Source organism: Amblyomma mixtum, chromosome 4 (assembly GCF_055824585.1).
Source record: "Amblyomma mixtum isolate Tamu chromosome 4, ASM5582458v1, whole genome shotgun sequence".
In the NCBI taxonomy this organism is placed as follows: domain Eukaryota; kingdom Metazoa; phylum Arthropoda; class Arachnida; order Ixodida; family Ixodidae; genus Amblyomma; species Amblyomma mixtum.
In genome coordinates, this window is record NC_143015.1 from 1,370,526 (window position 1) to 1,514,704 (window position 144,179).

Genomic DNA, 144,179 nt, shown 5'->3' on the forward strand with positions numbered 1-144,179 from the left:
AGCGGCCACGCCTGACAGTTGATCAGCATTGACGATCGTCGCGGTGATGTTTCCCACTCCATTAGCACACACAATAGCAGTAGCATGACAGTTACTTCCCAAGGATGCTGAGTCCAAATTCCACCGACCAGCAAAAGCAGCTTTAACCATGTGAAGGGAAACCCTTCCGCAGTGCTGGCTCCACGCCCCGCCGAGCCTCTGACTGTCCTCGGCTTTTGTAGTCCGCTGATAAGGCGGCCACCCAAAATGTGTTCCTAAGCCAGTGTTGAACATTCACCGCGATCAGCGGCCATGCATGTCAGTTGATCAGCATTGACGATCGTCGCGGTGAAGTTTCCCACTCTATTAGCGCACACAATAGCAGTAGCATGAGATTTAATTCCCAACGATGCTCAGTCGAAATTCCACCGACCAGCAAAAGCAGCACTAACCATGTGAAGGGCAACCCTTCCGCAGTGCTGGCTCCACGCCCGGCAGAGCCTCTGAATGTACTCGGCTTTTGTAGTCCGCTAATAAGGCGGCCAGCCAAAATGGGTACGTAAGCCGGTGTTGAACATTCATCGTGACCAGCGGCCATGCATGTCAGTTGATCAGCATTGACGATCATTGCGGTGATGTTTTCCACTCTATTAGCGCACACAATAGCAGTAGCATAACAGTTACTTCCCTAGGATGCTCAGTCCAAATTCCGCCAACCAGCAAATGCAGCATTAACCATGTGAAGGGCAACCCTTCCGCAGTGCCGGCTCCACGCCCCGCCGAGCCTCTGACTGTCTTCGGCTTTTGTAGTCCGCTGATAAGGCGGCCGCCCAAACAGTGTTCGTAAGCCACTGTTGAACATTCCCCGTGATCAGCGGCCATGCATGTCAGTTGATCAGCATTGACGATCGTCGCGGTGATGTTTTCCACTCTATTAGCGCACACAATAGCAGTAGCATGACAGTTGTTTCCCAAGGATGCTCAGTCCAAATTCTACCGACCAGCAAATACAGCATTAACCATGTGAAGGGCAACCCTTCCGCAGTTATGGCTCCACGCCCCGCCGAGCCTCTGACTGGCCTCGGCTTTTGTAGTCCGCTGATAAGGCGGCCACAGAAAATGTGTTCGTAAGCCAGTGTTGAGCATTCACCGTGATCAGCGGCCATGCATGTCAGTTGATCAGCATTGACGGTCGTCGCGGTGATGTTTCCCACTCTATTAGCGCACACAATAGCAGTATCATGACAGTTAATTCTCAAGGATGCTCAGTCCCAATTCCACCGACCAGCAAAAGCAGCATTAACCATGTGAAGGGCGAACCTTCCACAGTGCCGGCTCCACGCTCCGCCGAGGCTCTGACTGTCCTCGGTTTTTGTAGTCCGCTGATAAGGCGGCCGCCCAAACAGTGTTCGTAAGCCACTGTTGACCATTCACCGTGATCAGCGGCCATGCATGTCAGTTGATCAGCATTGACGATCGTCGCGGTGATGTCTCCGACTCTTTTAGCGCACACAATAGCAGTAGCATGACAGTTAATTCCCAAGGATGCTCAGTCAAAATTCCACCGACCAGCAAAAGCAGTATTCACCATGTCAAGGGAAACCCTTCCGTGGTGCCGGCTCCACGCTCCGCTGAGCCTCTGACTGTCCTCGGCTTTTGTAGTCCGCTGATAAGCCGGCCGCCGAAGATGTGTTCGTAAGCCAATGTTGAACATTCAGCGTGATCAGCGGCCATGCATGTCAGTTGATCAGCATTGACGATCGTCGCGGTGATGTTCGCCACTCTATTAGCGCACACAATAGCAGTAGCATAACAGTTACTTCCCAAGGATGCTCAGTCCAAATTCAACCGACAAGCAATTGCAGCATTAACCATGTGAAGGGCGACCCTTCCGAAGTGCCGGCTCCACGCCCCGGCCAGCCTCTGACTGTCCTCGGCTTTTGTAGTCCGCTGATAAGGCGGCCGCCCAAAATGTGTTCGTAAGCCAGTGTTGAAGATTCACCGCGATCAGCGGCCACGCCTGACAGTTGATCAGCATTGACGATCGTCGCGGTGATGTTTCCCACTCCATTAGCACACACAATAGCAGTAGCATGACAGTTACTTCCCAAGGATGCTGAGTCCAAATTCCACCGACCAGCAAAAGCAGCTTTAACCATGTGAAGGGAAACCCTTCCGCAGTGCTGGCTCCACGCCCCGCCGAGCCTCTGACTGTCCTCGGCTTTTGTAGTCCGCTGATAAGGCGGCCACCCAAAATGTGTTCCTAAGCCAGTGTTGAACATTCACCGCGATCAGCGGCCATGCATGTCAGTTGATCAGCATTGACGATCGTCGCGGTGAAGTTTCCCACTCTATTAGCGCACACAATAGCAGTAGCATGAGATTTAATTCCCAACGATGCTCAGTCGAAATTCCACCGACCAGCAAAAGCAGCACTAACCATGTGAAGGGCAACCCTTCCGCAGTGCTGGCTCCACGCCCGGCAGAGCCTCTGAATGTACTCGGCCTTTGTAGTCCGCTAATAAGGCGGCCACCCAAAATGGGTACGTAAGCCGGTGGTGAACATTCATCGTGACCAGCGGCCATGCATGTCAGTTGATCAGCATTGACGATCATTGCGGTGATGTTTTCCACTCTATTAGCGCACACAATAGCAGTAGCATAACAGTTACTTCCCTAGGATGCTCAGTCCAAATTCCGCCAACCAGCAAATGCAGCATTAACCATGTGAAGGGCAACCCTTCCGCAGTGCCGGCTCCACGCCCCGCCGAGCCTCTGACTGTCTTCGGCTTTTGTAGTCCGCTGATAAGGCGGCCGCCCAAACAGTGTTCGTAAGCCACTGTTGAACATTCCCCGTGATCAGCGGCCATGCATGTCAGTTGATCAGCATTGACGATCGTCGCGGTGATGTTTTCCACTCTATTAGCGCACACAATAGCAGTAGCATGACAGTTATTTCCCAAGGATGCTCAGTCCAAATTCTACCGACCAGCAAATACAGCATTAACCATGTGAAGGGCAACCCTTCTGCAGTTCTGGCTCCACGCCCCGCCGAGCCTCTGACTGGCCTCGGCTTTTGTAGTCCGCTGATAAGGCGGCCACAGAAAATGTGTTCGTAAGGCAGTGTTGAGCATTCACCGTGATCAGCGGCCATGCATGTCAGTTGATCAGCATTGACGGTCGTCGCGGTGATGTTTCCCACTCTATTAGCGCACACAATAGCAGTATCATGACAGTTAATTCTCAAGGATGCTCAGTCCCAATTCCACCGACCAGCAAAAGCAGCATTAACCATGTGAAGGGCGAACCTTCCACAGTGCCGGCTCCACGCTCCGCCGAGGCTCTGACTGTCCTCGGTTTTTGTAGTCCGCTGATAAGGCGGCCGCCCAAACAGTGTTCGTAAGCCACTGTTGACCATTCACCGTGATCAGCGGCCATGCATGTCAGTTGATCAGCATTGACGATCGTCGCGGTGATGTCTCCGACTCTTTTAGCGCACACAATAGCAGTAGCATGACAGTTAATTCCCAAGGATGCTCAGTCAAAATTCCACCGACCAGCAAAAGCAGTATTCACCATGTCAAGGGAAACCCTTCCGTAGTGCCGGCTCCACGCTCCGCTGAGCCTCTGACTGTCCTCGGCTTTTGTAGTCCGCTGATAAGCCGGCCGCCGAAGATGTGTTCGTAAGCCAATGTTGAACATTCAGCGTGATCAGCGGCCATGCATGTCAGTTGATCAGCATTGACGATCGTCGCGGTGATGTTCGCCACTCTATTAGCGCACACAATAGCAGTAGCATAACAGTTACTTCCCAAGGATGCTCAGTCCAAATTCAACCGACCAGCAATTGCAGCATTAACCATGTGAAGGGCGACCCTTCCGAGGTGTTAGCTCCACGCCCCGGCCAGCCTCTGACTGTCCTCGGCTTTTGTAGTCCGCTGATAAGGCGGCCGCCCAAAATGTGTTCGTAAACCAGTGTTGAAGATTCACCGCGATCAGTGGCCACGCCTGACAGTTGATCAGCATTGACGATCGTCGCGGTGATGTTTCCCACTCCATTAGCACACACAATAGCAGTAGCATGACAGTTACTTCCCAAGGATGCTGAGTCCAAATTCCACCGACCAGCAAAAGCAGCTTTGACCATGTGAAGGGCTACCCTTCCGCAGTGCTGGCTCCACGCCCAGCCGAGCCTCTGACTGTCCTCGGCTTTTGTAGTCCGCTGATAAGGCGGCCACCCAAAATGTGTTCCTAAGCCAGTGTTGAACATTCACCGTGATCAGCGGCAATGCATGTCAGTTGATCAGCATTGACGATCGTCGCGGTGATTTTTCCCACTCTATAAGCGCACACAATAGCAGTATCATGACAGTTACTTCCCAAGGATGCTCAGTCCAAATTCCACCGACCAGCAAAAGCAGCATTAACCATGTGAAGGGCAACCATTCCACAGTTCCGGCTCCACGCCCCGCCGAGCCTCTGACTGGCCTCAGCTTTTGTAGTCCGCTGACAAGGCGGCCGCCCAAAATGTGTTCGTATGCCAGTGTTGAACATTCACCGTGATCAGCGGCCATGCATGTCAGTTGATCAGCAATGACGATCGTCGCGGTGATGTTCGCCACTCTATTAGCGCACACAATAGCAGTAGCATAACAGTTACTTCTCAAGGATGCTCAGTCCAAATTCCACCGACCAGCAAAAGCAGCATTAACCATGTGAAGGGCAACCCTTCCGCAGTTCCGGCTCCACGCCCCGCCGAGCCTCTGACTCGCCTCGGCTTTTGTAGTCCGCAGATAAGGCGGCCGCCCAAACAGTGTTCGTAAGCCACTGTTGAACATTCACCGTGATCAGCGGCCATGCATGTCAGCTGATCAGCATTGACGATCGACGCGGTGATGTTTCCCACTCTATAAGCGCACACATTAGCAGTAGCATCACAGTTACTTCTCAAGAATGCTGAGTACAAATTCCACCGACCAGCAAAAACAGCACTAACCAAGTGAAGGGCAACCGTTCCGCAGTGCAGGCTCCACACCCCGCCGAGCCTCTGACTGTCCTCGGCTTTTGTAGACCGCTGATAAGGCCACCGCCCAACCAGTCTTTGTAAGCCACTGTTGAACATTAACCGGGACATGAGGCCATGCATGACAGTTGATCAGCATTGACGATCGTCGCGGTGATGTTTCCCACTCTATAAGCGCACACAATAGCAGTAGCATCACAGTTACTTCCCAGGGATGCTCAGTCCGAATTCCACCGACCAGCAAATGCAGCATTAACCATGTGAAGGGCAACCCTTCCGAGGTGCCGGCTCCACACCCCGCCGAGCCTCTGATTGTCCTCGGCTTTTGTAGTCCGCTGATAAGGCGGCGCCCAAAATGTGTTCGTAAGCCAGTGTTGAACATTCACCGCGATCAGCGGCCATGCCTGTCAGTTGATCAGCATTGACGATCGTCGCGGTGATGTTTCCCACTCCATTAGCGCACACAATAGCAGTAGCATAACAGTTACTTCCCGAGGATGCTCAGTCCAAATTCCACCAACCAGCAAATGCAGCATTAACCATCTGAAGGGCAACCCTTCTGCAGTGCCGGCTCCACGCCCCGCCGAGCCTCTGACTGTCTTCGGCTTTTGTAGTCCGCTGATAAGGCGGCCTCCCTAAATGGGTACGTAAGCCGGTGTTGAACATTCATCGTGATCAGCGGCCATACATGTCAGTTGATCAGCATTGACGATCGTTGCGGTGATGTTTTCCACTCTATTAGCGCACACAATAGCAGTAGCATGAGATTTAATTCCCAAGGATGCTCAGTCGAAATTCCACCGACCAGCAAAAGCAGCATTAACCATGTGAAGGGCGAACCTTCCACAGCGCCGGCTCCACGCCCCGCCGAGCCTCTGACTGTCTTCGGCTTTTGTAGTCCGCTGACAAGGCGGCCACCCAAAATGTGTTCGTAAGCCAGTGTTGAACATTTACCGTGATCAGCGGATATGCATGTCAGTTGATCAGCATTGACGATCGTCGCGGTGATGTTTCCGATTCTATTAGCGCACACAATAGCAGTAGCATGACAGTTAATTACCAAGGATCCTGAGTCCACATTCCACCGACCAGCAAAAGCAGCTTTAACCATGTGAAGGGCAACCCTTCCGCAGTGCTGGCTCCGCGCCCCGCCGAGCCTCTGTCTGTCCTCGGCTTTTGTAGTCCGCTGATAAGGCGGCCACCCAAAATGTGTTCGTAAGCCAGTGTTGACCGTTCACCGTGATCAGCGGCCATGCATGTCAGTTGATCAGCATTGGCGATCGTCGCGCTGAAGTTTCCCACTCTTTTAGCGCACACAATAGCAGTAGCATGAGACTTAATTCCCAAGGATGCTCAGTCGAAATTCCACCGACCAGCAAAAGCAGCATTAACCATGTGAAGGGCAACCCTTCCGCAGTGCTGCCTCCACGCCCGGCAGAGCCTCTGAATGTACTCGGCTTTTGTAGTCCGCTAATAAGGCGGCCACCCAAAATGTGTTCGTAAGCCAGTGTTGAGCATTCACCGTGATCAGCGGCCATGCATGTCAGTTGATCAGCATTGACGATCGTCGCGGTGATGTTTCCGACTCTATTAGCGCACACAATAGCAGTAGCATGACAGCTAATTCCCAAGGATGCTCAGTCAAAATTCCACCGACCAGCAAAAGCAGCATTAACCATGTGAAGGGAAACCCTTCCGTAGTGCCGCCTCCACGGCCCGCTGAGCCTCTGACTGTCCTCGGCTTTTGTAGTCCGCTGATAAGGCGGCCGCCCAAAATGTGTTCGTTAGCCAGTGTTGAACATTCACCGTGATCAGCGGCCATGCATGTCAGTTGATCAGCATTGACGATCGTCGCGGTGATGTTTCCCACTCTATTAGCGCACACAATAGCAGTAGCATGAAAGTGAATTCCCAAGGATGCTGAGTACAAATTCCAACGACCAGCAAAAGCAGCATTAACCATGTGAAGGGCAACCCTTCCGCAGTGCTGGCTCCATGCCCTGTCGACCCTCTGAATGTCCTCGGCATTTGTAGTCCGCTGATAAGGCGTCCACCCAAAATGTGTTCGTAAGGCAGTGTTGAACATTCATCGTGACCAGCGGCCATGCATGTCAGTTGATCAGCATTGACGATCATTGCGCTGATGTTTTCCACTCTATTAGCGCACACAATAGCAGTAGCATGACAGTTACTTCCCAAGGATGCTCAGTCCAAATTCTGCCGACCAGCAAATACAGCATTATCCATGTGAAGGGCAACCCTTCCGCAGTTCTGGCTCCACGCCCCGCCGAGCCTCTGACTGACCTCGGCTTTTGTAGTCCGCTGATAAGGCGGCCGCCCAAAATGTGTTCGTACGCCAGTGTTGAACATTCACCGTGATCAGCGGCCATGCATGTCAGTTGATCAGCATTGACGGTCGTCGCGGTGATGTTTCCCACTCTATTAGCGCACACAATAGCAGTATCATGGCAGTTGATTCTCAAGGATGCTCAATCTCAATTCCACCGACCAGCAAAAGCAGCATTAACCATGTGAAGGGCGAACCTTCCACAGCGCCGGCTCCACGCCCCGCCGAGCCTCTGACTGTCTTCGGCTTTTGTAGTCCGCTGACAAGGCGGCCACCCAAAATGTGTTCGTAAGCCAGTGTTGAACATTCACCGTGATCAGCGGCCATGCATGTCAGTTGATCAGCATTGACGATCGTCGCGGTGATGTTTCCGACTCTATTAGCGCACACAATAGCAGTAGCATGACAGTTAATTCCCAAGGATGCTCAGTCAAAATTCCACCGAGCAGCAAAAGCAGCATTAACCATTTGAAGGGAAACCCTTCCGTAGTGCCGCCTCCACGCCCCGCTGAGCCTCTGACTGTCCTCGGCTTTTGAAGTCCGCTGATAAGGCGGCCGCCCAAAATGTGTTCGTACGCCAGTGTTGAACATTCACCGTGATCAGCGGCCATGCATGTCAGTTGATCAGCATTGACGATCGTCGCGGTGATGTTTCCCACTCTATTAGCGCACACAATTGCAGTAGCATGACAGTGAATTCTCAAGGATGCTGAGTACAAATTCCAACGACCAGCAAAAGCAGCATTAACCATGTGAAGGGCGAACCTTCCACAGCGCCTGCTCCACGCCCCGCCGAGCCTCTGACTGTCTTCGGCTTTTGTAGTCCGCTGACAAGGCGGCCACCCAAAATGTGTTCGTCAGCCAGTGTTGAACATTCACCGTGATCAGCGGCCATGCATGTCAGTTGATCAGCATTGACGATCGTCGCGGTGATGTTTCCGACTCTATTAGCGCACACAATAGCAGTAGCATGACAGTTAATTCCCAAGGATGCTCAGTCAAAATTCCACCAACCAGCAAAAGCAGCATTAACCATGTGAAGGGAAACCCTTCCGTAGTGCCGCCTCCACGCCCCGCTGAGCCTCTGACTGTCCTTGGCTTTTGTAGTCCGCTGATAAGGCGGCCGCCCAAAATGTGTTCGTAAGCCAGTGTTGAACATTCACCGTCATCAGCGGCCATGCATGTCAGTTGATCAGCATTGACGATCGTCGCGGTGATGTTTCCCACTCTATTAGCGCACACAATAGCAGTAGCATGACAGTGAATTCTCAAGGATGCTGAGTACAAATTCCAACGACCAGCAAAAGCAGCATTAACCATGTAAAGGGCAACCCTTCCGCAGTGCTGGCTCCACGCCCTGTCGACCGCCTGAATGTCCTCGGCATTTGTAGTCCGCTGATAAGGCGGCCACCCAAAATGTGTTCGTAAGGCAGTGTTGAACATTCACCGTGATCAGCGGCCATGCATGTCAGTTGATCAGCATTGACGATCGTCGCGGTGATGTTTTCCACTCTATTAGCGCACACAATAGCAGTATCATGGCAGTTGATTCTCAAGGATGCTCAGTCTCAATTCCACGACCAGCAAAAGCAGCATTAACCATGTGAAGGGCGAACCTTCCACAGCGCCGGCTCCACGCCCCGCCGAGCCTCTGACTGTCTTCGGCTTTTGTAGTCCGCTGACAAGGCGGCCACCCAAAATGTGTTCATAAGCCAGTGTTGAACATTCACCGTGATCAGCGGCCATGCATGTCAGTTGATCAGCAATGACGATCGTCGCGGTGATGTTCGCCACTCTATTAGCGCACACAATAGCATTAGCATAACAGTTACTTCCCAAGGATGCTCCATCCAAATTCAACCGACCAGCAAATGCAGCATTAACCATGTGAAGGGCAACCCTTTCGAGGTGCCGGCTCCACACCCCGCCGAGCCTCTGATTGTCCTCGGCTTTTGCAGTCCGCTGACAAGGCGGCCACCCAAAATGTGTTCGTAAGCCAGTGTTGACCGTTCACCGTGATCAGCGGCCATGCATGTCAGTTGATCAGCATTGACGATCGTCGCGGTGAAGTTTCCCACTCTATTAGCGCACACAATAGCAGTAGCATGAGATTTAATTCCCAAGGATGCTCAGTCGAAATTCCACCGACCAGCAAAAGCAGCATTAACCATGTGAAGGGCAACCCTTCCGCAGTTCTGGCTCCACGCCCCGCCGAGCCTCTGACTGGCCTCGGCTTTTGTAGTCCGCTGATAAGGCGGCCAACCAAAATTTGTTCGTAAGCCAGTGTTGAGCATTCACCGTGATCAGCGGCCATGCATGTCAGTTGATCAGCATTGACGATCGTCGCGGTGATGTTTCCGACTCTATTAGCGCACACAATAGCAGTAGCATGACAGTTAAAACCCAAGGATGCTCAGTCAAAATTCCACCGACCAGCAAAAGCAGCATTAACCATGTGAAGGGAAACCCTTCCGTAGTGCCGCCTCCACGCCCCGCTGAGCCTCTGACTGTCCTCGGCTTTTGTAGTCCGCTGATAAGGCGGCCACCCAAAATGTGTTCGTAAGGCAGTGTTGAACATTCACCGTGATCAGCGGCCATGCATGTCAGTTGATCAGCATTGACGATCGGCGCGGTGATGTTTCCCACTCTATTAGCGCACACAATAGCAGTAGCATAACAGTTACTTCCCGAGGATGCTCAGTCCAAATTCCACCAACCAGCAAATGCAGCATTAACCATCTGAAGGGCAACCCTTCTGCAGTGCCGGCTCCACGCCCCGCCGAGCCTCTGACTGTCTTCGGCTTTTGTAGTCCGCTGATAAGGCGGCCGCCCAAACAGTGTTCGTAAGCCACTGTTGAACATTCCCCGTGATCAGCGGCCATGCATGTCAGTTTATCAGCATTGACGATCGTCGCGGTGAAGTTTCCCACTCTATTAGCGCACACAATAGCAGTATCATGGCAGTTGATTCTCAAGGATGCTCAGTCTCAATTCCACCGACCAGCAAAAGCAGCATTAACCATGTGAAGGGCGAACCTTCCACAGCGCTGGCTCCACGCCCCGCCGAGCCTCTGACTGTCTTCGGCTTTTGTAGTCCGCTGACAAGGCGGCCACCCAAAATGTGTTCGTAAGCCAGTGTTGAACATTCACCGTGATCAGCGGCCATGCATGTCAGTTGATCAGCATTGACGATCGTCGCGGTGGTTTCCGACTCTATTAGCGCACACAATAGCAGTAGCAAGACAATTAATTCCCAAGGATCCTGAGTCCACATTCCACCGACCAGCAAAAGCAGCTTTAACCATGTGAAGGGCAACCCTTCCGCAGTGCTGGCTCCACGCCGCGCCGAGCCTCTGACTGTCCTCGGCTTTTGTAGTCCGCTGATAAGGCGGCCACCCAAAATGTGTTCGTAAGCCAGTGCTGACCGTTCACCGTGATCAGCGGCCATGCATATCAGTTGATCAGCATTGACGATCGTCGCGGTGAAGTTTCCCACTCTATTAGTGCACACAATAGCAGTAGCATGAGATTTAATTCCCAAGGATGCTCAGTCGAAATTCCACCGACCAGCAAAAGCAGCAATAACCATGTGAAGGGCAACCCTTCCGCAGTGCCGGCTCCACTCCCAGCCAAGCCTCTGACTGCCCTCGGTTTTTGTAGTCCGCTGATAAGGCGGTCGCCCATCAGTGTTCGTAAGCCACTGTTGAACATTCAACGTGATCAGCGGCCATGCATGTCAGTTGATCAGCATTGACGATTGGCGCGGTGATGTTTCTCACTCTATTAGCGCACACAATAGCGGTAGCATAACAGTTACTTCCCTAGGATGCTCAGTCCAAATTCCACCAACCTGCAAATGTAGCATTAACCATGTGAAGGGCAACCCTTCCACAGTGCCGGCTCCACGCCCCGCCGAGCCTCTGACTGTCTTCGGCTTTTGTAGTCCGCTGACAAGGCGGCCACCCAAAATGTGTTCGTAAGCCAGTGTTGAACATTCACCGTGATTAGCGGCCATGCATGTCAGTTGATCAGCATTGACGATCGTCGCGGTGATGTTTCCGACTCTATTAGCGCACACAATAGCAGTAGCATGACAATTAATTCCGAACGATGCTCAGTCAAAATTCCACCGACCAGCAAAAGCAGCATTAACCATGTGAAGGGCAACCGTTCCGCAGTGCTGGCTCCACGCCCCGCCGAGCCTCTGACTGTCCTCGGCTTTTGTAGTCCGCTGATAAGGCGGCCACCAAAAATGTGTTCGTAAGCCAGTGTTCAGCATTCACCGTGATCAGCGGCCATGCATGTCAGTTGATCAGCATTGACGATCGTCGCGGTGATGTTTCCCACTCTATTAGCGCACACAATAGCAGTATCATGACAGTTACTTCCCAAGGATGCTCAGTCCAATTTGCACCGACCAGCAAAAGCAGCATTAACCATGTGAAGGGCAACCATTCCACAGTTCCGGCTCCACGCCCCGCCGAGCCTCTGACTGGCCTCGGCTTTTGTAGTGCGCTGATAAGGCGGCCGCCAAAAATGCGTTCGTAAGCCAGTGTTGAACATTCACCGTGATCAGCGGCCATGCATGTCAGTTGATCAGCCTTTACGATCGTCGCGGTGATGTTTGCCACTCTATTAGCGCACACAATAGCAGCAGCATGACAGTTACTTCCCAAGGATGCTGAGTCCAAATTCCACCGACCAGCAAAAGCAGCATTAACCATATGAAGGACAACCCTTCCGCAGTGTCGGCTCCACGCCCCGCAGAGCCTCTGACTGTCTTCGGCTTTTGTAGTCCGCTGATAAGGCGGCCGCCCAAACAGTGTTCGTAAGCCACTGTTGAACATTCCCCGTGATCAGCGGCCATCCATGTCAGTTGATCAGCTTTGACGATCGTCGCGGTGATGTTTTCCACTCTATTAGCGCACACAATAGCAGTGGCATGACAGTTACTTCCCAAGGATGCTGAGTCCAAATTCACCGACCAGCAAAAGCAGCATTAACCATGTGAAGGGCAACCCTACCGCAGTGCCGGCTCCACATCCCGCCGAGCTTCTGACGGTCCTCGGCTATTGTAGTCCGCGGATAAGGCGGCCTCCCTAAATGGGTACGTAAGCCGGTGTTGAACATTCATCGTGATCAGCGGCCATACATGTCAGTTGATCAGCATTGACGATCGTTGCGGTGATGTTTTCCACTCTATTAGCGCACACAATAGCAGTAGCATGAGGTTTAATTCCCAAGGATGCTCAGTCGAAATTCCACCGACCAGCAAAAGCAGCATTAACCATGTGAAGGGCGAACCTTCGACAGCGCCGGCTCCACGCCCCGCCGAGCCTCTGACTGTCTTCGGCTTTTGTAGTCCGCTGACAAGGCGGCCACCCAAAATGTGTTCGTAAGCCAGTGTTGAACATTCACCGTGATCAGCGGATATGCATGTCAGTTGATCAGCATTGACGATCGTCGCGGTGATGTTTCCGACTCTATTAGCGCACACAATAGCAGTAGCATGACAGTTAATTACCAAGGATCCTGAGTCCACATTCCACCGACCAGCAAAAGCAGCTTTAACCATGTGAAGGGCAACCCTTCCGCAGTGCTGGCTCCACGCCCCGCCGAGCCTCTGTCTGTCCTCGGCTTTTGTAGTCCGCTGATAAGGCGGCCACCCAAAATGTGTTCGTAAGCCAGTGTTGACCGTTCACCGTGATCAGCGGCCATGCATGTCAGTTGATCAGCATTGACGATCGTCGCGGTGAAGTTTCCCACTCTTTTAGCGCACACAACAGCAGTAGCATGAGACTTAATTCCCAAGGATGCTCAGTCGAAATTCCACTGACCAGCAAAAGCAGCATTAACCATGTGAAGGGCAACCCTTCCGCAGTGCTGCCTCCACGCCCGGCAAAGCCTCTGAATGTACTCGGCTTTTGTAGTCCGCTAATAAGGCGGCCACCCAAAATGTGTTCGTAAGCCAGTGTTGAGCATTCACCGTGATCAGCGGCCATGCATGTCAGTTGATCAGCATTGACGATCGTCGCGGTGATGTTTCCGACTCTATTAGCGCACACAATAGCAGTAGCATGACAGCTAATTCCCAAAGATGCTCAGTCAAAATTCCACCGACCAGCAAAAGCAGCATTAACCATGTGAAGGGAAACCCTTCCGTAGTGCCGCATCCACGGCCCGCTGAGCCTCTGACTGTCCTCGGCTTTTGTAGTCCGCTGATAAGGCGGCCGCCCAAAATGTGTTCGTTAGCCAGTGTTGAACATTCACCGTGATCAGCGGCCATGCATGTCAGTTGATCAGCATTGACGATCGTCGCGGTGATGTTTCCCACTCTATTAGCGCACACAATATCAGTAGCATGAAAGTGAATTCCCAAGGATGCTGAGTACAAATTCCAACGACCAGCAAAAGCAGCATTAACCATGTGAAGGGCAACCCTTCCGCAGTGCTGGCTCCACGCCCTGTCGACCCTCTGAATGTCCTCGGCATTTGTAGTCCGCTGATAAGGCGGCCACCCAAAATGTGTTCGTAAGGCAGTGTTGAACATTCATCGTGACCAGCGGCCATGCATGTCAGTTGATCAGCATTGACGATCATTGCGCTGATGTTTTCCACTCTATTAGCGCACACAATAGCAGTAGCATGACAGTTACTTCCCAAGGATGCTCAGTCCAAATTCTACCGACCAGCAAATACAGCATTATCCATGTGAAGGGCAACCCTTCCGCAGTTCTGGCTCCACGCCCCGCCGAGCCTCTGACTGGCCTCGGCTTTTGTAGTCCGCTGATAAGGCGGCCGCCCAAAATGTTTTTGTACGCCAGTGTTGAACATTCACCGTGATCAGCGGCCATGCATGTCAGTTGATCAGCATTGACGGTCGTCGCGGTGATGTTTCCCACTCTATTAGCGCACACAATAGCAGTATCATGGCAGTTGATTCTCAAGGATGCTCAATCTCAATTCCACCGACCAGCAAAAGCAGCATTAACCATGTGAAGGGCGAACCTTCCACAGCGCCGGCTCCACGCCCCGCCGAGCCACTGACTGTCTTCGGCTTTTGTAGTCCGCTGACAAGGCGGCCACCCAAAATGTGTTCGTAAGCCAGTGTTGAACATTCACCGTGATCAGCGGCCATGCATGTCAGTTGATCAGCATTGACGATCGTCGCGGTGATGTTTCCGACTCTATTAGCGCACACAATAGCAGTAGCATGACAGTTAATTCCCAAGGATGCTCAGTCCAAATTCCACCGACCAGCAAAAGCAGCATTAACCATGTGAAGGGCAACCATTCCACAGTTCCGGCTCCACGCCCCGCCGAGCCTCTGACTGGCCTCGGCTTTTGTAGTCCGCTGATAAGGCGGCCGCACAAAATGTGTTCGTATGCCAGTGTTGAACATTCACCGTGATCAGCGGCCATGCATGTCAGTTGATCAGCAATGACGATCGTCTCGGTGATGTTCGCCACTCTGTTAGCGCACACAATAGCAGTAGCATAACAGTTACTTCCCAAGGATGCTCAGTCCAAATTCCACCGACCAGCAAAAGCAGCATTAACCATGTGAAGGGCAACCATTCCACATTTCCGGCTCCACGCCCCGCCGAGCCTCTGACTGGCCTCGGCTTTTGTAGTGCGCTGATAAGGCGGCCGCCAAAAATGTGTTCGTAAGCCAGTGTTGAACATTCACCGTGATCAGCGGCCATGCATGTCAGTTGATCAGCATTGACGATCGTCGCGGTGATGCTTGCCACTATATTAGCGCACACAATAGCAGTAGCATGACAGTTACTTCCCAAGGATGCTTAGTTCGAATTCCACCGACCAGCAAAAGCAGCATTAACCATGTGAAGGGCAACCCTTCCGCAGTGCTGGCTCTACGCCCCGCCGAGCCTCTGAATGTCCTCGGCTTCTGTAGTCCGCTAATAAGGCGGCCACCCTAAATGTGTTCGTAAGCCACTGTTGAACATTCACCGTGATCAGCGGCCATGCATGTCAGTTGATCAGCATTGACGATCGTCGCGGTGATGTTTCCCACTCTATTAGCGCACACAATAGCAGTAGCAAGACATTTAATTCCCAAGGATGCTCAGTCCAAATTCCACCGACCAGCAAATGCAGCATTAACCATGTGAAGGGCAACCCTTCCGCAGTGCCGGCTCCACATCCCGCCGAGCTTCTGACGGTCCTCGGCTATTGTAGTCCGCTGATAAGGCGGCCTCCCTAAATGGGTACGTAAGCCGGTGTTGAACATTCATCGTGATCAGCGGCCATACATGTCAGTTGATCAGCATTGACGATCGTTGCGGTGATGTTTTCCACTCTATTAGCGCACACAATAGCAGTAGCATGAGATTTAATTCCCAAGGATGCTCAGTCGAAATTCCACCGACCAGCAAAAGCAGCATTAACCATGTGAAGGGCGAACCTTCCACAGCGCCGGCTCCACGCCCCGCCGAGCCTCTGACTGTCTTCGGCTTTTGTAGTCCGCTGACAAGGCGGCCACCCAAAATGTGTTCGTAAGCCAGTGTTGACCGTTCACCGTGATCAGCGGCCATGCATGTCAGTTGATCAGCATTGACGATCGTCGCGGTGAAGTTTCCCACTCTATTAGCGCACACAATAGCAGTAGCATGAGACTTAATTCCCAAGGATGCACAGTCGAAATTCCACCGACCAGCAAAAGCAGCATTAACCATGTGAAGGGCAACCCTTCCGCAGTGCTGCCTCCACGCCCGGCAGAGCCTCTGAATGTACTCGGCTTTTCTAGTCCGCTAATAAGGCGGCCACCCAAAATGTGTTCGTAAGCCAGTGTTGAGCATTCACCGTGATCAGCGGCCATGCATGTCAGTTGATCAGCACTGACGATCGTCGCGGTGATGTTTCCGACTCTATTAGTGCACACAATAGCAGTAGCATGACAGCTAATTCCCAAGGATGCTCAGTCAAAATTCCACCGACCAGCAAAAGCAGCATTAACCATGTGAAGGGAAACCCTTCCGTAGTGCCGCCTCCACGCCCCGCTGAGCCTCTGACTGTCCTCGGCTTTTGTAGTCCGCTGATAAGGCGGCCGCCCAAAATGTGTTCGTTAGCCAGTGTTGAACATTCACCGTGATCAGCGGCCATGCATGTCAGTTGATCAGCATTGACGATCGTCGCGGTGATGTTTCGCACTCTATTAGCGCACACAATATCAGTAGCATGAAAGTGAATTCCCAAGGATGCTGAGTACAAATTCCAACGACCAGCAAAAGCAGCATTAACCATGTGAAGGGCAACCCTTCCGCAGTGCTGGCTCCACGCCCTGTCGACCCTCTGAATGTCCTCGGCATTTGTATTCCGCTGATAAGGCGGCCACCCAAAATGTGTTCGTAAGGCAGTGTTGAACATTCATCGTGACCAGCGGCCATGCATGTCAGTTGATCAGCATTGACGATCATTGCGCTGATGTTTTCCACTCTATTAGCGCACACAATAGCAGTAGCATGACAGTTACTTCCCAAGGATGCTCAGTCCAAATTCTACCGACCAGCAAATACAGCATTATCCATGTGAAGGGCAACCCTTCCGCAGTTCTGGCTCCACGCCCCGCCGAGCCTCTGACTGGCCTCGGCTTTTGTAGTCCGCTGATAAGGCGGCCGCCCAAAATGTGTTCGTACGCCAGTGTTGAACATTCACCGTGATCAGCGGCCATGCATGTCAGTTGATCAGCATTGACGGTCGTCGCGGTGATGTTTCCCACTCTATTAGCGCACACAATAGCAGTATCATGGCAGTTGATTCTCAAGGATGCTCAATCTCAATTCCACCGACCAGCAAAAGCAGCATTAACCATGTGAAGGGCGAACCTTCCACAGCGCCGGCTCCACGCCCCGCCGAGCCTCTGACTGTCTTCGGCTTTTGTAGTCCGCTGACAAGGCGGCCACCCAAAATGTGTTCGTAAGCCAGTGTTGAACATTCACCGTGATCAGCGGCCATGCATGTCAGTTGATCAGCATTGACGATCGTCGCGGTGATGTTTCCGACTCTATTAGCGCACACAATAGCAGTAGCATGACAGTTAATTCCCAAGGATGCTCAGTCAAAATTCCACCGACCAGCAAAAGCAGCATTAACCATTTGAAGGGAAACCCTTCCGTAGTGCCGCCTCCACGCCCCGCTGAGCCTCTGACTGTCCTCGGCTTTTGAAGTCCGCTGATAAGGCGGCCGCCCAAAATGTGTTCGTACGCCAGTGTTGAACATTCACCGTGATCAGCGGCCATGCATGTCAGTTGATCAGCATTGACAATCGTCGCGGTGATGTTTCCCACTCTATTAGCGCACACAATAGCAGTAGCATGACAGTGAATTCTCAAGGATGCTGAGTACAAATTCCAACGACCAGCAAATGCAGCATTAACCATGTGAAGGGCGAACCTTCCACAGCGCTGGCTCCACGCCCCGCCGAGTCTCTGACTGTCTTCGGCTTTTGTAGTCCGCTGACAAGGCGGCCACCCAAAATGTGTTCGTAAGCCAGTGTTGAACATTCACCGTGATCAGCGGCCATGCATGTCAGTTGATCAGCATTGACGATCGTCGCGGTGATGTTTCCCACTCTATTAGCGCACACAATAGCAGTAGCATGACAGTGAATTCTCAAGGATGCTGAGTACAAATTCCAATGACCAGCAAAAGCAGCATTAACCATGTAAAGGGCAACCCTTCCGCAGTGCTGGCTCCACGCCCTGTCGACCGTCTGAATGTCCTCGGCATTTGTAGTCCGCTGATAAGGCGGCCACCCAAAATGTGTTCGTAAGGCAGTGTTGAACATTCACCGTGATCAGCGGCCATGCATGTCAGTTGATCAGCATTGACGATCGTCGCGGTGATGTTTCCCACTCTATTAGCGCACACAATAGCAGTATCATGACAGTTACTTCCCAAGGATGCTCCGTCCAAATTCAACCGACCAGCAAAAGCAGCTTTAACCATGTGAAGGGCAACCCTTCCGCAGTGCTGGCTCCACGCCCCGCCGAGCCTCTGACTGTCCTAGGCTTTTGTAGTCCGCTGATAAGGCGGCCACCCAAAATGTGTTCGCAAGCCAGTGTTGAGCGTTCACCGTGATCCGCGGCCATGCATGTCAGTTGATCAGCATTGACGATCGTCGCGGTGAAGTTTCCCACTCTATTAGCGCACACAATAGCAGTAGCATGAGATTTAATTCCCATGGATGCTGAGTCGAAATTCCACCGACCAGCAAAAGCAGCATTAACCATGTGAAGGGCAACCCTTCCGCAGTGCTGGCTCCACGCCGCGCCGAGCCTCTCACTGTCCTCGGCTTTTGTAGTCCGCTGATAAGGCGGCCACCAAAAATGTGTTAGTAAGCCAGTGTTGAACATTCACCGTGATCAGCGGCAATGCATGTCAGTTGATCAGCATTGACGATCGTCGCGGTGATGTTTCCGACTCTATTAGCGCACACAATAGCAGTAGCATGACAGTTAATTCCCAAGGATGCTCAGTCAAAATTCCACCGACCAGCAAAGCAGCATTAATCATGTGAAGGGAAACCCTTCCGTAGTGCCGCCTCCACACCCTGCAGAGCCTCCTACTGTCCTCGGCTTTTGTAGTCCGCTGATAAGGCGGCCGCCAAAATGTGTTCGTAAGCCAGTGTTGAACATTCACCGCGATCAGCGGCCATGCCTCTCAGTTGATCAGCATTGACGATCGTCTCGGTGATGTTTCCCACTCTATTAGCGCACACAGTAGCAGTATCATGACAGTTACTTCCCAAGGATGCTCAGTCCAAATTCCACCGACCAGCAAAAGCAGCATTAACCATGTGAAGGGCAACCATTCCACAGTTCCGGCTCCACGCCCCGCCGAGCCTCTGACTGGCCTCGGCTTTTGTAGTCCGCTGATAAGGCGGCCGCACAAAATGTGTTCGTATGCCAGTGTTGAACATTCACCGTGATCAGCGGCCATGCATGTCAGTTGATCAGCAATGACGATCGTCTCGGTGATGTTCGCCACTCTGTTAGCGCACACAATAGCAGTAGCATAACAGTTACTTCCCAAGGATGCTCAGTCCAAATTCCACCGACCAGCAAAAGCAGCATTAACCATGTGAAGGGCAACCATTCCACATTTCCGGCTCCACGCCCCGCCGAGCCTCTGACTGGCCTCGGCTTTTGTAGTGCGCTGATAAGGCGGCCGCCAAAAATGTGTTCGTAAGCCAGTGTTGAACATTCACCGTGATCAGCGGCCATGCATGTCAGTTGATCAGCATTGACGATCGTCGCGGTGATGCTTGCCACTATATTAGCGCACACAATAGCAGTAGCATGACAGTTACTTCCCAAGGATGCTTAGTTCGAATTCCACCGACCAGCAAAAGCAGCATTAACCATGTGAAGGGCAACCCTTCCGCAGTGCTGGCTCTACGCCCCGCCGAGCCTCTGAATGTCCTCGGCTTCTGTAGTCCGCTAATAAGGCGGCCACCCTAAATGTGTTCGTAAGCCACTGTTGAACATTCACCGTGATCAGCGGCCATGCATGTCAGTTGATCAGCATTGACGATCGTCGCGGTGATGTTTCCCACTCTATTAGCGCACACAATAGCAGTAGCAAGACATTTAATTCCCAAGGATGCTCAGTCCAAATTCCACCGACCAGCAAATGCAGCATTAACCATGTGAAGGGCAACCCTTCCGCAGTGCCGGCTCCACATCCCGCCGAGCTTCTGACGGTCCTCGGCTATTGTAGTCCGCTGATAAGGCGGCCTCCCTAAATGGGTACGTAAGCCGGTGTTGAACATTCATCGTGATCAGCGGCCATACATGTCAGTTGATCAGCATTGACGATCGTTGCGGTGATGTTTTCCACTCTATTAGCGCACACAATAGCAGTAGCATGAGATTTAATTCCCAAGGATGCTCAGTCGAAATTCCACCGACCAGCAAAAGCAGCATTAACCATGTGAAGGGCGAACCTTCCACAGCGCCGGCTCCACGCCCCGCCGAGCCTCTGACTGTCTTCGGCTTTTGTAGTCCGCTGACAAGGCGGCCACCCAAAATGTGTTCGTAAGCCAGTGTTGAACATTCACCGTGATCAGCGGCCATGCATGTCAGTTGATCAGCATTGACGATCGTCGCGGTGATGTTCCGACTCTATTAGCGCACACAATAGCAGTAGCATGACAGTTAATTCCCAAGGATCCTGAGTCCACATTCCACCGACCAGCAAAAGCAGCTTTAACCATGTGAAGGGCAACCCTTCCGCAGTGCTGGCTCCACGCCCCGCCGAGCCTCTGACTGTCCTCGGCTTTTGTAGTCCGCTGATAAGGCGGCCACCCAAAATGTGTTCGTAAGCCAGTGTTGACCGTTCACCGTGATCAGCGGCCATGCATGTCAGTTGATCAGCATTGACGATCGTCGCGGTGAAGTTTCCCACTCTATTAGCGCACACAATAACAGTAGCATGAGACTTAATTCCCAAGGATGCTCAGTCGAAATTCCACCGACCAGCAAAAGCAGCATTAACCATGTGAAGGGCAACCCTTCCGCAGTGCTGCCTCCACGCCCGGCAGAGCCTCTGAATGTACTCGGCTTTTGTAGTCCGCTAATAAGGCGGCCACCCAAAATGTGTTCGTAAGCCAGTGTTGAGCATTCACCGTGATCAGCGGCCATGCATGTCAGTTGATCAGCATTGACGATCGTCGCGGTGATGTTTCCGACTCTATTAGCGCACACAATAGCAGTAGCATGACAGCTAATTCCCAAGGATGCTCAGTCAAAATTCCACCGACCAGCAAAAGCAGCATTAACCATGTGAAGGGAAACCCTTCCGTAGTGCCGCCTCCACGCCCCGCTGAGCCTCTGACTGTCCTCGGCTTTTGTAGTCCGCTGATAAGGCGGCCGCCCAAAATGTGTTCGTAAGCCAGTATTGAACATTCACCGTGATCAGCGGCCATGCATGTCAGTTGATCAGCATTGACGATCGTCGCGGTGATGTTTCCCACTCTATTAGCGCACACAATAGCAGTAGCATGAAAGTGAATTCCCAAGGATGCTGAGTAGAAATTCCAACGACCAGCAAAAGCAGCATTAACCATGTGAAGGGCAACCCTTCCGCAGTGCTGGCTCCACGCCGCGCCGAGCCTCTCACTGTCCTCGGCTTTTGTAGTCCGCTGATAAGGCGGCCACCAAAAGTGTGTTAGTAAGCCAGTGTTGAACATTCACCGTGATCAGCGGCCATGCATGTCAGTTGATCAGCATTGACGGTCGTCGCGGTGATGTTTCCCACTCTATTAGTGCACACAATAGCAGTATCATGGCAGTTGATTCTCAAGGATGCTCAATCTCAATTCCACCGACCAGCAAAAGCAGCATTAACCATGTGAAGGGCAACCCTTCCGCAGTGCTGCCTCCACGCCCGGCAGAGCCTCTGAATGTCCTCGGCATTTGTAGTCCGCTGATAAGGCGGCCACCCAAAATGTGTTCGTAAGGCAGTGCTGAACATTCATCGTGACCAGCGGCCATGCATGTCAGTTGATCAGCATTGACGATCATTGCGCTGATGTTTTCCACTCTATTAGCGTACACAATAGCAGTAGCATGACAGTTACTTCCCAAGGATGCTCAGTCCAAATTCTACCGACCAGCAAATACAGCATTATCCATGTGAAGGGCAACCCTTCCGCAGTTCTGGCTCCACGCCCCGCCGAGCCTCTGACTGGCCTCGGCTTTTGTAGTCCGCTGATAAGGCGGCCGCCCAAAATGTGTTCGTACGCCAGTGTTGAACATTCACCGTGATCAGCGGCCATGCATGTCAGTTGATCAGCATTGACGGTCGTCGCGGTGATGTTTCCCACTCTATTAGTGCACACAATAGCAGTATCATGGCAGTTGATTCTCAAGGATGCTCAATCTCAATTCCACCGACCAGCAAAAGCAGCATTAACCATGTGAAGGGCGAACCTTCCACAGCGCCGGCTCCACGCCCCGCCGAGCCTCTGACTGTCTTCAGCTTTTGTAGTCCGCTGACAAGGCGGCCACCCAAAATGTGTTCGTAAGCCAGTGTTGAACATTCACCGTGATCAGCGGCCATGCATGTCAGTTGATCAGCATTGACGATCGTCGCGGTGATGTTTCCGACTCTATTAGCGCACACAATAGCAGTAGCATGACAGTTAATTCCCAAGGATGCTCAGTCAAAATTCCAACGACCAGCAAAAGCAGCATTAACCATGTGAAGGGAAACCCTTCCGTAGTGCCGCCTCCACGCCCCGCTGAGCCTCTGACTGTCCTCGGCTTTTGAAGTCCGCTGATAAGGCGGCCGCCCAAAATGTGTTCGTACGCCAGTGTTGAACATTCACCGTGATCAGCGGCCATGCATGTCAGTTGATCAGCATTGACGATCGTCGCGGTGATGTTTCCCACTCTATTAGCGCACACAATAGCAGTAGCATGACAGTGAATTCTCAAGGATGCTGAGTACAAATTCCAACGACCAGCAAAAGCAGCATTAACCATGTGAAGGGCGAACCTTCCACAGCGCCGGCTCCACGCCCCGCCGAGCCTCTGACTGTCTTCGGCTTTTGTAGTCCGCTGACAAGGCGGCCACCCAAAATGTGTTCGTAAGCCAGTGTTGAACATTCACCGTGATCAGCGGCCATGCATGTCAGTTGATCAGCATTGACGATCGTCGCGGTGATGTTTCCGACTCTATTAGCGCACACAATAGCAGTAGCATGACAGTTAATTCCCAAGGATGCTCAGTCAAAATTCCACCGACCAGCAAAAGCAGCATTAACCATGTGAAGGGAAACCCTTCCGTAGTGCCGCCTCCACGCCCCGCTGAGCCTCTGACTGTCCTCGGCTTTTGTAGTCCGCTGATAAGGCGGCCGCCCAAAATGTGTTCGTAAGCCAGTGTTGAACATTCACCGTGATCAGCGGCCATGCATGTCAGTTGATCAGCATTGACGATCGTCGCGGTGATGTTTCCCACTCTATTAGCGCACACAATAGCAGCAGCATGACAGTGAATTCTCAAGGATGCTGAGTACAAATTCCAACGACCAGCAAAAGCAGCATTAACCATGTAAAGAGCAACCCTTCCGCAGTGCTGGCTCCACGCCCTGTCGACCGTCTGAATGTCCTCGGCATTTGTAGTCCGCTGATAAGGCGGCCACCCAAAATGTGTTCGTAAGGCAGTGTTGAACATTCACCGTGATCAGCGGCCATGCATGTCAGTTGATCAGCATTGACGATCGTCGCGGTGGTGTTTCCCACTCTATTAGCGCACACAATAGCAGTATCATGACAGTTACTTCCCAAGGATGCTCCGTCCAAATTCAACCGACCAGCAAAAGCAGCTTTAACCATGTGAAGGGCAACCCTTCCGCAGTGCTGGCTCCACGCCCCGCCGAGCCTCTGACTGTCCTAGGCTTTTGTAGTCCGCTGATAAGGCGGCCACCCAAAATGTGTTCGCAAGCCAGTGTTGAGCGTTCACCGTGCTCCGCGGCCATGCATGTCAGTTGATCAGCGTTGACGATCGTCGCGGTGAAGTTTCCCACTCTATTAGCGCACACAATAGCAGTAGCATGAGATTTAATTCCCATGGATGCTGAGTCGAAATTCCACCGACCAGCAAAAGCAGCATTAACCATGTGAAGGGCGACCCTTCCGCAGTGCTGGCTCCACGCCGCGCCGAGCCTCTCACTGTCCTCGGCTTTTGTAGTCCGCTGATAAGGCGGCCACCAAAAATGTGTTAGTAAGCCAGTGTTGAACATTCACCGTGATCAGCGGCAATGCATGTCAGTTGATCAGCATTGACGATCGTCGCGGTGATGTTTGCGACTCTATTAGCGCACACAATAGCAGTAGCATGGCAGTTAATTCCCAAGGATGCTCAGTCAAAATTCCACCGACCAGCAAAGCAGCATTAATCATGTGAAGGGAAACCCTTCCGTAGTGCCGCCTCCACACCCTGCAGAGCCTCTGACTGTCCTCGGCTTTTGTAGTCCGCTGAATGCCGGCCGCCAAAATGTGTTCGTAAGGCAGTGTTGAACATTCACCGCGATCAGCGGCCATGCCTCTCAGTTGATCAGCATTGACGATCGTCTCGGTGATGTTCGCCACTCTGTTAGCGCACACAATAGCAGTAGCATAACAGTTACTTCCCAAGGATGCTCAGTCCAAATTCCACCGACCAGCAAAAGCAGCATTAACCATGTGAAGGGCAACCATTCCACATTTCCGGCTCCACGCCCCGCCGAGCCTCTGACTGGCCTCGGCTTTTGTAGTGCGCTGATAAGGCGGCCGCCAAAAATGTGTTCGTAAGCCAGTGTTGAACATTCACCGTGATCAGCGGCCATGCATGTCAGTTGATCAGCATTGACGATCGTCGCGGTGATGCTTGCCACTATATTAGCGCACACAATAGCAGTAGCATGACAGTTACTTCCCAAGGATGCTTAGTTCGAATTCCACCGACCAGCAAAAGCAGCATTAACCATGTGAAGGGCAACCCTTCCGCAGTGCTGGCTCTACCCCCGCCGAGCCTCTGAATGTCCTCGGCTTCTGTAGTCCGCTAATAAGGCGGCCACCCTGAATGTGTTCGTAAGCCACTGTTGAACATTCACCGTGATCAGCGGCCATGCATGTCAGTTGATCAGCATTGACGATCGTCGCGGTGATGTTTCCCACTCTATTAGCGCACACAATAGCAGTAGCATGACAGTTACATCGCAAGGATGCTCAGTCCAAATTCTACCGACCAGCAAATACAGCAGTAACCGTGTGAAGGGCAACCCCTCCCCAGTGCCGGCTCCACTCCCAGCCGAGCCTCTGACTGTCCTCGGCTTTTGTAGTCGGCTGATAAGGCGGCCGCCCAAAATGTGTTCGTAAGCCAGTGTTGACCATTCACCGCGACAAGCGGCCATGCATGTCAGTTGATCAGGATTGACGATCGTCGCGCTGATGTTTCCCACTCTATTAGCACACACATTAGCAGTCGCATTACAGTTACTTCCCAAGGATGCTGAGTCGAAATTCACCGACCAGCAAAAGCAGCATTAACCATGTGAAGGGCAACCCTACCGCAGTGCCGGCTCCACATCCCGCCGAGCTTCTGACGGTCCTCGGCTATTGTAGTCCGCTGATAAGGCGGCCTCCCTAAATGGGTACGTAAGCCGGTGTTGAACATTCATCGTGATCAGCGGCCATGCATGTCAGTTGATCAGCACTGACGATCGTTGCGGTGATGTTTTCCACTCTATTAGCGCACAATATAGCAGTAGCATGACAGTTACTTCCCAAGGATGCTCAGTCCAAATTCTACCGACCACCAAATACAGCAGTAACCATGTGAAGGGCAAACCCTCCCCAGTGCCGGCTCCACTCCCAGCCGAGCCTCTGACTGCCCTCGGTTTTTGTAGTCCGCTGATAAGGCGGCCGCCCATCAGTGTTCGTAAGCAACTGTTGAACATTCAACGTGATCAGCGGCCATGCATGTCAGTTGATCAGCATTGACGATTGGCGCGGTGATGTTTCCCACTCTATTAGCGCACACAATAGCGGTAGCATAACAGTTACTTCCCTAGGATGCTCAGTCCAAACTCCACCAACCAGCAAATGCAGCATTAACCATGTGAAGGGCAACCCTTCCACAGTCCCGGCTCCACGCCCCGCCGAGCGTCAGACTGGCCTCGGCTTTTGTAGTGCGCTGATAAGGCGGCCGCCAAAAATGTGTTCGTAAGCCAGTGTTGAACATTCACCGTGATCAGCGGCCATGCATGTCAGTTGATAAGCCTTTACGATCGTCGCGGTGATGTTTGCCACTCTATTAGCGCACACAATAGAAGCAGCATGACAGTTACTTCCCAAGGATGCTGAGTCCAAATTCCACCGACCAGCAAAAGCAGCATTAACCATATGAAGGACAACCCTTCCGCAGTGCCGGCTCCACGCCCCGCCGAGCCTATAACTGTCTTCGGCTTTTGTATTCCGCTGATAAGGCGGCCGCCCAAACAGTGTTCGTAAGCCACTGTTGACCATTCCCCGTGGTCAGCGGCCATGCATGTCAGTTGATCAGCATTGACAATCGTCGCGGTGATGTTTTCCACTCTATTAGCGCACACAATAGCAGTAGCATGACAGTTACTTCCCAAGGATGCTCAGTTCAAATTCCACCGACCAGCAAAAGCAGCATTAACCATGTGAAGGGCAACCATTCCACAGTTCCGGCTCCACACCCCGCCGAGCCTCTGACTGGCGTCGGCTTTGTAGTCCGCTGATAAGGCGGCCGCCCAAAATGTGTTCGTATGCCAGTGTTGAACATTCATCGTGATCAGCGGCCATGCATGTCAGTTGATCAGCATTGACGATCGTTGCGGTGTTTTCCACTCTATTAGCGCACACAATAGCAGTAGCATGACAGTTACTTCCCAAGGATGCTCAGTCCAAATTCTACCGACCAGTAAATACAGCAGTAACCATGTGAAGGGCAACCTTTCCCCAGTGCCGGCTCCACTCCCAGCCGAGCCTCTGACTGCCCTCGGTTTTTGTAGTCCGCTGATAAGGCGGCCGCCCATCAGTGTTCGTAAGCCACTGTTGAACATTCAACGTGATCAGCGGCCATGCATGTCAGTTGATCAGCATTGACGATTGGCGCGGTGATGTTTCTCACTCTATTAGCGCACACAATAGCGGTAGCATAACAGTTACTTCCCTAGGATGCTCAGTCCAAATTCCACCAACCAGCAAATGTAGCATTAACCATGTGAAGGGCAACCCTTCCACAGTGCCGGCTCCACGCCCCGCCGAGTCTCTGACTGTCTTCGGCTTTTGTAGTCCGCTGACAAGGCGGCCACCCAAAATGTGTTCGTAAGCCAGTGTTGAACATTCACCGTGATTAGCGGCCATGCATGTCAGTTGATCAGCATTGACGATCGTCGCGGTGATGTTTCCGACTCTATTAGCGCGCACAATAGCAGTAGCATGACAATTAATTCCGAACGATGCTCAGTCAAAATTCCACCGACCAGCAAAAGCAGCATTAACCATGTGAAGGGCAACCGTTCCGCAGTGCTGGCTCCACGCCCCGCCGAGCCTCTGACTGTCCTCGGCTTTTGTAGTCCGCTGATAAGGCGGCCGCCAAAAATGTGTTCGTAAGCCAGTGTTGAGCATTCACCGTGATCAGCGGCCATGCATGTCAGTTGATCAGCATTGACGATCGTCGCGGTGATGTTTCCCACTCTATTAGCGCACACAATAGCAGTATCATGACAGTTACTTCCCAAGGATGCTGAGTCCAAATTCACCGACCAGCAAAAGCAGCATTAACCATGTGAAGGGCAACCCTACCGCAGTGCCGGCTCCACATCCCGCCGAGCTTCTGACGGTCCTCGGCTATTGTAGTCCGCTGATAAGGCGGACTCCCTAAATGGGTACGTAAGCCGGTGTTGAACATTCATCGTGATCAGCGGCCATACATGTCAGTTGATCAGCATTGACGATCGTTGTGGTGATGTTTTCCACTCTATTAGCGCACACAATAGCAGTAGCATGAGATTTAATTCCCAAGGTTGCTCAGTCGAAATTCCACCGACCAGCAAAAGCAGCATTAACCATGTGAAGGGCGAACCTTCCACAGCGCCGGCTCCACGCCCCGCCGAGCCTCTGACTGTCTTCGGCTTTTGTAGTCCGCTGACAAGGCGGCCACCCAAAATGTGTTCGTAAGCCAGTGTTGAACATTCACCGTGATCAGCGGATATGCATGTCAGTTGATCAGCATTGACGATCGTCGCGGTGATGTTTCCGACTCTATTAGCGCACACAATAGCAGTAGCATGACAGTTAATTACCAAGGATCCTGAGTCCACATTCCACCGACCAGCAAAAGCAGCTTTAACCATGTCAAGGGCAACCCTTCCGCAGTGCTGGCTCCACGCCCCGCCGAGCCTCTGTCTGTCCTCGGCTTTAGTAGTCCGCTGATAAGGCGGCCACCCAAAATGTGTTCGTAAGCCAGTGTTGACCGTTCACCGTGATCAGCGGCCATGCATGTCAGTTGATCAGCATTGACGATCGTCGCGGTGAAGTTTCCCACTCTTTTAGCGCACACAAAAGCAGTAGCATGAGACTTAATTCCCAAGGATGCTCAGTCGAAATTCCACCGACCAGCAAAAGCAGCATTAACCATGTGAAGGGCAACCCTTCCGCAGTGCTGCCTCCACGCCCGGCAGAGCCTCTGAATGTACTCGGCTTTTGTAGTCCGCTAATAAGGCGGCCACCCAAAATGTGTTCGTAAGCCAGTGTTGAGCATTCACCGTGATCAGCGGCCATGCATGTCAGTTGATCAGCATTGACGATCGTCGCGGTGATGTTTCCGACTCTATTAGCGCACACAATAGCAGTAGCATGACAGCTAATTCCCAAGGATGCTCAGTCAAAATTCCACCGACCAGCAAAAGCAGCATTAACCATGTGAAGGGAAACCCTTCCGTAGTGCCGCCTCCACGGCCCGCTGAGCCTCTGACTGTCCTCGGCTTTTGTAGTCCGCTGATAAGGCGGCCGCCCAAAATGTGTTCGTTAGCCAGTGTTGAACATTCACCGTGATCAGCGGCCATGCATGTCAGTTGATCAGCATTGACGATCGTCGCGGTCATGTTTCCGACTCTATTAGCGCACACAATAGCAGTAGCATGACAGTTAATTCCCAAGGATGCTCAGTCAAAATTCCACCGACCAGCAAAAGCAGCATTAATCATGTGAAGGGAAACCCTTCCGTAGTGCCGCCTCCACGCCCTGCAGAGCCTCTGACTGTCCTCGGCTTTTATAGTCCGCTGATAAGGCGGGCGCCCAAAATGTGTTCGTAAGGCAGTGTTGAACATTCACCGTGATCAGCGGCCATGCATGTCAGTTGATCAGCATTGACGATCGGCGCGGTGATGTTTCCCACTCTATTAGCGCACACAATAGCAGTAGCATAACAGTTACTTCCCGAGGATGCTCAGTCCAAATTCCACCAACCAGCAAATGCAGCATTAACCATCTGAAGGGCAACCCTTCTGCAGTGCCGGCTCCACGCCCCGCCGAGCCTCTGACTGTCTTCGGCTTTTGTAGTCCGCTGATAAGGCGGCCTCCCTAAATGGGTACGTAAGCCTGTGTTGAACATTCATCGTGATCAGCGGCCATACATGTCAGTTGATCAGCATTGACGATCGTTGCGGTGATGTTTTCCACTCTATTAGCGCACACAATAGCAGTAGCATGAGATTTAATTCCCAAGGATGCTCAGTCGAAATTCCACCGACCAGCAAAAGCAGCATTAACCATGTGAAGGGCGAACCTTCCACAGCGCCGGCTCCACGCCCCGCCGAGCCTCTGACTGTCTTCGGCTTTTGTAGTCCGCTGACAAGGCGGCCACCCAAAATGTGTTCGTAAGCCAGTGTTGAACATTTACCGTGATCAGCGGATATGCATGTCAGTTGATCAGCATTGACGATCGTCGCGGTGATGTTTCCGATTCTATTAGCGCACACAATAGCAGTAGCATGACAGTTAATTACCAAGGATCCTGAGTCCACATTCCACCGACCAGCAAAAGCAGCTTTAACCATGTGAAGGGCAACCCTTCCGCAGTGCTGGCTCCACGCCCCGCCGAGCCTCTGTCTGTCCTCGGCTTTTGTAGTCCGCTGATAAGGCGGCCACCCAAAATGTGTTCGTAAGCCAGTGTTGACCGTTCACCGTGATCAGCGGCCATGCATGTCAGTTGATCAGCATTGGCGATCGTCGCGGTGAAGTTTCCCACTCTTTTAGCGCACACAATAGCAGTAGCATGAGACTTAATTCCCAAGGATGCTCAGTCGAAATTCCACCGACCAGCAAAAGCAGCATTAACCATGTGAAGGGCAACCCTTCCGCAGTGCTGCCTCCACGCCCGGCAGAGCCTCTGAATGTACTCGGCTTTTGTAGTCCGCTAATAAGGCGGCCACCCAAAATGTGTTCGTAAGCCAGTGTTGAGCATTCACCGTGATCAGCGGCCATGCATGTCAGTTGATCAGCATTGACGATCGTCGCGGTGATGTTTCCGACTCTATTAGCGCACACAATAGCAGTAGCATGACAGCTAATTCCCAAGGATGCTCAGTCAAAATTCCACCGACCAGCAAAAGCAGCATTAACCATGTGAAGGGAAACCCTTCCGTAGTGCCCCCTCCACGGCCCGCTGAGCCTCTGACTGTCCTCGGCTTTTGTAGTCCGCTGATAAGGCGGCCGCCCAAAATGTGTTCGTTAGCCAGTGTTGAACATTCACCGTGATCAGCGGCCATGCATGTCAGTTGATCAGCATTGACGATCGTCGCGGTGATGTTTCCCACTCTATTAGCGCACACAATAGCAGTAGCATGAAAGTGAATTCCCAAGGATGCTGAGTACAAATTCCAACGACCAGCAAAAGCAGCATTAACCATGTGAAGGGCAACCCTTCCGCAGTGCTGGCTCCACGCCCTGTCGACCCTCTGAATGTCCTCGGCATTTGTAGTCCGCTGATAAGGCGTCCACCCAAAATGTGTTCGTAAGGCAGTGTTGAACATTCATCGTGACCAGCGGCCATGCATGTCAGTTGATCAGCATTGACGATCATTGCGCTGATGTTTTCCACTCTATTAGCGCACACAATAGCAGTAGCATGACAGTTACTTCCCAAGGATGCTCAGTCCAAATTCTGCCGACCAGCAAATACAGCATTATCCATGTGAAGGGCAACCCTTCCGCAGTTCTGGCTCCACGCCCCGCCGAGCCTCTGACTGACCTCGGCTTTTGTAGTCCGCTGATAAGGCGGCCGCCCAAAATGTGTTCGTACGCCAGTGTTGAACATTCACCGTGATCAGCGGCCATGCATGTCAGTTGATCAGCATTGACGGTCGTCGCGGTGATGTTTCCCACTCTATTAGCGCACACAATAGCAGTATCATGGCAGTTGATTCTCAAGGATGCTCAATCTCAATTCCACCGACCAGCAAAAGCAGCATTAACCATGTGAAGGGCGAACCTTCCACAGCGCCGGCTCCACGCCCCGCCGAGCCTCTGACTGTCTTCGGCTTTTGTAGTCCGCTGACAAGGCGGCCACCCAAAATGTGTTCGTAAGCCAGTGTTGAACATTCACCGTGATCAGCGGCCATGCATGTCAGTTGATCAGCATTGACGATCGTCGCGGTGATGTTTCCGACTCTATTAGCGCACACAATAGCAGTAGCATGACAGTTAATTCCCAAGGATGCTCAGTCAAAATTCCACCGAGCAGCAAAAGCAGCATTAACCATTTGAAGGGAAACCCTTCCGTAGTGCCGCCTCCACGCCCCGCTGAGCCTCTGACTGTCCTCGGCTTTTGAAGTCCGCTGATAAGGCGGCCGCCCAAAATGTGTTCGTACGCCAGTGTTGAACATTCACCGTGATCAGCGGACATGCATGTCAGTTGATCAGCATTGACGATCGTCGCGGTGATGTTTCCCACTCTATTAGCGCACACAATTGCAGTAGCATGACAGTGAATTCTCAAGGATGCTGAGTACAAATTCCAACGACCAGCAAAAGCAGCATTAACCATGTGAAGGGCGAACCTTCCACAGCGCCTGCTCCACGCCCCGCCGAGCCTCTGACTGTCTTCGGCTTTTGTAGTCCGCTGACAAGGCGGCCACCCAAAATGTGTTCGTCAGCCAGTGTTGAACATTCACCGTGATCAGCGGCCATGCATGTCAGTTGATCAGCATTGACGATCGTCGCGGTGATGTTTCCGACTCTATTAGCGCACACAATAGCAGTAGCATGACAGTTAATTCCCAAGGATGCTCAGTCAAAATTCCACCGACCAGCAAAAGCAGCATTAACCATGTGAAGGGAAACCCTTCCGTAGTGCCGCCTCCACGCCCCGCTGAGCCTCTGACTGTCCTCGGCTTTTGTAGTCCGCTGATAAGGCGGCCGCCCAAAATGTGTTCGTAAGCCAGTGTTGAACATTCACCGTCATCAGCGGCCATGCATGTCAGTTGATCAGCATTGACGATCGTCGCGGTGATGTTTCCCACTCTATTAGCGCACACAATAGCAGTAGCATGACAGTGAATTCTCAAGGATGCTGAGTACAAATTCCAACGACCAGCAAAAGCAGCATTAACCATGTAAAGGGCAACCCTTCCGCAGTGCTGGCTCCACGCCCTGTCGACCGTCTGAATGTCCTCGGCATTTGTAGTCCGCTGATAAGGCGGCCACCCAAAATGTGTTCGTAAGGCAGTGTTGAACATTCACCGTGATCAGCGGCCATGCATGTCAGTTGATCAGCATTGACGATCGTCGCGGTGATGTTTTCCACTCTATTAGCGCACACAATAGCAGTATCATGGCAGTTGATTCTCAAGGATGCTCAGTCTCAATTCCACGACCAGCAAAAGCAGCATTAACCATGTGAAGGGCGAACCTTCCACAGCGCCGGCTCCACGCCCCGCCGAGCCTCTGACTGTCTTCGGCTTTTGTAGTCCGCTGACAAGGCGGCCACCCAAAATGTGTTCATAAGCCAGTGTTGAACATTCACCGTGATCAGCGGCCATGCATGTCAGTTGATCAGCAATGACGATCGTCGCGGTGATGTTCGCCACTCTATTAGCGCACACAATAGCAGTAGCATAACAGTTACTTCCCAAGGATGCTCCATCCAAATTCAACCGACCAGCAAATGCAGCATTAACCATGTGAAGGGCAACCCTTTCGAGGTGCCGGCTCCACACCCCGCCGAGCCTCTGATTGTCCTCGGCTTTTGCAGTCCGCTGACAAGGCGGCCACCCAAAATGTGTTCGTAAGCCAGTGTTGACCGTTCACCGTGATCAGCGGCCATGCATGTCAGTTGATCAGCATTGACGATCGTCGCGGTGAAGTTTCCCACTCTATTAGCGCACACAATAGCAGTAGCATGAGATTTAATTCCCAAGGATGCTCAGTCGAAATTCCACCGACCAGCAAAAGCAGCATTAACCATGTGAAGGGCAACCCTTCCGCAGTTCTGGCTCCACGCCCCGCCGAGCCTCTGACTGGCCTCGGCTTTTGTAGTCCGCTGATAAGGCGGCCACCCAAAATTTGTTCGTAAGCCAGTGTTGAGCATTCACCGTGATCAGCGGCCATGCATGTCAGTTGATCAGCATTGACGATCGTCGCGGTGATGTTTCCGACTCTATTAGCGCACACAATAGCAGTAGCATGACAGTTAAAACCCAAGGATGCTCAGTCAAAATTCCACCGACCAGCAAAAGCAGCATTAACCATGTGAAGGGAAACCCTTCCGTAGTGCCGCCTCCACGCCCCGCTGAGCCTCTGACTGTCCTCGGCTTTTGTAGTCCGCTGATAAGGCGGCCACCCAAAATGTGTTCGTAAGGCAGTGTTGAACATTCACCGTGATCAGCGGCCATGCATGTCAGTTGATCAGCATTGACGATCGGCGCGGTGATGTTTCCCACTCTATTAGCGCACACAATAGCAGTAGCATAACAGTTACTTCCCGAGGATGCTCAGTCCAAATTCCACCAACCAGCAAATGCAGCATTAACCATCTGAAGGGCAACCCTTCTGCAGTGCCGGCTCCACGCCCCGCCGAGCCTCTGACTGTCTTCGGCTTTTGTAGTCCGCTGATAAGGCGGCCGCCCAAACAGTGTTCGTAAGCCACTGTTGAACATTCCCCGTGATCAGCGGCCATGCATGTCAGTTTATCAGCATTGACGATCGTCGCGGTGAAGTTTCCCACTCTATTAGCGCACACAATAGCAGTATCATGGCAGTTGATTCTCAAGGATGCTCAGTCTCAATTCCACCGACCAGCAAAAGCAGCATTAACCATGTGAAGGGCGAACCTTCCACAGCGCTGGCTCCACGCCCCGCCGAGCCTCTGACTGTCTTCGGCTTTTGTAGTCCGCTGACAAGGCGGCCACCCAAAATGTGTTCGTAAGCCAGTGTTGAACATTCACCGTGATCAGCGGCCATGCATGTCAGTTGATCAGCATTGACGATCGTCGCGGTGGTTTCCGACTCTATTAGCGCACACAATAGCAGTAGCAAGACAATTAATTCCCAAGGATCCTGAGTCCACATTCCACCGACCAGCAAAAGCAGCTTTAACCATGTGAAGGGCAACCCTTCCGCAGTGCTGGCTCCACGCCGCGCCGAGCCTCTGACTGTCCTCGGCTTTTGTAGTCCGCTGATAAGGCGGCCACCCAAAATGTGTTCGTAAGCCAGTGTTGACCGTTCACCGTGATCAGCGGGCATGCATATCAGTTGATCAGCATTGACGATCGTCGCGGTGAAGTTTCCCACTCTATTAGTGCACACAATAGCAGTAGCATGAGATTTAATTCCCAAGGATGCTCAGTCGAAATTCCACCGACCAGCAAAAGCCGCAATAACCATGTGAAGGGCAACCCTTCCGCAGTGCTGGCTCCACGCCCTGTCGACCCTCTGAATGTCCTCGGCATTTGTAGTCCGCTGATAAGGCGGCCACCCAAAATGTGTTCGTAAGGCAGTGTTGAACATTCATCGTGACCAGCGGGCATGCATGTCAGTTGATCAGCATTGACGATCATTGCGGTGATGTTTTCCACTCTATTAGCGCACACAATAGCAGTAGCATAACAGTTACTTCCCAAGGATGCTCAGTCCAAATTCCACCGACCAGCAAAAGCAGCATTAACCATGTGAAGGGCAACCATTCCACATTTCCGGCTCCACGCTCCGCCGAGCCTCTGACTGGCCTCGGCTTTTGTAGTGCGCTGATAATGCGGCCGCTAAAAATGTGTTCGTAAGCCAGTGTTGAACATTCACCGTGATCAGCGGCCATGCATGTCAGTTGATCAGCATTGACGATCGTCGCGGTGATGCTTGCCACTATATTAGCGCACACAATAGCAGTAGCATGACAGTTACTTCCCAAGGATGCTTAGTTCGAATTCCACCGACCAGCAAAAGCAGCATTAACCATGTGAAGGGCAACCCTTCCGCAGTGCTGGCTCTACGCCCCGCCGAGCCTCTGAATGTCCTCGGCTTCTGTAGTCCGCTAATAAGGCGGCCACCCTAAATGTGTTCGTAAGCCACTGTTGAACATTCACCGTGATCAGCGGCCATGCATGTCAGTTGATCAGCATTGACGATCGTCGCGGTCATGTTTCCGACTCTATTAGCGCACACAATAGCAGTAGCATGACAGTTAATTCCCAAGGATGCTCAGTCAAAATTCCACCGACAAGCAAAAGCAGCATTAATCATGTGAAGGGAAACCCTTCCGTAGTGCCGCCTCCACGCCCTGCAGAGCCTCTGACTGTCCTCGGCTTTTATAGTCCGCTGATAAGGCGGGCGCCCAAAATGTGTTCGTAAGCCAGTGTTGAACATTCACCGTGATCAGCGGCCATGCATGTCAGTTGATCAGCATTGACAATCGTCGCGGTGATGTTTCCCACTTCATTAGCACACACAATAGCAGTAGCATGACAGTTACTTCCCAAGGATGCTCAGTCCAAATTCCACCGACCAGCAAAAGCAGCATTAACCATGTGAAGGGCAACCATTCCACAGTTCCGGCTCCACGCCCCGCCGAGCCTCTGACTGGCGTCGGCTTTGTAGTCCGCTGATAAGGCGGCCGCCCAAAATGTGTTCGTATGCCAGTGTTGAACATTCACCGTGATCAGCGGCCATGCATGTCAGTTGATCAGCATTGACGATCGTTGCGGTGATGTTTTCCACTCTATTAGCGCACACAATAGCAGTAGCATGAAAGTTACTTCCCAAGGATGCTCAGTCCAAATTCTACCGACCAGTAAATACAGCAGTAACCATGTGAAGGGCAACCTTTCCCCAGTGCCGGCTCCACTCCCAGCCAAGCCTCTGACTGCCCTCGGTTTTTGTAGTCCGCTGATAAGGCGGTCGCCCATCAGTGTTCGTAAGCCACTGTTGAACATTCAACGTGATCAGCGGCCATGCATGTCAGTTGATCAGCATTGACGATTGGCGCGGTGATGTTTCTCACTCTATTAGCGCACACAATAGCGGTAGCATAACAGTTACTTCCCTAGGATGCTCAGTCCAAATTCCACCAACCTGCAAATGTAGCATTAACCATGTGAAGGGCAACCCTTCCACAGTGCCGGCTCCACGCCCCGCCGAGCCTCTGACTGTCTTCGGCTTTTGTAGTCCGCTGACAAGGCGGCCACCCAAAATGTGTTCGTAAGCCAGTGTTGAACATTCACCGTGATTAGCGGCCATGCATGTCAGTTGATCAGCATTGACGATCGTCGCGGTGATGTTTCCGACTCTATTAGCGCACACAATAGCAGTAGCATGACAATTAATTCCGAACGATGCTCAGTCAAAATTCCACCGACCAGCAAAAGCAGCATTAACCATGTGAAGGGCAACCGTTCCGCAGTGCTGGCTCCACGCCCCGCCGAGCCTCTGACTGTCCTCGGCTTTTGTAGTCCGCTGATAAGGCGGCCACCAAAAATGTGTTCGTAAGCCAGTTTTCAGCATTCACCGTGATCAGCGGCCATGCATGTCAGTTGATCAGCATTGACGATCGTCGCGGTGATGTTTCCCACTCTATTAGCGCACACAATAGCAGTATCATGACAGTTACTTCCCAAGGATGCTCAGTCCAATTTGCACCGACCAGCAAAAGCAGCATTAACCATGTGAAGGGCAACCATTCCACAGTTCCGGCTCCACGCCCCGCCGAGCCTCTGACTGGCCTCGGCTTTTGTAGTGCGCTGATAAGGCGGCCGCCAAAAATGCGTTCGTAAGCCAGTGTTGAACATTCACCGTGATCAGCGGCCATGCATGTCAGTTGATCAGCCTTTACGATCGTCGCGGTGATGTTTGCCACTCTATTAGCGCACACAATAGCAGCAGCATGACAGTTACTTCCCAAGGATGCTGAGTCCAAATTCCACCGACCAGCAAAAGCAGCATTAACCATATGAAGGACAACCCTTCCGCAGTGTCGGCTCCACGCCCCGCAGAGCCTCTGACTGTCTTCGGCTTTTGTAGTCCGCTGATAAGGCGGCCGCCCAAACAGTGTTCGTAAGCCACTGTTGAACATTCCCCGTGATCAGCGGCCATCCATGTCAGTTGATCAGCTTTGACGATCGTCGCGGTGATGTTTTCCACTCTATTAGCGCACACAATAGCAGTGGCATGACAGTTACTTCCCAAGGATGCTGAGTCCAAATTCACCGACCAGCAAAAGCAGCATTAACCATGTGAAGGGCAACCCTACCGCAGTGCCGGCTCCACATCCCGCCGAGCTTCTGACGGTCCTCGGCTATTGTAGTCCGCGGATAAGGCGGCCTCCCTAAATGGGTACGTAAGCCGGTGTTGAACATTCATCGTGATCAGCGGCCATACATGTCAGTTGATCAGCATTGACGATCGTTGCGGTGATGTTTTCCACTCTATTAGCGCACACAATAGCAGTAGCATGAGATTTCATTCCCAAGGATGCTCAGTCGAAATTCCACCGACCAGCAAAAGCAGCATTAACCATGTGAAGGGCGAACCTTCGACAGCGCCGGCTCCACGCCCCGCCGAGCCTCTGACTGTCTTCGGCTTTTGTAGTCCGCTGACAAGGCGGCCACCCAAAATGTGTTCGTAAGCCAGTGTTGAACATTCACCGTGATCAGCGGATATGCATGTCAGTTGATCAGCATTGACGATCGTCGCGGTGATGTTTCCGACTCTATTAGCGCACACAATAGCAGTAGCATGACAGTTAATTACCAAGGATCCTGAGTCCACATTCCACCGACCAGCAAAAGCAGCTTTAACCATGTGAAGGGCAACCCTTCCGCAGTGCTGGCTCCACGCCCCGCCGAGCCTCTGTCTGTCCTCGGCTTTTGTAGTCCGCTGATAAGGCGGCCACCCAAAATGTGTTCGTAAGCCAGTGTTGACCGTTCACCGTGATCAGCGGCCATGCATGTCAGTTGATCAGCATTGACGATCGTCGCGGTGAAGTTTCCCACTCTTTTAGCGCACACAATAGCAGTAGCATGAGACTTAATTCCCAAGGATGCTCAGTCGAAATTCCACTGACCAGCAAAAGCAGCATTAACCATGTGAAGGGCAACCCTTCCGCAGTGCTGCCTCCACGCCCGGCAAAGCCTCTGAATGTACTCGGCTTTTGTAGTCCGCTAATAAGGCGGCCACCCAAAATGTGTTCGTAAGCCAGTGTTGAGCATTCACCGTGATCAGCGGCCATGCATGTCAGTTGATCAGCATTGACGATCGTCGCGGTGATGTTTCCGACTCTATTAGCGCACACAATAGCAGTAGCATGACAGCTAATTCCCAAAGATGCTCAGTCAAAATTCCACCGACCAGCAAAAGCAGCATTAACCATGTGAAGGGAAACCCTTCCGTAGTGCCGCATCCACGGCCCGCTGAGCCTCTGACTGTCCTCGGCTTTTGTAGTCCGCTGATAAGGCGGCCGCCCAAAATGTGTTCGTTAGCCAGTGTTGAACATTCACCGTGATCAGCGGCCATGCATGTCAGTTGATCAGCATTGACGATCGTCGCGGTGATGTTTCCCACTCTATTAGCGCACACAATATCAGTAGCATGAAAGTGAATTCCCAAGGATGCTGAGTACAAATTCCAACGACCAGCAAAAGCAGCATTAACCATGTGAAGGGCAACCCTTCCGCAGTGCTGGCTCCACGCCCTGTCGACCCTCTGAATGTCCTCGGCATTTGTAGTCCGCTGATAAGGCGGCCACCCAAAATGTGTTCGTAAGGCAGTGTTGAACATTCATCGTGACCAGCGGCCATGCATGTCAGTTGATCAGCATTGACGATCATTGCGCTGATGTTTTCCACTCTATTAGCGCACACAATAGCAGTAGCATGACAGTTACTTCCCAAGGATGCTCAGTCCAAATTCTACCGACCAGCAAATACAGCATTATCCATGTGAAGGGCAACCCTTCCGCAGTTCTGGCTCCACGCCCCGCCGAGCCTCTGACTGGCCTCGGCTTTTGTAGTCCGCTGATAAGGCGGCCGCCCAAAATGTTTTTGTACGCCAGTGTTGAACATTCACCGTGATCAGCGGCCATGCATGTCAGTTGATCAGCATTGACGGTCGTCGCGGTGATGTTTCCCACTCTATTAGCGCACACAATAGCAGTATCATGGCAGTTGATTCTCAAGGATGCTCAATCTCAATTCCACCGACCAGCAAAAGCAGCATTAACCATGTGAAGGGCAACCCTTCCGCAGTGCTGGCTCTACGCCCCGCCGAGCCTCTGAATGTCCTCGGCTTCTGTAGTCCGCTAATAAGGCGGCCACCCTAAATGTGTTCGTAAGCCACTGTTGAACATTCACCGTGATCAGCGGCCATGCATGTCAGTTGATCAGCATTGACGATCGTCGCGGTGATGTTTCCCACTCTATTAGCGCACACAATAGCAGTAGCAAGACATTTAATTCCCAAGGATGCTCAGTCCAAATTCCACCGACCAGCAAATGCAGCATTAACCATGTGAAGGGCAACCCTTCCGCAGTGCCGGCTCCACATCCCGCCGAGCTTCTGACGGTCCTCGGCTATTGTAGTCCGCTGATAAGGCGGCCTCCCTAAATGGGTACGTAAGCCGGTGTTGAACATTCATCGTGATCAGCGGCCATACATGTCAGTTGATCAGCATTGACGATCGTTGCGGTGATGTTTTCCACTCTATTAGCGCACACAATAGCAGTAGCATGAGATTTAATTCCCAAGGATGCTCAGTCGAAATTCCACCGACCAGCAAAAGCAGCATTAACCATGTGAAGGGCGAACCTTCCACAGCGCCGGCTCCACGCCCCGCCGAGCCTCTGACTGTCTTCGGCTTTTGTAGTCCGCTGACAAGGCGGCCACCCAAAATGTGTTCGTAAGCCAGTGTTGAACATTCACCGTGATCAGCGGCCATGCATGTCAGTTGATCAGCATTGACGATCGTCGCGGTGATGTTTCCGACTCTATTAGCGCACACAATAGCAGTAGCATGACAGTTAATTCCCAAGGATCCTGAGTCCACATTCCACCGACCAGCAAAAGCAGCTTTAACCATGTGAAGGGCAACCCTTCCGCAGTGCTGGCTCCACGCCCCGCCGAGCCTCTGACTGTCCTCGGCTTTTGTAGTCCGCTGATAAGGCGGCCACCCAAAATGTGTTCGTAAGCCAGTGTTGACCGTTCACCGTGATCAGCGGCCATGCATGTCAGTTGATCAGCATTGACGATCGTCGCGGTGAAGTTTCCCACTCTATTAGCGCACACAATAGCAGTAGCATGAGACTTAATTCCCAAGGATGCACAGTCGAAATTCCACCGACCAGCAAAAGCAGCATTAACCATGTGAAGGGCAACCCTTCCGCAGTGCTGCCTCCACGCCCGGCAGAGCCTCTGAATGTACTCGGCTTTTGTAGTCCGCTAATAAGGCGGCCACCCAAAATGTGTTCGTAAGCCAGTGTTGAGCATTCACCGTGATCAGCGGCCATGCATGTCAGTTGATCAGCATTGACGATCGTCGCGGTGATGTTTCCGACTCTATTAGCGCACACAATAGCAGTAGCATGACAGCTAATTCCCAAGGATGCTCAGTCAAAATTCCACCGACCAGCAAAAGCAGCATTAACCATGTGAAGGGAAACCCTTCCGTAGTGCCGCCTCCACGCCCCGCTGAGCCTCTGACTGTCCTCGGCTTTTGTAGTCCGCTGATAAGGCGGCCGCCCAAAATGTGTTCGTTAGCCAGTGTTGAACATTCACCGTGATCAGCGGCCATGCATGTCAGTTGATCAGCATTGACGATCGTCGCGGTGATGTTTCGCACTCTATTAGCGCACACAATATCAGTAGCATGAAAGTGAATTCCCAAGGATGCTGAGTACAAATTCCAACGACCAGCAAAAGCAGCATTAACCATGTGAAGGGCAACCCTTCCGCAGTGCTGGCTCCACGCCCTGTCGACCCTCTGAATGTCCTCGGCATTTGTATTCCGCTGATAAGGCGGCCACCCAAAATGTGTTCGTAAGGCAGTGTTGAACATTCATCGTGACCAGCGGCCATGCATGTCAGTTGATCAGCATTGACGATCATTGCGCTGATGTTTTCCACTCTATTAGCGCACACAATAGCAGTAGCATGACAGTTACTTCCCAAGGATGCTCAGTCCAAATTCTACCGACCAGCAAATACAGCATTATCCATGTGAAGGGCAACCCTTCCGCAGTTCTGGCTCCACGCCCCGCCGAGCCTCTGACTGGCCTCGGCTTTTGTAGTCCGCTGATAAGGCGGCCGCCCAAAATGTGTTCGTACGCCAGTGTTGAACATTCACCGTGATCAGCGGCCATGCATGTCAGTTGATCAGCATTGACGGTCGTCGCGGTGATGTTTCCCACTCTATTAGCGCACACAATAGCAGTATCATGGCAGTTGATTCTCAAGGATGCTCAATCTCAATTCCACCGACCAGCAAAAGCAGCATTAACCATGTGAAGGGCGAACCTTCCACAGCGCCGGCTCCACGCCCCGCCGAGCCTCTGACTGTCTTCGGCTTTTGTAGTCCGCTGACAAGGCGGCCACCCAAAATGTGTTCGTAAGCCAGTGTTGAACATTCACCGTGATCAGCGGCCATGCATGTCAGTTGATCAGCATTGACGATCGTCGCGGTGATGTTTCCGACTCTATTAGCGCACACAATAGCAGTATCATGACAGTTAATTCCCAAGGATGCTCAGTCAAAATTCCACCGACCAGCAAAAGCAGCATTAACCATTTGAAGGGAAACCCTTCCGTAGTGCCGCCTCCACGCCCCGCGGAGCCTCTGACTGTCCTCGGCTTTTGAAGTCCGCTGATAAGGCGGCCGCCCAAAATGTGTTCGTACGCCAGTGTTGAACATTCACCGTGATCAGCGGCCATGCATGTCAGTTGATCAGCATTGACAATCGTCGCGGTGATGTTTCCCACTCTATTAGCGCACACAATAGCAGTAGCATGACAGTGAATTCTCAAGGATGCTGAGTACAAATTCCAACGACCAGCAAATGCAGCATTAACCATGTGAAGGGCGAACCTTCCACAGCGCCGGCTCCACGCCCCGCCGAGCCTCTGACTGTCTTCGGCTTTTGTAGTCCGCTGACAAGGCGGCCACCCAAAATGTGTTCGTAAGCCAGTGTTGAACATTCACCGTGATCAGCGGCCATGCATGTCAGTTGATCAGCATTGACGATCGTCGCGGTGATGTTTCCCACTCTATTAGCGCACACAATAGCAGTAGCATGACAGTGAATTCTCAAGGATGCTGAGTACAAATTCCAATGACCAGCAAAAGCAGCATTAACCATGTAAAGGGCAACCCTTCCGCAGTGCTGGCTCCACGCCCTGTCGACCGTCTGAATGTCCTCGGCATTTGTAGTCCGCTGATAAGGCGGCCACCCAAAATGTGTTCGTAAGGCAGTGTTGAACATTCACCGTGATCAGCGGCCATGCATGTCAGTTGATCAGCATTGACGATCGTCGCGGTGATGTTTCCCACTCTATTAGCGCACACAATAGCAGTATCATGACAGTTACTTCCCAAGGATGCTCCGTCCAAATTCAACCGACCAGCAAAAGCAGCTTTAACCATGTGAAGGGCAACCCTTCCGCAGTGCTGGCTCCACGCCCCGCCGAGCCTCTGACTGTCCTAGGCTTTTGTAGTCCGCTGATAAGGCGGCCACCCAAAATGTGTTCGCAAGCCAGTGTTGAGCGTTCACCGTGATCCGCGGCCATGCATGTCAGTTGATCAGCATTGACGATCGTCGCGGTGAAGTTTCCCACTCTATTAGCGCACACAATAGCAGTAGCATGAGATTTAATTCCCATGGATGCTGAGTCGAAATTCCACCGACCAGCAAAAGCAGCATTAACCATGTGAAGGGCAACCCTTCCGCAGTGCTGGCTCCACGCCGCGCCGAGCCTCTCACTGTCCTCGGCTTTTGTAGTCCGCTGATAAGGCGGCCACCAAAAATGTGTTAGTAAGCCAGTGTTGAACATTCACCGTGATCAGCGGCAATGCATGTCAGTTGATCAGCATTGACGATCGTCGCGGTGATGTTTCCGACTCTATTAGCGCACACAATAGCAGTAGCATGACAGTTAATTCCCAAGGATGCTCAGTCAAAATTCCACCGACCAGCAAAGCAGCATTAATCATGTGAAGGGAAACCCTTCCGTAGTGCCGCCTCCACACCCTGCAGAGCCTCCTACTGTCCTCGGCTTTTGTAGTCCGCTGATAAGGCGGCCGCCAAAATGTGTTCGTAAGCCAGTGTTGAACATTCACCGCGATCAGCGGCCATGCCTCTCAGTTGATCAGCATTGACGATCGTCTCGGTGATGTTTCCCACTCTATTAGCGCACACAGTAGCAGTATCATGACAGTTACTTCCCAAGGATGCTCAGTCCAAATTCCACCGACCAGCAAAAGCAGCATTAACCATGTGAAGGGCAACCATTCCACAGTTCCGGCTCCACGCCCCGCCGAGCCTCTGACTGGCCTCGGCTTTTGTAGTCCGCTGATAAGGCGGCCGCACAAAATGTGTTCGTATGCCAGTGTTGAACATTCACCGTGATCAGCGGCCATGCATGTCAGTTGATCAGCAATGACGATCGTCTCGGTGATGTTCGCCACTCTGTTAGCGCACACAATAGCAGTAGCATAACAGTTACTTCCCAAGGATGCTCAGTCCAAATTCCACCGACCAGCAAAAGCAGCATTAACCATGTGAAGGGCAACCATTCCACATTTCCGGCTCCACGCCCCGCCGAGCCTCTGACTGGCCTCGGCTTTTGTAGTGCGCTGATAAGGCGGCCGCCAAAAATGTGTTCGTAAGCCAGTGTTGAACATTCACCGTGATCAGCGGCCATGCATGTCAGTTGATCAGCATTGACGATCGTCGCGGTGATGCTTGCCACTATATTAGCGCACACAATAGCAGTAGCATGACAGTTACTTCCCAAGGATGCTTAGTTCGAATTCCACCGACCAGCAAAAGCAGCATTAACCATGTGAAGGGCAACCCTTCCGCAGTGCTGGCTCTACGCCCCGCCGAGCCTCTGAATGTCCTCGGCTTCTGTAGTCCGCTAATAAGGCGGCCACCCTAAATGTGTTCGTAAGCCACTGTTGAACATTCACCGTGATCAGCGGCCATGCATGTCAGTTGATCAGCATTGACGATCGTCGCGGTGATGTTTCCCACTCTATTAGCGCACACAATAGCAGTAGCAAGACATTTAATTCCCAAGGATGCTCAGTCCAAATTCCACCGACCAGCAAATGCAGCATTAACCATGTGAAGGGCAACCCTTCCGCAGTGCCGGCTCCACATCCCGCCGAGCTTCTGACGGTCCTCGGCTATTGTAGTCCGCTGATAAGGCGGCCTCCCTAAATGGGTACGTAAGCCGGTGTTGAACATTCATCGTGATCAGCGGCCATACATGTCAGTTGATCAGCATTGACGATCGTTGCGGTGATGTTTTCCACTCTATTAGCGCACACAATAGCAGTAGCATGAGATTTAATTCCCAAGGATGCTCAGTCGAAATTCCACCGACCAGCAAAAGCAGCATTAACCATGTGAAGGGCGAACCTTCCACAGCGCCGGCTCCACGCCCCGCCGAGCCTCTGACTGTCTTCGGCTTTTGTAGTCCGCTGACAAGGCGGCCACCCAAAATGTGTTCGTAAGCCAGTGTTGAACATTCACCGTGATCAGCGGCCATGCATGTCAGTTGATCAGCATTGACGATCGTCGCGGTGATGTTCCGACTCTATTAGCGCACACAATAGCAGTAGCATGACAGTTAATTCCCAAGGATCCTGAGTCCACATTCCACCGACCAGCAAAAGCAGCTTTAACCATGTGAAGGGCAACCCTTCCGCAGTGCTGGCTCCACGCCCCGCCGAGCCTCTGACTGTCCTCGGCTTTTGTAGTCCGCTGATAAGGCGGCCACCCAAAATGTGTTCGTAAGCCAGTGTTGACCGTTCACCGTGATCAGCGGCCATGCATGTCAGTTGATCAGCATTGACGATCGTCGCGGTGAAGTTTCCCACTCTATTAGCGCACACAATAGCAGTAGCATGAGACTTAATTCCCAAGGATGCTCAGTCGAAATTCCACCGACCAGCAAAAGCAGCATTAACCATGTGAAGGGCAACCCTTCCGCAGTGCTGCCTCCACGCCCGGCAGAGCCTCTGAATGTACTCGGCTTTTGTAGTCCGCTAATAAGGCGGCCACCCAAAATGTGTTCGTAAGCCAGTGTTGAGCATTCACCGTGATCAGCGGCCATGCATGTCAGTTGATCAGCATTGACGATCGTCGCGGTGATGTTTCCGACTCTATTAGCGCACACAATAGCAGTAGCATGACAGCTAATTCCCAAGGATGCTCAGTCAAAATTCCACCGACCAGCAAAAGCAGCATTAACCATGTGAAGGGAAACCCTTCCGTAGTGCCGCCTCCACGCCCCGCTGAGCCTCTGACTGTCCTCGGCTTTTGTAGTCCGCTGATAAGGCGGCCGCCCAAAATGTGTTCGTAAGCCAGTATTGAACATTCACCGTGATCAGCGGCCATGCATGTCAGTTGATCAGCATTGACGATCGTCGCGGTGATGTTTCCCACTCTATTAGCGCACACAATAGCAGTAGCATGAAAGTGAATTCCCAAGGATGCTGAGTAGAAATTCCAACGACCAGCAAAAGCAGCATTAACCATGTGAAGGGCAACCCTTCCGCAGTGCTGGCTCCACGCCGCGCCGAGCCTCTCACTGTCCTCGGCTTTTGTAGTCCGCTGATAAGGCGGCCACCAAAAGTGTGTTAGTAAGCCAGTGTTGAACATTCACCGTGATCAGCGGCCATGCATGTCAGTTGATCAGCATTGACGGTCGTCGCGGTGATGTTTCCCACTCTATTAGTGCACACAATAGCAGTATCATGGCAGTTGATTCTCAAGGATGCTCAATCTCAATTCCACCGACCAGCAAAAGCAGCATTAACCATGTGAAGGGCAACCCTTCCGCAGTGCTGCCTCCACGCCCGGCAGAGCCTCTGAATGTCCTCGGCATTTGTAGTCCGCTGATAAGGCGGCCACCCAAAATGTGTTCGTAAGGCAGTGTTGAACATTCATCGTGACCAGCGGCCATGCATGTCAGTTGATCAGCATTGACGATCATTGCGCTGATGTTTTCCACTCTATTAGCGTACACAATAGCAGTAGCATGACAGTTACTTCCCAAGGATGCTCAGTCCAAATTCTACCGACCAGCAAATACAGCATTATCCATGTGAAGGGCAACCCTTCCGCAGTTCTGGCTCCACGCCCCGCCGAGCCTCTGACTGGCCTCGGCTTTTGTAGTCCGCTGATAAGGCGGCCGCCCAAAATGTGTTCGTAGGCCAGTGTTGAACATTCACCGTGATCAGCGGCCATGCATGTCAGTTGATCAGCATTGACGGTCGTCGCGGTGATGTTTCCCACTCTATTAGTGCACACAATAGCAGTATCATGGCAGTTGATTCTCAAGGATGCTCAATCTCAATTCCACCGACCAGCAAAAGCAGCATTAACCATGTGAAGGGCGAACCTTCCACAGCGCCGGCTCCACGCCCCGCCGAGCCTCTGACTGTCTTCAGCTTTTGTAGTCCGCTGACAAGGCGGCCACCCAAAATGTGTTCGTAAGCCAGTGTTGAACATTCACCGTGATCAGCGGCCATGCATGTCAGTTGATCAGCATTGACGATCGTCGCGGTGATGTTTCCGACTCTATTAGCGCACACAATAGCAGTAGCATGACAGTTAATTCCCAAGGATGCTCAGTCAAAATTCCAACGACCAGCAAAAGCAGCATTAACCATGTGAAGGGAAACCCTTCCGTAGTGCCGCCTCCACGCCCCGCTGAGCCTCTGACTGTCCTCGGCTTTTGAAGTCCGCTGATAAGGCGGCCGCCCAAAATGTGTTCGTACGCCAGTGTTGAACATTCACCGTGATCAGCGGCCATGCATGTCAGTTGATCAGCATTGACGATCGTCGCGGTGATGTTTCCCACTCTATTAGCGCACACAATAGCAGTAGCATGACAGTGAATTCTCAAGGATGCTGAGTACAAATTCCAACGACCAGCAAAAGCAGCATTAACCATGTGAAGGGCGAACCTTCCACAGCGCCGGCTCCACGCCCCGCCGAGCCTCTGACTGTCTTCGGCTTTTGTAGTCCGCTGACAAGGCGGCCACCCAAAATGTGTTCGTAAGCCAGTGTTGAACATTCACCGTGATCAGCGGCCATGCATGTCAGTTGATCAGCATTGACGATCGTCGCGGTGATGTTTCCGACTCTATTAGCGCACACAATAGCAGTAGCATGACAGTTAATTCCCAAGGATGCTCAGTCAAAATTCCACCGACCAGCAAAAGCAGCATTAACCATGTGAAGGGAAACCCTTCCGTAGTGCCGCCTCCACGCCCCGCTGAGCCTCTGACTGTCCTCGGCTTTTGTAGTCCGCTGATAAGGCGGCCGCCCAAAATGTGTTCGTAAGCCAGTGTTGAACATTCACCGTGATCAGCGGCCATGCATGTCAGTTGATCAGCATTGACGATCGTCGCGGTGATGTTTCCCACTCTATTAGCGCACACAATAGCAGCAGCATGACAGTGAATTCTCAAGGATGCTGAGTACAAATTCCAACGACCAGCAAAAGCAGCATTAACCATGTAAAGAGCAACCCTTCCGCAGTGCTGGCTCCACGCCCTGTCGACCGTCTGAATGTCCTCGGCATTTGTAGTCCGCTGATAAGGCGGCCACCCAAAATGTGTTCGTAAGGCAGTGTTGAACATTCACCGTGATCAGCGGCCATGCATGTCAGTTGATCAGCATTGACGATCGTCGCGGTGGTGTTTCCCACTCTATTAGCGCACACAATAGCAGTATCATGACAGTTACTTCCCAAGGATGCTCCGTCCAAATTCAACCGACCAGCAAAAGCAGCTTTAACCATGTGAAGGGCAACCCTTCCGCAGTGCTGGCTCCACGCCCCGCCGAGCCTCTGACTGTCCTAGGCTTTTGTAGTCCGCTGATAAGGCGGCCACCCAAAATGTGTTCGCAAGCCAGTGTTGAGCGTTCACCGTGCTCCGCGGCCATGCATGTCAGTTGATCAGCGTTGACGATCGTCGCGGTGAAGTTTCCCACTCTATTAGCGCACACAATAGCAGTAGCATGAGATTTAATTCCCATGGATGCTGAGTCGAAATTCCACCGACCAGCAAAAGCAGCATTAACCATGTGAAGGGCGACCCTTCCGCAGTGCTGGCTCCACGCCGCGCCGAGCCTCTCACTGTCCTCGGCTTTTGTAGTCCGCTGATAAGGCGGCCACCAAAAATGTGTTAGTAAGCCAGTGTTGAACATTCACCGTGATCAGCGGCAATGCATGTCAGTTGATCAGCATTGACGATCGTCGCAGTGATGTTTGCGACTCTATTAGCGCACACAATAGCAGTAGCATGGCAGTTAATTCCCAAGGATGCTCAGTCAAAATTCCACCGACCAGCAAAGCAGCATTAATCATGTGAAGGGAAACCCTTCCGTAGTGCCGCCTCCACACCCTGCAGAGCCTCTGACTGTCCTCGGCTTTTGTAGTCCGCTGAATGCCGGCCGCCAAAATGTGTTCGTAAGGCAGTGTTGAACATTCACCGCGATCAGCGGCCATGCCTCTCAGTTGATCAGCATTGACGATCGTCTCGGTGATGTTCGCCACTCTGTTAGCGCACACAATAGCAGTAGCATAACAGTTACTTCCCAAGGATGCTCAGTCCAAATTCCACCGACCAGCAAAAGCAGCATTAACCATGTGAAGGGCAACCATTCCACATTTCCGGCTCCACGCCCCGCCGAGCCTCTGACTGGCCTCGGCTTTTGTAGTGCGCTGATAAGGCGGCCGCCAAAAATGTGTTCGTAAGCCAGTGTTGAACATTCACCGTGATCAGCGGCCATGCATGTCAGTTGATCAGCATTGACGATCGTCGCGGTGATGCTTGCCACTATATTAGCGCACACAATAGCAGTAGCATGACAGTTACTTCCCAAGGATGCTTAGTTCGAATTCCACCGACCAGCAAAAGCAGCATTAACCATGTGAAGGGCAACCCTTCCGCAGTGCTGGCTCTACGCCCCGCCGAGCCTCTGAATGTCCTCGGCTTCTGTAGTCCGCTAATAAGGCGGCCACCCTAAATGTGTTCGTAAGCCACTGTTGAACATTCACCGTGATCAGCGGCCATGCATGTCAGTTGATCAGCATTGACGATCGTCGCGGTGATGTTTCCCACTCTATTAGCGCACACAATAGCAGTAGCATGACAGTTACATCGCAAGGATGCTCAGTCCAAATTCTACCGACCAGCAAATACAGCAGTAACCGTGTGAAGGGCAACCCCTCCCCAGTGCCGGCTCCACTCCCAGCCGAGCCTCTGACTGTCCTCGGCTTTTGTAGTCGGCTGATAAGGCGGCCGCCCAAAATGTGTTCGTAAGCCAGTGTTGACCATTCACCGCGACAAGCGGCCATGCATGTCAGTTGATCAGGATTGACGATCGTCGCGCTGATGTTTCCCACTCTATTAGCACACACATTAGCAGTCGCATTACAGTTACTTCCCAAGGATGCTGAGTCGAAATTCACCGACCAGCAAAAGCAGCATTAACCATGTGAAGGGCAACCCTACCGCAGTGCCGGCTCCACATCCCGCCGAGCTTCTGACGGTCCTCGGCTATTGTAGTCCGCTGATAAGGCGGCCTCCCTAAATGGGTACGTAAGCCGGTGTTGAACATTCATCGTGATCAGCGGCCATGCATGTCAGTTGATCAGCACTGACGATCGTTGCGGTGATGTTTTCCACTCTATTAGCGCACAATATAGCAGTAGCATGACAGTTACTTCCCAAGGATGCTCAGTCCAAATTCTACCGACCACCAAATACAGCAGTAACCATGTGAAGGGCAAACCCTCCCCAGTGCCGGCTCCACTCCCAGCCGAGCCTCTGACTGCCCTCGGTTTTTGTAGTCCGCTGATAAGGCGGCCGCCCATCAGTGTTCGTAAGCAACTGTTGAACATTCAACGTGATCAGCGGCCATGCATGTCAGTTGATCAGCATTGACGATTGGCGCGGTGATGTTTCCCACTCTATTAGCGCACACAATAGCGGTAGCATAACAGTTACTTCCCTAGGATGCTCAGTCCAAATTCCACCAACCAGCAAATGCAGCATTAACCATGTGAAGGGCAACCCTTCCACAGTCCCGGCTCCACGCCCCGCCGAGCGTCAGACTGGCCTCGGCTTTTGTAGTGCGCTGATAAGGCGGCCGCCAAAAATGTGTTCGTAAGCCAGTGTTGAACATTCACCGTGATCAGCGGCCATGCATGTCAGTTGATAAGCCTTTACGATCGTCGCGGTGATGTTTGCCACTCTATTAGCGCACACAATAGAAGCAGCATGACAGTTACTTCCCAAGGATGCTGAGTCCAAATTCCACCGACCAGCAAAAGCAGCATTAACCATATGAAGGACAACCCTTCCGCAGTGCCGGCTCCACGCCCCGCCGAGCCTATAACTGTCTTCGGCTTTTGTATTCCGCTGATAAGGCGGCCGCCCAAACAGTGTTCGTAAGCCACTGTTGACCATTCCCCGTGGTCAGCGGCCATGCATGTCAGTTGATCAGCATTGACGACCGTTGCGGTAATGTTTTCCACTCTATTAGCGCACACAATAGCAGTAGCATGACAGTTACTTCCCAAGGATGCTGAGTCCAAATTCACCCACCAGCAAAAGCAGCATTAACCATGTGAAGGGCAACCCTACCGCAGTGCCGGCTCCACTCCCAGCCGAGCCTCTGACTGTCCTCGGCTTTCGAAGTCCGCTGATAAGGCGGCCACCCAAAATGTGTTCGTAAGCCAGTGTTGAGCATTCACCGCGACAAGCGGCCATGCATGTCAGTTGATCAGGATTGACGATCGTCGCGCTGATGTTTCCCACTCTATTAGCACACACATTAGCAGTCGCATTACAGTTACTTCCCAAGGATGCTGAGCCCAAATTCACCGGCCAGCAAAAGCAGCATTAACCATGTGAAGGGCAACCCTACCACAGTGGCGGCTCCACATCCCGCCGAGCTTCTGACTGTCCTCGGCTATTGTAGTCCGCTGATAAGGCGGCATCCCAAAATGGGTACGTAAGCCGGTGTCGAACATTCATCGTGATCAGCGGCCATGCATGTCAGTTGATCAGCATTGACGATCGTCGCGGTGATGTTTCCGACTCTATTAGCGCACACATTAGCAGTAGCATGACAGTTACTTCCCAAGGATGCTGAGCCCAAATTCCGCCGACCAGCAAAAGCAGCATTAACCATGTGAAGGGCAACCCTTCCGCAGTGTCGGCTCCACGCCCCGCAGAGCCTCTGACTGTCTTCGGCTTTTGTAGTCCGCTGATAAGGCGGCCGCCCAAACAGTGTTCGTAAGCCAATGTTGAACATTCCCCGTGATCAGCGGCCATCCATGTCAGTTGATCAGCTTTGACGATCGTCGCGGTGATGTTTTCCACTCTATTAGCGCACACAATAGCAGTGGCATGACAGTTACTTCCCAAGGATGCTGAGTCCAAATTCACCGACCAGCAAAAGCAGCATTAACCATGTGAAGGGCAACCCTACCGCAGTGCCGGCTCCATATCCCGCCGAGCTTCTGACGGTCCTCGGCTATTGTAGTCCGCTGATAAGGCGGCCTCCGTAAATGGGTACGTAAGCCGGTGTTGAACATTCATTGTGATCAGCGGCCATACATGTCAGTTGATCAGCATTGACGATCGTTGCGGTGATGTTTTTCACTCTATTAGCGCACACAATAGCAGTAGCATGAGATTTAATTCCCAAGGATGCTCAGTCGAAATTCCACCGACCAGCAAAAGCAGCATTAACCATGTGAAGGGCGAACCTTCCACAGCGCCGGCTCCACGCCCCGCCGAGCCTCTGACTGTCTTCGGCTTTTGTAGTCCGCTGACAAGGCGGCCACCCAAAATGTGTTCGTAAGCCAGTGTTGAACATTCACCGTGATCAGCGGCCATGCATGTCAGTTGATCAGCCTTGACGATCGTCGCGGTGAAGTTTCCCACTCTATTAGCGCACACAATAGCAGTAGCATGAGACTTAATTCCCAAGGATGCTCAGTCGAAATTCCACCGACCAGCAAAAGCAGCATTAACCATGTGAAGGGCAACCCTTCCGCAGTGCTGCCTCCACGCCCGGCAGAGCCTCTGAATGTACTCGGCTTTTGTAGTCCGCTAATAAGGCGGCCACCCAAAATGTGTTCGTAAGCCAGTGTTGAGCATTCACCGTGATCAGCGGCCATGCATGTCAGTTGATCAGCATTGACGATCGTCGCGGTGATGTTTCCGACTCTATTAGCGCACACAATAGCAGTAGCATGACAGTTAATTCCCAAGGATGCTCAGTCAAAATTCCACCGACCAGCAAAAGCAGCATTAACCATGTGAAGGGAAACCCTTCCGTAGTGCCGCCTCCACGCCCCGCTGAGCCTCTGACTGTCCTCGGCTTTTGTAGTCCGCTGATAAGGCGGCCGCCCAAAATGTGTTCGTAAGCCAGTGTTGAACATTCACCGTGATCAGCGGCCATGCATGTCAGTTGATCAGCATTGACGATCGTCGCGGTGATGTTTCCCACTCTATTAGCGCACACAATAGCAGTAGCATGAAAGTGAATTCCCAAGGATGCTGAGTACAAATTCCAACGACCAGCAAAAGCAGCATTAACCATGTGAAGGGCAACCCTTCCGCAGTGCTGGCTCCACGCCCTGTCGACCCTCTGAATGTCCTCGGCATTTGTAGTCCGCTGATAAGGCGGCCACCCAAAATGTGTTCGTAAGGCAGTGTTGAACATTCATCGTGACCAGCGGCCATGCATGTCAGTTGATCAGCATTGACGATCATTGCGGTGATGTTTTCCACTCTATTAGCGCACACAATAGCAGTAGCATGACAGTTACTTCCCAAGGATGCTCAGTCCAAATTCTACCGACCAGCAAATACAGCATTATCCATGTGAAGGGCAACCCTTCCGCAGTTCTGGCTCCACGCCCCGCCGAGCCCCTGACTGGCCTCGGCTTTTGTAGTCCGCTGATAAGGCGGCCACCCAAAATGTGTTCGTAAGCCAGTGTTGAGCATTCACCGTGATCAGCGGCCATGCATGTCAGTTGATCAGCATTGACGGTCGTCGCGGTGATGTTTCCCACTCTATTAGCGCACACAATAGCAGTATCATGGCAGTTGATTCTCAAGGATGCTCAATCTCAATTCCACCGACCAGCAAAAGCAGCATTAACCATGTGAAGGGCGAACCTTCCACAGCGCCGGCTCCACGCCCCGCCGAGCCTCTGACTGTCTTCAGCTTTTGTAGTCCGCTGACAAGGCGGCCACCCAAAATGTGTTCGTAAGCCAGTGTTGAACATTCACCGTGATCAGCGGCCATGCATGTCAGTTGATCAGCATTGACGATCGTCGCGGTAATGTTTCCGACTCTATTAGCGCACACAATAGCAGTAGCATGACAGTTAATTCCCAAGGATGCTCAGTCAAAATTCAACCGACCAGCAAATGCAGCATTAACCATGTGAAGGGCAACCCTTCCGAGGTGCCGGTTCCACGCTCCGCCGAGCCTCTGACTGTCCTCGGCTTTTGTAGTCCGCTGATAAGGCGGCCGCCCAAAATGTGTTCGTAAGCCAGTGTTGAACATTCACCGCGATCAGCGGCCATGCCTGTCAGTTGATCAGCATTGACGATCGTCGCGGTGATGTTTCCCACTCCATTAGCACACACAATAGCAGTAGCATGGGATTTAATTCCCAAGGATGCTCAGTCGAAATTCCACCGACCAGCAAAAGCAGCATTAACCATGTGAAGGGCAACCCTTCCGCAGTGCTGCCTCCACGCCCGGAAGAGCCTCTGAATGTACTCGGCTTTTGCAGTCCGCTAATAAGGCGGCCACCCAAAATGGGTACATAAGCCGGTGTTGAACATTCATCGTGATCAGCGGCCATGCATGTCAGTTGATCAGCATTGACGATCATTGCGGTGATGTTTTCCACTCTATTAGCGCACACAATAGCAGTAGCATGACAGTTACTTCCCAAGGATGCTCATTCCAAATTCTACCGACCAGCAAATACAGCATTAACCATGTGAAGGGCAACCCTTCCGCAGTTCTGGCTCCACGCCCCGCCGAGCCTCTGACTGGCCTCGGCTTTTGTAGTCCGCTGATAAGGCGGCCACCCAAAATGTGTTCGTAAGCCAGTGTTGAGCATTCACCGTGATCAGTGGCCATGCATGTCAGTTGATCAGCATTGACGATCGTCGCGGTAATGTTTCCGACTCTATTAGCGCACACAATAGCAGTGGCATGACAGTTAATTCCCAAGGATGCTCAGTCAAAATTCCACCGACCAGCAAAAGCATCATTAACCATGTGAAGGGAAACCCTTCCGTAGTGCCGCCTCCACGCCCCGCTGACCCTCTGACTGTCCTCGGCTTTTGTAGTCCGCTGATAAGGCGGCCGACCAAAATGTGTTCGTAAGCCAGTGTTGAACATTCACCGTGATCAGCGGCCATGCATGTCAGTTGATCAGCATTGACGATCGTCGCGGTGATGTTTCCCACTCTATTAGCGCACACAATAGGAGTAGCATGAAAGTGAATTCCCAAGGATGCTGAGTACAAATTCCAACGACCAGCAAAAGCAGCATTAACCATGTGAAGGCCAACCCTTCCGCAGTGCTGGCTCCACGCCCTGTCGACCCTCTGAATGTCCTCGGCATTTGTAGTCCGCTGATAAGGCGGCCACCCAAAATGTGTTCGTAAGGCAGTGTTGAACATTCATCGTGACCAGCGGGCATGCATGTCAGTTGATCAGCATTGACGATCATTGCGGTGATGTTTTCCACTCTATTAGCGCACACAATAGCAGTAGCATAACAGGTACTTCCCAAGGATGCTCAGTCCAAATTCCACCGACCAGCAAAAGCAGCATTAACCATGTGAAGGGCAACCATTCCACATTTCCGGCTCCACGCCCCGCCGAGCCTCTGATGGCCTCGGCTTTTGTAGTGCGCTGATAATGCGGCCGCTAAAAATGTGTTCGTAAGCCAGTGTTGAACATTCACCGTGATCAGCGGCCATGCATGTCAGTTGATCAGCATTGACGATTGGCGCGGTGATGTTTCCCACTCTATTAGCGCACACAATAGCGGTAGCATAACATGTACTTCCCTAGGATGCTCAGTCCAAATTCCACCAACCAGCAAATGTAGCATTAACCATGTCAAGGGCAACCCTTCCACAGTGCCGGCTCCACGCCCCGCCGAGCCTCTGACTGTCTTCGGCTTTTGTAGTCCGCTGACAAGGCGGCCACCCAAAATGTGTTCGTAAGCCAGTGTTGAACATTCACCGTGATCAGCGGCCATGCATGTCAGTTGATCAGCCTTTACGGTCGTCGCGGTGATGTTTGCCACTCTATTAGCGCACACAATAGCAGCAGCATGACAGTTACTTCCCAAGGATGCTGAGTCCAAATTCCACCGACCAGCAAAAGCAGCATTAACCATATGAAGGACAACCCTTCCGCAGTGCCGGCTCCACGCCCCGCCGAGCCTCTAACTGTCTTCGGCTTTTGTATTCCGCTGATAAGGCGGCCGCCCAAACAGTGTTCGTAAGCCACTGTTGACCATTCCCCGTGATCAGCGGCCATGCATGTCAGTTGATCAGCATTGACGATCGTCGCGGTGATGTTTCCGACTCTATTAGCGCACACAATAGCAGTAGCATGACAATTAATTCCGAACGATGCTCAGTCAAAATTCCACCGACCAGCAAAAGCAGCATTAACCATGTGAAGGGCAACCGTTCCGCAGTGCTGGCTCCTGGCCCCGCCGAGCCTCTGACTGTCCTCGGCTTTTGTAGTCCGCTGATAAGGCGGCCACCCAAAATGTGTTCGTAAGCCAGTGTTGAGCATTCACCGTGATCAGCGGCCATGCATGTCAGTTGATCAGCATTGACGATCGTCGCGGTGATGTTTCCCACTCTATTAGCGCACACAATAGCAGTATCATGACAGTTACTTCCCAAGGATGCTCATTCCAATTTCCACCGACCAGCAAAAGCAGCATTAACCATGTGAAGGGCAACCATTCCACAGTTCCGGCTCCACGCCCCGCCGAGCCTCTGACTGGCCTCGGCTTTTGTAGTGCGCTGATAAGGCGGCCGCCATAAATGTGTTCGTAAGCCAGTGTTGAACATTCACCGTGATCAGCGGCCATGCATGTCAGTTGATCAGCATTTACGATCGTCGCGGTGATGTTTGCCACTCTATTAGCGCACACAATAGCAGCAGCATGACAGTTACTTCCCAAGGATGCTGAGTCCAAATTCCACCGACCAGCAAAAGCAGCATTAACCATATGAAGGACAACCCTTCCGCAGTGCCGGCTCCACGCCCCGCCGAGCCTCTAACTGTCTTCGGCTTTTGTATTCCGCTGATAAGGCGGCCGCCCAAACAGTGTTCGTAAGCCACTGTTGACCATTCCCCGTGATCAGCGGCCATGCATGTCAGTTGATCAGCATTGACGACCGTTGCGGTGATGTTTTCCACTCTATTAGCGCACACAATAGCAGTAGCATGACAGTTACTTCCCAAGGATGCTGAGTCCAAATTCACCGACCAGCAAAAGCAGCATTAACCATGTGAAGGGCAACCCTACCGCAGTGCCGGCTCCACTCCCAGCCGAGCCTTTGACTGTCCTCGGCTTTTGTAGGCCGCTGATAAGGCGGCCACCCAAAATGTGTTCGTAAGCCAGTGTTGAGCATTCACCGCGACAAGCGGCCATGCATGTCAGTTGATCAGGATTGACGATCGTCGCGCTGATGTTTCCCACTCTATTAGCACACACATTAGCAGTCGCATTACAGTTACTTCCCAAGGATGCTGAGTCCAAATTCACCGACCAGCAAAAGCAGCATTAACCATGTGAAGGGCAACCCTACCGCAGTGCCGGCTCCACATCCCGCCGAGCTTCTGACGGTCCTCGGCTATTGTAGTCCGCTGATAAGGCGGCCTCCCTAAATGGGTACGTAAGCCGGTGTTGAACATTCATCGTGATCAGCGGCCATACATGTCAGTTGATCAGCATTGACGATCGTTGCGGTGATGTTTTCCGCTCTATTAGCGCACACAATAGCAGTAGCATGAGATTTAATTTCCAAGGATGCTCAGTCGAAATTCCACCGACCAGCAAAAGCAGCATTAACCATGTGAAGGGCGAACCTTCCACAGCGCCCGCTCCACGCCCCGCCGAGCCTCTAACTGTCTTCGGCTTTTGTATTCCGCTGATAAGGCGGCCGCCCAAACAGTGTTCGTAAGCCACTGTTGACCATTCCCCGTGATCAGCGGCCATGCATGTCAGTTGATCAGCATTGACGATCGTCGCGGTGATGTTTCCGACTCTATTAGCGCACACAATAGCAGTAGCATGACAATTAATTCCGAACGATGCTCAGTCAAAATTCCACCGACCAGCAAAAGCAGCATTAACCATGTGAAGGGAAACCCCTCCGTAGTGCCGCCTCCACGCCCGGCAGAGCCTCTGAATGTACTCGGCTTTTGTAGTCCGCTAATAAGGCGGCCACCCAAAATGTGTTCGTAAGCCAGTGTGGAGCATTCACCGTGATCAGCGGCCATGCATGTCAGTTGATCAGCATTGACGATCGTCGCGGTGATGTTTCCGACTCTAATAGCGCACACAATAGCAGTAGCATGACAGCTAATTCCCAAGGATGCTCAGTCAAAATTCCACCGACCAGCAAAAGCAGCATTAACCATGTGAAGGGAAACCCTTCCGTAGTGCCGCCTCCACGCCCCGCTGAGCCTCTGACTGTCCTCGGCTTTTGTAGTCCGCTGATAAGGCGGCCGCCCAAAATGTGTTCGTAAGCCAGTGTTGAACATTCACCGTGATCAGCGGCCATGCATGTCAGTTGATCAGCATTGACGATCGTCGCGGTGATGTTTCCCACTCTATTAGCGCACACAATAGCAGTAGCATGAAAGTGAATTCCCAAGGATGCTGAGTACAAATTCCAACGACCAGCAAAAGCAGCAGTAACCATGTGAAGGGCAACCCTTCCGCAGTGCTGGCTCGACGCCCTGTCGACCCTCTGAATGTCCTCGGCTTTTGTAGTCCGCTGATAAGGCGGCCACCCAAAATGTGTTCGTAAGGCAGTGTTGAACATTCATCGTGACCAGCGGCCATGCATGTCAGTTGATCAGCATTGACGATCATTGCGCTGATGTTTTCCACTCTATTAGCGCACACAATAGCAGTAGCATGACAGTTACTTCCCAAGGATGCTCAGTCCAAATTCTACCGACCAGCAAATACAGCATTATCCATGTGAAGGGAAACCCTTCCGTAGTGCCGCCTCCACGCCCCGCTGAGCCTCTGACTGTCCTCGGCTTTTGTAGTCCGCTGATAAGGCGGCCGCCCAAAATGTGTTCGTAAGCCAGTGTTGAACATTCACCGTGATCAGCGGCCATGCATGTCAGTTGATCAGCATTGACGATCGTCGCGGTGATGTTTCCCACTCTATTAGCGCACACAATAGCAGTAGCATGACAGTGAATTCTCAAGGATGCTGAGTACAAATTCCAACGACCAGCAAAAGCAGCATTAACCATGTAAAGGGCAACCCTTCCGCAGTGCTGGCTCCACACCCTGCAGAGCCTCTGACTGTCCTCGGCTTTTGTAGTCCGCTGATAAGGCGGCCGCCAAAATGTGTTCGTAAGCCAGCGTTGAACATTCACCGCGATCAGCGGCCATGCCTCTCAGTTGATCAGCATTCACGATCGTCTCGGTGATGTTTCCCACTCTATTAGCGCACACAGTAGCAGTATCATGACAGTTACTTCCCAAGGATGCTCAGTCCAAATTCCACCGACCAGCAAAAGCAGCATTAACCATGTGAAGGGCAACCATTCCACAGTTCCGGCTCCACGCCCCGCCGAGCCTCTGACTGGCCTCGGCTTTTGTAGTCCGCTGATAAGGCGGCCGCCCAAAATGTGTTCGTATGCCAGTGTTGAACATTCACCGTGATCAGCGGCCATGCATGTCAGTTGATCAGCAATGACGATCGTCACGGTGATGTTCGCCACTCTGTTAGCGCACACAATAGCAGTAGCATAACAGTTACTTCCCAAGGATGCTCAGTCCAAATTCCACCGACAAGCAAAAGCAGCATTAACCATGTGAAGGGCAACCATTCCACAGTTCCGGCTCCACGCCCCGCCGAGCCTCTGACTGGCCTCGGCTTTTGTAGTCCGCTGATAAGGCGGCCGCCCAAAATGTGTTCGTATGCCAGTGTAGAACATTGACCGTGATCAGCGGCCATGCATGTCAGTTGATCAGCAATGACGATCGTCTCGGTGATGTTCGCCACTCTGTTAGCGCACACAATAGCAGTAGCATAACAGTTACTTCCCAAGGATGCTCAGTCCAAATTCCACCGACCAGCAAAAGCAGCATTAACCATGTGAAGGGCAACCATTCCACATTTCCGGCTCCACGCCCCGCCGAGCCTCTGACTGGCCTCGGCTTTTGTAGTGCGCTGATAAGGCGGTCGCCAAAAATGTGTTCGTAAGCCAGTGTTGAACATTCACCGTGATCAGCGGCCATGCATGTCAGTTGATCAGCATTGACGATCGTCGCGGTGATGCTTGCCACTATATTAGCGCACACAATAGCAGTAGCATGACAGTTACTTCCCAAGGATGCTTAGTTCGAATTCCACCGACCAGCAAAAGCAGCATTAACCATGTGAAGGGCAACCCTTCCGCAGTGCTGGCTCTACGCCCCGCCGAGCCTCTGAATGTCCTCGGCTTCTGTAGTCCGCTAATAAGGCGGCCACCCTAAATGTGTTCGTAAGCCACTGTTGAACATTCACCGTGATCAGCGGCCATGCATGTCAGTTGATCAGCATTGGCGATCGTCGCGGTGATGTTTCCCACTCTATTAGCGCACACAATAGCAGTAGCAAGACATTTAATTCCCAAGGATGCTCAGTCCAAATTCCACCGACCAGCAAATGCAGCATTAACCATGTGAAGGGCAACCCTTCCGCAGTGCCGGCTCCACGCCCCACCGAGCCTCTGACTGTCTTCGGCTTTTGTAGTCCGCTGATAAGGCGGCCGCCCAAACAGTGTTCGTAAGCCACTGTTGAACATTCCCCGTGATCAGCGGCCATGCATGTCAGTTGATCAGCATTGACGATCGTTGCGGTGATGTTTTGCACTCTATTAGCGCACACAATAGAAGTAGCATGACAGTTACATCGCAAGGATGCTCAGTCCAAATTCTAATGACCAGCAAATACAGCAGTAACCGTGTGAAGGGCAACCCCTCCCCAGTGCCGGCTCCACTCCCAGCCGAGCCTCTTACTGTCCTCGGTTTTTGTAGTCCGCTGATAAGGCGGCCGCCCAAAATGTGTTCGTAAGCCAGTGTTGACCATTCACCGCGACAAGCGGTCATGCATGTCAGTTGATCAGGATTGACGATCGTCGCGCTGATGTTTCCCACTCTATTAGCACACACATTAGCAGTCGCATTACAGTTACTTCCCAAGGATGCTGAGTCGAAATTTACCGACCAGCAAAAGCAGCATTAACCATGTGAAGGGCAACCCTACCGCAGTGCCGGCTCCACATCCCGCCGAGCTTCTGACGGTCCTCGGCTATTGTAGTCCGCTGATAAGGCGGCCTCCCTAAATGGGTACGTAAGCCGGTGTTGAACATTCATCGTGATCAGCGGCCATGCATGTCAGTTGATCAGCACTGACGATCGTTGCGGTGATGTTTTCCACTCTATTAGCGCACAATATAGCAGTAGCATGACAGTTACTTCCCAAGGATGCTCAGTCCAAATTCTACCGACCACCAAATACAGCAGTAACCATGTGAAGGGCAACCCCTCCCCAGTGCCGGCTCCACTCCCAGCCGAGCCTCTGACTGCCCTCGGTTTTTGTAGTCCGCTGATAAGGCGGCCGCCCATCAGTGTTCGTAAGCAACTGTTGAACATTCAACGTGATCAGCGGCCATGCATGTCAGTTGATCAGCATTGACGATTGGCGCGGTGATGTTTCCCACTCTATTAGCGCACACAATAGCGGTAGCATAACAGTTACTTCCCTAGGATGCTCAGTCCAAATTCCACCAACCAGCAAATGCAGCATTAACCATGTGAAGGGCGAACCTTCCACAGCGCCGGCTCCACGCCCCGCCGAGCCTCTGACTGTCTTCAGCTTTTGTAGTCCGCTGACAAGGCGGCCACCCAAAATGTGTTCGTAAGCCAGTGTTGAACATTCACCGTGATCAGCGGCCATGCATGTCAGTTGATCAGCATTGACGATCGTCGCGGTAATGTTTCCGACTCTATTAGCGCACACAATAGCAGTAGCATGACAGTTAATTCCCAAGGATGCTCAGTCAAAATTCAACCGACCAGCAAATGCAGCATTAACCATGTGAAGGGCAACCCTTCCGAGGTGCCGGTTCCACGCTCCGCCGAGCCTCTGACTGTCCTCGGCTTTTGTAGTCCGCTGATAAGGCGGCCGCCCAAAATGTGTTCGTAAGCCAGTGTTGAACATTCACCGCGATCAGCGGCCATGCCTGTCAGTTGATCAGCATTGACGATCGTCGCGGTGATGTTTCCCACTCCATTAGCACACACAATAGCAGTAGCATGGGATTTAATTCCCAAGGATGCTCAGTCGAAATTCCACCGACCAGCAAAAGCAGCATTAACCATGTGAAGGGCAACCCTTCCGCAGTGCTGCCTCCACGCCCGGAAGAGCCTCTGAATGTACTCGGCTTTTGCAGTCCGCTAATAAGGCGGCCACCCAAAATGGGTACATAAGCCGGTGTTGAACATTCATCGTGATCAGCGGCCATGCATGTCAGTTGATCAGCATTGACGATCATTGCGGTGATGTTTTCCACTCTATTAGCGCACACAATAGCAGTAGCATGACAGTTACTTCCCAAGGATGCTCATTCCAAATTCTACCGACCAGCAAATACAGCATTAACCATGTGAAGGGCAACCCTTCCGCAGTTCTGGCTCCACGCCCCGCCGAGCCTCTGACTGCCCTCGGCTTTTGTAGTCCGCTGATAAGGCGGCCACCCAAAATGTGTTCGTAAGCCAGTGTTGAGCATTCACCGTGATCAGTGGCCATGCATGTCAGTTGATCAGCATTGACGATCGTCGCGGTAATGTTTCCGACTCTATTAGCGCACACAATAGCAGTGGCATGACAGTTAATTCCCAAGGATGCTCAGTCAAAATTCCACCGACCAGCAAAAGCATCATTAACCATGTGAAGGGAAACCCTTCCGTAGTGCCGCCTCCACGCCCCGCTGAGCCTCTGACTGTCCTCGGCTTTTGTAGTCCGCTGATAAGGCGGCCGACCAAAATGTGTTCGTAAGCCAGTGTTGAACATTCACCGTGATCAGCGGCCATGCATGTCAGTTGATCAGCATTGACGATCGTCGCGGTGATGTTTCCCACTCTATTAGCGCACACAATAGGAGTAGCATGAAAGTGAATTCCCAAGGATGCTGAGTACAAATTCCAACGACCAGCAAAAGCAGCATTAACCATGTGAAGGCCAACCCTTCCGCAGTGCTGGCTCCACGCCCTGTCGACCCTCTGAATGTCCTCGGCATTTGTAGTCCGCTGATAAGGCGGCCACCCAAAATGTGTTCGTAAGGCAGTGTTGAACATTCATCGTGACCAGCGGGCATGCATGTCAGTTGATCAGCATTGACGATCATTGCGGTGATGTTTTCCACTCTATTAGCGCACACAATAGCAGTAGCATAACAGGTACTTCCCAAGGATGCTCAGTCCAAATTCCACCGACCAGCAAAAGCAGCATTAACCATGTGAAGGGCAACCATTCCACATTTCCGGCTCCACGCCCCGCCGAGCCTCTGATGGCCTCGGCTTTTGTAGTGCGCTGATAATGCGGCCGCTAAAAATGTGTTCGTAAGCCAGTGTTGAACATTCACCGTGATCAGCGGCCATGCATGTCAGTTGATCAGCATTGACGATTGGCGCGGTGATGTTTCCCACTCTATTAGCGCACACAATAGCGGTAGCATAACATGTACTTCCCTAGGATGCTCAGTCCAAATTCCACCAACCAGCAAATGTAGCATTAACCATGTCAAGGGCAACCCTTCCACAGTGCCGGCTCCACGCCCCGCCGAGCCTCTGACTGTCTTCGGCTTTTGTAGTCCGCTGACAAGGCGGCCACCCAAAATGTGTTCGTAAGCCAGTGTTGAACATTCACCGTGATCAGCGGCCATGCATGTCAGTTGATCAGCCTTTACGGTCGTCGCGGTGATGTTTGCCACTCTATTAGCGCACACAATAGCAGCAGCATGACAGTTACTTCCCAAGGATGCTGAGTCCAAATTCCACCGACCAGCAAAAGCAGCATTAACCATATGAAGGACAACCCTTCCGCAGTGCCGGCTCCACGCCCCGCCGAGCCTCTAACTGTCTTCGGCTTTTGTATTCCGCTGATAAGGCGGCCGCCCAAACAGTGTTCGTAAGCCACTGTTGACCATTCCCCGTGATCAGCGGCCATGCATGTCAGTTGATCAGCATTGACGATCGTCGCGGTGATGTTTCCGACTCTATTAGCGCACACAATAGCAGTAGCATGACAATTAATTCCGAACGATGCTCAGTCAAAATTCCACCGACGAGCAAAAGCAGCATTAACCATGTGAAGGGCAACCGTTCCGCAGTGCTGGCTCCTGGCCCCGCCGAGCCTCTGACTGTCCTCGGCTTTTGTAGTCCGCTGATAAGGCGGCCACCCAAAATGTGTTCGTAAGCCAGTGTTGAGCATTCACCGTGATCAGCGGCCATGCATGTCAGTTGATCAGCATTGACGATCGTCGCGGTGATGTTTCCCACTCTATTAGCGCACACAATAGCAGTATCATGACAGTTACTTCCCAAGGATGCTCATTCCAATTTCCACCGACCAGCAAAAGCAGCATTAACCATGTGAAGGGCAACCATTCCACAGTTCCGGCTCCACGCCCCGCCGAGCCTCTGACTGGCCTCGGCTTTTGTAGTGCGCTGATAAGGCGGCCGCCATAAATGTGTTCGTAAGCCAGTGTTGAACATTCACCGTGATCAGCGGCCATGCATGTCAGTTGATCAGCATTTACGATCGTCGCGGTGATGTTTGCCACTCTATTAGCGCACACAATAGCAGCAGCATGACAGTTACTTCCCAAGGATGCTGAGTCCAAATTCCACCGACCAGCAAAAGCAGCATTAACCATATGAAGGACAACCCTTCCGCAGTGCCGGCTCCACGCCCCGCCGAGCCTCTAACTGTCTTCGGCTTTTGTATTCCGCTGATAAGGCGGCCGCCCAAACAGTGTTCGTAAGCCACTGTTGACCATTCCCCGTGATCAGCGGCCATGCATGTCAGTTGATCAGCATTGACGACCGTTGCGGTGATGTTTTCCACTCTATTAGCGCACACAATAGCAGTAGCATGACAGTTACTTCCCAAGGATGCTGAGTCCAAATTCACCGACCAGCAAAAGCAGCATTAACCATGTGAAGGGCAACCCTACCGCAGTGCCGGCTCCACTCCCAGCCGAGCCTTTGACTGTCCTCGGCTTTTGTAGGCCGCTGATAAGGCGGCCACCCAAAATGTGTTCGTAAGCCAGTGTTGAGCATTCACCGCGACAAGCGGCCATGCATGTCAGTTGATCAGGATTGACGATCGTCGCGCTGATGTTTCCCACTCTATTAGCACACACATTAGCAGTCGCATTACAGTTACTTCCCAAGGATGCTGAGTCCAAATTCACCGACCAGCAAAAGCAGCATTAACCATGTGAAGGGCAACCCTACCGCAGTGCCGGCTCCACATCCCGCCGAGCTTCTGACGGTCCTCGGCTATTGTAGTCCGCTGATAAGGCGGCCTCCCTAAATGGGTACGTAAGCCGGTGTTGAACATTCATCGTGATCAGCGGCCATACATGTCAGTTGATCAGCATTGACGATCGTTGCGGTGATGTTTTCCGCTCTATTAGCGCACACAATAGCAGTAGCATGAGATTTAATTTCCAAGGATGCTCAGTCGAAATTCCACCGACCAGCAAAAGCAGCATTAACCATGTGAAGGGCGAACCTTCCACAGCGCCCGCTCCACGCCCCGCCGAGCCTCTGACTGTCTTCGGCTTTTGTAGTCCGCTGAAAAGGCGGCCACCCAAAATGTGTTCGTAAGCCAGTGTTGACCGTTCACCGTGATCAGCGGCCATGCATGTCAGTTGATCAGCATTGACGATCGTCGCGGTGAAGTTTCCCACTCTATTAGCGCACACAATAGCAGTAGCATGAGACTTAATTCCCAAGGATGCTCAGTCGAAATTCCACCGTCCAGCAAAAGCAGCATTAACCATGTGAAGGGCAACCCTTCCGCAGTGCTGCCTCCACGCCCGGCAGAGCCTCTGAATGTACTCGGCTTTTGTAGTCCGCTAATAAGGCGGCCACCCAAAATGTGTTCGTAAGCCAGTGTGGAGCATTCACCGTGATCAGCGGCCATGCATGTCAGTTGATCAGCATTGACGATCGTCGCGGTGATGTTTCCGACTCTATTAGCGCACACAATAGCAGTAGCATGACAGCTAATTCCCAAGGATGCTCAGTCAAAATTCCACCGACCAGCAAAAGCAGCATTAACCATGTGAAGGGAAACCCTTCCGTAGTGCCGCCTCCACGCCCCGCTGAGCCTCTGACTGTCCTCGGCTTTTGTAGTCCGCTGATAAGGCGGCCGCCCAAAATGTGTTCGTAAGCCAGTGTTGAACATTCACCGTGATCAGCGGCCATGCATGTCAGTTGATCAGCATTGACGATCGTCGCGGTGATGTTTCCCACTCTATTAGCGCACACAATAGCAGTAGCATGAAAGTGAATTCCCAAGGATGCTGAGTACAAATTCCAACGACCAGCAAAAGCAGCAGTAACCATGTGAAGGGCAACCCTTCCGCAGTGCTGGCTCGACGCCCTGTCGACCCTCTGAATGTCCTCGGCATTTGTAGTCCGCTGATAAGGCGGCCACCCAAAATGTGTTCGTAAGGCAGTGTTGAACATTCATCGTGACCAGCGGCCATGCATGTCAGTTGATCAGCATTGACGATCGTTGCGGTGATGTTTTCCACTCTATTAGCGCACACAATAGCAGTAGCATGACAGTTACTTCCCAAGGATGCTCAGTCCAAATTCTACCGACCAGTAAATACAGCAGTAACCATGTGAAGGGCAACCTTTCCCCAGTGCCGGCTCCACTCCCAGCCGAGCCTCTGACTGCCCTCGGTTTTTGTAGTCCGCTGATAAGGCGGCCGCCCATCAGTGTTCGTAAGCCACTGTTGAACATTCAACGTGATCAGCGGCCATGCATGTCAGTTGATCAGCATTGACGATTGGCGCGGTGATGTTTCCCACTCTATTAGCGCACACAATAGCGGTAGCATAACAGTTACTTCCCTAGGATGCTCAGTCCAAATTCCACCAACCAGCAAATGTAGCATTAACCATGTGAAGGGCAACCCTTCCACAGTGCCGGCTCCACGCCCCGCCGAGCCTCTGACTGTCTTCGGCTTTTGTAGTCCGCTGACAAGGCGGCCACCCAAAATGTGTTCGTAAGCCAGTGTTGAACATTCACCGTGATCAGCGGCCATGCATGTCAGTTGATCAGCCTTTACGGTCGTCGCGGTGATGTTTGCCACTCTATTAGCACACACAATAGCAGCAGCATGACAGTTACTTCCCAAGGATGCTGAGTCCAAATTCCACCGACCAGCAAAAGCAGCATTAACCATATGAAGGACAACCCTTCCGCAGTGCCGGCTCCACGCCCCGCCGAGCCTCTAACTGTCTTCGGCTTTTGTATTCCGCTGATAAGGCGGCCGCCCAAACAGTGTTCGTAAGCCACTGTTGACCATTCCCCGTGATCAGCGGCCATGCATGTCAGTTGATCAGCATTGACGATCGTCGCGGTGATGTTTCCGACTCTATTAGCGCACACAATAGCAGTAGCATGACAATTAATTCCGAACGATGCTCAGTCAAAATTCCACCGACCAGCAAAAGCAGCATTAACCATGTGAAGGGCAACCGTTCCGCAGTGCTGGCTCCTGGCCCCGCCGAGCCTCTGACTGTCCTCGGCTTTTGTAGTCCGCTGATAAGGCGGCCACCCAAAATGTGTTCGTAAGCCAGTGTTGAGCATTCACCGTGATCAGCGGCCATGCATGTCAGTTGATCAGCATTGACGATCGTCGCGGTGATGTTTCCCACTCTATTAGCGCACACAATAGCAGTATCATGACAGTTACTTCCCAAGGATGCTCATTCCAATTTCCACCGACCAGCAAAAGCAGCATTAACCATGTGAAGGGCAACCATTCCACAGTTCCGGCTCCACGCCCCGCCGAGCCTCTGACTGGCCTCGGCTTTTGTAGTGCGCTGATAAGGCGGCCGCCAAAAATGTGTTCGTAATCCAGTGTTGAACATTCACCGTGATCAGCGGCCATGCATGTCAGTTGATCAGCCTTTACGATCGTCGCGGTGATGTTTGCCACTCTATTAGCGCACACAATAGCAGCAGCATGACAGTTACTTCCCAAGGATGCTGAGTCCAAATTCCACCGACCAGCAAAAGCAGCATTAACCATATGAAGGACAACCCTTCCGCAGTGCCGGCTCCACGCCCCGCCGAGCCTCTAACTGTCTTCGGCTTTTGTATTCCGCTGATAAGGCGGCCGCCCAAACAGTGTTCGTAAGCCACTGTTGACCATTCCCCGTGATCAGCGGCCATGCATGTCAGTTGATCAGCATTGACGACCGTTGCGGTGATGTTTTCCACTCTATTAGCGCACACAATAGCAGTAGCATGACAGTTACTTCCCAAGGATGCTGAGTCCAAATTCACCGACCAGCAAAAGCAGCATTAACCATGTGAAGGGCAACCCTACCGCAGTGCCGGCTCCACTCCCAGCCGAGCCTTTGACTGTCCTCGGCTTTTGTAGGCCGCTGATAAGGCGGCCACCCAAAATGTGTTCGTAAGCCAGTGTTGAGCATTCACCGCGACAAGCGGCCATGCATGTCAGTTGATCAGGATTGACGATCGTCGCGCTGATGTTTCCCACTCTATTAGCACACACATTAGCAGTCGCATTACAGTTACTTCCCAAGGATGCTGAGTCCAAATTCACCGACCAGCAAAAGCAGCATTAACCATGTGAAGGGCAACCCTACCGCAGTGCCGTCTCCACATCCCGCCGAGCTTCTGACGGTCCTCGGCTATTGTAGTCCGCTGATAAGGCGGCCTCCCTAAATGGGTACGTAAGCCGGTGTTGAACATTCATCGTGATCAGCGGCCATACATGTCAGTTGATCAGCATTGACGATCGTTGCGGTGATGTTTTCCGCTCTATTAGCGCACACAATAGCAGTAGCATGAGACTTAATTCCCAAGGATGCTCAGTCGAAATTCCACCGACCAGCAAAAGCAGCATTAACCATGTGAAGGGCAACCCTTCCGCAGTGCTGCCTCCACGCCCGGCAGAGCCTCTGAATGTACTCGGCTTTTGTAGTCCGCTAATAAGGCGGCCACCCAAAATGTGTTCGTAAGCCAGTGTGGAGCATTCACCGTGATCAGCGGCCATGCATGTCAGTTGATCAGCATTGACGATCGTCGCGGTGATGTTTCCGACTCTAATAGCGCACACAATAGCAGTAGCATGACAGCTAATTCCCAAGGATGCTCAGTCAAAATTCCACCGACCAGCAAAAGCAGCATTAACCATGTGAAGGGAAACCCTTCCGTAGTGCCGCCTCCACGCCCCGCTGAGCCTCTGACTGTCCTCGGCTTTTGTAGTCCGCTGATAAGGCGGCCGCCCAAAATGTGTTCGTAAGCCAGTGTTGAACATTCACCGTGATCAGCGGCCATGCATGTCAGTTGATCAGCATTGACGATCGTCGCGGTGATGTTTCCCACTCTATTAGCGCACACAATAGCAGTAGCATGAAAGTGAATTCCCAAGGATGCTGAGTACAAATTCCAACGACCAGCAAAAGCAGCAGTAACCATGTGAAGGGCAACCCTTCCGCAGTGCTGGCTCGACGCCCTGTCGACCCTCTGAATGTCCTCGGCTTTTGTAGTCCGCTGATAAGGCGGCCACCCAAAATGTGTTCGTAAGGCAGTGTTGAACATTCATCGTGACCAGCGGCCATGCATGTCAGTTGATCAGCATTGACGATCATTGCGCTGATGTTTTCCACTCTATTAGCGCACACAATAGCAGTAGCATGACAGTTACTTCCCAAGGATGCTCAGTCCAAATTCTACCGACCAGCAAATACAGCATTATCCATGTGAAGGGAACCCCTTCCGTAGTGCCGCCTCCACGCCCCGCTGAGCCTCTGACTGTCCTCGGCTTTTGTAGTCCGCTGATAAGGCGGCCGCCCAAAATGTGTTCGTAAGCCAGTGTTGAACATTCACCGTGATCAGCGGCCATGCATGTCAGTTGATCAGCATTGACGATCGTCGCGGTGATGTTTCCCACTCTATTAGCGCACACAATAGCAGTAGCATGACAGTGAATTCTCAAGGATGCTGAGTACAAATTCCAACGACCAGCAAAAGCAGCATTAACCATGTAAAGGGCAACCCTTCCGCAGTGCTGGCTCCACACCCTGCAGAGCCTCTGACTGTCCTCGGCTTTTGTAGTCCGCTGATAAGGCGGCCGCCAAAATGTGTTCGTAAGCCAGCGTTGAACATTCACCGCGATCAGCGGCCATGCCTCTCAGTTGATCAGCATTCACGATCGTCTCGGTGATGTTTCCCACTCTATTAGCGCACACAGTAGCAGTATCATGACAGTTACTTCCCAAGGATGCTCAGTCCAAATTCCACCGACCAGCAAAAGCAGCATTAACCATGTGAAGGGCAACCATTCCACAGTTCCGGCTCCACGCCCCGCCGAGCCTCTGACTGGCCTCGGCTTTTGTAGTCCGCTGATAAGGCGGCCGCCCAAAATGTGTTCGTATGCCAGTGTTGAACATTCACCGTGATCAGCGGCCATGCATGTCAGTTGATCAGCAATGACGATCGTCACGGTGATGTTCGCCACTCTGTTAGCGCACACAATAGCAGTAGCATAACAGTTACTTCCCAAGGATGCTCAGTCCAAATTCCACCGACAAGCAAAAGCAGCATTAACCATGTGAAGGGCAACCATTCCACAGTTCCGGCTCCACGCCCCGCCGAGCCTCTGACTGGCCTCGGCTTTTGTAGTCCGCTGATAAGGCGGCCGCCCAAAATGTGTTCGTATGCCAGTGTAGAACATTGACCGTGATCAGCGGCCATGCATGTCAGTTGATCAGCAATGACGATCGTCTCGGTGATGTTCGCCACTCTGTTAGCGCACACAATAGCAGTAGCATAACAGTTACTTCCCAAGGATGCTCAGTCCAAATTCCACCGACCAGCAAAAGCAGCATTAACCATGTGAAGGGCAACCATTCCACATTTCCGGCTCCACGCCCCGCCGAGCCTCTGACTGGCCTCGGCTTTTGTAGTGCGCTGATAAGGCGGTCGCCAAAAATGTGTTCGTAAGCCAGTGTTGAACATTCACCGTGATCAGCGGCCATGCATGTCAGTTGATCAGCATTGACGATCGTCGCGGTGATGCTTGCCACTATATTAGCGCACACAATAGCAGTAGCATGACAGTTACTTCCCAAGGATGCTTAGTTCGAATTCCACCGACCAGCAAAAGCAGCATTAACCATGTGAAGGGCAACCCTTCCGCAGTGCTGGCTCTACGCCCCGCCGAGCCTCTGAATGTCCTCGGCTTCTGTAGTCCGCTAATAAGGCGGCCACCCTAAATGTGTTCGTAAGCCACTGTTGAACATTCACCGTGATCAGCGGCCATGCATGTCAGTTGATCAGCATTGGCGATCGTCGCGGTGATGTTTCCCACTCTATTAGCGCACACAATAGCAGTAGCAAGACATTTAATTCCCAAGGATGCTCAGTCCAAATTCCACCGACCAGCAAATGCAGCATTAACCATGTGAAGGGCAACCCTTCCGCAGTGCCGGCTCCACGCCCCACCGAGCCTCTGACTGTCTTCGGCTTTTGTAGTCCGCTGATAAGGCGGCCGCCCAAACAGTGTTCGTAAGCCACTGTTGAACATTCCCCGTGATCAGCGGCCATGCATGTCAGTTGATCAGCATTGACGATCGTTGCGGTGATGTTTTGCACTCTATTAGCGCACACAATAGAAGTAGCATGACAGTTACATCGCAAGGATGCTCAGTCCAAATTCTAATGACCAGCAAATACAGCAGTAACCGTGTGAAGGGCAACCCCTCCCCAGTGCCGGCTCCACTCCCAGCCGAGCCTCTTACTGTCCTCGGTTTTTGTAGTCCGCTGATAAGGCGGCCGCCCAAAATGTGTTCGTAAGCCAGTGTTGACCATTCACCGCGACAAGCGGTCATGCATGTCAGTTGATCAGGATTGACGATCGTCGCGCTGATGTTTCCCACTCTATTAGCACACACATTAGCAGTCGCATTACAGTTACTTCCCAAGGATGCTGAGTCGAAATTTACCGACCAGCAAAAGCAGCATTAACCATGTGAAGGGCAACCCTACCGCAGTGCCGGCTCCACATCCCGCCGAGCTTCTGACGGTCCTCGGCTATTGTAGTCCGCTGATAAGGCGGCCTCCCTAAATGGGTACGTAAGCCGGTGTTGAACATTCATCGTGATCAGCGGCCATGCATGTCAGTTGATCAGCACTGACGATCGTTGCGGTGATGTTTTCCACTCTATTAGCGCACAATATAGCAGTAGCATGACAGTTACTTCCCAAGGATGCTCAGTCCAAATTCTACCGACCACCAAATACAGCAGTAACCATGTGAAGGGCAACCCCTCCCCAGTGCCGGCTCCACTCCCAGCCGAGCCTCTGACTGCCCTCGGTTTTTGTAGTCCGCTGATAAGGCGGCCGCCCATCAGTGTTCGTAAGCAACTGTTGAACATTCAACGTGATCAGCGGCCATGCATGTCAGTTGATCAGCATTGACGATTGGCGCGGTGATGTTTCCCACTCTATTAGCGCACACAATAGCGGTAGCATAACAGTTACTTCCCTAGGATGCTCAGTCCAAATTCCACCAACCAGCAAATGCAGCATTAACCATGTGAAGGGCAACCCTTCCACAGTGCCGGCTCCACGCCCCGCCGAGCCTCTGACTGTCTTCGGCTTTTGTAGTCCGCTGACAAGGCGGCCACCCAAAATGTGTTCGTAAGCCAGTGTTGAACATTCACCGTGATCAGCGACCATGCATGTCAGTTGATCAGCATTGACGATCGTCGCGGTGATGTTTCCGACTCTATTAGCGCACACAATAGCAGTAGCATGACAATTAATTCCGAACGATGCTCAGTCAAAATTCCACCGACCAGCAAAAGCAGCATTAACCATGTGAAGGGCAACCGTTCCGCAGTGCTGGCTCCACGCCCCGCCGAGCCTCTGACTGTCCTCGGCTTTTGTAGTCCGCTGATAAGGCGGCCTCGCAAAATGGGTACGTAAGCCGGTGTCGAACATTCATCGTGATCAGCGGCCATGCATGTCAGTTGATCAGCATTGACAATCGTCGCGGTGATGTTTCCGACTCTATTAGCGCACACATTAGCAGTAGCATGACAGTTACTTCCCAAGGATGCTGAGCCCAAATTCCGCCGACCAGCAAAAGCAGCATTAACCATGTGAAGGGCAACCCTTCCGCAGTGTCGGCTCCACGCCCCGCAGAGCCTCTGACTGTCTTCGGCTTTTGTAGTCCGCTGATAAGGCGCCCGCCCAAACAGAGTTCGTAAGCCACTGTTGAACATTCCCCGTGATCAGCGGCCATCCATGTCAGTTGATCAGCTTTGACGATCGTCGCGGTGATGTTTTCCACTCTATTAGCGCACACAATAGCAGTGGCATGACAGTTACTTCCCAAGGATGCTGAGTCCAAATTCACCTACCAGCAAAAGCAGCATTAACCATGTGAAGGGCAACCCTACCGCAGTGCCGGCTCCACATCCCGCCGAGCTTCTGACGGTCCTCGGCTATTGTAGTCCGCTGATAAGGCGGCCTCCCTAAATGGGTACGTAAGCCGGTGTTGAACATTCATCGTGATCAGCGGCCATACATGTCAGTTGATCAGCATTGACGATCGTTGCGGTGATGTTTTCCACTCTATTAGCGCACACAATAGCAGTAGCATGAGATTTAATTCCCAAGGATGCTCAGTCGAAATTCCACCGACCAGCAAAAGCAGCATTAACCATGTGAAGGGAAACCCTTCCGTAGTGCCGCCTCCACGCCCCGCTGAGCCTCTGACTGTCCTCGGCTTTTGTAGTCCGCTGATAAGGCGGCCGCCCAAAATGTGTTCGTAAGCCAGTGTTGAACATTCACCGTGATCAGCGGCCATGCATGTCAGTTGATCAGCATTGACGATCGTCGCGGTGATGTTTCCCACTCTATTAGCGCACACAATAGCAGTAGCATGAAAGTGAATTCCCAAGGATGCTGAGTACAAATTCCAACGACCAGCAAAAGCAGCATTAACCATGTGAAGGGCAACCCTTCCGCAGTGCTGGCTCCACGCCCTGTCGACCCTCTGAATGTCCTCGGCATTTGTAGTCCGCTGATAACGCGGCCACCCAAAATGTGTTCGTAAGGCAGTGTTGAACATTCATCGTGACCAGCGGCCATGCATGTCAGTTGATCAGCATTGACGATCATTGCGGTGATGTTTTCCACTCTATCAGCGCACACAATAGCAGTATCATGGCAGTTGATTCTCAAGGATGCTCAATCTCAATTCCACCGACCAGCAAAAGCAGCATTAACCATGTGAAGGGCGAACCTTCCACAGCGCCGGCTCCACGCCCCGCCGAGCCTCTGACTGTCTTCGGCTTTTGTAGTCCGCTGACAAGGCGGCCACCCAAAATGTGTTCGTAAGCCAGTGTTGAACATTCACCGTGATCAGCGGCCATGCATGTCAGTTGATCAGCATTGACGATCGTCGCGGTGATGTTTCCGACTCTATTAGCGCACACAATAGCAGTAGCATGACAGTTAATTCCCAAGGATGCTCAGTCAAAATTCAACCGACCAGCAAATGCAGCATTAACCATGTGAAGGGCAACCCTTCCGAGGTGCCGGTTCCACGCTCCGCCGAGCCTCTGACTGTCCTCGGCTTTTGTAGTCCGCTGATAAGGCGGCCGCCCAAAATGTGTTCGTAAGCCAGTGTTGAACATTCACCGCGATCAGCGGCCATGCCTGTCAGTTGATCAGCATTGACGATCGTCGCGGTGATGTTTCCCACTCCATTAGCACACACAATAGCAGTAGCATGACAGTTACTTCCCAAGGATGCTGAGTCCAAATACCACCGACCAGCAAAAGCAGCTTTAACCATGTGAAGGGCAACCCTTCCGCAGTGCTGGCTCCACGCCCCGCCGAGCCTCTGACTGTCCTAGGCTTTTGTAGTCCGCTGATAAGGCGGCCACCCAAAATGTGTTCGTAAGCCAGTGTTGAGCGTTCACCGTGATCCGCGCCCATGATTGTCAGTTGATCAGCATTGACGATCATCGCGGTGAAGTTTCCCACTCTATTAGAGCACACAATAGCAGTAGCATGAGATTTAATTCCCATGGATGCTGAGTCGAAATCCCACCGACCAGCAAAAGCAGCATTAACCATGTGAAGGGCAACCCTTCCGTAGTGCTGGCTCCACGCCGCGCCGAGCCTCTCACTGTCCTCGGCTTTTGTAGTCCGCTGATAAGGCGGCCACCAAAAATGTGTTTGTAAGGCAGTGTTGAACATTCACCATGATCAGCGGCAATGCATGTCAGTTGATCAGCATTGACGATCGTCGCGGTGATGTTTCCGACTCTATTAGCGCACACAATAGCAGTAGCATGACAGTTAATTCCCAAGGAAGCTCAGTCAAAATTCCACCGACCAGCAAAAGCAGCATTAATCATGTGAAGGGAAACCCTTCCGTAGTGCCGCCTCCACGCCCTGCAGAGCCTCTGACTGTCCTCGGCTTTTGTAGTCCGCTGATAAGGCGGCCGCCAAAATGTGTTCGTAAGCCAGTGTTGAACATTCCCCGCGATCAGCGGCCATGCATGTCAGTTGGTCAGCAATGACGATCGTCGCGGTAATGTTCGCCACTCTGTTAGCGCACACAATAGCAGTAGCATAACAGTTACTCCCCAAGGATGCTCAGTCCAAATTCCACCGACCAGCAAAAGCAGCATTAACCATGTGAAGGGCAACCATTCCACAGTTCCGGCTCCACGCCCCGGCGAGTCTCTGACTGGCCTCTGCTTTTGTAGTCCGCTGATAAGGCGGCCGCCCAAAATCTGTTCGTATGCCAGTGTTGAACATTCACCGTGATCAGCGGCCATGCATGTCAGTTGATCAGCAATGACGATTCGTCTCGGTGATGTTCGCCACTCTGTTAGCGCACACAATAGCAGTAGCATAACAGTTACTTCCCAAGGATGCTCAGTCCAAATTCCACCGACCAGCAAAAGCAGCATTAACCATGTGAAGGGCAACCATTCCACATTTCCGGCTCCACACCCCGCCGAGCCTCTGACTGGCCTCGGCTTTTGTAGTGCGCTGATAAGGCGACCGCCAAAAATGTGTTCGTCAGCCAGTGTTCAACATTCACCGTGATCAGCGGCCATGCATGTCAGTTGATCAGCATTGACGATCGTCGCGGTGATGCTTGCCACTCTATTAGCGCACACAATAGCAGTAGCATGACAGTTACTTCCCAAGGATGCTTAGTTCAAATTCCACCGACCAGCAAAAGCAGCATTCACCATGTGAAGGGCAACCCTTCCGCAGTGCTGGCTCTACGCCCCGCCGAGCCTCTGAATGTCCTCGGCTTCTGTAGTCCGCTAATAAGGCGGCCACCCTAAATGTCTTCGTAAGCCACTGTTGAACATTCACCGTGATCAGCGGCCATGCATGTCAGTTGATCAGCATTGACGATCGTCGCGGTGATGTTTCCCACTCTATTAGCGCCCACAATAGCAGTAGCAAGACATTTAATTCCCAAGGATGCTCAGTCCAAATTCCACCGACCAGCAAATGCAGCATTAACCATGTGAAGGGCAACCCTTCCGCAGTGCCGGCTCCACGCCCCACCGAGCCTCTGACTGTCTTCGGCTTTTGTAGTCCGCTGATAAGGCGGCCGCCCAAACAGTGTTCGTAAGCCACTGTTGAACATTCCCCGTGATCAGCGGCCATGCATGTCAGTTGATCAGCATTGACGATCGTTGCGGTGATGTTTTGCACTCTATTAGCGCACACAATAGCAGTAGCATGACAGTTAGATCGCAAGGATGCTCAGTCCAAATTCTACCGACCAGCAAATACAGCAGTAACCGTGTGAAGGGCAACCCCTCCCCAGTGACGGCTCCACTCCCAGCCGAGCCTCTGACTGTCCTCGGCTTTTGTAGTCCGCTGATAAGGCGGCCGCCCAAAATGTGTTCGTAAGCCGGTGTTGACCATTCACCGCGACAAGCGGCCATGCATGTCAGTTGATCAGGATTGACGATCGTCGCGCTGATGTTTCCCACTCTATTAGCACACACATTAGCAGTCGCATTACAGTTACTTCCCAAGGATGCTGAGTCGAAATTCACGGACCAGCAAAAGCAGCATTAACCATGTGAAGGGCAACCCTACCGCAGTGCCGGCTCCACATCCCGCCGAGCTTCTGACGGTCCTCGGCTATTGTAGTCCGCTGATAAGGCGGCCTCCCTAAATGGGTACGTAAGCCGGTGTTGAACATTCATCGTGATCAGCGGCCATGCATGTCAGTTGATCAGCATTGACGATCGTTGCGGTGATGTTTTCCACTCTATTAGCGCACAATATAGCAGTAGCATGACAGTTACTTCCCAAGGATGCTCAGTCCAAATTCTACCGACCACCAAATACAGCAGTAACCATGTGAAGGGCAACCCCTCCCCAGTGCCGGCTCCACTCCCAGCCGAGCCTCTGACTGCCCTCGGTTTTTGTAGTCCGCTGATAAGGCGGCCGCCCATCAGTGTTCGTAAGCCACTGTTGAACATTCAACGTGATCAGCGGCCATGCATGTCAGTTGATCAGCATTGACGATTGGCGCGGTGATGTTTCCCACTCTATTAGCGCACACAATAGCGGTAGCATAACAGTTACTTCCCTAGGATGCTCAGTCCAAATTCCACCAACCAGCAAATGCAGCATTAACCATGTGAAGGGCAACCCTTCCACAGTGCCGGCTCCACGCCCCGCCGAGCCTCTGACTGTCTTCGGCTTTTGTAGTCCGCTGACAAGGCGGCCACCCAAAATGTGTTCGTAAGCCAGTGTTTAACATTCACCGTGATCAGCGGCCATGCATGTCAGTTGATCAGCATTGACGATCGTCGCGGTGAAGTTTCCGAATCTATTAGCGCACACAATAGCAGTAGCATGACAATTAATTCCGAACGATGCTCAGTCAAAATTCCACCGACCAGCAAAAGCAGCATTAACCATGTGAAGGGCAACCGTTCCGCAGTGCTGGCTCCACGCCCCGCCGAGCCTCTGACTGTCCTCGGCATTTGTAGTCCGCTGATAAGGCGGCCACCCAAAATGTGTTCGTAAGCCAGTGTTGAGCATTCACCGTGATCAGCGGCCATGCATGTCAGTTGATCAGCTTTTACGATCGTCGCGGTGATGTTTGCCATTCTATTAGCGCACACAATAGCAGCAGCATGACAGTTACTTCCCAAGGATGCTGAGTCCAAATTCCACCGACCAGCAAAAGCAGCATTAACCATATGAAGGACAACCCTTCCGCAGTGCCGGCTCCACGCCCCGCCGAGCTTCTAACTGTCTTCGGCTTTTGTATTCCGCTGATAAGGCGGCCGCCCAAACAGTGTTCGTAAGCCACTGTTGACCACTCCCCGTGATCAGCGGCCATGCATGTCAGTTGATCAGCATTGACGACCGTTGCGGTGATGTTTTCCACTCTATTAGCACACACAATAGCAGTAGCATGACAGTTACTTCCCAAGGATGCTCAGTCCAAATTCTACCGACCAGCAAATACAGCAGTAACCATGTGAAGGGCAACCCCTCCCCAGTGCCGGCTCCACTCCCAGCCGATCCTCTGACTGTCCTCGGCTTTTGTAGTCCGCTGATAAGGCGGCCACCCAAAATGTGTTCGTAAGCCAGTGTTGAGCATTCACCGCGACAAGCGGCCATGCATGTCAGTTGATCAGGATTGACGATCGTCGCGCTGATGTTTCCCACTCTATTAGCACACACATTAGCAGTCGCATTACAGTTACTTCCCAAGGATGCTGAGCCCAAATTCACCGGCCAGCAAAAGCAGCATTAACCATGTGAAGGGCAACCCTACCGTAGTGGCGGCTCCACATCCCGCCGAGCTTCTGAATTTCCTCGGCTATTGTAGTCCGCTGATAAGGCGGCCTCCCAAAATGGGTACGTAAGCCGGTGTCGAACATTCATCGTGATCAGCGGCCATGCATGTCAGTTGATCAGCATTGACGATCGTCGCGGTGATGTTTCCGACTCTATTAGCGCACACATTAGCAGTAGCATGACAGTTACTTCCCTAGGATGCTGAGCCCAAATTCCACCGACCAGCAAAAGCAGCATTAACCATGTGAAGGGCAACCCTTCCGCAGTGCTGGCTCCACGCCCCGCCGAGCCTCTTACTGTCCTCGGATTTTGTAGTCCGCTGATAAGGCGGCCACCCAAAATGTGTTCGTAAGCCAGTGTTGAAGATTCACCGCGATCAGCGGCCATGCCTGACAGTTGATCAGCATTGACGATCGTCGCGGTGATGTTTCCCACTCCATTAGCACACACAATAGCAGTAGCATGACAGTTACTTCCCAAGGATGCTGAGTCGAAATTCCACCGACCAGCAAAAGCAGCTTTAACCATGTGAAGGGCAACCCTTCCGCAGTTCTGGCTCCAAGCCCCGGCGAGCCTCTGACTGTCCTCGCCTTTTGTAGTCCGCTGATAAGGCGGCCACCCAAAATATTTTCGTAAGCCAGTGTTGAACATTCACCGTGATCAGCGGCAATGCATGTCAGTTGATCAGCATTGACGATCGTCGCGGTGATGTTTCCCACTCTATTAGCGCACGCAATAGCAGTAGCATAACAAGTACTTCACAAGGATGCTGAGTCCAAATTCCACCGACCAGCAAAAACACCATTAACCATGTTAAGGGGACCCCTTCAGCAGTGCCGGCTCCACGCCCCGCCGAGCCTCTGACTGTCCTCGGCTTTTGTAGACCGCTGATAAGGCCGCCGCGGAACCAGTCTTTGTTAGCCACTGTTGAACATTCACCGTGATCAGCGGCCATGCATGTCAGTTGATCAGCAATGACTATCGTCGCGGTGATATTTCCCACTATATAAGCGCACACAATAGCAGTAGCATCAGAGTTACTTCCCAGGCATGCTCAGTCCAAATTCCACCGACCAGCAAATGCAGCATTAACCATTTGAAGGGCAACCCTTCCGCAGTGCCGGCTCCACGCCCCGCCGAGCCTCTGACTGTCTTCGGCTTTTGTAGTCCGCTGATAAGGCGGCCGCCCAAACAGTGTTCTTAAGCCACTGTTGAACATTCTCCGTGATCAGCGGCCATGCATGTAAGTTGATCAGCATTGACGATCGTCGCGGTGATGTTTCCCACTCTATTAGCGCACACAATAGCAGTAGCATGAGATTTAATTCCCAAGGATGCTCAGTCGAAATTCCACCGACCAGCAAAAGCAGCATTAACCATGTGAAGGGCAACCCTTCCGCAGTGCTGGCTCCACGCCGCGCCGAGCCTCTCACTTTCCTCGGCTTTTGTAGTCCGCTGATAAGGCGGCCGCCCAAAATGTGTTCGTAAGCCAGTGTTGAACATTCACCGCGATCAGCGGCCATGCCTGTCAGTTGATCAGCATTGACGATCGTCGCGGTGATGTTTCCCACTCCATTAGCACACACAATAGCAGTAGCATGACAGTTACTTCCCAAGGATGCTGAGTCCAAATTCCACCGACCAGCAAAAGCAGCTTTAACCATGTGAAGGGCAACCCTTCCGCAGTGCTGGCTCCACGCCCCGCCGAGCCTCTGACTGTCCTAGGCTTTTGTAGTCCGCTGATAAGGCGGCCACCCAAAATGTGTTCGTAAGCCAGTGTTGAGCGTTCACCGTGATCCGCGGCCATGATTGTCAGTTGATCAGCATTGACGATCATCGCGGTGAAGTTTCCCACTCTATTAGCGCACACAATAGCAGTAGCATGAGATTTAATTCCCATGGAAGCTGAGTCGAAATTCCACCGACCAGCAAAAGCAGCATTAACCATGTGAAGGGCAACCCTTCCGTAGTGCTGGCTCCACGCCGCGCCGAGCCTCTCACTGTCCTCGGCATTTGTAGTCCGCTGATAAGGCGGCCACCAAAAATGTGTTAGTAAGCCAGTGTTGAACATTCACCATGATCAGCGGCAATGCATGTCAGTTGATCAGCATTGACGATCGTCGCGGTGATGTTTCCGACTCTATTAGCGCACACAATAGCAGTAGCATGACAGTTAATTCCCAAGGATGCTCAGTCAAAATTCCACCAACCAGCAAAAGCAGCATTAATCATGTGAAGGGAAACCCTTCCGTAGTGCCGCCTCCACGCCCTGCAGAGCCTCTGACTGTCCTCGGCTTTTGTAGTCCGCTGATAAGGCGGCCGCGAAAATGTGTTCGTAAGCCAGTGTTGAACATTCCCCGCGATCAGCGGCCATGCATGTCAGTTGATCAGCAATGACGATCGTCGCGGTGATGTTCGCCACTCTGTTAGCGCACACAATAGCAGTAGCATAACAGTTACTTCCCAAGGATGCTCAGTCCAAATTCCACCTGCCAGCAAAAGCAGCATTAACCATGTGAAGGGCAACCATTCCACAGTTCCGGCTCCACGCCCCGGCGAGTCTCTGACTGGCCTCGGCTTTTGTAGTCCGCTGATAAGGCGGCCGCCCAAAATCTGCTCGTATGCCAGTGTTGAACATTCACCGTGATCAGCGGCCATGCATGTCAGTTGATCAGCAATGACGATCGTCTCGGTGATTGTCGCCACTCTGTTAGCGCACACAATAGCAGTAGCATAACAGTTACTTCCCAAGGATGCTCAGTCCAAATTCCACCGACCAGCAAAAGCAGCATTAACCATGTGAAGGGCAACCATTCCACATTTCCGGCTCCACGCCCCGCCGAGCCTCTGACTGGCCTCGGCTTTTGTAGTGCGCTGATAAGGCGACCGCCAAAAATGAGTTCTTAAGCCAGTGTTCAACATTCACCGTGATCAGCGGCCATGCATGTCAGTTGATCAGCATTGACGATCGTCGCGGTGATGCTTGCCACTCTATTAGCGCACACAATAGCAGTAGCATGACAGTTACTTCCCAAGGATGCTTAGTTCAAATTCCACCGACCAGCAAAAGCAGCATTCACCATGTGAAGGGCAACCCTTCCGCAGTGCTGGCTCTACGCCCCGCCGAGCCTCTGAATGTCCTCGGCTTCTGTAGTCCGCTAATAAGGCGGCCACCCTAAATGTGTTCGTAAGCCACTGTTGAACATTCACCGTGATCAGCGGCCATGCATGTCAGTTGATCAGCATTGACGATCGTCGCGGTGATGTTTCCCACTCTATTAGCGCACACAATAGCAGTAGCAAGACATTTAATTCCCAAGGATGCTCAGTCCAAATTCCACCGACCAGCAAATGCAGCATTAACCATGTGAAGGGCAACCCTTCCGCAGTGCCGGCTCCACTCCCAGCCGAGCCTCTGACTGTCCTCGGCTTTTGTAGTCCGCTGATAAGGCGGCCGCCCAAATTGTGTTCGTAAGCCAGTGTTGACCATTCACCGCGACAAGCGGCCATGCATGTCAGTTGATCAGGATTGACGATCGTCGCGCTGATGTTTCCCACTCTATTAGCACACACATTAGCAGTCGCATTACAGTTACTTCCCAAGGATGCTGAGTCGAAATTCACGGACCAGCAAAAGCAGCATTAACCATGTGAAGGGCAACCCTACCGCAGTGCCGGCTCCACATCCCGCCGAGCTTCTGACGGTCCTCGGCTATTGTAGTCCGCTGATAAGGCGGCCTCCCTAAATGGGTACGTAAGCCGGTGTTGAACATTCATCGTGATCAGCGGCCATGCATGTCAGTTGATCAGCATTGACGATCGTTGCGGTGATGTTTTCCACTCTATTAGCGCACAATATAGCAGTATCATGACAGTTACTTCCCAAGGATGCTCAGTCCAAATTCTACCGACCACCAAATACAGCAGTAACCATGTGAAGGGCAACCCCTCCCCAGTGCCGGCTCCACTCCCAGCCGAGCCTCTGACTGCCCTCGGTTTTTGTAGTCCGCTGATAAGGCGGCCGCCCATCAGTGTTCGTAAGCCACTGTTGAACATTCAACGTGATCAGCGGCCATGCATGTCAGTTGATCAGCATTGACGATTGGCGCGGTGATGTTTCCCACTCTATTAGCGCACACAATAGCGGTAGCATAACAGTTACTTCCCTAGGATGCTCAGTCCAAATACCGCCAACCAGCAAATGCAGCATTAACCATGTGAAGGGCAACCCTTCCACAGTGCCGGCTCCACGCCCCGCCGAGCCTCTGACTGTCTTCGGCTTTTGTAGTCCGCTGACAAGGCGGCCACCCAAAATGTGTTCGTAAGCCAGTGTTTAACATTCACCGTGATCAGCGGCCATGCATGTCAGTTGATCAGCATTGACGATCGTCGCGGTGATGTTTCCCACTCTATTAGCGCACACAATAGCAGTAGCATGACAGTGAATTCTCAAGGATGCTGAGTACAAATTCCAACGACCAGCAAAAGCAGCATTAACCATGTAAAGTGCAACCCTTCCGCAGTGCTGGCTCCACACCCTGCAGAGCCTCTGACTGTCCTCGGCTTTTGTAGTCCGCTGATAAGGCGGCCGCCAAAATGTGTTCGTAAGCCAGTGTTGAACATTCACCGCGATCAGCGGCCATGCCTCTCAGTTGATCAGCATTGACGATCGTCTCGGTGATGTTTCCCACTCTATTAGCGCACACAGTAGCAGTATCATGACAGTTACTTCCCAAGGATGCTCAGTCCAAATTCCACCGATCAGCAAAAGCAGCATTAACCATGTGAAGGGCAACCATTCCACAGTTCCGGCTCCACGCCCCGCCGAGCCTCTGACTGGCCTCGGCTTTTGTAGTCCGCTGATAAGGCGGCCGCCCAAAATGTGTTCGTATGCCAGTGTTGAACATTCACCGTGATCAGCGGCCATGCATGTCAGTTGATCAGCAATGACGATCGTCACGGTGATGTTCGCCACTCTGTTAGCGCACACAATAGCAGTAGCATAACAGTTACTTCCCAAGGATGCTCAGTCCAAATTCCACCGACAAGCAAAAGCAGCATTAACCATGTGAAGGGCAACCATTCCACAGTTCCGGCTCCACGCCCCGCCGAGCCTCTGACTGGCCTCGGCTTTTGTAGTCCGCTGATAAGGCGGCCGCCCAAAATGTGTTCGTATGCCAGTGTTGAACATTCACCGTGATCAGCGGCCATGCATGTCAGTTGATCAGCAATGACGATCGTCTCGGTGATGTTCGCCACTCTGTTAGCGCACACAATAGCAGTAGTATAACAGTTACTTCCCAAGGATGCTCAGTCCAAATTCCACCGACCAGCAAAAGCAGCATTAACCATGTGAAGGGCAACCATTCCACATTTCCGGCTCCACGCCCCGCCGAGCCTCTGACTGGCCTCGGCTTTTGTAGTGCGCTGATAAGGCGATCGTCAAAAATGTGTTCGTAAGCCAGTGTTGAACATTCACCGTGATCAGCGGCCATGCATGTCAGTTGATCTGCATTGACGATCGTCGCGGTGATGCTTGCCACTATATTAGCGCACACAATAGCAGTAGCATGACAGTTACTTCCCAAGGATGCTTAGTTCGAATTCCACCGACCAGCAAAAGCAGCATTAACCATGTGAAGGGCAACCCTTCCGCAGTGCCGGCTCCACGCACCACCGAGCCTCTGACTGTCTTCGGCTTTTGTAGTCCGCTGATAAGGCGGCCGCCCAAACAGTGTTCGTAAGCCACTGTTGAACATTCCCCGTGATCAGCGGCCATGCATGTCAGTTGATCAGCATTGACGATCGTTGCGGTGATGTTTTGCACTCTATTAGCGCACACAATAGCAGTAGCATGACAGTTACATCGCAAGGATGCTCAGTCCAAATTCTACCGACCAGCAAATACAGCAGTAACCGTGTGAAGGGCAACCCCTCCCCAGTGCCGGCTCCACTCCCAGCCGAGCCTCTTACTGTCCTCGGTTTTTGTAGTCCGCTGATAAGGCGGCCGCCCAAAATGTGTTCGTAAGCCAGTGTTGACCATTCACCGCGACAAGCGGCCATGCATGTCAGTTTATCAGGATTGACGATCGTCGCGCTGATGTTTCCCACTCTATTAGCACACACATTAGCAGTCGCATTACAGTTACTTCCCAAGGATGCTGAGTCGAAATTCACCGACCAGCAAAAGCAGCATTAACCATGTGAAGGGCAACCCTACTGCAGTGCCGGCTCCACATCCCGCCGAGCTTCTGACGGTCCTCGGCTATTGTAGTCCGCTGATAAGGCGGCCACCCTAAATGGGTACGTAAGCCGGTGTTGAACATTCATCGTGATCAGCGGCCATGCATGTCAGTTGATCAGCACTGACGATCGTCGCGGTGATGTTTCCGACTCTATTAGCGCACACAATAGCAGTAGCATGACAATTAATTCCGAACGATGCTCAGTCAAAATTCCACTGACCAGCAAAAGCAGCATTAACCATGTGAAGGGCAACCGTTCCGCAGTGCTGGCTCCACGCCCCGCCGAGCCTCTCACTGTCCTCGGCTTTTGTAGTCCGCTGATAAGGCGGCCTCGCAAAATGGGTACGTAAGCCGGTGTCGAACATTCATCGTGATCAGCGGCCATGCATGTCAGTTGATCAGCATTGACGATCGTCGCGGTGATGTTTCCGACTCTATTAGCGCACACATTAGCAGTAGCATGACAGTTACTTCCCAAGGATGCTGAGCCCAAATTCCGCCGACCAGCAAAAGCAGCATTAACCATGTGAAGGGCAACCCTTCCGCAGTGTCGGCTCCACGCCCCGCAGAGCCTCTGACTGTCTTCGGCTTTTGTAGTCCGCTGACAAGGCGGCCACCCAAAATGTGTTCGTAAGCCAGTGTTGAACATTCACCGTGATCAGCGGCCATGCATGTCAGTTGATCAGCATTGACGATCGTCGCGGTGATGTTTCCGACTCTATTAGCGCACACAATAGCAGTAGCATGACAGTTACTTCCCAAGGATGCTCAGTCCAAATTCTACCGACCACCAAATACAGCAGTAACCATGTGAAGGGCAACCCCTCCCCAGTGCCGGCTCCACTCCAAGCCGAGCCTCTGACTGCCCTCGGTTTTTGTAGTCCGCTGATAAGGCGGCCGCCCATCAGTGTTCGTAAGCAACTGTTGAACATTCAACGTGATCAGCGGCCATGCATGTCAGTTGATCAGCATTGGCGATTGGCGCGGTGATGTTTCCCACTCTATTAGCGCACACAATAGCGGTAGCATAACAGTTACTTCCCTAGGATGCTCAGTCCAAATTCCACCAACCAGCAAATGCAGCATTAACCATGTGAAGGGCAACCCTTCCACAGTGCCGGCTCCACGCCCCGCCGAGCCTCTGACTGTCTTCGGCTTTTGTAGTCCGCTGACAAGGCGGCCACACAAAATGTGTTCGTAAGCCAGTGTTGAACATTCACCGTGATCAGCGGCCATGCATGTCAGTTGATCAGCATTGACGATCGTCGCGGTGATGTTTCCGACTCTATTAGCGCACACAATAGCAGTAGCATGACAATTAATTCCGAACGATGCTCAGTCAAAATTCCACCGACCAGCAAAAGCAGCATTAACCATGTGAAGGGCAACCGTTCCGCAGTGCTGGCTCCACGCCCAGCCGAGCCTCTGACTGTCCTCGGTTTTTGTAGTCCGCTGATAAGGCGGCCTCGCAAAATGGGTACGTAAGCCGGTGTCGAACATTCATCGTGATCAGTGGCCATGCATGTCAGTTGATCAGCATTGACGATCGTCGCGGTGATGTTTCCGACTCTATTAGCGCACACATTAGCAGTAGCATGACAGTTACCTCCCAAGGATGCTGAGCCCAAATTCCGCCGACCAGCAAAAGCAGCATTAACCATGTAAAGGGCAACCCTTCCGCAGTGTCGGCTCCACGCCCCGCAGAGCCTCTGACTGTCTTCGGCTTTTGTAGTCCGCTGATAAGGCGGCCGCCCAAACAGTGTTCGTAAGCCACTGTTGAACATTCCCCGTGATCAGCGGCCATCCATGTCAGTTGATCAGCTTTGACGATCGTCGCGGTGATGTTTTCCACTCTATTAGCGCACACAATAGCAGTGGCAAGACAGTTACTTCCCAAGGATGCTGAGTCCAAATTCACCGACCAGCAAAAGCAGCATTAACCATGTGAAGGGCAACCCTACCGCAGTGCCGGCTCCACATCCCGCCGAGCTTCTGATGGTCCTCGGCTATTGTAGTCCGCTGATAAGGCGGCCTCCCTAAATGGGTACGTAAGCCGGTGTTGAACATTCATCGTGATCAGCGGCCATACATGTCAGTTGATCAGCATCGACGATCGTTGCGGTGATGTTTTCCACTCTATTAGCGCACACAATAGCAGTAGCATGAGATTTAATTCCCAAGGGTGCTCAGTCGAAATTCCACCGACCAGCAAAAGCAGCATTAACCATGTGAAGGGCGAACCTTCCACAGCGCCGGCTCCACGCCCCGCCGAGCCTCTGACTGTCTTCGGCTTTTGTAGTCCGCTGACAAGGCGGAAACCCGAAATGTGTTCGTAAGCCAGTGTTGAACATTCACCGTGATCAGCGGCCATGCATGTCAGTTGATCAGCATTGACGATCGTCGCGGTGATGTTTCCGACTCTATTAGCGCACACAATAGCAGTAGCATGACAGTTAATTCCCCAGGATCCTGAGTCCACATTCCACCGACCAGCAAAAGCAGCATTAACCATGTGAAGGGAAACCCTTCCGTAGTGCTGGCTCCACGCCCTGTCGACCCTCTGAATGTCCTCGGCATTTGTAGTCCGCTGATAACGCGGCCACCCAAAATGTGTTCGTAAGGCAGTGTTGAACATTCATCGTGACCAGCGGCCATGCATGTCAGTTGATCAGCATTGACGATCATTGCGGTGATGTTTTCCACTCTATTAGCGCACACAATAGCAGTATCATGGCAGTTGATTCTCAAGGATGCTCAATCTCAATTCCACCGACCAGCAAAAGCAGCATTAACCATGTGAAGGGCGAACCTTCCACAGCGCCGGCTCCACGCCCCGCCGAGCCTCTGACTGTCTTCGGCTTTTGTAGTCCGCTGACAAGGCGGCCACCCAAAATGTGTTCGTAAGCCAGTGTTGAACATTCACCGTGATCAGCGGCCATGCATGTCAGTTGATCAGCATTGACGATCGTCGCGGTGATGTTTCCGACTCTATTAGCGCACACAATAGCAGTAGCATGACAGTTACTTCCCAAGGATGCTGAGTCCAAATTCCACCGACCAGCAAAAGCAGCTTTAACCATGTGAAGGGCAACCCTTCCGCAGTGCTGGCTCCACGCCCCGCCGAGCCTCTGACTGTCCTAGGCTTTTGTAGTCCGCTGATAAGGCGGCCACCCAAAATGTGTTCGTAAGCCAGTGTTGAGAGTTCACCGTGATCCGCGGCCATGATTGTCAGTTGATCAGCATTGACAATCATCGCGGTGAAGTTTCCCACTCTATTAGAGCACACAATAGCAGTAGCATGAGATTTAATTCCCATGGATGCTGAGTCGAAATCCCACCGACCATTAAAAGCAGCATTAACCATGTGAAGGGCAACCCTTCCGTAGTGCTGGCTCCACGCCGCGCCGAGCCTCTCACTGTCCTCGGCTTTTGTAGTCCGCTGATAAGGCGGCCACCAAAAATGTGTTAGTAAGCCAGTGTTGAACATTCACCATGATCAGCGGCAATGCATGTCAGTTGATCAGCATTGACGATCGTCGCGGTGATGTTTCCGACTCTGTTAGCGCACACAATAGCAGTAGCATAACAGTTACTTCCCAAGGATGCTCAGTCGAAATTCCACTGACCAGCAAAAGCAGCATTAACCATGTGAAGGGAAACCCTTCCGTAGTGCCGCCTCCACGCCCCGGCGAGTTTCTGACTGGCCTCGGCTTTTGTAGTCCGCTGATAAGGCGGCCGTCCAAAATCTGTTCGTATGCCAGTGTTGAACATTCCCCGCGATCAGCGGCCATGCATGTCAGTTGATCAGCAATGACGATCGTCGCGGTGATGTTCGCCACTCTGTTAGCGCACACAATAGCAGTAGCATAACAGTTACTTCCCAAGTATGCTCAGTCCAAATTCCACCGACCAGCAAAAGCAGCATTAACCATGTGAAGGGCAACCATTCCACATTTCCGGCTCCACACCCCGCCGAGCCTCTGACTGGCCTCGGCTTTTGTAGTGCGCTGATAAGGCGACCGCCAAAAATGTGTTCGTAAGCCAGTGTTCAACATTCACCGTGATCAGCGGCCATGCATGTCAGTTGATCAGCATTGACGATCGTCGCGGTGATGCTTGCCACTCTATTAGCGCACACAATAGCAGTAGCATGACAGTTACTTCCCAAGGATGCTTAGTTCAAATTCCACCGACCAGCAAAAGCAGCATTCACCATGTGAAGGGCAACCCTTCCGCAGTGCTGGCTCTACGCCCCGCCGAGCCTCTGAATGTCCTCGGCTTCTGTAGTCCGCTAATAAGGCGGCCACCCTAAATGTGTTCGTAAGCCACTGTTGAACATTCACCGTGATCAGCGGCCATGCATGTCAGTTGATCAGCATTGACGATCGTCGCGGTGATGTTTCCCACTCTATTAGCGCACACAATAGCAGTAGCAAGACATTTAATTCCCAAGGATGCTCAGTCCAAATCCCACCGACCAGCAAATGCAGCATTAACCATGTGAAGGGCAACCCTTCCGCAGTGCCGGCTCCACGCCCCACCGAGCCTCTGACTGTCTTCGGCTTTTGTAGTCCGCTGATAAGGCGGCCGCCCAAACAGTGTTCGTAAGCCACTGTTGAACATTCCCCGTGATCAGCGGCCATGCATGTCAGTTGATCAGCATTGACGATCGTTGCGGTGATGTTTTGCACTCTATTAGCGCACACAATAGCAGTAGCATGACAGTTAGATCGCAAGGATGCTCAGTCCAAATTCTACCGACCAGCAAATACAGCAGTAACCGTGTGAAGGGCAACCCCTCCCCAGTGACGGCTCCACTCCCAGCCGAGCCTCTGACTGTCCTCGGCTTTTGTAGTCCGCTGATAAGGCGGCCGCCCAAAATGTGTTCGTAAGCCAGTGCTGACCATTCACCGCGACAAGCGGCCATGCATGTCAGTTGATCAGGATTGACGATCGTCGCGCTGATGTTTCCCACTCTATTAGCACACACATTAGCAGTCGCATTACAGTTACTTCCCAAGGATGCTGAGTCGAAATTCACGGACCAGCAAAAGCAGCATTAACCATGTGAAGGGCAACCCTACCGCAGTGCCGGCTCCACATCCCGCCGAGCTTCTGACGGTCCTCGGCTATTGTAGTCCGCTGATAAGGCGGCCTCCCTAAATGGGTACGTAAGCCGGTGTTGAACATTCATCGTGATCAGCGGCCATGCATGTCAGTTGATCAGCATTGACGATCGTTGCGGTGATGTTTTCCACTCTATTAGCGCACAATATAGCAGTAGCATGACAGTTACTTCCCAAGGATGCTCAGTCCAAATTCTACCGACCACCAAATACAGCAGTAACCATGTGAAGGGCAACCCCTCCCCAGTGCCGGCTCCACTCCCAGCCGAGCCTCTGACTGCCCTCGGTTTTTGTAGTCCGCTGATAAGGCGGCCGCCCATCAGTGTTCGTAAGCCACTGTTGAACATTCAACGTGATCAGCGGCCATGCATGTCAGTTGATCAGCATTGACGATTGGCGCGGTGATGTTTCCCACTCTATTAGCGCACACAATAGCGGTAGCATAACAGTTACTTCCCTAGGATGCTCAGTCCAAATTCCACCAACCAGCAAATGCAGCATTAACCATGTGAAGGGCAACCCTTCCACAGTGCCGGCTCCACGCCCCGCCGAGCCTCTGACTGTCTTCGGCTTTTGTAGTCCGCTGACAAGGCGGCCACCCAGAATGTGTTCGTAAGCCAGTGTTTAACATTCACCGTGATCAGCGGCCATGCATGTCAGTTGATCAGCATTGACGATCGTCGCGGTGAAGTTTCCGACTCTATTAGCGCACACAATAGCAGTAGCATGACAATTAATTCCGAACGATGCTCAGTCAAAATTCCACCGACCAGCAAAAGCAGCATTAACCATGTGAAGGGCAACCGTTCCGCAGTGCTGGCTCCACGCCCCGCCGAGCCTCTGACTGTCCTCGGCATTTGTAGTCCGCTGATAAGGCGGCCACCCAAAATGTGTTCGTAAGCCAGTGTTGAGCATTCACCGTGATCAGCGGCCATGCATGTCAGTTGATCAGCTTTTACGATCGTCGCGGTGATGTTTGCCATTCTATTAGCGCACACAATAGGAGCAGCATGACAGTTACTTCCCAAGGATGCTGAGTCCAAATTCCACCGACCAGCAAAAGCAGCATTAACCATATGAAGGACAACCCTTCCGCAGTGCCGGCTCCACGCCCCGCCGAGCTTCTAACTGTCTTCGGCTTTTGTATTCCGCTGATAAGGCGGCCGCCCAAACAGTGTTCGTAAGCCACTGTTGACCATTCCCCGTGATCAGCGGCCATGCATGTCAGTTGATCAGCATTGACGACCGCTGCGATGATGTTTTCCACTCTATTAGCACACACAATAGCAGTAGCATGACAGTTACTTCCCAAGGATGCTCAGTCCAAATTCTACCGACCAGCAAATACAGCAGTAACCATGTGGCTCCACTCCCAGCCGATCCTCTGACTGTCCTCGGCTTTTGTAGTCCGCTGATAAGGCGGACTACACTCCCAGCCGATCCTCTGACTGTCCTCGGCTTTTGTAGTCCGCTGATATAGTCCGCTGATAAGGCGGCCACCCAAAATGTGTTCGTAAGCCAGTGTTGAGCATTCACCGCGACAAGCGGCCATGCATGTCAGTTGACCAGGATTGACGATCGTCGCGCTGATGTTTCCCACTCTATTAGCACACACATTAGCAGTCGCATTACAGTTACTTCCCAAGGATGCTGAGCCCAAATTCACCGGCCAGCAAAAGCAGCATTAACCATGTGAAGGGCAACCCTACCGCAGTGGCGGCTCCACATCCCGCCGAGCTTCTGACTTTCCTCGGCTATTGTAGTCCGCTGATAAGGCGGCCTCCCAAAATGGGTACGTAAGCCGGTGTCGAACATTCATCGTGATCAGCGGCCATGCATGTCAGTTGATCAGCATTGACGATCGTCGCGGTGATGTTTCCGACTCTATTAGCGCACACATTAGCAGTAGCATGACAGTTACTTCCCTAGGATGCTGAGCCCAAATTCCACCGACCAGCAAAAGCAGCATTAACCATGTGAAGGGCAACCCTTCCGCAGTGCTGGCTCCACGCCCCGCCGAGCCTCTTACTGTCCTCGGCTTTTGTAGTCCGCTGATAAGGCGGCCACCCAAAATGTGTTCGTAAGCCAGTGTTGAAGATTCACCGCGATCAGCGGCCATGCCTGACAGTTGATCAGCATTGACGATCGTCACGGTGATGTTTCCCACTCCATTAGCACACACAATAGCAGTAGCATGACAGTTACTTCCCAAGGATGCTGAGTCGAAATTCCACCGACCAGCAAAAGCAGCTTTAACCATGTGAAGGGCAACCCTTCCGCAGTGCTGGCTCCAAGCCCCGGCGAGCCTCTGACTGTCCTCGCCTTTTGTAGTCCGCTGATAAGGCGGCCACCCAAAATGTGTTCGTAAGCCAGTGTTGAACATTCACCGTGATCAGCGGCAATGCATGTCAGTTGATCAGCATTGACGATCGTCGCGGTGATGTTTTCCACTCTATTAGCGCACGCAATAGCAGTAGCATAACAAGTACTTCACAAGGATGCTGAGTCCAAATTCCACCGACCAGCAAAAACACCATTAACCATGTTAAGGGGACCCCTTCAGCAGTGCCGGCTCCACGCCCCGCCGAGCCTCTGACTGTCCTCGGCTTTTGTAGACCGCTGATAAGGCCGCCGCGGAACCAGTCTTTGTTAGCCACTGTTGAACATTCACCGTGATCAGCGGCCATGCATGTCAGTTGATCAGCAATGACTATCGTCGCGGTGATATTTCCCACTATATAAGCGCACACAATAGCAGTAGCATCACAGTTACTTCCCAGGCATGCTCAGTCCAAATTCCACCGACCAGCAAATGCAAAATTAATCATTTGAAGGGCAACCCTTCCGCAGTGCCGGCTCCACGCCACGCCGAGCCTCTGACTGTCTTCGGCTTTTGTAGTCCGCTGATAAGGCGGCCGCCCAAACAGTGTTCTTAAGCCACTGTTGAACATTCTCCGTGATCAGCGGCCATGCCTGTCAGTTGATCAGCATTGACGATCGTCGCGGTGATGTTTCCCACTCCATTAGCACACACAATAGCAGTAGCATGACAGTTACTTCCCAAGGATGCTGAGTCCAAATTCCACCGACCAGCAAAAGCAGCTTTAACCATGTGAAGGGCAACCCTTCCGCAGTGCTGGCTCCACGCCCCGCCGAGCCTCTGACTGTCCTAGGCTTTTGTAGTCCGCTGATAAGGCGGCCACCCAAAATGTGTTCGTAAGCCAGTGTTGAGCGTTCACCGTGATCCGCGGCCATGATTGTCAGTTGATCAGCATTGACGATCATCGCGGTGAAGTTTCCCACTCTATTAGCGCACACAATAGCAGTAGCATGAGATTTAATTCCCATGGATGCTGAGTCGAAATTCCACCGACCAGCAAAAGCAGCATTAACCATGTGAAGGGCAACCCTTCCGTAGTGCTGGCTCCACGCCGCGCCGAGCCTCTCACTGTCCTCGGCTTTTGTAGTCCGCTGATAAGGCGGCCACCAAAAATGTGTTAGTAAGCCAGTGTTGAACATTCACCATGATCAGCGGCAATGCATGTCAGTTGATCAGCATTGACGATCGTCGCGGTGATGTTTCCGACTCTATTAGCGCACACAATAGCAGTAGCATGACAGTTAATTCCCAAGGATGCTCAGTCAAAATTCCACCAACCAGCAAAAGCAGCATTAATCATGTGAAGGGAAACCCTTCCGTAGTGCCGCCTCCACGCCCTGCAGAGCCTCTGACTGTCCTCGGCTTTTGTAGTCCGCTGATAAGGCGGCCGCGAAAATGTGTTCGTAAGCCAGTGTTGAACATTCCCCGCGATCAGCGGCCATGCATGTCAGTTGATCAGCAATGACGATCGTCGCGGTGATGTTCGCCACTCTGTTAGCGCACACAATAGCAGTAGCATAACAGTTACTTCCCAAGGATGCTCAGTCCAAATTCCACCGACCAGCAAAAGCAGCATTAGCCATGTGAAGGGCAACCATTCCACAGTTCCGGCTCCACGCCCCGGCGAGTCTCTGACTGGCCTCGGCTTTTGTAGTCCGCTGATAAGGCGGCCGCCCAAAATCTGTTCGTATGCCAGTGTTGAACATTCACCGTGATCAGCGGCCATGCATGTCAGTTGATCAGCAATGACGATCGTCTCGGTGATGTTCGCCACTCTGTTAGCGCACACAATAGCAGTAGCATAACAGTTACTTCCCAAGGATGCTCAGTCCAAATTCCACCGACCAGCAAAAGCAGCATTAACCATGTGAAGGGCAACCATTCCACATTTCCGGCTCCACGCCCCGCCGAGCCTCTGACTGGCCTCGGCTTTTGTAGTGCGCTGATAAGGCGACCGCCAAAAATGAGTTCTTAAACCAGTGTTCAACATTCACCGTGATCAGCGGCCATGCATGTCAGTTGATCAGCATTGACGATCGTCGCGGTGATGCTTGCCACTCTATTAGCGCACACAATAGCAGTAGCATGACAGTTACTTCCCAAGGATGCTTAGTTCAAATTCCACCGACCAGCAAAAGCAGCATTCACCATGTGAAGGGCAACCCTTCCGCAGTGCTGGCTCTACGCCCCGCCGAGCCTCTGAATGTATTCGGCTTCTGTAGTCCGCTAATAAGGCGGCCACCCTAAATGTGTTCGTAAGCCACTGTTGAACATTCACCGTGATCAGCGGCCATGCATGTCAGTTGATCAGCATTGACGATCGTCGCGGTGATGTTTCCCACTCTATTAGCGCACACAATAGCAGTAGCAAGACATTTAATTCCCAAGGATGCTCAGTCCAAATTCCACCGACCAGCAAATGCAGCATTAACCATGTGAAGGGCAACCCTTCCGCAGTGCCGGCTCCACTCCCAGCCGAGCCTCTGACTGTCCTCGGCTTTTGTAGTCCGCTGATAAGGCGGCCGCCCAAAATGTATTCGTAAGCCAGTGTTGAACATTCAACGTGATCAGCGGCCATGCATGTCAGTTGATCAGCATTGACGATTGGCGCGGTGATGTTTCCCACTCTATTAGCGCACACAATAGCGGTAGCATAACAGTTACTTCCCTAGGATGCTCAGTCCAAATTCCACCAACCAGCAAATGCAGCATTAACCATGTGAAGGGCAACCCTTCCACAGTGCCGGCTCCACGCCCCGCCGAGCCTCTGACTGTCTTCGGCTTTTGTAGTCCGCTGACAAGGCGGCCACCCAAAATGTGTTCGTAAGCCAGTGTTTAACATTCACCGTGATCAGCGGCCATGCATGTCAGTTGATCAGCATTGACGATCGTCGCGGTGAAGTTTCCGACTCTATTAGCGCACACAATAGCAGTAGCATGACAATTAATTCCGAACGATGCTCAGTCAAAATTCCACCGACCAGCAAAAGCAGCATTAACCATGTGAAGGGCAACCGTTCCGCAGTGCTGGCTCCACGCCCCGCCGAGCCTCTGACTGTCCTCGGCTTTTGTAGTCCGCTGATAAGGCGGCCACCCAAAATGTGTTCGTAAGCCAGTGTTGAGCATTCACCGTCATCAGCGGCCATGCATGTCAGTTGATCAGCTTTTACGATCGTCGCGGTGATGTTTGCCATTCTATTAGCGCACACAATAGCAGTAGCATGACAGTTACTTCCCAAGGATGCTCAGTCCAAATTCTACCGACCAGCAAATACAGCAGTAACCATGTGAAGGGCAACCCCTCCCCAGTGCCGGCTCCACTCCCAGCCGATCCTCTGACTGTCCTCGGCTTTTGTAGTCCGCTGATAAGGCGGCCACCCAAAATGTGTTCGTAAGCCAGTGTTGAGCATTCACTGCGACAAGCGGCCATGCATGTCAGTTGATCAGGATTGGCGATCGTCGCGCTGATGTTTCCCACTCTATTAGCACACACATTAGCAGTCGCATTACAGTTACTTCCCAAGGATGCTGAGCCCAAATTCACCGGCCAGCAAAAGCAGCATTAACCATGTGAAGGGCAACCCTACCGCAGTGGCGGCTCCACATCCCGCCGAGCTTCTGACTTTCCTCGGCTATTGTAGTCCGCTGATAAGGCGGCCTCCCAAAATGGGTACGTAAGCCGGTGTCGAACATTCATCGTGATCAGCGGCCATGCATGTCAGTTGATCCGCATTGACGATCGTCGCGGTGATGTTTCCGACTCTATTAGCGCACACATTAGCAGTAGCATGACAGTTACTTCCCAAGGATGCTGAGCCCAAATTCCACCGACCAGCAAAAGCAGCATTAACCATGTGAAGGGCAACCCTTCCGCAGTGCTGGCTCCACGCCCCGCCGAGCCTCTTACTGTCCTCGGCTTTTGTAGTCCGCTGATAAGGCGGCCACCCAAAATGTGTTCGTAAGCCAGTGTTGAAGATTCACCGCGATCAGCGGCCATGCCTGACAGTTGATCAGCATTGACGATCGTCGCGGTGATGTTTCCCACTCCATTAGCACACACAATAGCAGTAGCATGACAGTTACTTCCCAAGGATGCTGAGTCGAAATTCCACCGACCAGCAAAAGCAGCTTTAACCATGTGAAGGGCAACCCTTCCGCAGTGCTGGCTCCAAGCCCCGGCGAGCCTCTGACTGTCCTCGCCTTTTGTAGTCCGCTGATAAGGCGGCCACCCAAAATGTGTTCGTAAGCCAGTGTTGAACATTCACCGTGATCAGCGGCAATGCATGTCAGTTGATCAGCATTGACGATCGTCGCGGTGATGTTTCCCACTCTATTAGCGCACGCAATAGCAGTAGCATAACAAGTACTTCACAAGGATGCTGAGTCCAAATTCCACCGACCAGCAAAAACACCATTAACCATGTTAAGGGGACCCCTTCAGCAGTGCCGGCTCCACGCCCCGCCGAGCCTCTGACTGTCCTCGGCTTTTGTAGACCGCTGATAAGGCCGCCGCGGAACCAGTCTTTGTTAGCCACTGTTGAACATTCACCGTGATCAGCGGCCATGCATGTCAGTTGATCAGCAATGACTATCGTCGTGGTGATATTTCCCACTATATAAGCGCACACAATAGCAGTAGCATCAGAGTTACTTCCCAGGCATGCTCAGTCCAAATTCCACCGACCAGCAAATGCAGCATTAACCATTTGAAGGGCAACCCTTCCGCAGTGCCGGCTCTACGCCCCGCCGAGCCTCTGACTGTCTTCGGCTTTTGTAGTCCGCTGATAAGGCGGCCGCCCAAACAGTGTTCTTAAGCCACTGTTGAACATTCTCCGTGATCAGCGGCCATGCATGTAAGTTGATCAGCATTGACGATCGTCGCGGTGATGTTTCCCACTCTATTAGCGCACACAATAGCAGTAGCATGAGATTTAATTCCCAAGGATGCTCAGTCGAAATTCCACCGACCAGCAAAAGCAGCATTAACCATGTGAAGGGCAACCCTTCCGCAGTGCTGGCTCCACGCCGCGCCGAGCCTCTCACTTTCCTCGGCTTTTGTAGTCCGCTGATAAGGCGGCCACCAAAAATGTGTTCGTAACCCAGTGTTGAACATTCACCGTGATCAGCGGCAATGCATGTCAGTTGATCAGCATTGACGATCGTCGCGGTGATGTTTCCGACTCTATTAGCGCACACAATAGCAGTAGCATGACAGTTAATTCCCAAGGATGCTCAGTCAAAATTCCACCGACCAGCAAAAGCAGCATTAATCATGTGAAGGGAAACCCTTCCGTAGTGCCGCCTCCACGCCCTGCAGAGCCTCTGACTGTCCTCGGCTTTTGTAGTCCGCTGATAAGGCGGCCGCCCAAAATGTGTTCGTAAGCCAGTGTTGAACATTCACCGCGATCAGCGGCCATGCCTCTCAGTTGATCAGCATTGACGATCGTCTCGGTGATGTTTCCCACTCTATTAGCGCACACAGTAGCAGTATCATGACAGTTACTTCCCAAGGATGCTCAGTCCAAATTCCACCGACCAGCAAAAGCAGCATTAACCATGTGAAGGGCAACCATTCCACAGTTCCGGCTCCACGCCCCGCCGAGCCTCTGACTGGCCTCGGCTTTTGTAGTCCGCTGATAAGGCGGCCGCCCAAAATGTGTTCGTATGCCAGTGTTGAACATTCACCGTGATCAGCGGCCATGCATGTCAGTTGATCAGCAATGACGATCGTCGCGGTGATGTTCGCCACGCTGTTAGCGCACACAATAGCAGTAGCATAACAGTTACTTCCCAAGGATGCTCAGTCCAAATTCCACCGACCAGCAAAAGCAGCATTAACCATGTGAAGGGCAACCATTCCACAGTTCCGGCTCCACGCCCCGCCGAGCCTCTCACTGGCCTCGGCTTTTGTAGTCCGCGGATAAGGCGGCCGCCCAAAATGTGTTCGTATGCCAGTGTTGAACATTCACCGTGATCAGCGGCCATGCATGTCAGTTGATCAGCAATGACGATCGTCTCGGTGATGTTCGCCACTCTGTTAGCGCACACAATAGCAGTAGCATAACAGTTACTTCCCAAGGATGCTCAGTCCAAATTCCACCGACCAGCAAAAGCAGCATTAACCAAGTGAAGGGCAACCATTCCACATTTCCGGCTCCACGCCCCGCCGAGCCTCTGACTGGCCTCGGCTTTTGTAGTGCGCTGATAAGGCGGCCGCCAAAAATGTGTTCGTAAGCCAGTGTTGAACATTCACCGTGATCAGCGGCCATGCATGTCAGTTGATCAGCATTGACGATCGTCGCGGTGATGCTTGCCACTCTATTAGCGCACACAATAGCAGTAGCATGACAGTTACTTCCCAAGGATGCTTAGTTCAAATTCCCCCGACCAGCAAAAGCAGCATTAACCATGTGAAGGGCAACCCTTCCGCAGTGCTGGCTCTACGCCCCGCCGAGCCTCTGAATGTCCTCGGCTTCTGTAGTCCGCTAATAAGGCGGCCACCCTAAATGTGTTCGTAAGCCACTGTTGAACATTCACCGTGATCAGCGGCCATGCATGTCAGTTGATCAGCATTGACGATCGTCGCCTTGATGTTTCCCACTCTATTAGCGCACACAATACCAGTAGCAAGACATTTAATTCCCAAGGATGCTCAGTCCAAATTCCACCGACCAGCAAATGCAGCATTAACCATGTGAAGGGCAACCCTTCCGCAGTGCCGGCTCCACGCCCCGCCGAGCCTCTGACTGTCTTCGGCTTTTGTAGTCCGCTGATAAGGCGGCCGCCCAAACAGTGTTCGTAAGCCACTGTTGAACATTCCCCGTGATCAGCGGCCATGCATGTCAGTTGATCAGCATTGACGATCGTTGCGGTGATGTTTTGAACTCTATTAGCGCACACAATAGCAGTAGCATGACAGTTACATCGCAAGGATGCTCAGTCCAAATTCTACCGACCAGCAAATACAGCAGTAACCGTGTGAAGGGCAACCCTACCGCAGTGCCGGCTCCACATCCCGCCGAGCTTCTGACGGTCCTCGGCTATTGTAGTCCGCTGATAAGGCCGCCTCCCTAAATGGGTACGTAAGCCGGTGTTGAACATTCATCGTGATCAGCAGCCATGCATGTCAGTTGATCAGCATTGACGATCGTTGCGGTGATGTTTTCCACTCTATTAGCGCACAATATAGCAGTAGCATGACAGTTACTTCCCAAGGATGCTCAGTCCAAATTCTACCAACCAGCAAATGCAGCATTAACCATGTGAAGGGCAACCCCTCCCCAGTGCCGGCTCCACTCCCAGCCGAGCCTCTGACTGCCCTCGGTTTTTGTAGTCCGCTGATAAGGCGGCCGCCCATCAGTGTTCGTAAGCCACTGTTGAACATTCAACGTGATCAGCGGCCATGCATGTCAGTTGATCAGCATTGACGATTGGCGCGGTGATGTTTCCCACTCTATTAGCGCACACAATAGCGGTAGCATAACAGTTACTTCCCTAGGATGCTCAGTCCAAATTCCACCAACCAGCAAATGCAGCATTAACCATGTGAAGGGCAACCCTTCCACAGTGCCGGCTCCACGCCCCGCCGAGCCTCTGACTGTCTTCGGCTTTTGTAGTCCGCTGACAAGGCGGCCACCCAAAATGTGTTCGTAAGCCAGTGTTGAACATTCACCGTGATCAGCGGCCATGCATGTCAGTTGATCAGCATTGACGATCGTCGCGGTGATGTTTCCGACTCTATTAGCGCACACAATAGCAGTAGCATGACAATTAATTCCGAACGATGCTCAGTCAAAATTCCACCGACCAGCAAAAGCAGCATTAACCATGTGAAGGGCAACCGTTCCGCAGTGCTGGCTCCACGCCCCGCCGAGCCTGTGACTGTCCTCGGCTTTTGTAGTCCGCTGATAAGGCGGCCACCCAAAATGTGTTCGTAAGCCAGTGTTGAGCATTCACCGTGATCAGCGGCCATGCATGTCAGTTGATCAGCATTGACGATCGTCGCGGTGATGTTTCCCACTCTATTAGCGCACACAATAGCGGTAGCATAACAGTTACTTCCCTAGGATGCTCAGTCCAAATTCCACCAACCAGCAAATGCAGCATTAACCATGTGAAGGGCAACCCTTCCACAGTGCCGGCTCCACGCCCCGCCGAGCCTCTGACTGTCTTCGGCTTTTGTAGTCCGCTGACAAGGCGGCCACCCAAAATGTGTTCGTAAGCCAGTGTTGAACATTCACCGTGATCAGCGGCCATGCATGTCAGTTGATCAGCATTGACGATCGTCGCGGTGATGTTTCCGACTCTATTAGCGCACACAATAGCAGTAGCATGACAACTAATTCCGAACGATGCTCAGTCAAAATTCCACCGACCAGCAAAAGCAGCATTAACCATGTGAAGGGCAACCGTTCCGCAGTGCTGGCTCCACGCCCCGCCGAGCCTGTGACTGTCCTCGGCTTTTGTAGTCCGCTGATAAGGCGGCCACCCAAAATGTGTTCGTAAGCCAGTGTTGAGCATTCACCGTGATCAGCGGCCATGCATGTCAGTTGATCAGCATTGACGATCGTCGCGGTGATGTTTCCCACTCTATTAGCGCACACAATAGCAGTATCATGACAGTTACTTCCCAAGGATGCTCAGTCCAAATTCCACCGACCAGCAAAAGCAGCATTAACCATGTGAAGGGCAACCATTCCACAGTTCCGGCTCCACGCCCCGCCGAGCCTCTGACTGGCCTCGGCTTTTGTAGTGCGCTGATAAGGCGGCCGCTAAAAATGTGTTCGTAAGCCAGTGTTGAACATTCACCGTGATCAGCGGCCATGCATGTCAGTTGATCAGCCTTTACGATCGTCGCGGTGATGTTTGCCACTCTATTAGCGCACACAATAGCAGCAGCATGACAGTTACTTCCCAAGGATGCTGAGTCCAAATTCCACCGACCAGCAAAAGCAGCATTAACCATATGAAGGACAACCCTTCCGCAGTGCCGGCTCCACGCCCCGCCGAGCCTCTAACTGTCTTCGGCTTTTGTATTCCGCTGATAAGGCGGCCGCCCAAACAGTGTTCGTAAGCCACTGTTGACCATTCCCCGTGATCAGCGGCCATGCATGTCAGTTGATCAGCATTGACGACCGTTGCGGTGATGTTTTCCACTCTATTAGCGCACACAATAGCAGTAGCATGACAGTTACTTCCCAAGGATGCTGAGTCCAAATTCACCGACCAAAAAAAGCAGCATTAACCATGTGAAGGGCAACCCTACCGCAGTGCCGGCTCCACGCCCCGCAGAGTCTCTGACTGTCCTCGGCTTTTGTAGTCGGCTGACAAGGCGGCCACCCAAAATGTTTTCGTAAGCCAGTGTTGAACATTCACCGTGATCAGCGGCCATGCATGTCAGTTGATCAGCATTGACGATCGTCGCGGTGATGTTTCCGACTCTATTAGCGCACACAATAGCAGTAGCATGACAGTTAATTCCCAAGGATGCTCAGTCAAAATTCCACCGACCAGCAAACGCAGTATTAACCATGTGAAGGGAAACCCTTCCGTAGTGCCGGCTCCACGCCCCGCTGAGCCTCTGACTGTCCTCGGCTTTTGTAGTCCGCTGATAAGGCGGCTGCCCAAGATGTGTTCGTAAGCCAGGGTTGAACATTCACCGTGATCAGCGGCCAAGCATGTCAGTTGATCAGCATTGACGATCGTCGCGGTGATCTTTCCCATTCCATTAGCACACACAATAGCAGTAGCATGACAGTTAGTTCCCAAGGATGCTGAGTCCAAATTCCACCGACCAGCAAAAGCAGCTTTAACCATCTGAAGGGCAACCCTTCCGCAGTGCTGGCTCCACGCCCCGCCGAGCCTCTGACTGTCCTCGGCTTTTGTAGTCCGCTGATAAGGCGGCCACCCAAAATGTGTTCGTAAGCCAGTGTTCAAGATTCACCGCGATCAGTGGCCATGCCTGACAGTTGATCAGCATTGACGATCGTCGCGGTGATGTTTCCCACTCCATTAGCACACACAATAGCAGTAGCATGACAGTTACTTCCCAAGGATGCTGAGTCCAAATTCACCGGCCAGCAAAAGCAGCATTAACCATGTGAAGGGCAACCCTACCGCAGTGGCGGCTCCACATCCCGCCGAGCTTCTGACTTTCCTCGGCTATTGTAGTCCGCTGATAAGGCGGCCTCCCAAAATGGGTACGTAAGCCGGTGTCGAACATTCATCGTGATCAGCGGCCATGCATGTCAGTTGATCAGCATTGACGATCGTCGCGGTGATGTTTCCGACTCTATTAGCGCACACATTAGCAGTAGCATGACAGTTACTTCCCAAGGATGCTGAGCCCAAATTCCACCGACCAGCAAAAGCAGCATTAACCATGTGAAGGGCAACCCTTCCGCAGTGCTGGCTCCACGCCCCGCCGAGCCTCTTACTGTCCTCGGCTTTTGTAGTCCGCTGATAAGGCGGCCACCCAAAATGTGTTCGTAAGCCAGTGTTGAAGATTCACCGCGATCAGCGGCCATGCCTGACAGTTGATCAGCATTGACGATCGTCGCGGTGATGTTTCCCACTCCATTAGTACACACAATAGCAGTAGCATGACAGTTACTTTCCAAGGATGCTGAGTCGAAATTCCACCGACCAGCAAAAGCAGCTTTAACCATGTGAAGGGCAACCCTTCCGCAGTGCCGGCTCCAAGCCCCGGCGAGCCTCTGACTGTCCTCGCCTTTTGTAGTCCGCTGATAAGGCGGCCACCCAAAATGTGTTCGTAAGCCAGTGTTGAACATTCACCGTGATCAGAGGCAATGCATGTCAGTTGATCAGCATTGACGATCGTCGCGGTGATGTTTCCCACTCTATTAGCGCACGCAATAGCAGTAGCATAACAAGTACTTCACAAGGATGCTGAGTCCAAATTCCACCGACCAGCAAAAACACCATTAACCATGTTAAGGGGACCCCTTCAGCAGTGCCGGCTCCACGCCCCGCCGAGCCTCTGACTGTCCTCGGCTTTTGTAGACCGCTGATAAGGCCGCCGCGGAACCAGTCTTTGTTAGCCACTGTTGAACATTCACCGTGATCAGCGGCCATGCATGTCAGTTGATCAGCAATGACTATCGTCGCGGTGATATTTCCCACTATATAAGCGCACACAATAGCAGTAGCATCAGAGTTACTTCCCAGGCATGCTCAGTCCAAATTCCACCGACCAGCAAATGCAGCATTAACCATTTGAAGGGCAACCCTTCCGCAGTGCTGGCTCCACGCCGCTCCGAGCCTCTCACTTTCCTCGGCTTTTGTAGTCCGCTGATAAGGCGGCCACCAAAAATGTGTTCGTAACCCAGTGTTGAACATTCACCGTGATCAGCGGCAATGCATGTCAGTTGATCAGCATTGACGATCGTCGCGGTGATGTTTCCGACTCTATTAGCGCACACAATAGCAGTAGCATGACAGTTAATTCCCAAGGATGCTCAGTCAAAATTCCACCGACCAGCAAAAGCAGCATTAATCATGTGAAGGGAAACCCTTCCGTAGTGCCGCCTCCACGCCCTACAGAGCCTCTGACTGTCCTCGGCTTTTGTAGTCCGCTGATAAGGCGGCCGCCCAAAATGTGTTCGTAAGCCAGTGTTGAACATTCACCGCGATCAGCGGCCATGCCTCTCAGTTGATCAGCATTGACGATCGTCTCGGTGATGTTTCCCACTCTATTAGCGCACACAGTAGCAGTATCATGACAGTTACTTCCCAAGGATGCTCAGTCCAAATTCCACCGACCAGCAAAAGCAGCATTAACCATGTGAAGGGCAACCATTCCACAGTTCCGGCTCCACGCCCCGCCGAGCCTCTGACCGACCTCGGCTTTTGTAGTCCGCTGATAAGGCGGCCGCCCAAAATGTGTTCGTATGCCAGTGTTGAACATTCACCGTGATCAGCGGCCATGCATGTCAGTTGATCAGCAATGACGACAGTCGCGGTGATGTTCGCCACTCGTTTAGCGCACACAATAGCAGTAGCATAACAGTTACTTCCCAAGGATGCTCAGTCCAAATTCCACCGACCAGCAAAAGCAGCATTAACCATGTGAAGGGCAACCATTCCAGGGTTCCGGCTCCACGCCCCGCCGAGCCTCTCACTGGCCTCGGCTTTTGTAGTCCGCTGATAAGGCGGCCGCCCAAAATGTGTTCGTATGCCAGTGTTGAACATTCACCGTGATCAGCGGCCATGCATGTCAGTTGATCAGCAATGACGATCGTCTCGGTGATGTTCGCCACTCTGTTAGTGCACACAATAGCAGTAGCATAACAGTTACTTCCCAAGGATGCTCAGTCCAAATTCCACCGACCAGCAAAAGCAGCATTAACCAAGTGAAGGGCAACCATTCCACATTTCCGGCTCCACGCCCCGCCGAGCCTCTGACTGGCCTCGGCTTTTGTAGTGCGCTGATAAGGCGGCCGCCAAAAATGTGTTCGTAAGCCAGTGTTGAACATTCACCGTGATCAGCGGCCATGCATGTCAGTTGATCAGCATTGACGATCGTCGCGGTGATGCTTACCACTCTATTAGCGCACACAATAGCAGTAGCATGACAGTTACTTCCCAAGGATGCTTAGTTCAAATTCCCCCGACCAGCAAAAGCAGCATTAACCATGTGAAGGGCAACCCTTCCGCAGTGCTGGCTCTACGCCCCGCCGAGCCTCTGAATGTCCTCGGCTTCTGTAGTCCGCTGATAAGGCGGCCACCAAAAATGTGTTCGTAACCCAGTGTTGAACATTCACCGTGATCAGCGGCAATGCATGTCAGTTGATCAGCATTGACGATCGTCGCGGTGATGTTTCCGACTCTATTAGCGCACACAGTAGCAGTATCATGACAGTTACTTCCCAAGGATGCTCAGTCCAAATTCCACCGACCAGCAAAAGCAGCATTAACCATGTGAAGGGCAACCATTCCACAGTTCCGGCTCCACGCCCCGCCGAGCCTCTGACTGACCTCGGCTTTTGTAGTCCGCTGATAAGGCGGCCGCCCAAAATGTGTTCGTATGCCAGTGTTGAACATTCACCGTGATCAGCGGCCATGCATGTCAGTTGATCAGCAATGACGACAGTCGCGGTGATGTTCGCCACTCTGTTAGCGCACACAATAGCAGTAGCATAACAGTTACTTCCCAAGGATGCTCAGTCCAAATTCCACCGACCAGCAAAAGCAGCATTAACCATGTGAAGGGCAACCATTCCAGGGTTCCGGCTCCACGCCCCGCCGAGCCTCTCACTGGCCTCGGCTTTTGTAGTCCGCTGATAAGGCGGCCGCCCAAAATGTGTTCGTATGCCAGTGTTGAACATTCACCGTGATCAGCGGCCATGCATGTCAGTTGATCAGCAATGACGATCGTCTCGGTGATGTTCGCCACTCTGTTAGCGCACACAATAGCAGTAGCATAACAGTTACTTCCCAAGGATGCTCAGTCCAAATTCCACCGACCAGCAAAAGCAGCATTAACCAAGTGAAGGGCAACTATTCCACATTTCCGGCTCCACGCCCCGCCGAGCCTCTTACTGGCCTCGGCTTTTGTAGTGCGCTGATAAGGCGGCCGCCAAAAATGTGTTCGTAAGCCAGTGTTGAACATTCACCGTGATCAGCGGCCATGCATGTCAGTTGATCAGCATTGACGATCGTCGCGGTGATGCTTGCCACTCTATTAGCGCACACAATAGCAGTAGCATGAATGTTACTTCCCTAGGATGCTTAGTTCAAATTCCCCCGACCAGCAAAAGCAGCATTAACCATGTGAAGGGCAACCCTTCCGCAGTGCTGGCTCTACGCCCCGCCGAGCCTCTGAATGTCCTCGGCTTCTGTAGTCCGCTGATAAGGCGGCCACCAAAAATGTGTTCGTAACCCAGTGTTGAACATTCACCGTGATCAGCGGCAATGCATGTCAGTTGATCAGCATTGACGATCGTCGCGGTGATGTTTCCGACTCTATTAGCGCACACAATAGCAGTAGCATGACAGTTAATTCCCAAGGATGCTCAGTCAAAATTCCACCGACCAGCAAAAGCAGCATTAATCATGTGAAGGGAAACCCTTCCGTAGTGCCGCCTCCACGCCCTGCAGAGCCTCTGACTGTCCTCGGCTTTTGTAGTCCGCTGATAAGGCGGCCGCCCAAAATGTGTTCGTAAGCCAGTGTTGAACATTCACCGCGATCAGCGGCCATGCCTCTCAGTTATCAGCATTGACGATCGTCTCGGTGATGTTTCCCACTCTATTAGCGCACACAGTAGCAGTATCATGACAGTTACTTCCCAAGGATGCTCAGTCCAAATTCCACCGACCAGCAAAAGCAGCATTAACCATGTGAAGGGCAACCATTCCACAGTTCCGGCTCCACGCCCCGCCGAGCCTCTGACTGACCTCGGCTTTTGTAGTCCGCTGATAAGGCGGCCGCCCAAAATGTGTTCGTATGCCAGTGTTGAACATTCACCGTGATCAGCGGCCATGCATGTCAGTTGATCAGCAATGACGACAGTCGCGGTGATGTTCGCCACTCTGTTAGCGCACACAATAGCAGTAGCATAACAGTTACTTCCCAAGGATGCTCAGTCCAAATTCCACCGACCAGCAAAAGCAGCATTAACCATGTGAAGGGCAACCATTCCAGGGTTCCGGCTCCACGCCCCGCCGAGCCTCTCACTGGCCTCGGCTTTTGTAGTCCGCTGATAAGGCGGCCGCCCAAAATGTGTTCGTATGCCAGTGTTGAACATTCACCGTGATCAGCGGCCATGCATGTCAGTTGATCAGCAATGACGATCGTCTCGGTGATGTTCGCCACTCTGTTAGCGCACACAATAGCAGTAGCATAACAGTTACTTCCCAAGGATGCTCAGTCCAAATTCCACCGACCAGCAAAAGCAGCATTAACCAAGTGAAGGGCAACCATTCCACATTTCCGGCTCCACGCCCCGCCGAGCCTCTGACTGGCCTCGGCTTTTGTAGTGCGCTGATAAGGCGGCCGCCAAAAATGTGTTCGTAAGCCAGTGTTGAACATTCACCGTGATCAGCGGCCATGCATGTCAGTTGATCAGCATTGACGATCGTCGCGGTGATGCTTGCCACTCTATTAGCGCACACAATAGCAGTAGCATGACAGTTACTTCCCAAGGATGCTTAGTTCAAATTCCCCCGACCAGCAAAAGCAGCATTAACCATGTGAAGGGCAACCCTTCCGCAGTGCTGGCTCTACGCCCCGCCGAGCCTCTGAATGTCCTCGGCTTCTGTAGTCCGCTAATAAGGCGGCCACCCTAAATGTGTTCGTAAGCCACTGTTGAACATTCACCGTGATCAGCGGCCATGCATGTCAGTTGATCAGCATTGACGATCGTCGCGGTGATGTTTCCCACTCTATTAGCACACACAATACCAGTAGCAAGACATTTAATTCCCAAGGATGCTCAGTCCAAATTCCACCGACCAGCAAATGCAGCATTAACCATGTGAAGGGCAACCCTTCCGCAGTGCCGGCTCCACGCCCCGCCGAGCCTCTGACTGTCTTCGGCTTTTGTAGTCCGCTGATAAGGCGGCCGCCCAAACAGTGTTCGTAAGCCACTGTTGAACATTCCCCGTGATCAGCGGCCATGCATGTCAGTTGATCAGCATTGACGATCGTTGCGGTGATGTTTTGAACTCTATTAGCGCACACAATAGCAGTAGCATGACAGTTACATCGCAAGGATGCTCAGTCCAAATTCTACCGACCAGCAAATACAGCAGTAACCGTGTGAAGGGCAACCCCTCCCCAGTGCCGGCTCCACTCCCAGCCGAGCCTCTGACTGTCCTCGGCTTTTGTAGTCCGCTGATAAGGCGGCCGCCCAAAATGTGTTCGTAAGCCAGTGGTGACCATTCACCGCGACAAGCGGCCACGCATGTCAGTTGATCAGGATTGACGATCGTCGCGCTGATGTTTCCCACTCTATTAGCACACACATTAGTAGTCGCATTACAGTTACTTCCCAAGGATGCTGAGTCGAAATTCACCGACCAGCAAAAGCAGCATTAACCATGTGAAGCGCAACCCTACCGCAGTGCCGGCTCCACATCCCGCCGAGCTTCTGACGGTCCTCGGCTATTGTAGTCCGCTGATAAGGCCGCCTCCCTAAATGGGCACGTAAGCCGGTGTTGAACATTCATCGTGATCAGCGGCCATGCATGTCAGTTGATCAGCATTGACGATCGTTGCGGTGATGTTTTCCACTCTATTAGCGCACAATATAGCAGTAGCATGACAGTTACTTCCCAAGGATGCTCAGTCCAAATTCTACCAACCAGCAAATGCAGCATTAACCATGTGAAGGGCAACCCCTCCCCAGTGCCGGCTCCACTCCCAGCCGAGCCTCTGACTGCCCTCGGTTTTTGTAGTCCGCTGATAAGGCGGCCGCCCATCAGTGTTCGTAAGCCACTGTTGAACATTCAACGTGATCAGCGGCCATGCATGTCAGTTGATCAGCATTGACGATTGGCGCGGTGATGTTTCCCACTCTATTAGCGCACACAATAGCGGTAGCATAACAGTTACTTCCCTAGGATGCTCAGTCCAAATTCCACCAACCAGCAAATGCAGCATTAACCATGTGAAGGGCAACCCTTCCACAGTGCCGGCTCCACGCCCCGCCGAGCCTCTGACTGTCCTCGGCTTTTGTAGTCCGCTGACAAGGCGGCCACCCAAAATGTGTTCGTAAGCCAGTGTTGAACATTCACCGTGATCAGCGGCCATGCATGTCAGTTGATCAGCATTGACGATCGTCGCGGTGATGTTTCCCACTCTATTAGCGCACACAATAGCAGTATCATGACAGTTACTTCCCAAGGATCTCAGTCCAAATTCCACCGACCAGCAAAAGCAGCATTAACCATGTGAAGGGCAACCATTCCACAGTTCCGGCTCCACGCCCCGCCGAGCCTCTGACTGGCCTCGGCTTTTGTAGTGCGCTGATAAGGCGGCCGCCAAAAATGTGTTCGTAAGCCAGTGTTGAACATTCACCGTGATCAGCGGCCATGCATGTCAGTTGATCAGCCTTTACATTTGTCGCGGTGATGTTTGCCACTCTATTAACGCACACAATAGCAGCAGCATGACAGTTACTTCCCAAGGATGCTGAGTCCAAATTCCACCGACCAGCAAAAGCAGCATTAACCATGTGAAGGGCAACCCTACCGCAGTGCCGGCTCCACGCCCCGCAGAGCCTCTGACTGGCCTCGGCTTTTGTAGTCCGCTGATAAGGCGGCCGCCCAAAATGTGTTCGTATGCCAGTGTTGAATATTCACCGTGATCAGCGGCAATGCATGTCAGTTGATCAGCATTGACGATCGTCGCGGTGATGTTTCCCACTCTATTAGCACACACAATAGCAGTATCATGACAGTTACTTCCCAAGGATGCTCAGTCCAAATTCCACCGACCAGCAAAAGCAGCATTAACCATGTGAAGGGCAACCCTTCCACAGTGCCGGCTCCACGCCCCGCCGAGCCTCTGACTGTCTTCGGCTTTTGTAGTCCGCTGATAAGGTGGCCGCCCAAACAGTGTTCGTAAGTCACTGTTGAACATTCTCCGTGATCAGCGGCCATGCATGTAAGTTGATCAGCATTGACGATCGTCGCGGTGATGTTTCCCACTCTATTAGCGCACACAATAGCAGTAGCATGACAATTAATTCCGAACGATGCTCAGTCAAAATTCCACCGACCAGCAAAAGCAGCATTAACCATGTGAAGGGCAACCGTTCCGCAGTGCTGGCTCCACGCCCCGCCGAGCCTCTGACTGTCCTCGGCTTTTGTAGTCCGCTGATAAGGCGGCCACCCAAAATGTGTTCGTAAGCCAGTGTTGAGCATTCACCGTGATCAGCGGCCATGCATGTCAGTTGATCAGCATTGACGATCGTCGCGGTGATGTTTCCCACTCTATTAGCGCACACAATAGCAGTATCATGACAGTTACTTCCCAAGGATGCTCAGTCCAAATTCCACCGACCAGCAAAAGCAGCATTAACCATGTGAAGGGCAACCATTCCACAGTTCCGGCTCCACGCCCCGCCGAGCCTCTGACTGGCCTCGGCTTTTGTAGTGCGCTGATAAGGCGCCCGCCAAAAATGTGTTCGTAAGCCAGTGTTGAACATTCACCGTGATCAGCGGCCATGCATGTCAGTTGATCAGCCTTTATGATCGTCGCGGTGATGTTTGCCACTCTATTAACGCACACAATAGCAGCAGCATGACAGTTACTTCCCAAGGATGCTGAGTCCAAATTCCACCGACCAGCAAAAGCAGCATTAACCATATGAAGGACAACCCTTCCGCAGTGCCGGCTCCACGCCCCGCCGAGCCTCTAACTGTCTTCGGCTTTTGTATTCCGCTGATAAGGCGGCCGCCCAAACAGTGTTCGTAAGCCACTGTTGACCATTCCCCGTGATCAGCGGCCATGCATGTCAGTTGATCAGCATTGACGACCGTTGCGGTGATGTTTTCCACTCTATTAGCGCACACAATAGCAGTAGCATGACAGTTACTTCCCAAGGATGCTGAGTCCAAATTCACCGACCAAAAAAAGCAGCATTAACCATGTGAAGGGCAACCCTACCGCAGTGCCGGCTCCACGCCCCGCAGAGTCTCTGACTGCCCTCGGCTTTTGTAGTCGGCTGACAAGGCGGCCACCCAAAATGTTTTCGTAAGCCAGTGTTGAACATTCACCGTGATCAGCGGCCATGCATGTCAGTTGATCAGCATTGACGATCGTCGCGGTGATGTTTCCGACTCTATTAGCGCACACAATAGCAGTAGCATGACAGTTAATTCCCAAGGATGCTCAGTCAAAATTCCACCGACCAGCAAACGCAGTATTAACCATGTGAAGGGAAACCCTTCCGTAGTGCCGGCTCCACGCCCCGCTGAGCCTCTGACTGTCCTCGGCTTTTGTAGTCCGCTGATAAGGCGGCTGCCCAAGATGTGTTCGTAAGCCAGGGTTGAACATTCACCGTGATCAGCGGCCAAGCATGTCAGTTGATCAGCATTGACGATCGTCGCGGTGATCTTTCCCATTCCATTAGCACACACAATAGCAGTAGCATGACAGTTAGTTCCCAAGGATGCTGAGTCCAAATTCCACCGACCAGCAAAAGCAGCTTTAACCATGTGAAGGGCAACCCTTCCGCAGTGCTGGCTCCACGCCCCGCCGAGCCTCTGACTGTCCTCGGCTTTTGTAGTCCGCTGATAAGGCGGCCACCCAAAATGTGTTCGTAAGCCAGTGTTGAAGATTCACCGCGATCAGCGGCCATGCCTGACAGTTGATCAGCATTGATGATCGTCGCGGTGATGTTTCCCACTCCATTAGCACACACAATAGCAGTAGCATGGCAGTTACTTCCCAAGGATGCTGAGTCCAAATTCCACCGACCAGCAAAAGCAGCTTTAACCATGTGAAGGGCCACCCTTCCGCAGTGCTGGCTCCAAGCCCCGTCGAGCCTCTGACTGTCCTCGCCTTTTGTAGTCCGCTGATAAGGCGGCCACCCAAAATATGTTCGTAAGCCAGTGTTGAACATTCACCGTGATCAGCGGCAATGCATGTCAGTTGATCAGCATTGACGATCGTCGCGTTGATGTTTCCCACTCTATTAGCGCACGCAATAGCAGTAGCATGAGATTTAGTTCCCAAGGATGCTCAGTCGAAATTCCACCGACCAGCAAAAGCAGCATTAACCATGTGAAGGGGTCCCCTTCAGCAGTGCCGGCTCCACGCCCCGCCGAGCCTCTGACTGTCCTCGGCTTTTGTAGACCGCTGATAAGGCCGCCGCGGAACCAGTCTTTGTAAGCCACTGTTGAACATTCACCGTGATCAGCGGCAATGCATGTCAGTTGATCAGCATTGACGATCGTCGCGGTGATGTTTCCCACTCTATTAGCACACACAATAGCAGTATCATGACAGTTACTTCCCAAGGATGCTCAGTCCAAATTCCACCGACCATCAAAAGCAGCATTAACCATGTGAATGGCAACCATTCCACAGTTCCGGCTCCACGCCCCGCCGAGCCTCTGACTGTCTTCGGCTTTTGTAGTCCGCTGATAAGGCGGCCGCCCAAACAGTGTTCGTGGGCCACTGTTGAACATTCCCCGTGATCAGCGGCCATGCATGTCAGTTGATCAGCATTGACGATCGTTGCGGTGATGTTTTGAACTCTATTAGCGCACACAATAGCAGTAGCATGACAGTTACATCGCAAGGATGCTCAGTCCAAATTCTACCGACCAGCAAATACAGCAGTAACCGTGTGAAGGGCAACCCCTCCCCAGTGCCGGCTCCACTCCCAGCCGAGCCTCTGACTGTCCTCGGCTTTTGTAGTCCGCTGATAAGGCGGCCGCCCAAAATGTGTTCGTAAGCCAGTGTTGACCATTCACCGCGACAAGCGGCCATGCATGTCAGTTGATCAGGATTGACGATCGTCGCGCTGATGTTTCCCACTCTATTAGCACACACATTAGCAGTCGCATTACAGTTACTTCCCAAGGATGCTGAGTCGAAATTCACCGACCAGCAAAAGCAGCATTAACCATGTGAAGGGCAACCCTACCGCAGTGCCGGCTCCACATCCCGCCGAGCTTCTGACGGTCCTCGGCTATTGTAGTCCGCTGATAAGGCCGCCTCCCTAAATGGGTACGTAAGCCGGTGTTGAACATTCATCGTGATCAGCGGCCATGCATGTCAGTTGATCAGCATTGACGATCGTTGCGGTGATGTTTTCCACTCTATTAGCGCACAATATAGCAGTAGCATGACAGTTACTTCCCAAGGATGCTCAGTCCAAATTCTACCAACCAGCAAATGCAGCATTAACCATGTGAAGGGCAACCCCTCCCCAGTGCGGGCTCCACTCCCAGCCGAGCCTCTGACTGCCCTCGGTTTTTGTAGTCCGCTGATAAGGCGGCCGCCCATCAGTGTTCGTAAGCCACTGTTGAACATTCAACGTGATCAGCGGCCATGCATGTCAGTTGATCAGCATTGACGATTGGCGCGGTGATGTTTCCCACTCTATTAGCGCACACAATAGCGGTAGCATAACAGTTACTTCCCTGGGATGCTCAGTCCAAATTCCACCAACCAGCAAATGCAGCATTAACCATGTGAAGGGCAACCCTTCCACAGTGCCGGCTCCACGCCCCGCCGAGCCTCTGACTGTCTTCGGCTTTTGTAGTCCGCTGACAAGGCGGCCACCCAAAATGTGTTCGTAAGCCAGTGTTGAACATTCACCGTGATCAGCGGCCATGCATGTCAGTTGATCGGCATTGACGATCGTCGCGGTGATGTTTCCGACTCTATTAGCGCACACAATAGCAGTAGCATGACAATTAATTCCGAACGATGCTCAGTCAAAATTCCACCGACCAGCAAAAGCAGCATTAACCATGTGAAGGGAAACCCTTCCGTAGTGCCGCCTCCACGCCCTTCAGAGCCTCTGACTGTCCTCGGCTTTTGTAGTCCGCTGATAAGGCGACCGCCCTAAATGTGTTCGTAAGCCAGTGTTGAACATTCACCGCGATCAGCGGCCATGCCTCTCAGTTGATCAGCATTGACGATCGTCTCGGTGATAATTCCCACTCTATTAGCGCACACAGTAGCAGTATCATGACAGTTACTTCCCAAGGATGCTCAGTCCAAATTCCACCGACCAGCAAAAGCAGCATTAACCATGTGAAGGGCAACCATTCCACAGTTCCGGCTCCACGCCCCGCCGAGCCTCTGACTGGCCTCGGCTTTTGTAGTCCGCTGATAAGGCGGCCGCCCAAAATGTGTTCGTATGCCAGTGTTGAACATTCACCGTGATCAGCGGCCATGCATGTCAGTTGATCAGCAATGACGATCGTCGCGGTGATGTTCGCCACTCTGTTAGCGCACACAATAGCAGTAGCATAACAGTTACTTCCCAAGGATGCTCAGTCCAAATTCCACCGACCAGCAAAAGCAGCATTAACCATGTGAAGGGCAACCACTCCAGGGTTCCGGCTCCACGCCCCGCCGAGCCTCTCACTGGCCTCGGCTTTTGTAGTCCGCTGATAAGGCGGCCGCCCAAAATGTGTTCGTATGCCAGTGTTGAACATTCACCGTGATCAGCGGCCATGCATGTCAGTTGATCAGCAATGACGATCGTCTCGGTGATGTTCGCCACTCTGTTAGCGCACACAATAGCAGTAGCATAACAGTTACTTCCCAAGGATGCTCAGTCCAAATTCCACCGACCAGCAAAAGCAGCATTAACCAAGTGAAGGGCAACCATTCCACATTTCCGGCTCCACGCCCCGCCGAGCCTCTGACTGGCCTCGGCTTTTGTAGTGCGCTGATAAGGCGGCCGCCAAAAATGTGTTCGTAAGCCAGTGTTGAACATTCACCGTGATCAGCGGCCATGCATGTCAGTTGATCAGCATTGACGATCGTCGCGGTGATGCTTGCCACTCTATTAGCGCACACAATAGCAGTAGCATGACAGTTACTTCCCAAGGATGCTTAGTTCAAATTCCCCCGACCAGCAAAAGCAGCATTAACCATGTGAAGGGCAACCCTTCCGCAGTGCTGGCTCTACGCCCCGCCGAGCCTCTGAATGTCCTCGGCTTCTGTAGTCCGCTAATAAGGCGGCCACCCTAAATGTGTTCGTAAGCCACTGTTGAACATTCACCGTGATCAGCGGCCATGCATGTCAGTTGATCAGCATTGACGATCGTCGCGGTGATGTTTCCCACTCTATTAGCGCACACAATACCAGTAGCAAGACATTTAATTCCCAAGGATGCTCAGTCCAAATTCCACCGACCAGCAAATGCAGCATGTGAAGGGCAACCCTTCCGCAGTGCCGGCTCCACGCCCCGCCGAGCCTCTGACTGTCTTCGGCTTTTGTAGTCCGCTGATAAGGCGGCCGCCCAAACAGCGTTCGTAAGCCACTGTTGAACATTCCCCGTGATCAGCGGCCATGCATGTCACTTGATCAGCATTGACGATCGTTGCGGTGATGTTTTGAACTCTATTAGCGCACACAATAGCAGTAGCATGACAGTTACATCGCAAGGATGCAACCCCTCCCCAGTGCCGGCTCCACTCCCAGCCGAGCCTCTGACTGTCCTCGGCTTTTGTAGTCCGCTGATAAGGCGGCCGCCCAAAATGTGTTCGTAAGCCAGTGTTGACCATTCACCGCGACAAGCGGCCATGCATGTCAGTTGATCAGGATTGACGATCGTCGCGCTGATGTTTCCCACTCTATTAGCACACACATTAGCAGTCGCATTACAGTTACTTCCCAAGGATGCTGAGTCGAAATTCACCGACCAGCAAAAGCAGCATTAACCATGTGAAGGGCAAACCTACCGCAGTGCCGGCTCCACATCCCGCCGAGCTTCTGACGGTCCTCGGCTATTGTAGTCCGCTGATAAGGCCGCCTCCCTAAATGGGTACGTAAGCCGGTGTTGAACATTCATCGTGATCAGCGGCCATGCATGTCAGTTGATCAGCATTGACGATCGTTGCGGTGATGTTTTCCACTCTATTAGCGCACAATATAGCAGTAGCATGACAGTTACTTCCCAAGGATGCTCAGTCCAAATTCTACCAACCAGCAAATGCAGCATTAACCATGTGAAGGGCAACCCCTCCCCAGTGCCGGCTCCACTCCCAGCCGAGCCTCTGACTGCCCTCGGTTTTTGTAGTCCGCTGATAAGGCGGCCGCCCATCAGTGTTCGTAAGCCACTGTTGAACATTCAACGTGATCAGCGGCCATGCATGTCAGTTGATCAGCATTGACGATTGGCGCGGTGATGTTTCCCACTCTATTAGCGCACACAATAGCGGTAGCATAACAGTTACTTCCCTAGGATGCTCAGTCCAAATTCCACCAACCAGCAAATGCAGCATTAACCATGTGAAGGGCAACCCTTCCACAGTGCCGGCTCCACGCCCCGCCGAGCCTCTGACTGTCCTCGGCTTTTGTAGTCCGCTGACAAGGCGGCCACCCAAAATATGTTCGTAAGCCAGTGTTGAACATTCACCGTGATCAGCGGCCATGCATGTCAGTTGATCAGCCTTTACGATTGTCGCGGTGATGTTTGCCACTCTATTAACGCACACAATAGCAGCAGCATGACAGTTACTTCCCAAGGATGCTGAGTCCAAATTCCACCGACCAGCAAAAGCAGCATTAACCATGTGAAGGGCAACCTTACCGCAGTGCCGGCTCCACGCCCCGCAGAGTCTCTGACTGTCCTCGGCTTTATATTCCGCTGATAAGGCGGCCGCCCAAAATGTTTTCGTAAGCCAGTGTTGAACATTCACCGTGATCAGCGGCCATGCATGTCAGTTGATCAGCATTGACGATCGTCGCGGTGATGTTTCCGACTCTATTAGCGCACACAATAGCAGTAGCATGACAGTTAATTCCCAAGGATGCTCAGTCAAAATTCCACCGACCAGCAAACGCAGTATTAACCATGTGAAGGGAAACCCTTCAGTAGTGCCGGCTCCACGCCCCGCTGAGCCTCTGACTGTCCTCGGCTTTTGTAGTCCGCTGATAAGGCGGCTGCCCAAGATGTGTTCGTAAGCCAGGGTTGAACATTCACCGTGATCAGCGGCCAAGCATGTCAGTTGATCAGCATTGACGATCGTCGCGGTGATCTTTCCCATTCCATTAGCACACACAATAGCAGTAGCATGACAGTTAGTTCCCAAGGATGCTGAGTCCAAATTCCACCGACCAGCAAAAGCAGCTTTAACCATGTGAAGGGCAACCCTTCCGCAGTGCTGGCTCCACGCCCCGCCGAGCCTCTGACTGTCCTCGGCTTTTGTAGTCCGCTGATAAGGCGGCCACCCAAAATGTGTTCGTAAGCCAGTGTTGAAGATTCACCGCGATCAGCGGCCATGCCTGACAGTTGATCAGCATTGACGATCGTCGCGGTGATGTTTCCCACTCCATTAGCACACACAATCGCAGTAGCATGACAGTTACTTCCCAAGGATGCTGAGTCCAAATTCCACCGACCAGCAAAAGCAGCTTTAACCATGTGAAGGGCAACCCTTCCGCAGTGCTGGCTCCAAGCCCCGTCGAGCCTCTGACTGTCCTCGCCTTTTGTAGTCCGCTGATAAGGCGGCCACGCAAAATATGTTCGTAAGCCAGTGTTGAACATTCACCGTGATCAGCGGCAATGCATGTCAGTTGATCAGCATTGACGATCGTCGCGTTGATGTTTCCCACTCTATTAGCGCACGCAATAGCAGTAGCATGAGATTTAATTCCCAAGGATGCTCAGTCGAAATTCCACCGACCAGCAAAAGCAGCATTAACCATGTGAAGGGGACCCCTTCAGCAGTGCCGGCTCCACGCCCCGCCGAGCCTCTTACTGTCCTCGGCTTTTGTAGACCGCTGATAAGGCCGCCGCGGAACCAGTCTTTGTAAGCCACTGTTGAACATTCACCGTGATCAGCGGCAATGCATGTCAGTTGATCAGCATTGACGATCGTCGCGGTGATGTTTCCCACTCTATTAGCACACACAATAGCAGTATCATGACAGTTACTTCCCAAGGATGCTCAGTCCAAATTCCACCGACCAGCAAAAGCAGCATTAACCATGTGAAGGGCAACCATTCCACAGTTCCGGCTCCACGCCCCGCCGAGCCTCTGACTGGCCTCGGCTTTTGTAGTCCGCTGATAAGGCGGCCGCCCAAAATGTGTTCGTATGCCAGTGTTGAACATTCACCGTGATCAGCGGCCATGCATGTCAGTTGATCAGCAATGACGATCGTCGCGGTGATGTTCGCCACTCTATCAGCGCACACAATAGCAGTAACATAACAGTTACTTCCCAAGGATGCTCAGTCCAAATTCCACCGACCAGCAAAAGCAGCATTAACCATGTGAAGGGCAACCCTTCCACAGTGCCGGCTCCACGCCCCGCCGAGCCTCTGACTGTCTTCGGCTTTTGTAGTCCGCTGATAAGGTGGCCGCCCAAACAGTGTTCGTAAGTCACTGTTGAACATTCTCCGTGATCAGCGCCCATGCATGTAAGTTGATCAGCATTGACGATCGTCGCGGTGATGTTTCCCACTCTATTAGCGCACACAATAGCAGTAGCATGACAATTAATTCCGAACGATGCTCAGTCAAAATTCCACCCACCAGCAAAAGCAGCATTAACCATGTGAAGGGCAACCGTTCCGCAGTGCTGGCTCCACGCCCCGCCGAGCCTCTGACTGTCCTCGGCTTTTGTAGTCCGCTGATAAGGCGGCCACCCAAAATGTGTTCGTAAGCCAGTGTTGAGCATTCACCGTGATCAGCGGCCATGCATGTCAGTTGATCAGCATTGACGATCGTCGCGGTGATGTTTCCCACTCTATTAGCGCACACAATAGCAGTATCATGACAGTTACTTCCCAAGGATGCTCAGTCCAAATTCCACCGACCAGCAAAAGCAGCATTAACCATGTGAAGGGCAACCATTCCACAGTTCCGGCTCCACGCCCCGCCGAGCCTCTGACTGGCCTCGGCTTTTGTAGTGCGCTGATAAGGCGGCCGCCAAAAATGTGTTCGTAAGCCAGTGTTGAACATTCACCGTGATCAGCGGCCATGTATGTCAGTTGATCAGCCTTTATGATCGTCGCGGTGATGTTTGCCACTCTATTAACGCACACAATAGCAGCAGCATGACAGTTACTTCCCAAGGATGCTGAGTCCAAATTCCACCGACCAGCAAAAGCAGCATTAACCATATGAAGGACAACCCTTCCGCAGTGCCGGCTCCACGCCCCGCCGAGCCTCTAACTGTCTTCGGCTTTTGTATTCCGCTGATAAGGCGGCCGCCCAAACAGTGTTCGTAAGCCACTGTTAACCATTCCCCGTGATCAGCGGCCATGCATGTCAGTTGATCAGCATTGACGACCGTTGCGGTGATGTTTTCCACTCTATTAGCGCACACAATAGCAGTAGCATGACAGTTACTTCCCAAGGATGCTGAGTCCAAATTCACCGACCAAAAAAAGCAGCATTAACCATGTGAAGGGCAACCCTACCGCAGTGCCGGCTCCACGCCCCGCAGAGTCTCTGACTGTCCTCGGCTTTTGTAGTCGGCTGACAAGGCGGCCACCCAAAATGTTTTCGTAAGCCAGTGTTGAACATTCACCGTGATCAGCGGCCATGCATGTCAGTTGATCAGCATTGACGATCGTCGCGGTGATGTTTCCGACTCTATTAGCGCACACAATAGCAGTAGCATGACAGTTAATTCCCAAGGATGCTCAGTCAAAATTCCACCGACCAGCAAACGCAGTATTAACCATGTGAAGGGAAACCCTTCCGTAGTGCCGGCTCCACGCCCCGCTGAGCCTCTGACTGTCCTCGGCTTTTGTAGTCCGCTGATAAGGCGGCTGCCCAAGATGTGTTCGTAAGCCAGGGTTGAACATTCACCGTGATCAGCGGCCAAGCATGTCAGTTGATCAGCATTGACGATCGTCGCGGTGATCTTTCCCATTCCATTAGCACACACAATAGCAGTAGCATGACAGTTAGTTCCCAAGGATGCTGAGTCCAAATTCCACCGACCAGCAAAAGCAGCTTTAACCATGTGAAGGGCAACCCTTCCGCAGTGCTGGCTCCACGCCCCGCCGAGCCTCTGACTGTCCTCGGCTTTTGTAGTCCGCTGATAAGGCGGCCACCCAAAATGTGTTCGTAAGCCAGTGTTGAAGATTCACCGCGATCAGAGGCCATGCCTGACAGTTGATCAGCATTGACGATCGTCGCGGTGATGTTTCCCACTCCATTAGCACACACAATAGCAGTAGCATGACAGTTACTTCCCAACGATGCTGAGTCCAAATTCCACCGACCAGCAAAAGCAGCTTTAACCATGTGAAGGGCAACCCTTCCGCAGTGCTGGCTCCAAGCCCCGTCGAGAATCTGACTGTCCTCGCCTTTTGTAGTCCGCTGATAAGGCGGCCACCCAAAATATGTTCGTAAGCCAGTGTTGAAAATTCACCGTGATCAGCGGCAATGCATGTCAGTTGATCAGCATTGACGATCGTCGCGTTGATGTTTCCCACTCTATTAGCGCACGCAATAGCAGTAGCATGAGATTTAATTCCCAAGGATGCTCAGTCGAAATTCCACCGACCAGCAAAAGCAGCATTAACCATGTGAAGGGGACCCCTTCAGCAGTGCCGGCTCCACGCCCCGCCGAGCCTCTGACTGTCCTCGGCTTTTGTAGACCGCTGATAAGGCCGCCGCGGAACCAGTCTTTGTAAGCCACTGTTGAACATTCACCGTGATCAGCGGCCATGCATGTCAGTTGATCAGCAATGACGATCGTCGCGGTGATGTTCGCCACTCTATCAGCGCACACAATAGCAGTAACATAACAGTTACTTCCCAAGGATGCTCAGTCCAAATTCCACCGACCAACAAAAGCAGCATTAACCATGTGAAGGGCAACCCTTCCACAGTGCCGGCTCCACGCCCCGCCGAGCCTCTGACTGTCTTCGGCTGTTGTAGTCCGCTGGCAAGGCGGCCACCCAAAATGTGTTCGTAAGCCAGTGTTGAACATTCACCGTGATCAGCGGCCATGCATGTCAGTTGATCAGCATTGACGATCGTCGCGGTGATGTTTCCGACTCTATTAGCGCACGCAATAGCAGTAGCATGACAGTTGATTCCCAAGGATGTTCAGTCCAAATTCCACCGACTAGCAAAAGCAGCATTATCCATGTGAAGGGCAACCCTTCCACAGTGCCGGCTCCACGCCCCGCCGAGCCTCTGACTGTCTTCGGCTTTTGTAGTCCGCTGACAAGGCGGCCACCCAAAATGTGTTCATAAGCCAGTGTTGAACATTCACCGTGATCAGCGGCCATGCATGTCAGTTGATCAGCATTGACGATCGTCGCGGTCATGTTTCCGACTCTATTAGCGCACACAATAGCAGTAGCATGACAGTTAATTCCCAAGGATGCTCAGTCAAAATTCCACCGACCAGCAAAAGCAGCATTAATCATGTGAAGGGAAACCCTTCCGTAGTGCCGCCTCCACGCCCTGCAGAGCCTCTGACTGTCCTCGGCTTTTATAGTCCGCTGATAAGGCGGGCGCCCAAAATGTGTTCGTAAGCCAGTGTTGAACATTCACCGTGATCAGCGGCCATGCATGTGAGCTGATCAGCATTGACAATCGTCGCGGTGATGTTTCCCACTTCATTAGCACACACAATAGCAGTAGCATGACAGTTACTTCCCAAGGATGCTCAGTCCAAATTCCACCGAGCAGCAAAAGCAGCATTAACCATGTGAAGGGCAACCATTCCACAGTTCCGGCTCCACGCCCCGCCGAGCCTCTGACTGGCGTCGGCTTTGTAGTCCGCTGATAAGGCGGCCGCCCAAAATGTGTTCGTATGCCAGTGTTGAACATTCACCGTGATCAGCGGCCATGCATGTCAGTTGATCAGCATTGACGAGCGTTGCGGTGATGTTTTCCACTCTATTAGCGCACACAATAGCAGTAGAATGACAGTTACTTCCCAAGGATGCTCAGTCCAAATTCTACCGACCAGTAAATACAGCAGTAACCATGTGAAGGGCAACCTTTCCCCAGTGCCGGCTCCACTCCCAGCCGAGCCTCTGACTGTCCTCGGCTTTTGTAGTCCGCTGATAAGGCGGCCGCCCAAAATGTGTTCGTAAGCCAGTGTTGAACATTCACCGTGATAGGCGGCCATGCATGTCAGTTGATCAGCATTAACGATCGTCGCGGTGATGTTTCCGACTCTATTAGCGCACACAATAGCAGTAGCATAACGGTTACTTCCCTAGGATGCTCAGTCCAAATTCCACCAACCAGCAAATGCAGCATTAACCATGTGAAGGGCAACCCTTCCGCAGTGCCGGCTCCACGCCCCGCCGAGCCTCTGACTGTCTTCGGCTTTTGTAGTCCGCTGATAAGGTGGCCGCCCAAACAGTGTTCGTAAGCCACTGTTGAACATTCTCCGTGATCAGCGGCCATGCATGTAAGTTGATCAGCATTGACGATCGTCGCGGTGATGTTTCCCACTCTATTAGCGCACACAATAGCAGTAGCATGAGATTTAATTCCCAAGGATGCTCAGTCGAAATTCCACCGACCAGCAAAAGCAGCATTAACCATGTGAAGGGCAACCATTCCACAGTTCCGGCTCCACGCCCCGCCGAGCCTCTGACTGGCCTCGGCTTTTGTAGTCCGCTGATAAGGCGGCCGCCCAAAATGTGTTCGTATGCCAGTGTTGAACATTCACCGTGATCAGCGGCCATGCATGTCAGTTGATTAGCAATGACGATCGTCGCGGTGATGTTCGCCACTCTATCAGCGCACACAATAGCAGTAACATAACAGTTACTTCCCAAGGATGCTCAGTCCAAATTCCACCGACCAGCAAAAGCAGCATTAACCATTTGAAGGGCAACCCTTCCACAGTGCCGGCTCCACGCCCCGCCGAGCCTCTGACTGTCTCCGGCTTTTGTAGTCCGCTGACAAGGCGGCCACCCAAAATGTGTTCGTAAGCCAGTGTTGAACATTCACCGTGATCAGCGGCCATGCATGTCAGTTGATTAGCATTGACGATCGTCGCGGTGATGTTCGCCACTCTATCAGCGCACACAGTAGCAGTAACATAACAGTAACTTCCCAAGGATGCTCAGTCCAAATTCCACCGACCAGCAAAAGCAGCATTAACCATGTGAAGGGCAACCCTTCCACAGTGCCGGCTCCACGCCCCGCCGAGCCTCTGACTGTCTTCGGCTTTTGTAGTCCGCTGACAAGGCGGCCACCCAAAATGTGTTCGTAAGCCAGTGTTGAACATTCACCGTGATCAGCGGCCATGCATGTCAGTTGATCTGCATTGATGATCGTCGCGGTGATGTTTCCCACTCTATTAGCGCACACAATAGCAGTAGCATGAGATTTAGTTCCCAAGGATGCTCAGTCGAAATTCCACCGACCAGCAAAAGCAGCATTAACCATGTGAAGGGCAACCCTCCCGCAGTGCTGGCTCCACGCCGCGCCGAGCCTCGCACTGTCCTTCGCTTTTGTAGTCCGGTGATAAGGCGGCCACCAAAAATGTGTTCGTAAGCCAGTGTTGAACATTCACCGTGATCAGCGGCAATGCATGTCAGTTGATCAGCATTGATGATCGTCCCGCCCAAGCAGCACAAATTGATTGGTCCAACAGTGGCAAAAGAGTGGCGGAAATTGGCATGAATATTGGTCCTACACTGGCATTTGAGCAATCCGAGACTTTTTCCAACAATGGCCCTTCATTCATGCCAAGATTGTGCCTATACTCAGCCAGTCTAGCTGCCAGCATTGACCCAACATTCAGCCAGTCTATCCACAAATGGCCAACGTTCGTGCCAAGACTATGCCCATGTTCAGCCAATCTATTAATTATGGCCCGACATTCGTGCCAATACTATGCCCATATTCAGCCAATCTCACGCCAATAGTATGCCCACATTCAATCGATCTGTCAACAATGGCCCGAAATTCGCGCCAATAGTATGCCCACATTCCGCCAGTATCAATAATAGCCCCAGGTTTGCTGCGACTTGTGCCCACTTTTCCACCCTTGATCTAACTTTTATAGGTGGCATATCAATTGCAAGGCCAGTGGGAAATTGTACGCGATCGGGGGTCCCACCTAGTTTTGTACCACACCTCTTGCTGGCCAGCAACAATGCAGACATATACCGCTTGTTTTCCACCAGCCGGAGCTTGTATGTGTAACATTTTACATATGAGCAGTCAGCAGACATACAAAAAAGAAAGAACGGATTCAAAGAACAAAATTTATTGCATCTACGGTGCCAGTACATCGTGAAATGCATTGTGCCGGAGCCGCTGAATCGATGAGTCATATCGGCACTAATCGTTGCACTCCTCTTGTAAGAGAACTTTTGCAGTGCCTTGAAACAAATTCCTCGCCAAGCTCTTGCACGATGACCTGGCTGTACATCGCAGCTGCAAAGAGGTGCATGATGTGATCATGAGTGTAAGTACAACCATCGTAGAAAAAAGACAATAAAATAACACATTGATCTTAGTGGCGCGCAGTGTGCGAGAAGGTACTCGCAACATATGTTGAAAGTATAATTTCTAAATGACTCTTAATATAAATCCCCACACTAATAGCAAAATGTTGAATTGAATTTAACAATTTTTTCCCACCGTATTGCTAATTTCTAATCCCAATTTGCCGTGTCACACCCTCAAATGCATATTAAAAGTCACAAAAATAGATAAATATAGTGTTTAATACAAATCAATCTATTTTTATATTTCCTATCAAAATTATATGTCTATTGCGAGCTGGTTGTTTGCCTTTTTGTTCCAGCAAAGTATGGCACAGGTGGTAGCAGCTCCTGCCTATTGAACAGCTGTGAGCAATTTTTTTTTCGCTATGACATATAATATTCCATGCAAAGACGGCTTGCACAGTTTTGCGAAATGCGCTGAACGCAGGAGACCGAATACACTTTTTTTAAAGTAAGCAGATTATCGATGCCGCTTGGCATGCATGTAACGGGGCAGACGGAAATCTTACTTGAAAACCACACGAAATCACTCTTCCGTTAGTCCATGGGTGATTAATTCCGAGACAACATGGATAAAGTTCGCTGGGACCAGGAATTCCGCTTTTCTCGTACGCCTGCAACTGGCCAAGACAAGGGCACCCGGCACGGGAATATTACACGCGGCCAGAAAACTGCTGCAGTGAAAGAATAAGCGCTTCTGGTACTCATCTTGCACAAACGATAGACGACCAATGTCGTAATGAACGCAACATGAGTCGGGCCACACGACACTCCGCCACGGTGATTGAAGAGATAGTCAACGTTCGGTAAATCCATTTTTTCAAAGCTGAAAAATAAAGTTCTCACCATTCTGTGCATGCCTTTGCGCTAGACATTTCGCTGTGAAAGTTGCCATTCAGAAGTTGGCGCCAGTGCTTTGTCGCTTTCTCGTTTCCTGCCGGAGAAAAAAAAGGTCGGCGCTGATTCAAAGCGGCAATTACGCCAAGAACCATATTCATTTCCGAACACATTTCAATATAAAAGTATGGTGGTACTCACAAATAGAATCTTGCAGGCCAGGCTACTGAAATCCGTCATAATTGTCAAATCGTATCGGGTGCGGATTCTCGACAACGAACGGCGTCAGCTTGAGCGCGCATGCTTCGTCGGCACGCTGGTTGTGTGGCTTTTCGCCGCCTTGCTAGCTACAGGCGATACTCGTTGGGCGAGTGTTCGGGAAAGGAGGAGACGACGATGGGACAGGTTTCTTATATTTTTCGGAGAATTTGCTGCAGCAAGAGAAACGGCAGCTGGAAAAGGGGTAGAAGAAAATCTAGGGAGGGTGGATGAGCGGCGTTGCGCTTAGTTGGGCGCGAGGGGAAAACAGGTTAGAGAAGGTCAGTGTACCTAAAATCACAAAGAAAAAAAAAACTCCTAGCATGGTGAGGGCCAGCGCTCTTCCAACAAAGAGGCTCGGCCCGGCAAAAGGCGGCTGTATGGGACTTCAAAAAGGGGGTGGAGAGGGGGGGGGTGAAATGAGTGAAAGAATTCCGGAATGTCCGGAGGGTGCGCCATAGGCGTTGAGCACGTGAAAAGCGGCAAGGAAACGACAATGCGGAGATGTTGGAAGTGGAAACGTGGAGCTTGGGCATGAATTTCGTCAAAACGGCTCCAAACATTAGCGTAATCTCTGCGGTCGTGTGCCTCTTTGGTTGAAGCTGAGATAAACGTGTTACTATGAAAATACCGGAAATATAAAACAATAAATAAAATTAGCGGGAACAATGCGTGTTCTTTGAGTGTTTTATATATGATACTTGTGGCGGACTAAGTAGGATGACATACGTCCAAGCAACACCATTCATCAATATAATCCAATGATTCGCTTCTAGAGCGACGAATACTCTACATTTTATACACACCAGTGTAGCCAGGTCGGTCTAAGCCGTCATGCGGCCCACCCGTGCGTGTCTGCGCTAGCTCGAAATGACGCGGCGCGCTAATCAGCAATGCACCTGTTATGGCTCATTGGTATTAAGGATACGCGCAAAGAAAAGGCAAAACAAAATAGTGGAAATGCGACCGGGAAAAAGTTCCGATCTTTAATTTGATAAACGTGATAATTTAAAGCAACAACGTATGCTAGAGCCGTCGTTATAGAATACCCAAAAATCACAGCAGAATAACAAAACAATTTGTGACATTAAAAAAACCTAGCCACCTTAGCTTCGCGGCTTCAGGAAGCAGAGCCGTTTGTTCGCTTATTATTATTTTTTTAATTTAACATACATCTACATTTTCTTTCTCGTCTGCTGCTTCTTCACGCAGTAAATGCGCAGCAAGTTGTTCACGTCAACTGTTTATTTGCGATAAAACCAAAATCCCGTTTTACTCACATCGTTTCTTCTCTCAAAATGCGCCACGCAATAATTTGTGACCTAGTGGAAAAAGCGATTTATTTGTTTTTTTCTAGGGTGAGCATCCTGTGGGTGAGGCATTGTATTCCGGATTGTTTAATACGATTCAGCGTTTCGTGCAGCATAAACTTATTAGTTAAGTTGAGCCTATATCTTGAGACACGAATTTGAACCGGCAACCTATAATCGGGGGCTGTGGTATGCGAGGTATGCGAGAGATATGCGAGGCAGTACGTTAATTAGTGCGTTATTATACCATTCCTCGAATCGAAATTTCATTTTCTTGATTGTGGCACCTCTTTCTCTCTTTCTTTTTTTTGCATACCATAATTACAAAAGACGCCGCTTTTCAAAATTCGTATACCTTCGTGAATGAATCTGACCTCTGCTCACTTTCGCGCAATCAATTACATCGCGCTTTTTATTGTAATTTCGCATCAGAGTTCGACGCTAGCGCTGTTGTTGGTCATAAAAAATAAATAAATAAACAAGTCCGAATATTAAAAAAAACGGATTGAGAGAAATAACCACATATAATCACAGGGACATCATTTGGTGTGTCGTGGAGCGGCACTGCCAATACAGGGAAAACAGCGGACAAGTAGGGCCATCATAGCGGGTGTAATGAGGCGGCACTGCCAATATGGGGACGACAGCAGGAATTTAGGGCCATCGTTGGAGGTGTAACTAAGTGGCATTGCCAATATGGGGAAAACATCGGACAAGTAGGGCCATCGTTGGAGGTGTAACTAAGCGGCATTGCCAATATGGGGAAAACATCGGACAAGTAGGGCCAATGTTGGAAATGGCACATTGTGGCAGTGCCAATATGGGGACAATGAAGGCAACATTGGTCCTGTATAGGGCCACACATAGCCAACAGACTCCCAATATTGGGCCAACGGTTTGTGCTGCCTGGGCGGTGATGTTTCCCACTCTATTAGCGCACACAATAGCAGTATCATGACAGTTACTTCCCAAGGATGCTCAGTCCAAATTCCACCGACCAGCAAAAGCAGCAGTAACCATGTGAAGGGCAACCCTTCCCCAGTGCCGGCTCCACTCCCAGCCGAGCCTCTGACTGTCCTCGGCTTTTGTAGTCCGCTGATAAGGCGGCCGCCCAAAATGTGTTCGTAAGCCAGTGTTGAGCATTCACCGCGACAAGCGGCCATGCATGTCAGTTGATCAGGATTGACGATCGTCGCGCTCATGTTTCCCACTCTATTAGGACACACAATAGCAGTAGCATGACAGTTACTTCCCAAGGATGCTGAGTCCAAATTCCACCGACCAGCAAAAGCAGCTTTAACCATGTGAAGGGCAACCATTCCGCAGTGCTGGCTCCACGCCCCGCCGAGCCTCTGACTGTCCTCGGCTTTTGTAGTCCGCTGATAAGGCGGCCACCCAAAATGTGTTCGTAAGCCAGTGTTGAGCATTCACCGTGATCAGCGGCCATGCATGTCAGTTGATCAGCATTGATGATCGTCGCGGTGATGTTTCCCACTCTATTAGCGCACACAATAGCAGTAGCATGAGATTTAATTCCCAAGGATGCTCAGTCGAAATTCCACCGACCAGCAAAAGCAGCATTAACCATGTGAAGGGCAACCCTTCCGCAGTGCTGGCTCCACGCCGCGCCGAGCCTCGCACTGTCCTCGGCTTTTGTAGTCCGCTGATAAGGCGGCCACCAAAAATGTGTTCGTAAGCCAGTGTTGAACATTCACCATGATCAGCGGCAATGCATGTCAGTTGATCAGCATTGATGATCGTCGCGGTGATGTTTCCCACTCTATTAGCGCACACAATAGCAGTATCATGACAGTTACTTCCCAAGGATGCTCAGTCCAAATTCCACCGACCAGCAAAAGCAGCATTAACCATGTGAAGGGCAACCATTCAACAGTGTCGGCTCCACTCCCAGCCGAGCCTCTGAGTGTCCTCGGCTTTTGTATTTGTAGTCCGCTGATAAGGCGGCCGCCCAAAATGTGTTCGTAAGCCAGTGTTGAGCATTCACCGCGACAAGCGGCCATGCATGTCAGTTGATCAGGATTGACGATCGTCGCGCTCATGTTTCCCACTCTATTAGCACACACATTAGCAGTCGCATTACAGTTACTTACCAAGGATGCTGAGTCCAAATTCACCGACCAGCAAAAGCAGCATCAACCATGTGAAGGGCAACCCTACCGCAGTGCCGGCTCCACATCCCGCCGAGCTTCTGACTGTCCTCGGCTATTGTAGTCCGCTTATAAGGCGGCCTCCCAAAATGGGTACGTAAGCCGGTGTTGAACATTCATCGTGATCAGCGGCCAAACATGTCATTTGATCACCATTGACGATCGTCGCGGTGATGTTTCCGACTTTATTAGCGCACGTAATAGCAGTAGCATGACAGTTAATTCCCAAGGATGCTCATTCCAAACTCCACAGACCAGCAAATACAGCATTAACCATGTGAAGGGCAACCCTTCCGCAGTGCCGGCTCCACGCCCCGCCGAGCCTCTGACTCTCCTCGGCTTTTGTAGTCCGCTGATAAGGCGGCCTCCCAAATTGTTTCGTAAGCCGGTGTTGAACATTCACCGTGATCAGGGGCCATGCATGTCAGTTGATCAGCATTGACGATCGTCGCGGTGATGTTTCCGACTCCATTTGCACACACAATAGCAGTAGCATGACAGTTACTTCCCAAGGATGCTGAGTCTAAATTCCACCGACCAGCAAAAGCAGCATTAACCATGTGAAGGGCAACACATCCGCAGTGCTGGTTCCACGGCCCGCCGAGCCTCTGACTGTCCTCGGCTTTTGTAGTCCGCTGATAAGGCAGCCGCCCAAACAGTGTTCGTAAGCCACTGCTGAACATTGACCGTGATCAGCGGCCATGCATGTCAGCTGATCAGCATTGACGATCGTCGCGGTGATGTTTCCCACTCTATTAGCGCACACATTAGCAGTAGCATGATAGTTACTTCCCAAGAATGCTGAGTCCAAATTCCACCGACCAGCAAAAGCAGAATTAACCATGTGAAGGGCAACCCTTCCGAGGTGCCGGCTCCACGCCCCGCCGAGCCTCTGACTGTCCTCGGCTTTTGTAGTCCGCTGATAAGGCGGCCGCCCAAAATGTGTTCGTAAGCCAGTGTTGAACATTCACCGCGATCAGCGGCCATGCATGTCAGTTGATCAGCATTGACGATCGTCGCGGTGATGTTTCCGACTCCATTTGCACACACAATAGCAGTAGCATGACAGTTACTTTCTAAGGATGCTGAGTCCAAATTCCACCGACCAGCAAAAGCAGCATTAACCATGTTAAGGGCAACACATCCGGAGTGCTGGCTCCACGGCCCGCCGAGCCTCTGACTGTCCTCGGCTTTTGTAGTCCGCTGATAAGGCAGCCGCCCAAACAGTGCTCGTAAGCCACTGTTGAACATTGACTGTGATCAGCGGCCATGCATGTCAGTTGATCAGCATTGACGATCGTCGCGGTGATGTTTCCCACTCTATTAGCGGACACATTAGCAGTAGCATGATAGTTCCCAAGAATGCTGAGTCCAAATTCCACCGACCAGCAAAAGCAGAATTAACCATGTGAAGGGCAACCCTTCCGCAGTGCCGGCTCCACATCCCGCCGAGCTTCTGACTGTCCTCGGCTATTGTAGTCCGCTGATAAGGCGGCCTCCCAAATTGGTTCGTAAGTAGGTGTTGAACATTCACCGTGATCAGCGGCCATGCATGTCAGTTGATCAGCATTGACGATCGTCGCGGTTAGGTTTCCGACTCTATTAGCGCACGCAATAGCAGTAGAATGACAGTTACTTCCCAAGGATGCTCATTCCAAACTCCACAGACCAGCAAATACAGCATTAACCATGTGAAGGGCAACCCTTCCGCAGTGCCGGCTCCACGCCCCGCCGAGCCTCTGACTCTCCTCGGCTTTTGTAGTCCGCTGATAAGGCGGCCTCCCAAATTGTTTCGTAAGCCGGTGTTGAACATTCACCGTGATGAGCGGCCATGCATGTCAGTTGATCAGCATTGACGATCGTCGCGGTGATGTTTCCGACTCTATTAGCGCACGCAATAGCAGTAGCATGACAGTTACTTCCCAAGGATGCTGACTCCAAATTCCATCGACCAGCAAAAGCAGCATTAACCATGTGAAGGGCAACACATCCGCAGTGCTGGCTCCACGCCCCGCCGAGCCTCTGACTGTCCTCGGCTATTGTAGTCCGCTTATAAGGCGGCCTTCCAAAATGGGTACGTAAGCCTGTGTTGAACATTCATCGTGATCAGCAGCCAAACATGTCAGTTGATCAGCATTGACGATCGTCGCGGTGATGTTTCCGACTCTATTAGCGCACGCAATAGCAGTAGCATGACAGCTGATTCCCAAGGATGTTCAGTGCAAATTCCACCGACCAGCAAATGCAGCATTAACCATGTGAAGGGCAACCCTTCCGAAGTGCAGGTTCCACGCCCCGCCGAGCCTCTGACTGTCCTCGGCATTTGTAGACCGCTGATAAGGCCGCCGCCCAACCAGTCTTCGTAAGCAACTGTTGAACATTCACCGCGACAAGCGGCTATGCATGTCAGTTGACCAGGATTCACGATCGTCGCGGTGATGTTTCCCACTCTATTAGCACACACATTAGCAGTAGCATGACAGTTACTTCCCAAGGATGCTGAGTCCAAATTCCACCGACCAGCAAAAGCATCATTAACCATGTGAAGGGCAACCCTTCCGAGGTGCCGGCTCCACGCCCCGCCGAGCTTCTGACTGTCCTCGGCTTTTGATGTCCGCTGATAAGGCGGCCTCCCAAAATGGGTTCATAAGCCGGTGTTGAACATTCACCGCGATCAGCGGCCATGCATGTCAGTTGATCAGCATTGACGATCGTCGCGGTGATGTTTCCCACTCTATTAGCATACACAATAGCAGTAGCATCACAGTTACTTCCCAAGGATCCTCAGTCAAAATTCCACCGACCATCAAAAGGAGCATTATCAATGTGAAGCGCAACCTTTCCCCAGTGCCGGCTCCACGCCCCGCCGAGCCTCTGACTGTCCTCGGATTTTGTAGTCGGCTTATAAGGCGGCCGCCCAAACAGTGTTCGTAAGCCACTGTTGAATATTCACCGTGATCAGCGGCCATGCATCTCAGCTGATCAGCATTGACGATCGTCGCGGAGATGTTTCCCACTCTATTAGCGCACACATTAGCAGTAGCATCACAGTTACTTCACAAGAATGCTCAGTCCAAATTCTACCGACCAGCAAAAACAGCATTAACCATGTGAAGGGTAACCTTTCAGCAGTGCAGGCTCCACGCCCCGCCGAGCCTCTGACTGTCCTCGGCTTTTGTAGTCCGCTGACAAGGCGGCCGCCCAAACAGTGTTCGTAAGCCACTGTTGAACATTCCCCGTGATCAGCGGCCATGCATGTCGGTTCATCAGCATTGACGATCGCCGCGGTGATGTTTCCCACTCCATTAGCGCACACAATAGCAGTAGCATGACAGTTACTTCCCAAGGATGCTCAGTCCAAATTCTACCGACCAGCAAATACAGCATTAACCATGTGAAGGGCAACCCTTCCCCAGTGCCGGCTCCACTCCCAGCCGAGCCTCTGACGGTCCTCGGCTTTTGCAGTCCGCTGAAAAGGCGGCCGTCCAAAATATGCTCGTAAGCCAGTGTTGAGCATTCACCGCGACAAGCGGCCATGCATGTCAGTTGATCAGGATTCACGATCGTCGCGGTGATGTTTCCCACTCTATTAGCACACACATTAGCAGTAGCATGACAGTTACTTCCCAAGGATGCTGAGTCCAAATTCCACCGACCAGCAAAAGCAGCATTAACCATGTGAAGGACAACCCTTCCGCAGTGCAGGTTCCACGCCCCGCCGAGCCTCTGACTGTCCTCGGCATTTGTAGACCGCTGATAAGGCCGCCGCCCAACCAGTCTTCGTAAGCAACTGTTGAACATTCACCGCGACAAGCGGCCATGCATGTCAGTTGATCAGGATTCACGATCGTCGCGGTGATGTTTCCCACTCTATTAGCACACACATTAGCAGTAGCATGACAGTTACTTCCCAAGGATGCTGAGTCCAAATTACACCGACCATCAAAAGGAGCATTATCAATGTGAAGCGCAACCTTTCCGCAGTGCCGGCTCCACGCCCCGCCGAGCCTCTGACTGTCCTCGGATTTTGTAGTCGGCTTATAAGGCGGCCGCCCAAACAGTGTTCGTAAGCCACTGTTGAATATTCACCGTGATCAGCGGCCATGCATCTCAGCTGATCAGCATTGACGATCGTCGCGGAGATGTTTCCCACTCTATTAGCGCACACATTAGCAGTAGCATCACAGTTACTTCACAAGAATGCTCAGTCCAAATTCCACCGACCAGCAAAAACAGCATTAACCATGTGAAGGGTAACCTTTCAGCAGTGCAGGCTCCACGCCCCGCCGAGCCTCTGACTGTCCTCGGATTTTGTAGTCGGCTTATAAGGCGGCCGCCCAAACAGTGTTCGTAAGCCAATGTTGAACACTCACCGTGATCACCTACCATGCATGTCAGTTGATCAGCATTGAAGATTGTCGCGGTGATGTTTCCGACTCTATTAGCGCACACAATAGCAGTAGCATGACAGTTAATTCCCAAGTATGCTGAACCAAAATTCCACCGACAAGCAAAAGCAGCATTAACCATGTGAAGGGGAACCCTTCCGTAGTGCCGGCTCCACGCCCCCCTGAGCCTCTGACTGTCCTCGGCTTTTGTAGTCCGCTGATAATGCGGCCGCCCAAAATGTGTTCGTAAGCCAGTGTTGAACATTCACCGTGATCAGCGGCCATGCATGTCAGTTGATCAGCATTGACGATCGTCGCGGTGATGTTTCCCACTCTATTAGCGCACACAATAGCAGTAGCATGACCGTTACTTCCCAAGGATGCTGAGTCCAAATTCCACCGACCAGCAAAAGCAGCATTAACCATGTGAAGGGCAACCTTTCCGCAGTGCCAGCTCCACGCCCGGCCGAGCCACTGACTGTCCTCGGCTTTTGTAGTCCGCTGATAAGGCGGCCGCCTGTGAGGATCTGTGAGATTGCAGGTCTTATTTTAAACAAACACAAAAGTAGAAACAATAAACGAGGCGGCTTTTATCGGAAAGGAAACCAATTTCGGTATGAGCGAGAAAAAAGGAAAGGAACAAGAGAGCAACGCAACAACACACGGGAAAAACACACGGGGGAACAGAACAAAATGCTTACGAAAAATGCAGGAAAAAGAAAGTCAAAGAGGAAAGTCACACTACTTGTCCCTTGTTCGAGCAACGTGCGGGGAGGACTGGCTGGAAGTCGGGCAGTCAGGGAGTCTCTGGGTGTTCCAATGTCGATGCAACGCTACTGCAGCGTCAGCGTCCGTGGCTCCCAGCACAGTTCCCAGGTCTGGTATCCCAGAAAAGCCACGTAGGCACCAGAGGCGGCCTGTGTGGAGCAGCTGACGGATGGACGGAGAAGAGTGGCGCCTGAGCCTGGTGGTTGAGGCTCTCGACGATGGATGTCCAGGTCTGGTGGCCCGGACGTCTGCGGCTAAGGCCCAAGCCCGGAACTCGGGGAGCCAGCAGAACTCGTCCACGTCCGTCGCCCACCGCGCTCTTCTCATCTCTGCCACGTAATCCTCTTCGACCTGTCCCCGCGTACCCCTCCGCACGCGCTCCTCGTGCTTTGTCTTCTTCTCCTCACGAACGCCGCTGGGGGGCGCTATCTCCATACAGAAGGCCCCCTCTTCGGAAGTTTTTTCCAAGGGAAAGAACTCAACTTCAGGAGAGCGACACCAGACGCGTTCGACGATCGCAACACATAACACCGCACCACAGCGCGCACACTACAAACCACACTCAATACGACGGTCGTCAATGTTCGAATCGTTCACAAACATTCGCACACACAGCACAGAGAGCACGTGGAAAGCCAACGTAAAACGTCCATAGAGGGCGAAGAAACACGGAAAGCATAAAAAGTAAGTAGCCGACACCCAAAAACAAACATGAACAAACACAGACAATGCCAACAAGAACAGGTGTGGGCTACATTCTTCCGTATTCCATTCTTCACATCAAACCACTTCACCGTCGCGAGAACTCTTTCAACTAGTACTTCCGTTTTCCTTTGTGAAACCGGTTTCTGCAAACCGACCTCGGTCTCCACCATGGTTTTAAATGTCCCCGTCCTACGATGTTATACACTCTGTGCCGGCCGTTGTCCGCCGGCACCGATGGAACAACGGCGTCATTTACTTTGTTCTCCCTTTCCCTTCACAGTCCGTTGACACTTAGCACACGATCTGACATAACTATTAATGTCAGCCTGTACACCGGGCCAGTAAAACTCACTGATCACCCTTGCTATTGTTTTCCGTATTCCTTGATGGCCGGATAATGCGCTGTTATGCGCCAACTTAAGGACTTGCGTGCGTAAGCCCTTCGGTACCACCGCTTCTCAACGACTCGGCCGGGACACACTTGGTATGTCCGGAAGAGAACACCTTCATCTGTATCAAAAGAGTGGGCGGTCTGTCCCTTGCCACGAAATATTTGCCCCAACTTCCTGCGACACACCTCTAAAGTCGGGTCTTCTGCCTGTTTCAGGCGAAACTCCGGCCGTGACAAGTGGAGTGTGTTCAGAGTGGGGCTTTTACTACTCTCTGAAACCTTTGCTGTCACCGTAAGGGAAGGAACATCGACCGCACCCGTCATGGCAAGGGAAACTGCCTGATCAGTTAGAACTGGCGGGTCAACCGAGAATGGAGGTTTAGCGCCAGGGACATTGCCTATTATGATGTCGTATAGGGGTGTAGACAAGCACCGCGCGAGGGCCTTACCCGAAAAGTACGGTGAGGAAATCACCACCTCCGCTTCCGGAACTTCTACACGGGTCCCATTGGCCAAGAATAATGTAGCCTGCTTCCCTGTAAGTGCCGCTGCCGGTACAAGGGACTCACGCACAACAATGCCGGTGCTGCCCGTATCCCGTAATACCGAACCAGGCTGGCCGAACACCTCACCGTGCGCCACGGGCATAGCAATTTCCACCGGGTTGGAAGGACAGACCATCTCCTCCAACTGGCCCTCTACGCGCGTTACCACTGCAGTGCTATCGGGATGTGAATATCGAGGTGTCATGCAACAGGCGGACTCCTCACGGTCTCCTGGCCTCTTAGCTTTGCATGACTGGGCATCATGTCCTACCTCGCGGCACCAGGTGCAATACGATTGCTTCGGCTTCGTCCGACAATCCGCCGCCTTGTGCCCAGTCTTCTCGCAAAGAAAACACCGCAGGCGAGATTGTGAACCTGAAACCTCGTCCTTGGCTTTATTCATCGTATGCTCCCCCTGTTCTTTGAAGAACAACAAGTTATTTTGCCGCTGTGCTTCGAGAAAATGATCGGGAGCCTCCGCCAGCTTGGAAACTGTCTTGCCCTCCCGCTCACGTAAGAAAAGGGCTAAACGAGAATGACAGTTGTTCAGAAATTGCTCGCTCACGACCATCTCGCGAACCACCTCAAAAGTGCGGCCTTCTCCCCGCATCTCGACCCAACGGTCAAAGAAGCTAAACAACCTGGCAGCATATTGCGAGGCCGTTTCTCCATCCTGGGGCTTGCTCTGGCGAAACTTCTCTCGGTACCCTTCCGCGGTGAACCTAAACCTCTGAAGCAAGGCAAGCTTCGCTTTGTCATAATCCACGGAATCCTCAGGCGAGAGCCGACCGAAGACCCTAAGTGCCTCGCCGCCAAGGCACAAGCTCAACGCCGTTGCCCACTTTTCTTTTGGCCAACCCTGCCCCGTGGCCACACGCTCAAACATCTTTAAGTAGGCATCGAGGTCATCCCGCGCTTCATTGAACTGTGGTATGAGGCTGTGCGGGTTAATGGAGCTGGTCGATGAGACGCGACTCTCTCCACGGTCACTCGGAGGATTTGCGCCACCCTCCATGAGCCTTATTTGTAGCTGCAAGTTCCGCGCCTCTAACTCCAAGCGTTCCTTCGCAGCCTCTCGCTCCGTCTCTAAATTCCGTGCCTCTAAATCCAACTTCTGCTTCGCAGCTTCACGCCCCGTCTCCAAATTCCGTGCCTCTAACTCCAATTTCTGCTTCGCAGCTTCACGCTCAGCGGCTCTCTCTTCCCGTGCCTTACGAAGCTCGTCCTCCACCCACGCTCGCAGCTCCGCGCCGCACAAGCCCATGCGCTCGCCTAAGGCAACCAACTCTGACGCGCTCATACTATTCCTAAATTAACACAACAGGCAAAGAAATAAAAACCGACCTCGTCCTGTCGTGGACGCCAAAATTGTGAGGATCTGTGAGATAGCAGGTCTTATTTTAAACAAACACAAAAGTACAAACAATAATCGAGGCGGCTTTTATCGGAAAGGAAACCAATTTCAGTATGAGCGAGAAAAAAGGAAAGGAACAAGAGAGCAACGCAACAACACACGGGAAAAACACACGGGAACAGAAAAAAATGCTTACGAAAAATACAGGAAAAAGAAAGTCAAAGAGGAAAGTCACACTACTTGTCTCTTGTTCGAGCAACGTGCGGGGAGGACTGGCTGGGTTTCGGGCAGTCAGGGAGTCTCTGGGTGTTCCAATGTCGATGCAACGCTACCGCAGCGTCAGCGTCCGTGGCTCCCAGCACAGTTCCCAGGTCTGGTATCCCGGAAAAGCCACGTAGGCACCAGAGGCGGCCTGTGTGGAGAAGCTGACGGATGGACGGAGAAGAGTGGCGCCTGAGCCTGGTGGTTGAGGCTCTCGACGATGGATGTCCAGGTCTGGTGGCCCGGACGTCTGCGGCAAAGGCCCAAGCCCGGAACTCGGGGAGCCAGCAGAACTCGTCCACGTCCGTCGCCCACCGCGCTCTTCTCTTCTCTGCCACGTAATCCTCTTCGACCTGTCCCGGCGTACCCCTCCGCACGCGCTCCTCGTGCTTTGTCTTCTTCTCCTCACGAACGCCGCTGGGTGGCGCTATCTCCTTACACCGCCCAAACAGTGTTCGTAAGCCACTGTTGAACATTCCCCGTGATCAGCGCCCATGCATGTGAGTTGATCAGCATTGACGATCGTTGCGGTGATGTTTCCCACTCTATTAGCGCATAATATAGTAGCAGCATCACAGTTACTACCCAGGGATGCTCAGTCCAAATTCCACCGACAAGCAAAAACAGCATTAACCATGTGAAGGGTAACCTTTCAGCAGTGCAGGCTCCACGCCCCGCCGAGCCTCTGACTGTCCTCGGCTTTTGTAGTCCGCTGACAAGGCGGCCACCCAAAGTGTGTTCGTAGGCCAGTGTTGAACATTCACCGTGATCACCTACCATGCATGTCAGTTGATCAGCATTGAAGATTGTCGCGGTGATGTTTCCGACTCTATTAGCGCACACAATAGCAGTAGCATGACAGTTAATTCCCAAGTATGCTGAACCAAAATTCCACCGACAAGCAAAAGCAGCATTAACCATGTGAAGGGGAACCCTTCCGTAGTGCCGGCTCCACGCCCCCCTGAGCCTCTGACTGTCCTCGGCTTTAGTAGTCCGCTGATAATGCGGCCGCCCAAAATGTGTTCGTAAGCCAGTGTTGAACATTCACCGTGATCAGCGGCCATGCATGTCAGTTGATCAGCATTGACGATCGTCGCGGTGATGTTTCCCACTCTATTAGCGCACACAATAACAGTAGCATGACCGTTACTTCCCAAGGATGCTGAGTCCAAATTCCACCGACCAGCAAAAGCAGCATTAACCATGTGAAGGGCAACCTTTCCGCAGTGCCAGCTCCACGCCCCGCCGAGCCACTGACTGTCCTCGGCTTTTGTAGTCCGCTGATAAGGCGGCCACCCAAAATGTGTCCGTAAGCCAGTGTTGAACATTCACCTTGATCTGCGGCCATGCATGTCAGTTGATCAGCATTGACGATCGTCGCGGTGATGTTTCCCACTCTATTAGCGCACGCAATAGCAGTAGCATGACAGTTACTTCCCAAGGATGCTCAGTCCAAATGCCACCGACCAGCAAATGCAGCATTAACCATGTGAAGGGCAACCCTTCCGCATATCCGGCTCCACGCCACGCGGAGCCTCTGACTCTCCTCGGCTTTTGTAGTCCGCTGATAAGGCGGCCACCGAAAATGTGTTCGTAAGCCAGTGTTGAACATTCACCGTGATCAGCGGCCATGCATGTCAGTTGATTAGCATTGACGATCATCGCGGTGATGTTTCCCACTCTATTAGCGCACACAATAGCGGTAGCATGACAGTTAGTTCCCAAGGATGCTGAGTCCAAATGCCACCGACCAGCAAAAGCAGCATTAACCATGTGAAGGGCAACCCTTCCGCATTGCCGGCTCCACGCCACGCGGAGCCTCTGACTCTCCTCGGCTTTTGTAGTCCGCTGATAAGGCGGCCCACCAAAATGTGTTCGTAAGCCAGTGTTGAACATTCACCGCGATCAGCGGCCATGCATGTCAGTTGATCAGCATTGACGATCGTCGCGGTATGTTTCCCACTCCATTAGCACACAATAGCAGTAGCATGACAGATACTTCCCAAGGATGCTGAGTCCAAATTCCACCGACCAGAAAAGCAGCATTAACTGTGTGAAGGGGAACCCTTCCGCAGTGCCAGCTCCCCGCCCCGCCGAGCCTCTGACTGTCCTCGGCTTTTGTAGTCTGCTGATAAGGCGGCCGCCCAAAATGTGTTCGTAAGCCAATGTTGAACACTCACCGTGATCACCTACCATGCATGTCAGTTGATCAGCATTGAAGATTGTCGCGGTGTTGTTTCCGACTCTATTAGCGCACACAATAGCAGTAGCATGACAGTTAATTCCCAAGTATGCTGAACCAAAATTCCACCGACAAGCAAAAGCAGCATTAACCATGTGAAGGGGAACCCTTCCGTAGTGCCGGCTCCACGCCCCCCTGAGCCTCTGACTGTCCTCGGCTTTTGTAGTCCGCTGATAATGCGGCCGCCCAAAATGTGTTCGTAAGCCAGTGTTGAACATTCACCGTGATCAGCGGCCATGCATGTCAGTTGATCAGCATTGACGATCGTCGCGGTGATGTTTCCCACTCTATTAGCGCACACAATAACAGTAGCATGACCGTTACTTCCCAAGGATGCTGAGTCCAAATTCCACCGACCAGCAAAAGCAGCATTAACCATGTGAAGGGCAACCTTTCCGCAGTGCCAGCTCCACGCCCCGCCGAGCCACTGACTGTCCTCGGCTTTTGTAGTCCGCTGATAAGGCGGCCACCCAAAATGTGTCCGTAAGCCAGTGTTGAACATTCACCTTGATCTGCGGCCATGCATGTCAGTTGATCAGCATTGACGATCGTCGCGGTGATGTTTCCCACTCTATTAGCGCACGCAATAGCAGTAGCATGACAGTTACTTCCCAAGGATGCTCAGTCCAAATGCCACCGACCAGCAAATGCAGCATTAACCATGTGAAGGGCAACCCTTCCGCATATCCGGCTCCACGCCACGCGGAGCCTCTGACTCTCCTCGGCTTTTGTAGTCCGCTGATAAGGCGGCCACCCAAAATGTGTTCGTAAGCCAGTGTTGAACATTCACCGTGATCAGCGGCCATGCATGTCAGTTGATTAGCATTGACGATCATCGCGGTGATGTTTCCCACTCTATTAGCGCACACAATAGCGGTAGCATGACAGTTAGTTCCCAAGGATGCTGAGTCCAAATGCCACCGACCAGCAAAAGCAGCATTAACCATGTGAAGGGCAACCCTTCCGCATTGCCGGCTCCACGCCACGCGGAGCCTCTGACTCTCCTCGGCTTTTGTAGTCCGCTGATAAGGCGGCCCACCAAAATGTGTTCGTAAGCCAGTGTTGAACATTCACCGCGATCAGCGGCCATGCATGTCAGTTGATCAGCATTGACGATCGTCGCGGTATGTTTCCAACTCCATTAGCACACAATAGCAGTAGCATGACAGTTACTTCCCAAGGATGCTGAGTCCAAATTCCACCGACCAGAAAAGCAGCATTAACTGTGTGAAGGGGAACCCTTCCGCAGTGCCAGCTCCCCGCCCCGCCGAGCCTCTGACTGTCCTCGGCTTTTGTAGTCTGCTGATAAGGCGGCCGCCCAAAATGTGTTCGTAAGCCAATGTTGAACACTCACCGTGATCAGCGGCCATGCATGTCAGCTGATCAGTATTGACGATCGTCGCGGTGATGTTTCCCACTCTATTAGAGCACACAATAGCAGTAGCATGAGAGTTACTTCCCAAGGATGCACAGTCCAAATTCCACCGACCATCAAAAGGAGCATTAAATATATTAAGGGCAACCCTTCCACAGTGCCGGCTCGACGCCACGCGTGGCCTGCGACTGTCGTCGGCTTTTGTAGTCTGCTCATAAGGCCGCCGCAAGCAGTGTTCGTAACCCAGTGTTGAACATTCACCGTGACGAGCGGCCATGCATGTCAGTTGATCAGCGTTAACGATCGTCGCGGTGATATTTCCCACTCTACTAGCGCACACAATAGCAGTAGCATCACAGTTACTTACCGAGGATGCTCAGTCCAAATTCCACCGACCAGGAAATACAGCATTAACCATGTGAAGCGCAACCTTTCCGCAGTGCCGGCTCCACGCCCCGCCGAGCCTCTGACTGTCCTCGGCTTTTGTTGTCGGCTGATAAGGCGGCCACCCAAACAGTGTTCGTAAGCCAGTGTTGAACATTCACCGTGATCAGCGGCCATGCATGTCAGTTGATCAGCACTGAGGATCGTTGCGGTGATGTTTGCCACTCTATTAGCGCACACAATAGCAGTAGCATCACAGTTACTTCCAAATAATGCACAATCCAAGTTCCAGTGACCAGCAAAAGCAGCATTAACCAAGTCAAGGGCAACCCTTCTGCAGTGCCGGCTCCACGCCCCGCCGAGCCTCTTACTTTCTTCGGCTTTTGTAGTCCGCTGATAAGTCGGCCGCACAAACAGTGTTCGTAAGCCACTGTTGAACATTCCCCGTGATCAGCGGCCATGCATGTCAGTTGATCAGCATTGACGATCGTCGCGGTAATGTTTCCCACTCTATTAGCGCACACAATAGCAGTAGCATCACAGTTACTTCCCAGGGATGCTCAGTCCAAATTCCACCGACCAGCAAAAGCAGCATTAACCATGTTAAGGGCAACCCTTCCGCAGTGCGAGGAAACGACGAAGATCCTCAAGCGACCACACCGTATGAAGACTCTGCACCTACTACACCGACGACGCATACAACAACATCGAACACGACGCAAACCGCCTTCAAAACTACGCCGCCATCAAGAAAAGCTCCGACCACACGCCCCACCCACGATTCACATACCCGACGCCGAGAACGACGTGCAACTCCAGAGCCAGGACATCCGATTTAGAAGTGGTTATCGACGGCCGGAAAGTCACCGCTCTAGTCGACGCAGGAGCCGATTATTCGGTGATAAATGGACCATTCGCTGCGCAGCTGAGGAAAGTAACGACCGCTTGGGACGGCCCAAACATTCGCATCGCAGGGGGCCACCTCATTACGCCATCAGGGCGATGCACAGCGCGTGTGACTCTCAAGGGGCATACCTATCCCGCGACCTACGAAGTGCTACGGCAATGTTCCCGCGAAGTGATCTTAGACATGGATTTCCTTAATGAGCATCAAGCGATCATCGACCAGCGATCCAAGATGATCACACTTTCCACGGGCGAGGCCATCCCATCGATGAGAACTCCGGAACATCACGTTGCGCTTAGTGTCTTGGAGGAACAAGTGAGTGTCCCACCCCGCTCAAGCATTATCATCACCATAGGCGCCACGGAAGCGATTAACACTGAAGCCATTATCGAGGGGAACATGCAGTTGCTCCTCGACCGAGGAATCAGCATCGCAAGAGGCATCACACATTTCCGCAAAGGACAAGCCGAAGTACTTCTGACTAACTTCAGCGAAGAATACCGGCACGTTAACAGAGGAACGGCGATTGCATTCCTCGACGAAATATCCGACGTACGAGATTTCTTCGCGCTCTCCGACTCATCCATAGAAGATTCGCCTGACCAAGAAAACTCGCCCACTTTCGACATAAACCAAGCCCTGCACCGGGACAGACAAGACCAGATCCGCACTCTCCTTCGAACTACAGCGAGTGCTTCTCGTCATCGCCGAAGGTCCGAAAAACGCCGATTGCCAAGCATCGCATTTAAACCGACCAGCACGCCCGACCTCTCCGCCGGAGCCCCTACCGGGTGTCGCCGCGAGAAGGACAAGCCATCCGGAACCAAGTGGAAGAAATGCTGCGCGACGACGTTATTCAGCCTTCAAAGAGCCCCTGGGCGGCACCTGTTGTTCTAGTGAGAAAGAAAGACGGTGCACTTCGATTCTGCGTTGATTACCGGCGCTTGAACAACATCACAAAGAAGGACGTCTACCCCCTCCCTCGCATCGACGACACACTGGACCGGCTCTGCAAGGCCAGATCTTTCTCATAGATGGACCTCAGGAGCGGCTACTGGCAAATTGAGGTCGATGAAAAAGATGGCGAGAAGACCGCATTCATCACTCCAGATGGCCTCTTCGAGTTCAAGGTGATGCCGTTTGGTCTCTGTTCCGCAACAGCGACATTCAACGAGTAATGGATACAGTGCTGGCAGGCCTGAAGTTGCAGATTTGTCTTGTATATTTAGATGACGTCGTCTTCGCCTCTATCTTTGAGGAGCACCTGAAAAGGCTTCGAACACTACTAGACGCAATCAAATCATCCGGGCTAACCTTGAAAGCAGAGAAGTGCCA